The sequence below is a fragment of the Melanotaenia boesemani genome, chromosome 14, assembly GCF_017639745.1.
Source record: "Melanotaenia boesemani isolate fMelBoe1 chromosome 14, fMelBoe1.pri, whole genome shotgun sequence".
Classification (NCBI taxonomy): domain Eukaryota; kingdom Metazoa; phylum Chordata; class Actinopteri; order Atheriniformes; family Melanotaeniidae; genus Melanotaenia; species Melanotaenia boesemani.
Window position 1 is genome coordinate 14,617,710 of NC_055695.1, and position 144,179 is coordinate 14,761,888.

The window sequence follows — 144,179 nt, forward strand, 5'->3', positions numbered from 1 at the left end:
AATAATGTTTTGACAATCACACACTCAAGTGAGAGGGTTCACAAGGACAGTACATAGCTTACTTGGAGAACCTAATAATGATAATTCAGGGAGGCAGGGTAGTGATTAAAATGTCCCATGTATCATGTTACGGACAAGGGTTCAATTGCAGTAACAGCCATTCATACTGGCCAAAAGCCCTTCTTCAAATGAAAGAATGCTGAAGTCGTCACTCTGGATGTAACCGCTTGGCACATTAAAGACATTCTTAATTCAACTTTTTGTGTTCCATCTTTTACTGCAGTCCTTAAAGAAACATTGTGATTCAGAATGTCAAAAACATTTATTATAACATGCGTGGCCAACAAGTATCAGCAACTTTCATTAATTAGAAAGACATACTTTGAGAGTTGGATTGACTAAAAGAAGAATGTGACACGTTTAGATTGAAGATGATAATCTCTTCCTGTCATCGGCATTGGTAAATTATATTTTCAAAACTAATATTTTACAGAGTTTTTATTTTTTTTAACAAAAAGCTATAAAGCTATTGATTTTTTTAATAAGGTTTTTCTTCTATGAGACCTTCTGTTTATTATTCATTAGCAAGCATAGTCCCCAGCACAGACAATAATGAAGCTATTCTTTTGTGTATGAATGGCTTATTGAGATCTTGAAAAACCTGAGAGCAAATGTTTGATTGAGGTGTTAGTATATTGCACATTACTCTTAAAAAGGCATGTAAGAGCAGAGACAATGACTCAGCTTGAGCAAAATAAACAAAGATCATATCTCTTTATATTTGGAAGAGAATTCTGCAAGTCAGAATATGTGAGAGCCCAAAAGAGACTGATAGATGTTGAGCAACAAGGTAATCATTACTGTGCTGATCTCACATCAAAAGCCAAGAAAAGACGTGTGGGATACAATTTTAGAAGTGCAAGATTGTTATCTGCTTGCTCTCAGTGTGCCAGCAAAATGCCACATGATAATTTTAAAGCCTAAGGGGTCCTACAGAGTAGGGGGAAAAAAGAAGTGATAGAAAATAAAAAGTAATAATGGAGCAAGAATGGAGTCTGGAAACATTTCAAAATTGGTTGCTGTAATTGATATTTAAAGAGCATAATTATTCAGTGTTCACATGCACACAGGAGAGGGTATCTGAGGATAAAAATAACCAAACAACATTTGCAGTTACAAGTTAGTAATGAGTTATTATATGTTGGCTACTGTTTACATATTTAAGTGGTTGGAAATGCTCCTGCATTTGTACAGTTCCTATGGTTAATATGAGAGGGGAAAAAGTAATGCAAAAATAGCTCTTGGTAATTATTAATGCTTTGAACTAGGTATATGCTGTGAGATTCCTTTATATCCCAAACCAGACACACAACAGAGTAAAGCATGCACTTTGAATTTTGTGAGACACTGCTGAATTTACAAAGAACCACAAAGCACTGGACCCGCTCATGGAAGAGCAAACATGATGCGCAAGTTGGCCAGCCATGAACCTATAGTTATTTTGTGGAACTGCACCCTTTCCTATTGATTTATTCCTTGTGTATCTCTTTGTAAAAATCCTGCAGATTAGTTGTTAATTAAAAAAACCTGACAATCCCCACTCAGAGATGGGGACCAAAGGAAACGCGGATGGGAAATGTGAGGTGTGCCCACGCCCTTGAGTATTATACCACGGACACAGACTTTATGGCCATTACCAGTTCCTAATTTGATTCCACCAAACAATCAGGATTGGGTTTATCTTTAAGACAAGCTGGTGAAAACCCAGCCAAAGGAAGAGTTATCTTCATAGCAACAGAGAGAAGATGCAAACAAGCTCAATCAGACCCTTTGTAGTTCAGCTTAAACATAAAAGGAAGTGGACATGATGTATCAGGTACTATCCAATGCATGGCCAAAATGCTGACAAACCCTGCACCTGTCTACAAAAAGTAATGCAATCACTGGAGAGTTTGTACAGTTAAGGGGTCTGTGGTACCCTAATATTTGAATAATTTCATGGCTATTCAGAAGACGGTGGAAACTTGTTTCTAATTCTTACAACTGGGGCCAGTTTAACAGCTTTTCCATGAGAAAGCTTTCCAGTATATGCCAGCTGCTGGAAGAGAGCCAAGAGATGCAGGGTTTGAATGTGGGCTAGGGTGAGCCTTCATTATAAACTGGTGATCCCAGCACAGAGGGAAACCTTGACATGCTTCACTCCTTCCAACCATAAAAGCTTTGAAAAGTGTTATTCCTGGCCAAGGAGATAGACCTTTGCCCCATCATACTCTAAAATTATGCTAAAACTTTTTTTTTTTTCTTTTTTTTTTTTTTTTGGTAAATGGGGTAACATTTACTAAAGGAATCTAATTTATTTTAACTTTCTAAATAAAATGAAAACATTGAAATGTACTTGGAATTAAAAATCATTCTGTTTGGGGTTGAAAAAAACTTTATTAATAAAGTCAGAACTCAGCTGATCTCTATTTGTTTCCTCTCTCTCTTTCTCTCGTTGATGTGAAAGCTCTTTTTTACACTCCTTGTTTCTGGCTGAGGTTTATTTTATAAGTTTTATTTGCTTTGTGCCGCCAGGCAGGTAGTTAGTGGCAAAAGAAGTGCAATTTTATTGGATATGATATTGTACTTCGATCAAAGCATACCCAGTGTAAATGGAAACGTTGACAGTCAAACTCAAAAATGTCATTTTACTTTGTGGTCTGCTGAAACTGACAAGATCTTTAAAGTATCTTTAAAGGTGTTTTTGTTACAGCATCAAATTCTTCAACTTTCAAATGTTATTTGATCCCTTTCACTTCTTCTAATAACTTTTACATAAATGTATATTTTTTTCATTTAACTAAACAAGGGCAATATAATCTAACATAGTTCAAAAACAGAATATTAAGCTATGTGCTGAAACCTGCATCATGACCCTTTAGGATTACATTTACAAGTTGAACAGCACATATGCAGTTTTCAGAAGGATAAAGATTACATTACATGGGAAATAACATATAAACACTAGGGATGCACCGATATGAAAATTTTGGCCGATACCGATATCCGATATTAATATTGTTGTTATGGCCGATAACCGATATTTACCGATGTCGATATATGGATTTTGTTTTAAAATGTTTAAGATTATTAAATTCTGTATAAAGGGAAAATAAGGCAAACATTAGGGGTGCTAGCTTCCCACCATTGTTTGTGAAGTTCTGGATGGCAGTTTTTTGGATGACATATCAAATTTGTGGTGCTGAATGTGTTGACACGGCATCCTACTCACATTACGTCGACTTTGCAGATATTGCATACTGCTTTTCGAGTACCTTCTTTTTACACCGTGAAAAATTACCACACAGCTGAAATTGCTTCTTCAACGTGGTGCTGCATCGTTGTCACATGTCCAAACATGGCTGCATGGCCAAACCTTCCGACACACGTTACACAATCAGCAATTATACGAAAATAAATATCGGCTGTTAATATCGGCCCAGTTTTGCTTATTGGACCGATACCAATATGTTAAAAAATGACTAACATCGGCCGATACCGATATTAATGCCGATATATCGTGCATCCCTAATAAACATCATTGCACACTGTAACTTCCATCCATGAACTTCAGATGTACGTATCAGATTTCTTGCCTATTAATTCTGTAATTTAACATTCTTAGCTTTATAGTTAAGTTCAACTATACAGCTTTAATTTGATATTATCCATGTTATCTGTTTTTATTTTCAGCCTCCTCACACCCAGGTATTCCCAGACTAAGCTGCTCTGAGCTAAATTAGTTTTTGGATTATCTGCACTACTTACCACTGTCTTGGTCTCTTCAATACTGTTCCTGTTTTGGTAATTATTATTTATTTATTTATTTAAAGAATTGAGCAATGTAAAACAGAGAAAAAAATTTCTTCAGCTGAATCAGATTACTTTACAGCATGTATATTTTCTAATGAATGATGAGAATTGTAACCTCAAAGAAAATGTTCTCAAAATCTGTTGTCAGAGTTTTTTCTCCGTACACACCTGCTTGTATAGTACAGACCTATCTACAACACCATCAATGTAATTAAAAGGTTTTCTGTTAAGTGACTCGTTCCCATTTTGCCATGAGACAGAGCTGGATGATAATTGCTCAACATTTCGCTTTCCTTTTAACTTCTTTGTCACATATGGTTGAGAGTTTAATTGATGTGCATTGTTGGGTTTAAATGTTAGTAATTAATTAATTTATTTATTTTTAATTAAGTATATTTATTAGTTTAAACTCATACGATATACTGCTGCCTTTAATACTTAAGTATTATTCTTTATTTTTTAATTAATTGTATATAAATGCTGGACCTGACAGGGGGAACTAAAGAAGGGGGACAAGTGAAGACAAGAGAAAGGAGACCAGTATACAAAAGACAAAATCAACTATACAAGCAAAACCAAAAGAGCAAAAACCAGACAACAGCTGTTACATCTACAAAGAAACTTAACAAAAAACATCTTATGACACTTGTCAAAAAACAAAGAGGAGAACCATTGGGTGCACCTACAGAAAAAGAAAGGGGAACTACCATAAAAACTACAAACCACCAGGACAACATACAACTGTATAATAAGCATGTGTGTTATGGATCAGAAGCAGATCAACGAGGGTGCAAAGGCTCAGACAGCCTGTAGTCACCAGCGAGCATGAACCCAGGCCGCCCGCTGCAGTAACAACCACATACTCACCCAGAAGACAGAAGAAGAAGATCCCAACTACTGTAGAGCCCGCATGGCCATGGAGCACAGGACCCTGGGAAGCAGAGATGACAACCTCTCAGCCCTGCCAGACACCAGCTTAACCAAAGCAATAATCAAGTGCAGGACCCAGGGCCCCAGGAGACTGAGAACCACCCAGGGTGGTACTGACAAGATTCAGTTTTTACCCTATTTGACTTTTTCTGATCTTCACAGAAAGTATAACTTACAAGAACAGTGTCTGGATGAAGAAAGCCCAAAATATTCCTTAAATGTAGCAAATCAGGCAGCCTTTTTAGTTCTAGGGTTACTGTCGCCTATCTTCTTTGACTTTAGGTTCAACTACAAAGTAGTGAGTGAAAAAAGATCTTTATTGAGTTAGCTCCTGCTGGTACAGTTAACTGGCATCAGTCTATGAACCTTTTCTCAGGTCTTATGCCAATGGCTTTCTTTTCATGCAAAAGGATCACAGACCTCTGCCCTGTTGTTTTGCCATGCCTCTGTGTGCAGTCATTCAAAGGTAAATATGGTATTCACTTCTGTAAATTATGCAGTTAAAATCAAATAAACAAGATCAAAAAGCATTACATCTGATGGTCACACAAGATTAAATGCATGCTTATTAAATAAACGCTGAGGCCAAATGAGTTTATGAGTCAAATACAGATTCCTAAACACTCTGAATGTGTTACATTCACTTACACAAACACTTGCTCCCCCAAAAAAACACAAAATTGCCCCATATGCAAATCACACATATATGGTAAATATAAAGAGTCTGCATTTTGCTCCATGCTGTACTGCTGATTATGGACCTGTGTGGCCTTTATGCAGGTCTGCCTAAGTTGACGTCAAAGATCACCCACTAAATAGAGGGCACATGTAAGTTAAGTGTGAGGGTTATTGTGAAATCCTCATTGCCAGATTGGCTTGGTTTGCCTAATTTAGGCTTGATTTTAGTCACCATGACAATTGTCAAATGTTTCATTTGGTTTAAAATACCCAGTGAGCAAGTAACTATAACAGCTCAAAGCAGCAGCAATAGGTTTTAAATACAGGTTACAATGAGAAGCAAAGCAAAAAGGCTCATTTTATACTCACTTCTCTATCTAAGTTTTCACACTTAGTTTCATCACATTATGTTGGAAGAAAAATCTGTCAATGTTAAGATGAAAATTATCTATTTGTCTCATTGACTGAACTTGAATGTGCAGATAATAAAATTCAAGAAAGCATCAGCCATTGAATACCTTTATTTATTTTACAATAGAAAAGTGAGATGAAGCTGCTCTTCAGTGGAGTTGTGGCATAACCTGAGACAGCTAATTTACCCCAAAATATATTCTTACATTTAACAGTTGAGCTAAGATTTACTTTTCTTGTTCACAACTTAATGGTCTAGAGGAGATCATTGCAATCACTCCACACAGATGTAATTTACTTCATTCAGGCCTAAAGGTTTTCCCAACAACTTCATATAGTAAAAGTGTAATTTAGCGTAGCTATATTAGCTCTCGTTGTTTGTACATTGAGGCTGTAGAAACAGTTGCTAAACTTCATGTCTTGGATTGCTAATTTTAGGTAGGCAACACTTTGAGAATATAAGCTGCTGTGATCAAACTATTTCTTTCACACTTCTTTAAACTACTCTTTTTGTTCTTTCTTTCTTTTTTTAACCCTGTGCTGTCCAGCATCCTAACATGTAGAATGGCGGTCTGTGTGCCATATATTGTTTGACAGATTTGCACTACCAGGGGAGACAGGTTATATACATGGCTGCCCTTGATATTTTTATTATTATTATTATTGTAATTTTATTTTCTTTAGTTTTTATATGTCAGTACCAAACCTGACAGGGAGAGAGAGGAAGAGTGAAGGAAAAAAAAATGAAAAAACAAAAAGAGGGGGAAAAGGACAGGATTAAAATGTGTAAATAACAGTTGTCTAGGCTGCCTAAAACACACCACAAAAAAAAAACCAACAAAAGAACAATACAAACTACCACAGTACTACATGATACATGAAGAAAATAGGATAATGATGATATGAAAAAGTACAGTAGTCATCAAATATACCTGCAGAGAAACGTACCAACACACAAATATCAGCAACATCTAGTCAGAAGCAGACGGAGAGATGAGCACGTTGGCCATGCAACGAGGAAGAAATGTGTGCTTGCTAGGGGGCCGTGATCACGCCGCACCCCGAAGCATCAGTGGGGGACGGGGGGAGCCCGAGGCCCCAAAGGCCCAGCAGGTCCACAGAGCACCAAGCCCAGGACGGCCAAAGGAGACAGAGCAGCAGCCCACTCAGACCAGAGCAGAGGGGCTCCCAGACTGGAGCCCCCCCGGCGCGGGCCGCACAGAGGGCATACACCCCACAGGCCCAAGGGCCACCCATTCCACCCAGCAGAGCCCCGCCCAGGAACCTGATGGGGCCCGACCGCCCCAGGCAAAACCGTCGCCAGCCACGCCAACCCAATACCAAGGCTAGGCCACCCCAGGGACAAGAACATGTCCGCAGGGGAAGGTGGGCCTCAGACCCGATCGGCTCAGCAGCACTCCGCACAGGACCCCCCCCCCCCCCCCACCCCCACCTGAGTTGTGTGTTGTGTGTGCATGAGTGTGGGCTACTACTGCAGCAGGACCCCCTCAGGGCTCCCTCAGTGTGTGTGAGTGTGTGTGTTATGTGTGTAGTGCAGTTCTGAACTACTCTGAATAACTGCACTGAATAACAACTTTTATTAAAGACCTTTTGATAGGATATTGCATTACTTAACAAGGTAGTTTACTCTTGCTGTGTCTCAGAATGGTTTACACAATTGGAAGGTGGTTTCTCTCAGCTCTGTAGGTCACAGGGGTTATGCCTTTTAATCTGTTATTGTTGGTTATTCTTTGTCAAAGCAGATTCTCTTATTCTGTGTTTCAGCTTGTAAAAAGAAAGAAAAAAACCAACAACATTTTCCTCAAAGAACACTTGACTAAAGTTAATTAACTAAAGTTAATACAAAATTCCATCACACTTAAGCAACTGGTACTGTACTCATGCCAGTTTCTTTAGAAGAGCTAATGAACATGTTTCTTCTTTTTCCTTTTTTAGTAAAAACATTCCACTTTGTATTCATTTTCTTAGAGTAGATCATTTGAGAAGATTGACGTTTGCTTGTGTAAAATTTGTACCCTGGATGCAAGCAGTTAGATGTGATTCTTATGGCAAAAGGTAGATACCTCAACTGTTAGTCAAGCAAGCATTAATGCTGTCTGATTTTTAAAGTTAGAGAAGTGGCCCTCGGGCAGGAGGACCCAGGGTTTGAGGTGCACCACAAAGCCCGTAGCCCCCTTACTGCTCCCTGGGTGCTGAAATCTAGCAGCCCATCTAGAGATGGATCAAACGCAAATGCTAATTTTGCAACTATTCAAAAACTACTGTTATTATTGATCATCTCAAATGAATATTACTTTGTGACTTAAACTGGCCTTCCTCAGTTTATCCTATAAATATCACTATGTGTAAAAATGTAAAAACCCTCTACCGAGCCTGGATTTTCTTTGTGGTTGTTTTGACACACATTCCCAGTTTTTTTCAAGTGGAATAAAGTGGTGACCTGACATGAAGCGTCTGCAGCCCTGGATTTTCAGTTCAGCTGTTGTTTGGTTACATCACTCCATGCATGCCGTTTGTCCTCAGACATTACGACAGGAATGATTTAAAGCGCATTACTTTTTAGTCATAAGCAAAGTTATTGTGTTACACCACATTGTCTTGACTGCTCCTATTTCTTCTAATTTAAACAACCATTCCAGTGGTTTTTGTGCAGTAAATGCTGTGTGCTGAAAATTTACTTTACCAACAGCCATGTGTCAATTTTATAATGCGTTTTTCCTTCCTTTCAAGGGCTCATTGGTTTCAGCTCATCTCAGTACACTATAAATATCTATAAACAGAGACTTAAACTTTGCTCAACATGGCTAATTTTTTACAATGGCACACAAGCACAAGTTTTTATGAAGTTCCTTAACTTTTAATAGTGTAAAAATCACAGCATGAACTGTTTGACCTCACCTGTTATCCACTGACTTGAAGTGAGGGTGTCGTCTTGCTCTTATAATATCAAAACGTGAGAAGACTGTTTAAATACAAGCTGTCTTTAAACCAGAACATTTAGTGATCGATTCATGGTTCAGACACTTCTTTTGGGGATTTTGTGGTTAATCATCCTGATAGAGAACAATAGTAGTATATGTGTATTTTGAAGTTTTGAGAACGTCAAATGGAGTTAAAGGTTTAGTGCATTTATGAGAACATTCTGACATCATTTTTGTAAGTAGTGTATGCATTTGTATGCTCCAATGTTGTGAATATACTGCTGACACAACATGGTGTTCTACTGGAAGATTCTAAAGTATATTGGTGACTTTTGAAAGAAATTATGTTGTAAATGGATTTCTAACTCTTGTGTGGTGAAAGGTTGCACAGTCTAGTACAGAAGTGGCTCACTGTGTAAGATTATGCCGAGATCCTATAAAGTGACTAATAATACTTGTGACTCACTGCAAGTTTTAAAAGCAATTACTCATAAATTAGATATTATGGAAATATTGGTCTCAAATAAAATTAATAATGGAAAGGCTGCGTTACAGTGTTGTAGTGCAGTGACATTAGCCTTGGGTCCATTCAAGCAAATTATTTGTAACCTTATTGCATGATTATACATGTGCACTGCAATGTCCTGTTTCCATGTGGTTTTGTCACAGCTTGTGCGACCCAAACCCCAAACATGCGTTTTTCCACACAGCCTGAAAAAGTGGAACAGCAGAGTTCAAGCGGTTTTGAAAAAAATATTTCTGCTACCATGTGTGGTACTGCTGTGAACAGTCTGAATTTTATCCACTTTTATGCTTCTAACGCAATCCTGTTTAATAAAAATGGCTAATAATAAAGTACACACAAAATGCAATGATTTACAAACCTAGTCTTCTTTTTTATATGGAGAACCATGCTGTTGTAATTTGTGCAGTCTGTAGGGTACCTTCATTTACAAATATGAACTGTGACATTATAGCTTATTGGACAGGTGGACAAATGAACTTACTTTTTTTCTGGTGAGAGTCAGCTGAAAATGTATGTGTTTTGTTAGTGATTTTTTAAGGACATGTGGAACATTAAACATCAACAGAGAAATCATTGGTTCATTATTATAGGAACCATGTTTTGTTTTTGTTAAGTGGCGGATGGTGGCCTGGGGTTATTTAAAGTTAGCTGTCTTGTTACTTAGGTGGTGTTTTTTGGAAGAGGCTAAACATATAGGAATGTTGTTTAATGGAAATGGAAAGAAAAAGACTTTGGAAAGAAAATAAATGTTCATCTGATTTTAAGTATCCAAGAAAGAGTCATCATTTGCCTAATTGTGTTGACGCAGGAACAACACCAAACAATTAGCAACCAGCAGCATCTTAGTGAAACTTATAGTCACTACAAATATCTAGTGATAATAGTCATTTAATTTAATACATGGCCTAATACAGTCATTTCAACTAAACAACACAAATACAGTAAGACGAGAAGCAGACAGCATCTCTGTGGTCCAAAGACCAAAATATCTGTGTAAAAACAGTTGTTGTATAAAAGACTTATAATGTGGGTATAAAAGACATCATTCTATAATAGTTGGAGCATTAGTGGTGCTTAGAATAATATAATAATATACTATAGACAGCATGACAATAACAGTAGCAGGATTTGCTAAAGCAAGATCTTACCAGGCAGTATTGTTTACTTGTACGCTTTGCTTTTGAAATGCTTAGAACGCTTAAATTTTATGACTATGACTCTCAGAGGAAAAAAATGAAACCTTAATCTGTAAGCAGCTGAATTTTTTCTGCTTTTTAGTTATTTTAGTGTCTGCTCAAAGCCCATCAGTATATTTTGGTTTTGGAAATAGCAATAAAGTAAAGACACAAGTGTATGCGTTGGAACAGGCAATAAAATTCTATTGTTCATATGACTGTATTCCACTGTGGTTACGTCATCCTTTGTTTTTGGTTTCATGCATGAGCAATGCTGAACAATATTATGATGGAATTCCTCAACTGTTTGGAAAACTCATCCATCACACCCATACACCTGCATTACAGTGTGACATGCAAACTTTGTTTTAGCAGTGGAAATGTAATTAATTAGAAACTGAATATATATTATTAGTATGTAAGTGTACTTAAATAAATCTAAGAGTCTTTAACAGCAACATTTGAGTTTATGATTTTTAAAAGTTGTTTTTTTATTATAATTATTTTTTTATTCAAGCCATTCCCAATTTTCACCAATGCTTATGATCATTATTGTGCACCCAAAAAATTTTTCTTATCCAACACAATGCTCTGAAATTAGATACTGTGTCTAAAAATCATCATTTTATCAATACCTTATGTATAGTACTGAGGAAGAATAATGTTTACAGTACTAGTGAAAAGCAATGAAATGTACAATTAAGTTAAGTTTGATAAACTTGAATCTAAAGTTTTTTTGTACAAATTGACACTTCTGGATGTGATAGAGTTTAAATCTTTAGATATGGCACATAATGTTGCCTTACATGGCCAGTGCCCGCTATATGTAAGTGTTTACTTGTTCATATCACAAATTGTCATACTGTCATGTCACCAAGAACAACCAACAAAATATGGTGGTTCTTTTACTCCCACTAACTAGTTTCTTATTATTTCATTATTATTATTATTATTATTTCTTAATACTAAACTGAGTGATTTGAGTGGCCAATTTTTATGCATGAGCTAAATTCTTTTACACATCATAAAATCTTTTATTTTTTTATTTTTTTGGGGAGGGGGGGCAATATTTAAATAATAGATATACATAATGTTTGCACTACTGTAAAGCAGGTGCTCATTATACCTGTTTTACACTGAACAAACAATAAAGAGGTAAACACCTACTTTTTAAAAATCCTGACCCTGATGTGTATACATTAATCTGAAGAATGAGGTTTCTTCCCTTACCATCACAGGCAAGCGTGTTGTTGGCAGATGCTAAAGCCGTCAGAGAGCTTGTGTAAAAAGCATTAAAATTCCACATGCAATAAAACCGTTATTTATAGGACCATAACAGCCTTGTAGTTTGTCTTACACAAACCCCAGAGAAGGAATCAAGACACTCAAACCTCCCATACACACTCATTGTAAGGTCTACTGCAGCACATAGTCCTTCCACACAGCTGTATGGCTTTTTGATGCAAGAACGTTAGGCTGCTTCATTTTCACTGAACCACATAAAAGCTAAAAAAAACGGACTTGAAATCAAGCGGATAAGAATTTGCGGCAAAGGCCGACCCAAGAATGGAGAACAACAGACGGACAAAGCAAAATAGGTGCTCTCAGTAAGCAACGTGATGTCATCTGGAAAAGTGTGTAACATTGTTAAACTGTACAAAAAAGACTAACTTGTGACACAACAGCTGTGTCATTAAGAAAGAATGTGTCACTCACTCATTAAATTTCGAAATAAAGAAATTAGCAAACACAGAAAAATGTTTCGCAAAAACCAGAGAAGTCGTCATGGGGTCAGCAGAGTTCAGTGGCTTCATAGTGTAAAGGAAAGTTGACTTTGGATTTGTAAGATAAAGTAGTACAACAAATATTTTACCTTAACACTGCTGAAAGGTGTAAACCTTCAATTAGAAAGAACTCAGCAGGAAAACTCTTTGCCTTCAACCTCCAAAACATTTATTTGAACTGAAAACACTTTTTATAAAAGCAGTCTATAGAGATGATGATTTTTTTTTCCTTTTTTATTACATTAATTCATTTTGATTTGATTTACTGATGTCTTTATTTGAACACGGTTCTGATATTTACATCTTTTTTACTGCTTGTTTGATGGGTGTCCTTGGGTTTCTTGAGAAGCATCTGGTTTGAGCCTCGGCTAGGGCCTTTCTTTGTTGAGTTTGCATGTTTTCTCTGTACCTGCGTGCATGGCTTTACTCTTGCAGCTCAAAGACATGTTAGGATAATTACAAATTCTAAATGGGCTGTAGGAATGAGTGTGAGCTTGTATGGTTTTCTGTCTCTCTGCATTAGCCTTGTGATTGACTGGTGGGTCCAACAGAGCTCAGGCCCTCTCCAAACTATCAGCTGTGATGGACTCCAGCTCCAGTGCCGACCAGGATAAAATGATGATGAGAGTCCTGGAATATTTAACTAATAGCTGTTAATTATTCAAGGCTTTAACTCATACAGTATGATTTGTTTATCATAGAAATATCATCTTTACTCCAAAATGAATCAAACATCCAACACTCTTTTAATTTCGGGCCAAAGCAGTAATAACCCCATTAATACAATAAATATTATACATACTAAATCTGTTCTCCTCAGTATTACTACATTTCCATATGCATGGTCTGCAGAGTAATTACTGAGTTTCATAGGACAGTATTGATCCACTGAACCTGTGATGATGAGGCATATTCCCTTGTCAGGACAGCAAATACTGCCACTCTGTGTTCCAAAACAGACGTTGCTGCTTGAGATTGCAACGCCACTCTGAGGGCACTGAGACTGCTCCACCATGACACAATATCATCATAGTGTACATATCTTTTTATTTGTACATCACTAAAGTGTAAAAGATCTGCTTCATATTCCCTCCGTAACACGGAAAGCTGTAGTTTAACCAACTGTTAGAGCATCTTCTTGATGAGGTTATCAATGCCAAAGATATGTCTCATTCGGTAAACTAAACATCACCATCAGGCTCAGATGTATATCAGAAGATATTTTTTTGTTTCTTCTGATATAAAACCCCATACAGTAAAAATCTTTTTTTTTACAGCTTTGATGTTACAAATAATTCTCTGAAAATTGTCTTTATATTTGATAACTGTAAATGTACAACTTTTGACCTAAAAGGTGCAGAAAATATTCATTTGAGATGGTCAGAAATTATATTAGTACTGTACCAACTGTCCATCAGCCGTATTGAATGTTGTCCAGCCTTTGTCTGAGCAGTCACACATATGTCCAGTCAGAGCACTCATGGTGTGAGGCTGTGGCTCAGGCCCAGGTGGCCACAACGGCCGCGTTATGGTTTGGACGCGTTAGATACTGACAAAGAGGATTTGTGTTTTCTTTTAATCTTTCTGGTCACATGAACCATTAGATCCCATCTCACTTGTGAGTCGGCTAGATGATCATAGACTTTCTTAACGTCTGTTCATTTGCGCGCAGATGCTCAAATTTAATGTGTTACAAATCACATTTTGGCATCTTAGCCTGTTGTGCCCCCAAAATAACAGCAACACCTGTTCAAGATGCTTTGCAAAATGTGCGCAGAAGCTTATATATGAGGGAATCCCAAGAACTTCCAAATATGACCTGACTTGTTTAATTCCAGTGTCCGATTTTGTGTTTTCAGTGGTTTGTCAATAAAATCTGACGTTCACGTTTAATAGGCCTATATCATTTGACTTGTCAATACGGTTCACAGGATAGTGTTGGCATCTCAGAAGTCACCAATGTTTGTGAATGTTTATTCTTAACATTCTAAGCCTTTGAAAGAACCTTTGATTTCAGAGGCTGCATCTCAGCCAGAGGTGTAAAAGTTTTTTATTTTTATTTTTTTTTTTAATCCGATATCGTTTCTTCTAAATCCCGATGACCGGAGCTTAATTCATTCCCGACATGACGTGTTCGGAGTCAGGTAGGGAAAACAAAGAATTGGCGAGGAGGACCGTTACGCAGGTTGCCATGACATCATCATGGGTTGGCTATATAGCAGTGAGGACTAATGCTCAAGAGTCAGAGAAGCACTTGAGCAGCTTTGGAGAAAAGGGCACGCTCAATCTTACGTGTAACAGCTGACTGACTGACGCCACCGTTTCTTCTTTCTGAACTTCTGCGCAGAGGAGTTGCTGCACGAGTGCTAGATTTGTCAAAATGAACTTGTCATACTTGGTTGCGTGTGGACTTTTGGTCACCCTGCTTTCAGAGAAGATGGGGGCAAAACCTTTAACTCAAGCGCAGCAGAAGGTAAGTCACTTGTAACCCAAGTGGGATGGAAATAGTGTAGCTATGTTCGCGCAACTGGATGTGAGAAGCACAGTGCTGCTTCATAGTGAACAGCTGTTAAGTGGGGCAGGCACCCAAGACTGTTGTTTTACGCATCATATGTCATTATTTCACTCGTCTTTAACAATTTAGCACATACAGCTTCCCATTATAAATTTCCAAAACAGTCATTGACATGATTTTCCCCTCTCCTTAACCAACTTTTTCTATTACTTTTTTAGTGATGTCTATTGCCCATTGGTGCATTTGCAGCTTAATTAGTCACTTTAATAATTAAGTGCTTTACATAGCCTGCAACTAACTTAAATTTTTTAGAAGAGACATCACAATATGATTATGTCCTGCTTTTTTTGTTTTGTTTTATTTGCCAACATAACAGTAAGCATTTTTCCGCAATAGTAAGCATTCTTTGCGTAAAATTAAATTTATAACTTTCAATCCACTTATCGAGACTAAGAAACGATTATTTTAAATAAGAGAAAGTAATATAATTTCAATGTAGAAGGGACTGAGTCGATGCCACAGCAGAAAAAGAGGCTTCAGGCACCTGTTTCATCGTCTCTAATGGCGCACTGACATATCTGAATTGTTCCTTGAAGAAGACAAATGGGAGGGGACTTTCAGAACATCAGGGTTTTTTCGGGGTTTCAAACCGGTGACTGCAATATTTTGTTTAACCCATTCGTATTAACTGTCAAAACATCTTCCCCTTTTCGTTAGTGCTTGTTGAAATATGCCTAAATGTGTCTACTGGTTGAAATTTACCTCAGAGTATGCAAACGAATTCTCTGCTCAAACAAGCAATATCTGCATCTTATCATAACCCGATTTTTGCACAATGCGTTTGCCTAAGGGGTACAATGTTTATCTATTTTATTAATCTCCCAGTCTCTTAGAAGTTTGCTTGGCGAGGAGCTGGCTGAGTTTCTGGAGTCGGAGGAGAGAGAGAGGAGGCTAGACACTGTGCGCTCAAGGATGCGGTTACTGCGAGATTTACGGATGGACACCCGGGCCAGAGGGATGTGGGCTCGTCTCCTTAACGACCAACCCGCAACGAGGAGACACAAAGCGGGGAGCAAGAAAGGGGGTTCCACGTCGCGGAGTGGCTGCTTCGGACTCAAAATGGACCGGATAGGAAGCATCAGCGGCATGGGCTGCTAGGGCTGGCGCAGCGTTGCGATGGTGAGGAAGCTTTTCATATCACAGTTCTCACACTTTGATCACAGAGTTACTGTAACCTTGTTAACAAAGACCAAGGCAAACGGAAAGATTAACTGAGAGAAACATGAAAAAGTGACAAACTAGTTTTGTTATACTTATTTATCAAGTCACTCATAGGTTTTGTGAATAGCTGGAAAGACTCAAAGGAAGCATGGAGACAAAGACAGAGGTCCAGAAAAGGGTCCATCAGATGTCAGCTAAATGTAAGAAATCACATTCAAATGTATGCCACTAACTGTAGCTGTATGATGCCTTATTGGCATGATGGTAAGCTACAGGAGAGGAAAGACCCTTATGTGTCAGACAACTGATATAGTCATGTCTAGCAGAATTTCCAGCGAGGATAGGAATCCCTAGAAAAGCCCACTTAAACTGATTTAAAGTGATAAATGGATAACAATCCAGTAGCTGTGAAGGAAGTCCCCTCTTTAATTCTTGTGCAACATTAAGAAAGATCCCAACTGCTGAAAAATAGCTATAAATATCATGTTTAGGAAGAAAAGGAATGATGAAGAAAGGAAGTGTGGATGCAGACATGCTTTTGTACACTCACTTGAAAACAGTGCATCCTGCTGTGGTCAGGACCTTTCTGGGAAACCCATTTTATTTACCCAAGTGTTTTGGGCAGAAAAAAACAGAAGAGAGTGTGTTTGTGAATGAAATAATGAGGAGTCTAGTTTATTTATAAAAGGTTTGTCACAGATAAAAATCACAAAGTGTTGTACATAAAATGGGTTCAATAAAACAACATAATTTCATTAAAAAAATAATAATAATAACCATCAACAAAAAGTTTTCCTGAATAAAATAGTTTTCAGCTGCTTTTAAAAAGAGTGCACGGAGTCAACCACACGGAGGGACGGGGGCAAGTCATTCCAGAGTCTGGGGGCTACAGCCTGAAAAGCCAGGTCTCCCCGGGTTTTAAAACGGGTCTTTGGGACCTTCAGGAGGGTTTGGCCTGAAGACCTATGGGTGCGCCCAGAGGAGTAGGGACACAGCAAGTCGGCAAAATACTGGGGGGGCTGACCTTGTAACACCAAGAAAGTCAAAACTAAAATTTTAAAGTCAGTACGAAATTTGTCTGGAAGCCAGTGAAGTCTTGATAAAATAAGAGTGATGTGGGCTGTTCTGGACGTACCTGTTAGTAGTCTGGCAGCAGAGTCCTGAAGTCTGCTGAGAGTCGCCTAATTGAAACAAGTGAAAACAAAATTAGAATAATCAATACAAAATTAGATAAAAGCATGAATGCACCATGAATCTAAATGACACACAATTTGTCCTGAAGGTTGAGGCCTTTTTGTGGTTGTTGTAAACTGTGAAATCATGTGTGCATCAGATTTTGTGACAATCACAAATGACTATTGCTTATCGCTTATCGACATCCATGACTTAATGTTTGTGTTTGCTGTGGAGTCCCACTTGAATAATTAGATGAGGAGTCAGTGTAACCATCTTGGTGAGGTTAAAACTAAAAAGTCATTTTGGAAATCTCAAGCATGAGGAAAATCTAATGAATATGTAAAAACAACAACCTGAATGACATTTTGTGTATTAAGCTGTCTCTGACAATCAGTTTGAGATTTCTTTTCTTCCATGTCCTCTCTTTTTCTAGATCTCTGGACGATGGGGCTGGACAACAAAAGTTGACTTTGTTCTCACCTGAGGAAAAAATAAAGAAAGAAAAAAAAAGACATCACCTGATGATTTTCGGTACGATAATGACCATGACCAGCATTAACAAAGACTGAGATGACAATGCTAAAAAATCCTCATATAAATATATATATAATAAATATGCAGGTATATGTACATATGTGTATACCTGGTCAACTTATACAAACCCAGATACTACAACATTGTGGACAATGATGTAAAAACAAACTGCAAAGCTGTATATTACTGCTGCTGCTGTACGTTCAAGTACTTCATCTTCCGCTGCATAAATGTATTTATGTTTAAAAATATTTATATGTTTATAAAAAGAGATATTTATAAATATGAGTTTTATTTATGTAACATTTTGAAAATGGATGCAAACTGCAGGTCAAGTCTGTTTGTTACCTTTTTCTTTTGTCTCAAATAGTTGTACATGTTTTCAAAAATGATAAAAAAAAAAAAAACATTCCATGTGCACTTACATGCTATCTCAGTGGGCGTCTGTGTTTCTCTGAAACAGCTTAATATTTTCTGGTGCAATAGTGCTATGAGTCCAGAATGCCCAGTGGGCAAGTAGCAGCTGGTGTGTGTATAAGTCAGAATTAGACATTTAAGATAAGGATAAGTTGGCAAGTTTATCTACTTTTTCCTGCATTCAGCCTGCGTGCATTAAACAAATACCATCATCACTTTCTTTAGTCAGCAAAGTTAAACATAAGACTGCTAGAGTGAACCAAAATCTTAAAGAATTAGGAAATTTTACATTGATCTATCAAATTTTTTCACTGTGACATACAGTATTGACTAAAACATAGAGCAGAAAGACTTTATTTCTACATTTTCATTTCCATTATCTTTTAAAAATATCCATCAAGCACATCTTTACCAGCATGTCTTTTTTTTAAAAAAAATCTTGCACCATGTAAAGCAATGCTTCCAAACATATTTTCCCTGAGGACCCCCTTTATGCAACTACCAAAAAGCCATGGACCCCCCCACCCACCCCGTGTTAAAAACCATGCCTAGTTTAATGCTTACATTAGCTGCTTCTCACCATAATTGATGCATTCTGGCTGACTTCTTGTCCAGTGACAAAACCAAAGTTAAGGTAATTACCAACATATAGACTTTTCTTTTTTTTTCAAAATAAGGACGAATCGCCTGCTCAGTGGCGTTTATCAGACATGTCTCATTAATTAAATGGTGCAAAGTTGGTGTTCTAAAAACACGTGTGAATAAAATACATAAAAGATTTTTTGAAAAAAAAACTTAATTGAATACACCTCAACTTCATGGCTTTAATTTAGGTCTCCAACCCTTCTTGTTGTAAGGCAACATTGCCTTTATATTATACAGTATTACTACCTGCACTTCTTTAGAGTATTACCATTCAAGGACATTTAAAGGAATAAATAGATTTATAGGTTAGAAGAGATGAAGCTGTAAGTTTACAAGTTTTATGGCTGTAATGTTGGGAACTAAACTCCAGACCAAGGCTTTACTGCCAAAAGTTATATGATGATGGTAATAATAACAACAACAATAACAATAATAATAATAATAATAATAATAATAATAATGTCTTTATTCTGTGGCACTTATCTAAAAGCAGAGTTTCCAAAGAAGAGGACATAAAATAAAACAGTAAAGTAGACAAAAATGCCATAAATATGTGTGATAATCAAAGAAACAATCAGGCAATACAAAATGGAAACATATAAAAGTTAAGTCTATAAAACTAAGTTTATGAGGAAAATGTGATAATGAATTAGGTATAAGTTTCTGTGAAAGGTTGTTCTACAGTCTCGTGGGATAATCAGTTAGAAAAGTTTTGAAAGACTTTGTTTTTTTCTTGCTCAGGAATGTTTATGAGGCAAAACTGAACATGTCTGATTTTACATGATGTTGTAGGCCAGCATTCATGATATTTTGGTTATCCATAGACCAAATAACTAAATAAGGAAATTGAATTTGATGATTAGAAGGTCTGCATGGCCTTCTAAAGGTGTATGTTTTTATGCTAATATTGTGAAATGAACTTTTTAATCAAGAAAATGCTTTGCAGTGCCTTAAAACACATCCTAAGTTTAACTTGCAAAATCAAATTTCAACACTAGACAGAGCTGTGGATGCAGAAACAAAAACATGGTGGACCTGATCACTGAACAATAATCTCATGCAGTGTGTGTGAATATACAAGTTTCCTTAAAACAAGGGACCACAATCAATATTTTTAATGACTAATATCTACAAACAAATCTTAAACACAGAATCAGAGTTATGCAGACAAGAATAAACTCTTGTTTGTTTGTGCCCTTCATGTCTGCTGCACAATGCAGACAGTTTTGTCATGTGATGCTGATACCCTCATGAGAATGTATATAGCAGACAAGAGTTTTAATATTAAGCTCTATTAGCAACAAAGCTGGTTGTCACAGATAAAAATGGGAAAACATTAACTAGGATACACAAGTATTAATGTTTATACTGCTTGTCCAATTTTAGATTGTTGTCATGAAATATTGTGTTTCCTTGAGATAAAGAAAATCCACTCCACATCTGTTTCAATATATGCTAATTAACTTAATTTAATCCAAATCTGCCACCCCAAAAGTGGAAAACTGACAAGGAACAAGAAAACTGCTTTGCACATCCTGCAAATTAACCATGTGCACTATAATGGACCTTCAGTCAGTCATACTGAATTATTTCAGACTAACAGGAACAATAGCAGAGTTCACTTTTACAGTGAACCAATAAAGCAAAAAGTCAATGTAGTTTTATTTCACTAAGGCTCCAATCTGAATGCAGGGTATAAAATGCAATGCTGCCTCCGTGTGGTGATGTCTGTGGACAGCAGTGTCTATGTGTTTGTACACTGCAGCATGTCCACTACTTAATATGATTGCGCTACACCCTGAGACATGATAACAAAATGGGACAAATGTAAGTTGGTAATAAATATATTATCCATTTATTTCTATTTTCAGTTTAATGTAGTCTTCAGATAAATTAAACACACCTCAGTTTTAGTCCTGTTGCTGCACTTGAGACATGCTATAGCCCACATTTAGTCTTTGTTTAAAAGGTTGATTAAAACTAAAAAAAATGTGCAATGAATGCAACTGTGCAATAGTTAAATTATGTGAATAGTATGGCTGTTGTGGCTAAAAATAAGTTAACAGCTTAAAGATGTTTTATTTGTTATGGGATTTATGATAATAATCTTTTCTTATCAAGCCTTTCAACCTGTAGTAATAAAAGAATGGCACAAATTTCACAGAGGCGTAAAAAAATACATTGCATTAACCGAGCAAGGAACAACTTGGGTCAGACTGTTGCTCAGTGCTTCCGGAAAGTTAACATGTGATATGAATGATGGTTTACGGCAGCTGGCCCAAGCCACCACGTGGTTCACATAAACAGCTGCATGAGACAGAAAGACGCTTTGTGCCGTTATCACACGGATAGTTTCGTGTGGGTTGAGAAACCGTCAACAATTTTATTTTATCCTTTAAAGTGGCATATTTTTGGTGAATTTACAATATTGTTTCACCAAATCTCAATAATAAAACATAGAAAAAGCAATAAAAGTATAAATACTTCATTAAAAGAACCAATTAACCGTTTGTTTGCGTGTGGTAATAAATTCCTTGGTGTAGGCGAGGCGCGCTCACGATGCAAATTTAGAACTTGTGATTGGTTAACAAATTCATTTGGGCGGGGCGGTGTTAGCGCGCAGTGCTGGAGAGTAACTGCAGCAGCGAGTTCTCTGTCTTTCCTATCCAATGTCCCCCCGAGTAGACAGGGCCACGTGCATACAATAGAAATTTTGTTACCAGCATCTTCTTTTCCAGCGCATTTGTGTTTCACAGAAACACACAGCAAAAACAGCCATGGTGAAGTTAGCTAAGGTAAGACCAAAAGACATTTTCTTAACGTTACTGTGTGTGCGCAATAATACTTGAAATGGGGCTGTGTTTACGCACGAGGCCTTCGTGCAGACGTTGCTGCGTCTGTATGATATGAAGAAACTTAACTGGGAACGACATGCGTCGTCATGTGTTTCAACGACTGAGTTGTTTTTCGATATTTCGATTAGATTATATTTACCCGAGAAAACATGTTTAACATAAAACGTTTTCGTGTAGAGTAGCCATATTAAGCCTCGCCATTAGGTCACAGGCCTGGTTTGGCCTGCTAAGGCGAAACTGCTTATTCAAGATGGCATACATGCGCGCGCTCACGATTTAATCATGGTGTTTTAACATGCACTGAGCTGCATTTAGAAAGAAAAAAGGTCGATACGATATTGCCAGCCGATAACATTTTTAGTTTTCGTGACACTGGGTCTTCCGTATGCTAGTTGATATCAACTATTAGCATTAGCATTTTTCAGTGTCTCTTATTTCACGTGACTTGCTAGCATTTATTGGTATCGGTTTTCATTTTCTATCAGTATTTACCGTTAAAAAACGAGTTTAATGTATAATTTGATCAGAATTTGACGACGAGAGCCCGTTCGTTCATATTATAGCTAGCAAGCATGCTAGCTGGTCGACTTTTTGAGCTCCACGTGGGTTGGGCTCCTGCTCGGCACACGACACACGAGGCGAAAGACTTAAACCCAGAAAAGCATTACCATCCAATCAGCTTTCGTAACGCAACTACATGCAGATAAGCGTTTGGAGCTGTACATCAATTTAATTTCACTGGAAATTACTGGCGTTTTTTCCCCCAAAGTTAACCGATAACTTAAGCTTAAGTGTTACACGTGGGTTAAAACCACTCATTTGCAAACATTGAAACATGGTGATTGGAGTCTAGTGATTATTGTGGGTAGCTACCCTTGGACGTTTACAAATTCAAGCAATATATTTAATTCTGTCTTTTTTTTCTTTTTCCCCCAGACACCGAAACAGCAAATTCAGAAGAAAAAAGCTCCTCCACCCCCTAAAGAAGTTGAGGAGGAATCTAGTGAAGAGGACAGCAGTGATGAGGAAGAGGTACTATACATTTCATATTATTAATTTCTGTCTGTTGCTACTCATTGTAATTAAAATAATAAATTTATTAAAAAATATTCATTTTTATGGTTTTACAGAGTCCTCCTCTGAAAGTTGCTAAGAAAGCCACTCCGGCTAAAGCTACCCCGGTTGCCAAAAATGGCACAAAGGCTAAAAAAGCAGAAAGTGATGATGATGATGATGATTCTGGTAAGTTTACAAAGTGATACCAAGTGTCACTTTAATTGCAACAACTCTGTCAAAAAGACTAGCACCTCTAATTGAGTCGTCAAGTCTTATTTTTCAGAGTATAATTTTTGCCAAATAGGCTTTATATTCTGGTCAGATCCCATCCGTGTGACCATAACTTTAAAGCAGAAATGTTGGAGTTTTCACATTTCACTCCAGCATTTCACAGAGAAAGCTAGAGTCAATGTGGTAAACACATAGTTGTATCGTAAATAAATTCTACATTATTGAAGGCGTCTGAATTAATTAGCCATTGATGGTTAACAGTTCACAAACTAGAAAAATGGTTGTTAAAAAGTTTTTTACAGAAAATTTTTACAAAACATGTTTTTACAGTGGATGCCTGATTACAAACGTGCATGGAAACGAGAAACTTGATGTTCATCTGGTGTTTAACTAACTTGCATTGCATAGATGCCAACTTTAGCACAACAACAAAACCTGGCAGTGGGGAGTATTTCCCGAGGTCCTGATTTCAATAAAGGAAAACAATCCTAAATGTAACTTTGAATTCTGCCCTAATCTGTTTATTTTGGGCTAAAATGTATAATAAATGTAGTCACTTACATTTTCATTCTTTCTTCAACTGAGCATGTGTACAAGTAAGTATCTTGATTTGACTTATCTACAGAGGAAGAGTCTTCTGAAGAGGAAGCGCCTCCACCAAAGAAGACACCTGCAAAAGCAACCCCTGGGAAAACCCCAGCCAAACCCACCCCAGCTAAGGCAGCCCCCGCAAAGGCAGAGGAGTCTGATGATGATGATGATGACGACGATGATGATGGTATGTAGCTATTCAGAGTTGATGGAAAATACAAATTTAATTAAAATATTTTTAAAAACAAAAAATCATGTGCTCAAGTTTTAAGTGAAATGCATGTGAAATCCTCCATTTCTTGGCATACATGTGTTGTTCAGTACTCATGTGTGTTATGTACGGAGGCAAAACAAAGGCAGCGCTATGTCTTCGGTGCCGGTGTGTATTTTATTGTCTGCCGGTTCTATCCTCAATCGCTGTCACACTGCTTAATTTTTACATTTTTGATGCACTCCTAAGAGCCTTTAATTGGCCACAGTCAAGATTAGACTTTTATGTTCTGTCTAGATGAGTCTGAAGAGGAAGCCCCCCCTCCCAAGAAAGCGGCAAAGTCTGCTGCAAAGCCGCCTGCCAAAGCCAAGCCTGCAAAAGAGTCCGATGATGATGATGATGATTCAGAAGAGGAGGCCCCGCCCCCCAAAAAGGCTACTCCTGCTAAACCAGTAGCCAAAGCAGCTGCCAAGCCAGTAGCTAAAGCACAACCTGCTGAAGAGTCTGATGATGATGATGACGACGATTCAGAAGAGGAGGCCCCACCCCCCAAAAAGGGTACTCCTGCTAAACCAGTAGCCAAAGCAGCTGCCAAGCCAGTAGCTAAAGCACAACCTGCTGAGGAGTCCTCTGAAGATGATGATGATGAAGATGGTAAGCTTTAGATTTAAGATGTTCATTGCTGCAGCACTAAATCTTTATTTTGCATGTTTTGAAACTGCTTACAGTTGTGTGATGATCACAAAGGGACTTAATACTGAACTTGTATGATGTCACTTTTCATGTATCTGACACAGGTTTGTTGCAGGTGTTAAATGGTTTAATTTAGTCAGTGAGTATTAATTACCGTCCACACTTGTGCTTTTCAGAGTCTGAAGAGGAAATGGACACCACTCCTTCTCCAGCTGTCGCAAAAGCAAAGAAAGCAGGCATGGTGAAGGCTAAAGAAGAGTCGGAAGATGACGACGATGATGATGATGATGACGACGACGACGAGGAAGAAGAGGGTGCGTTTTAGTGTGTGACATTGCATTGTAGTGTGTCTTGATTAGCTGAATGAATCTACATTGTACACACGTAAATATTGTGAGGTGGTGGATGAAGTTTGAAGTTAAATAACAAGCGTTATATTTCAGACACTGGAAAATTCCCAAAATGGGGGCAAAACACCAAATTGTCAATATACACACACTTGCACTTTTTCCGTAGTGTGGCTGGAATTAAAGAGATTTTTTTTTCTTTCCTTCTTTTTTCCCCTCTAATTATTTTAAATTATATTTCCAATAGAAGTTCCAGTGAAACCAGCAAAGAGAAAGGCAGAGAACAAAACAGAAAGCAAGAAGGACACACCACCTGCAAAGAAAGCAAAGTCAGATGGAGAAGGCAAGTTACTGCACTTATTGATAAGTTGGGATTTCAGTAAAAAAAATCTTAAGTTGATACTTGATTGTGATGTCACTTTGCATTGATCTGTTGATCTCGTTTTATTAGAATAATTAAAATCTGTGTGGTTAGACCAATAATGAAACTTTGTATATGTGCTCCCATTTATCAGGGTTCTGTCTTTTTGTCGGAAACCTGAACTCAAATAAAGATTTTGAGGAGATCAAAGTTTCTTTGAGGAAATTCTTCACAAAAAACAGCCTTGAGGTTGTTGATGTCCGGGTAGGAGGATCAAAGTAAGTCATTTAGAAAACAAATGTTTATATATATCCCCACTGTCTGTACTGCTTTGTTTTTACATGCTACTATTTTTCACTGACAAATATTCAGATTCAGTTGTTCTCAAACCAATGAGTTAAAGTGACTTAATGAAGCTGAATACGGTTGTTGAAACTTGGAGTTATACAATGTTGAAACTGAATAATTCTTGTGATTTGCATTAATAGGAGATTTGGCTACGTAGACTTTGCCTCTGAGGAAGACATGAACAAAGCACTGGAACTCAATGGAATGAAGGTCATGGGTCAGGAGGTGAAACTGGACAAGGCCCGAAGCAAAGAGAACTCACAGGAAGGCAGGAAAGGTAATCTCTGCACCTGTTAGAAGTTGGATCTAGCGTAAAAGTGCAGTGAAAACTTGTCTACTCCTGATTGTTAAAGTTCTTATTTGCAATACTGACACCGACATCTGTCCCACAGAGAGGGATGCACGGACACTGTTTGTAAAAAACCTTCCCTTCTCTGTAACGGTTGATGACCTAAAAGAACTGTTTGAGGATGCTGTGGATGTCAGGCTACCTCAAGGCCAGAACGGCTCAAACAGAGGGTAACGTCTACAAAGCTTAACTTTTTTTTTTTTTAGGTTTTATGTGCTCTAACCTGCCATATACAGGTAATAACTGTTGAAGTCTGCTGTTAACATGGGTTTTCTTTCCTTTTTGCAGCATTGCCTACATTGAGTTTAAAACTGAGGCTGAAGCAGAGAAGATGTTGGAGGAGGCTCAGGGAGCTGATCTGCAAGGGAGGTCCATTATTGTTGACTATGTCGGAGAAAAGAGCCAAAAAGGAGCCAAGGTTGCAGGTAAGCTTGGAACATTTTGTGAAAACTGATCCTGGGTTTGGCATTTGGTAGCAACTCCATGATTAGTGACTTGATTAACCAAGTTTTGATGCAAATGTATATTTGGGAGTTTTGAGGACATTTTTTGAAGATGTTCTCTTCTGTTTGTGCAGCAACAGCAGCAGCCAACAAAACTCTGGTGGTGAATAATCTCTCCTTCAGTGCTACTGACGAAGTGTTACAATCCACATTTGAGAAGGCCATCTCCGTAAGGATCCCACAGAAAGATGGCAGACCCAAAGGGTAATGCGTGGATTCTTAAATTTTCACACTCAAAACCGAAGCATTGATTCTCAGACGCGTTCACCTTCTCATGAGCTCCTCTCGATCTTACCAGTGATTCTGCATGGATTCGCACGAGAAGCAGAGCCAAAGCGCAGTTAGAACAGGCTTGCCCAATTTACCTCATGGGTTTTGCCAATGTCTGCTGTGCAACAGATAAAACTATAACTTTATGATGCGCAAAAGCATTGTTATACCTAAAGCCAGATTTGTGGAACCATGACTGATGTTAAAAACTCCTGTGGATGATTGTTCATGTTATACCTCTGTCCTTTTCTTTTAGTTTTGCTTTTGTAGAGTTTGAGAGCGCAGATGATGCCAAGGAAGCTCTGGAAAACTTTAACAACACAGAGATTGAAGGCCGGACAATCCGACTGGAGTACAGCCAGAACAGCGGTGGAAGAGATGGAGGCAGGGGGAACTCTGGTAAGTTTTTAATATTCATCCATTTAACGGCTGTCCATTTAGATCCCAAATTATCTTGACCAGATATGATGAAAAATTGATCCCTTGAGACTCTGTGAAGAAAGTCAAAGATAGTCAAGTCCTGATCTGGTCTGCACAAGAGGCTCTAGCATATCAAAGCTGTTTGTCCAATTAGTGCTTGTTTTGCTATATTCTTGATGACACTTTGTCTTCTACCAGGTCCAACAAAAACCCTCTTTGTCAAGGGTCTCTCTGAGGACACGACAGATCAGAGCCTGAAGGAAGCTTTCGAGGGTTCTGTAGCAGCCAGGATAGTTACAGACAGAGAGACGGGGTCATCAAAAGGGTAAGTTCAGAGAAACTAATATCTTCTCATGAGTACTGCTCTGTCCATTAATGACAGTGAATGGGTTCGCATGAGAAGTAGAGTGAACTCGCAGTTATACAGGCAGCTACCTCAGTGGGAGTTGCCCATGTCTGATGTGGGACAATCTTTCAATCTGTTGGTCTTTATGGATTACAATAAAGTTTTGTTGTACATTTCTACCAACAGGAGATAACTAAAGGTTATTAGGAATTTATGTAGTTTCTTTATTTTAAGTGTGACCATGTCTTGTTCCAACAGCTTTGGCTTTGTCGATTTTGACAACGAAGATGATTGTAAGGCAGCCAAAGAAGCAATGGAAGATGGTGAGATAGACGGCAGCAGGGTGACCCTAGACTACGCCAAGCCCAAGGGTGAGGGTGGTTTCCGTGGAGGCAGAGGTGGTGGTGGCGGATTTGGTGGATTTGGTGGTCGTGGCGGATTCAGAGGAGGCCGCGGTGGAGGCAGAGGAGGAGGAAGAGGAGGCCATCGTGGAGGTGGACGCGGAGGCGGACGTGGCGGTTTTGGAGGTGGGAATGGATATATTGGCCAAAAGGTTGCATTTATAGGGGTGTTCTGCAAGCAATAACCTGTAAACTGTTTTTAAAGGGCTAGTCAGAATTTTTTTTTAAGCATAATTTTGCATGATTTGCATGTGATTTAATGCTCGTCATTTAACAGTCACTTGTGTGTTTTCATTTTAGGTGGAAGAGGTGGTGGATTTGGAGCAAAGCCCCAGGGGAAGAAAATTAAATTTGATGACTAAAGTCTTGTATTTTAGGTTTTGAATGGACTCTGGTTTCATCAGTTGTCAGAGCTTTTGGACATTCCAGAAAGCGTCATTGGTATATATTTAACTGTTAATGGGCATTTTTAGCCCTGTGTTTAGGACCCCCCCACCCGCCCCACACCTGCTATTCCCTGCTGTGCCAGAATGGTACTTCTGACCTTTTCAAGCGCTGAAAGTCTGGACAAAAATCCCACACCTCTTGCCCTCCTTAGCTGTTTTTTTCCAGAAGGAGTAAAATGGATGGTTCTGTCAAACAGGTTTACTGTGAAAATATGCTTGTTTTGTCAGATAAATTGTGTAAATTTAAACAGTTTGTATGATTTCATTTTACCTTTTTGTAAAAAAAAAAAAGGAAAAAGAAAATACACATATCTGTAGGTTTTTATTTTGTCAAGTTTTCTTTAGATACCAAGTTTTACTGTACAAATTTTCATAGTCCATGCCTCAGTTTCTTTTTTTTTTTCTTTTTCTTTTTTTTTTTTTTTTTTTTTTTTTTTATGTTTTCCATGGTTGTTTGGGGTCGAGTTGCTGGAAGAGTTGTGGCTGAAAGACATCTGTAACATAAAATGTTTGTAGTGCATTGACTGTTTTTTCCCCCCCCAATTTCAACATTTTCACATCATGAAATAAAACCTTGTTAGGTGTTGATTTTTATATCTTAATCAGGCTTTGAATTCAACCTCAACCAGGCTTAAAATATTCTCTGGAAAACTGTATAGGGAATAAAGCTTTTTTAGAATTGATACACATCTACCCCATGCGAACGTTCACCAAGATGCAAACAAGACTCATTTGGTAAATTTTAGTGGAAACGTTTATAGATGAAAGCAAGCTTTACTAATTAGATGCAGCCATCTACCGTAGTCCTTAAAAGGTTCCCTATCCACTTATGCAAGAGGGCCACTAGATGGGGTTAGTGTCATTTGGTGCTGGTTTTTAAGGTGGCTCTGTAGTTCTGTTTAGGAGCCGAGTGAATAACATGCAAAATAATAACAGGTGAAGAATCTGGTTCCTCCCTGACACAAATTGGGGGTTCAAAGTTGAACTATTAGGCTCCTTGTGAAGCAACTTTTTTCTTGAGGCTGTAGTCCTGCACAGGTGCTGCTGGATTTAGAGGTTATGACAGAAAAGGATGCTTCCCCGACGGAAACCAAGTGATGTAATAGTTACGGGAAGAACACTGCTCTAAACTAGTAAGGAAATTTTAAGGCTGACACGCTGTTCATAAAATGAAGGAATGGAAAGAGCCTCAAGAATAGACAAGATCCACATTTTAACCTTAAGTAGGTTCCAGAAAGCATTTAGTTCAAACAAACTATAAATGTTCTTTTTTCCTCTACTGTTAAAGTAACAATTTATTGATTTTAATGCAGTATTAATGTTCTGCTCCAGAACACATGTAGAAGGGCCAAAGAATACATCATTGGTCTTCCAGATTAAACTTTCTGAGCCAGAACAGCAAACAGGGAATTCAGGGATGAAGGAACAGAATCAGATATTTAACCACTGAACCCAAGGTTCTTGTTTGTCTCTCATAGGATATCAGAATTTCATAAATACTCAACCTGTGAGGTTGGCTTTAACATTAGGGGCCAGAAAAAAAATATCTTTTCTTCTAAAGGCAACAAAACGGCCAGCGAAACATATTACTTGATTATTTTCTCCAATCATGAGAGCCAAAGTTCTCTGATCTCAAGAAGTGAAGATTGATCTGTTTGGCTGCAATTACTAGCAAGTACACGAACCAAACCACACCATGAGAGTCAACACCTGACAGTAACCTCATACACTCACACACATATATATATATATATAGTCACTGGTTACACATGCAAACGTGTTTTCATGGCTGAAAATGTACAACTGAGGACACTGTTACTCTACATTTAGTATCTAAAGCTGTATGTTGGAAAAGCACCTGTCAAACCTCTGAAATTGTTTTTGGTATTGGCCATATCTGCCCTTAAGTACTTAAAAAATCATCAAGGTTATGGTAACCTTACAATATTAACCAGAAGGGAAATAATCCAGTGAAATATCAGTGGTTTCCTTTTACTATCGCTGATATATAATACAAAGAGAATAAAGATATGTGTACGTTTTCCACTCCATTTGTGAAGAGATATTTCTAGTTCTCAACCAGTTCAAAAAGAAGATGCACAAACTGTGGAATCTGTCCTATTTTGGTGGAGGGACCCACACAATCAACTATGTCTGTTAAGTAGACCCTGTGGTTTGATTAACTGACTGAGCTGTGGCAGGTTCCTCTTCGTCGGTGACACCAGCAGACAGGGGACAGCACAACGCTGTCATCCGACTGTTCTGGCAGCTGAACGGGGGTTTTTGTTCCTGAAGGTGTCTGGTTGAGGGCCCCGATGATGGCACCAGTGAATAACTCTATTCAGGGATTTGCTGCCTTCTGACTTGAACACTGACAGAGGTCATGACAGCTTTTCTGTGGTGCCATGTCAGCTGTCTAGAATAACCTGTAGACCTTCTTTTTTGTTTCACGCCACAAAACTACTGACAGAAGGTAAGCAATCCTAAAGTATTCGTTGCACAACACCAATTCATTTGGAGATTTGTGAAAGAAAATATCTTTCAGGCATTTTCACTTTTGACTCAGTTAAGCTGAACACTGACAGATGTCATACCAGCTTTTCTGTGGTGTTTTGTCAGCTGTCTAGAATAACCTGTATACCTTGTCTTTTGCTTCACTTCAGATGACTACTCACAGCGCAGTTATGTTTGAAATGGTGTACATATATATATATATATATATATATATATATATATATATATATATATATATACGCTACCGTTCAAAAGTTTGGGGTCACTTCCCTATTGAATCCCATGGCAAAGTGACCCCAAACTTTTGAACGGTAGTGTATATATATCTTAGTTGTCATGTGAGTACAAATTTGTTATTTACATGACCTGGACATTTGCAACATCATGTACTTGGTATCACAATACTTGATTTTAACATGGGCTATTTTTTACCAGCAAACCAAGTGCCTCACAAGTGGCCATGTGTAAAAAAATACCAGAGTTACGACTGAAACTGTAGGTTGTAGTGAAATGATGTGGACCATGCTGACCATGTGCTTTAGCTATCAGATATAATCATCAGATTATCAACTTACTACTTCCTCATTGGTCTGAAAGGCATTCTGTTGTTTCAGGATGTGACATGTACATATTTAAATAAAATAAAACTAATCTCATAGTAGACTCTGTATATTGTCACAATGTGTCACTTCAGGGAAACTTTTAATGTTAATAAACCAGGATGCAGAAAAGCTGTGGAACCGAAGCTGGGCTGTATTTTGTCATTATAATCTGTGACTCATTAGCCACTGAAAACCCACAGGAAGTTATTTCTCAGTGTTTCTGATGGTTGTCTTAATCCTAGCGAATTTAGCTAAATACTTTCTTATTAAATAAATGTCTTATGCACATTTCTCTGCTTGTGTTAATATTAGTTTCACGTCTTCTAATCATGTGTTTTTTTATGATCACTTCAACATGATTTCTTTTATCATTCCTGCAGACAATCCCATGTGCTGTAAAATGTAAACCCAATGGCAGTGATGGTCCTCCACAAGAGGCTTTTAAAGAAAATGGAGATCCGGTGTGAAAGCTTGCATCCACAACCAGCTGACTCATTGACCGAGCTGGCATCAAAAGCTTCCTCCATTTACTGTCAGTAAATATGAAGCTCCCTGTCTGCACGCACAGGAGAAAGCTGGCTGTGTACGCGCTTACAGCCAAATATCATCACTGGAGTGGGAAATTTACACTAGTTTACAGTAAAGTTTGGCTAGTGATTGTTAATTCAATTTCCTGAGAAAGCGTTTTTTTTTTCTTTCTTCTCACTTTGGCTGTAAAAAATAAAGTGTAAAAAAAATTATTCTGCTAAATGACATCATGGTCTGAGACTTTTGGTTAGGTTTTGGTTTGATTCCCGTCAGATTTCTATTGTTTGCTCTCTGGTTTTCAGTTCGGCTTTCTTGAGTTCAGGTCGGTGTTTCTGTGTATTTGTGATTTATTTTATTCTGTTCTTCATTTGCCTGTTAAGCTTACCTCAGTCAGTCATTTATTGGTAGTTTTAAGAAATCCTATTTGGGCAGCTGTTGGTTTTAAAATCCTCATTTAGTCCACCACAGCTTTAACTTTGGTTCACTTTAACATTGTCTGTAAGAAAGGAGAAAGTTGAAAGAGACACACCTTAAGGTATGCTGGCAAGAGCAACCGAATGAAATATTATAAAGATCCTGTTTCTCTACAACTCTGTCTTTGTCCCTGGAGGAGATTTTGAAAACAAGAAAAATGAATTTCTTTTGTTATCCTATGCACTCTTTGTCCTTTTTGGCCGACTTAAAGACTGAACTGTACTCTTATAATATCTTCACTGTATTATTACCGACTATTGCTCGCAGCTGTTGTAGTGTATGTGGTGAAAAAACATTATTTGATAGGAACACTTACATAAACAGTGTGAAATGCCACACCAAATCAGGAGTGATGTGAGGCTAGTGTCTGAGAATTTAAAGAAAATAGTGTGTACAAAGTTAAGGCTATGAGTGGTTTTATAAAAACGTATATTCTTTCTCTAAAACAAATATGTTAGCAGTCTTTCAAGTAGTAAATATATGATTTTTAACATATCAGACTGATAGTAGTGAAGAAAAAGCCTCCTGTTTAAAAAAAACATCCAACATGTTTGGAGTACACGATCATGAGTATGACTACATGTACATCGACGTTGCATGCTGATGAGCCCCAACACAAAAACAACCAATCTAGGACAGATTTTTAAAGACAACTGATTTGTCAAGGTGTTTATTTACAAAAAGACATTTTATGTACGTGTTGACTTTTACAAACATTTACATTATTAATTATCTCCCACTATACCCATAATATTCAGCTTTCTGATCATTTAATATTCTATTTGTTTATTTGTTTCTTTAAATTAAACATAAGAACCCCTCATGTGCCCCCCTTTAATTGGGGGGATAATTAAATAAACATGTCCTACACTCGTACCAACAAAAGTTTCATTTCACAGTGTCATTGTAAACCCTTAACCAAATTAATGTCAAGTAGATATCAGCACATTCAAATCCACAGACATGTCTAACATGTATTCTTCTCTGAAGAAAAAAAAAAAAATCCAGTAGATGTCCACATCAAGTCATGTTATGTTTCAAAAGGAGGAGTGCAAGGACCTCTTATCTTATTTTAGGAAAATTATGTTGTAGCACAAAAAGAGGGTGAGTGGTAATTAAATGCTTTTGTCCAAATCAGTGAGGTAGAGACTTTTTTCATTTTTCCTGATTATTTTTAGATATTGTAGCATGCCACACTGATCTGAAGATACAGTAGGACGGGTGTTTACATCTGTGTGAAGCAAGGCGAGGGAAGTCTCGTAAAAAATACTTGCCCCCCCCACCCCCCCAAAAAGCCCACAACAGATTATTAAATAACTAATAACTGTAAAACAAAGGACTGCTGTCCTTGGTGTGCCCATTAATATAGTAGCTCCAGTTAAAGTTGCTTACAGTGTTTTTTTTTTTGTTTTTTTTTTTACTCTCAATATAAATATATTATTCTAAATAAACCTTTTTAGAAAAAAGGAAAGAAAATAAGCTCTTTATAATTTACTTTTGAGGAAATTCCTCTAAAACTTGCATTGCTGCCCAAAATCAGCTAATTCAAGGATTGTCTGGATCTCTCTCTACATAAAGGAGAGTTTGCTGGGAGGCTTGCCTTCAGCTCTCCTGTACTGCACTTTCTGTTGGCATCCACCGAGGTAAAGCTCAGGTTGTTGGTGCTCTCCTTACCCGTTGCTCTCATGAAGCTATAGCAATTCCAATTTCTGTGAGCACACCAGGTCACTGTTGACCAGATTCCACATGCGCATGAGGTCCAATGGGAGCAGCTTGTGAACCACAATCATGTTTCTGAAGAAACAAGGTTCTCGGTTCAGCTTACTGTTCTTATTTCTCACCAAGCCAAACGTCTTAAAGGCTTCGTGTTTTACAAGGGTAACCTGCAACACCTCCAAACACATGCCCAAGAAAACATCATCGATGGGGTAGAGCTCCAGGGTGTCTGCAGCCCAGTGAAGCCTTCTCGCCAACTTCCCATCCATCAGAAACCCTCCTCCACCTGCATATGGAGGGTAGAATGTGCCATTATACAAAGCTTGGGGAATGTAATATTTGTTATCCTTTCTACGAATGGGTCTAGCCTTGAAAATGACATCCCCCACAAACAGGTTCTCTTTCTGGCTGCTGCTCTCTAGAAACTCAAAAATGTTGTCCACGCTGACAAAGACATCATCGTCGCCCTTGAAAACATAGTGGACGTTGTGGCAGTAAGTGTGGAACCACTTGAGGAAATGGGTCTCTTTGAGAGTCAGATTGAAAAAACTATCTAAAAAGTCCCACTGGAGAATATCCCCATAGATGTAGTTTTCATACTCGACCAGTTTCTGATGGTTTGCTCTTTCTGCCTCATTGAAGGGCTTACCAAGAAGGAAGAGGATCTTTGTCCTCTTGCCGTTCACAACCTGCTCTTTGCCCCAGGTTTTTCGAATGACCTCCCTGCGGTCATGTTGGGTGGCCACTGATTTAATCACCATAAGTAAATTTATCTCCCCTGCGCACTTCTCTGGGTGGTTGAGGAGCATGGGAAAGTAACGGCAATGTCGATAAAGCATGAATTGCTTGAAGTTGTCCTCCAGGCTGTTGAACCACGGCTGGCTTGAATAGTTGAGGTTGACACTGCAGTTGGAGCTGGTCACATCCCAGGTACCAGGGCTGCTATCTGAAGCAGCCCTTGGCTGCAGCGTGATGGTTTGAGCTTTAGGCTTTGACTTCTGTCTGCCAACTTTCCAGAAGCGTTTTACCGTTTTCTCTTCCAGAGCAGCTTCGGCCCCTGGTATCTGGGAAGCATGCATGCGAGCCTGCCTCTCAAGTTCAAAGGGAGCCCCAACATTGATGTTTCCCCTTTGGACAACAGTCAGCGCCACTACAGCCACGAAGAACATGACACACACCCTTTTAGACACTCTCCAGCATTCTCTGTTGTTCATTCTACGGGAGGACAAAGATCAGATAATGAGCTTGACATCAGGAAACATTATCTAATATAATAAAATAGAAATAAAGCTAGAAAAAGAAATGTATTTATATTATGATGCAGCATTCTTTAAGTATTAAACTTTGAATTTTTAAATCAGATCTATCCGGGTTATAAACCAAATCAATAACAATATAGTCGGACATTTATGGATTATTCTCACGTCTAACAATATCTAAATGATTGATAATGGAATGTTTTCAGTTTATAATGCAGCCTGTAACATTTTCTTTTTGTACCCTGAGTTTTCACATGTTCCCACATGTTTACCTGATCCAAGATTTATGTTTTGTTTAAAGTATAGCCTTAGGAGATGTCATTAGGAACAATATGTTTTCTTTATAAGAAGTACTGGAAAGCACGGTCATGCAGAGACGAATGCCAAAGAATTTAATAATAAAGACGTTTAAAACCTTCTTTTTCAATTTGATTTGGTTTCCATGAGTCAAACTCATAATATAGCAAATTAACACCTATCAGTAAAATAGTATCAGTGTCCCCTTGAATGTGGAATGTAACTCATATTTCCATCATGTCATGTCGGGGCTCGTTTCACTCCCAGGTGGGCCCCAATACCTCTGAAGGGCTCCTTTAAAAAAAAAAAAAAACCCACCAGAGTAGCTAATTAAACCGTGATTAGTTCAGGAACAATTAGCTAGAATTCCAAAACGAGGGGAAAAACTAAACCATGACATGTCAATTTAAAATTTACTAGTTTTTTCGTATCATTAATTAAACCACTAGCGTTTACATTTGCAAGCGCTGTCTCATTTTCCAAAACATGATCCACTTTGCCAAACCGTCTCTCTGTATTTTATTTTCTCTTTTCTTTTGCTTTTCTTTTTCTTTTTTTTTTCTTCTTCTTCTTTTTTTTTTACGATGCTACAAATGCAAATCAGAGAATAATAAGAAATAATAAGGAAAGTCGCAACTTACGTGTTCCTTTAAGTGTTTGTCAGCTAAACCAAAACGGCCAGAATAGCGGAACAGTTTCACTTCTCAGGCTTTCAGAGCAAAAATGAGAGAACAATCCTTTCCATCGATTGGGTATTGAAGCAGGAAGTATAAGAAGAGCCGCGGTGAAATCTTTAAGGCTTGGCGTGGGCTGTGCCGCATATGAAGGCTGTGGTCGCCACAGGTCTGCAGGGCTGCTTTTAAAAGCTCGGTTGCGCACGACATGTGGAACAGGATGTGGACGGTGAATGAACAGTGACGCTTTAAGAGCGTGAGATTCAATCATGAAGTTCACAAAGCCTTTAATGACAGAGCAAACAATGGATTTCTTTAGTTTAATCTGCTTAGATAACGGAATTGCTACGTTAACACTCCTTTGTCATTTATCAGCAAATATTAGGATACTTTAATGTAAATTCTAACATCTCCACATAGCTTTAAGCAAGATGATAGATCATGTTTGTTGAACGAATAGTTAAAAAATAACTCAGGTTTACAATAACAAAGTTTTGTCTCAAGACATTTTATTTGGTCAAATTCGTCAAGTTGTTGGCCAGTCACACTTTAACTACAAAGAATCCTGCATAGAAACTTGACACATGTAATATTTCTTTATAAACTGACTGTTCTCTTTCGCCTTTAGCTGTATATTCATACTCCATTTCCCTTGGACCCTTAAAAGGTTGGACATCACTGCTGTATGTTTGTGTGACACTTACAATAAGGTAAAGGCTTCTAGACCCTCTCAAGTTTTCAAATTTCCTTATCTCAACTTCATCTTAAAATGGTTTCAGTCACATGTTCACCATTTGAACCTTTTTCACTCTGCTGTCAACAGTGAGATTCTTCTTCTACTTGAACCTAAATGTTTAAATATGCACTAATGCGCCATCTTCATTAATTCTTAATTTGTAAAATGAAGATCTTACCAGATCTCACATGTTTCCTTTACAATGACTCCAAAAGTATACAAAGATGCTCATTTTGTTAGGGGTGCATGCAATTTTCGAGCAAAGGTCTAAGTCATACACACGGGGCTCAAAGGGTGAAGCTAATGTAGCCTGTACAATGTGAACAAAACTTCTTTAAATAAAGAAATGTGTCAAGGGTTTGGGGAACATTGAAGATAAAGTATGGAAACTATTACCCACAACCAATAAAAGAATATTTATACAACTGTAGCTGAAATTAGGACCAGAAGACAGGCCAGTTCTTTGAATTTGCATTGTTGGAATATGAAGAGGTTAAAATGTTTAGCCTGTAATATTCCCTCATCCTGATAATGATTTTCTGAAGTACAGCCTACTATATTTAGTTTTTGCTGACATCAGCAAGAGGTTGTGTTAAGGAGCCGTCACAAAGTGAACTGCACATGTTTAAAAAAGTAAATAAGCGTTGTTTGTTCAGTTCTCATAAAAGTGACATTAGTTTGATAGATAATGTAGTGTTAGAAACGGTTCTAAGGTAAGGTTAAACGTGTCACACAGTTTAAAAAGTTATACCTTATTTTATTTATACAGTCTGAAAAAAGACCAATTTACCAACACACATTTAATATTTGATCATTATTAGTTTTTCACAATGAAAAATAAAAAATAAATGTTATTCTTTAGTCTCTTTAACAGAAAACTGGAGTAAAAACTGTGATGGCTAATTGCCCAGCCATCACCTACACAAATGCATTTAACACTAACTGGGATAAAATGTGTGCCATAACCTCTTTATGTTCGGGGGAAAAACAATAAAATATCTCTCTGCTTAAAAAAACAGGATTTTTTTTCAGTCTGAATGCAGTTGTGATTCAATATCTCACCTTCCTCTCCTTCTCTCTCCATTTCCTGGATCCAACCAGCCATCCTTGTCAGGCACATATGCATCCTGTTGCCTTGCAGCTGTGTTTTTCCCGGTTTAGATGAGTTTTTTTCTTTTTTTATCTATAAATTTGGTCTCTGCAAGTTCTGCAGAGAAATAAAGTGGTCACGGACATTGCTGTGCCTTATCTTTTCACACTCTAATAAAAGTATGAGCTAATAACGGCTAAACCTGGCCTTAGCAAACTGATGCTGTAGTTTTATTGACTTTGAGTTTCATGTTTAACTTGGAATTGTTATTAAAGAAGAGCATACTAAATAGCAAATAATAGCAACTGACAACAGCAACTTTAAAGCTAATCTAAACATTTAGAATAGTAATGGATTACATTAGTAATTACATGGAGGAGGTCGCTTGTAATGATCAACTAAAAACTTACAAACAATATATAGAGATGCCTATAATCTATAATCCGACTATATTAAAGTTATGTCTAATTATGATATCAATATTACATCATTTTTAATCACTGAACAAGTTATTATTTGTTTAGGGGGATTAATAATGTGAGCCCTACAGTAAACTTTAACCAGTCTTAGCACACACATCTCAAAGTCCAAAGATCAAAAGGAAAACAGAGAAGTTTGTCATTTCACAACTGCTTCAGTGTGATGAAATTTCCAGCATTTGTAAGAAATAGAAACTCATTAATAAAATCTTTGTCCTTAGCAGATAAGATTAAAGAGTTCAACCAAACTCTGTTCCAATCCAAACCCCAATAAACCTTTCATTGGTGATAACACCTTACTGCTTCTTCTGATCTTTTGCTCTAGTTCATACTGAAATGAAAGTGTCCCTGTGAACTAAAAGTGTAAAGAGTTTAGCGTAGGGAGGAAGACAGAAATAAAGAAATGCTCTGTTACTTTGTGGTAAGACTTTGTTGGTTTGAACACACCCGGGGGACTCGGGGGGAGAGGATTACTTATGTCTCACTTTTGTCATGTCAAAAAGAAAAAAGGGAGCCCCTGAAATGTTTTCCCTTCCTCTCCTTTCAATGGCTGTAAACTCCTCCATCACCAAGAAAGAATTTACTGCTTAAGAAGAGAAGTTAGCTTGAGGGGAATTGTTCTTTTTTTTCCCACTCAACCATCAACTGAGGACTGTCTTCTGTTAAAAAATTCCTGATAGCACAAAGGTGGTGTAATGGGGTTGTGCTCTTAATCCCCCTTTCAGCACTAGGTAAACATGACCTTCTTTATACACACCAACTACCCCCCACCATGCACAAACACACTTTCCAGAAAGAATTTGGTTGTGATGACTAAACTTCCTGTTTGTTTCAAATTCTGACTGACTTAGACCCGAGTGTACCATTTCATTATTAAATCACATGACAGATATTAATTATGTACTTGGTATAATTTAAGGTTACCTAATATTACGTTATACCCGATATGATTATGCATTGAATTAATTATAAGATAAGTTGAGGAAACTTCAGTTAAATTTGCTTTTGAGAATATCCAGCCAGCAGTCGTTGTGTGGGCTGTTTTGGCAACTGTTTTTTCACAGATCAAGGACAAACTGTCATGACTACCTTTACCTCTAGTAGGGCATCGTCTTCCCCTTCTTTTCACTCTAACCAAGCATACCAAGATGGTGCTATAGGCCAGAAAGCACCCTGTGGTAGCTGACAGTTGTGGGTTCCCCTTACCACAACCTCAGGAAATAGGAAATAGGTACTGGGTGGTTTCTTCAATCTTCATCTGTTAAAACTCTATTGTTACCCCGTTTATGTATGTGCGTGTGTGTGTGTGTATAATATAATTTTTCATCATAGGTACACTTTGACTGTGAGAGACAGAATGTAAAAAAATCCAGGAAATCACATTGTATGATTTTTAAACAATGTATATTCTTGCATAAAATAAGTATTTAGCATCTACAAAGAAGCAAGAATTCTGGCCCTGACAGACCTGTTACTTCTTCTTTAAGAAGCTCTTTAATCCTCCACTCCTTACCTGTAATAATGGCACCTGTTTGAACTTGTTATCTGGATAAACGACACCTGTTCACACCTTCAAACAGTCAGACTCCAATCTCCTCCATGACCAAGACCAGATAACTGTCCAAGGACACGAGGGACAAAATTGTAGACCTGCACAACGCTGGGATGAGCTAATCTACAACAGGCAAGCAGCTTGGTGAGAAGAGATCAGCCATTGGGGCAATTATTAGAAAATGAAAGAAATACAAGACCACTGACAATCTCCCTTGACCTGGAGCCCCATGTAAGATCTCACATCGTGGGGTATGAATGATCTTGAGAACGGTGAGGAATCAGCCCAGAACTACATGGGGGAGAGAGAAGAGGGAAGACAGCTGGGTCCACAGTCACAAAGGTTACTCTTAGTAACACACTACGTCATCATGGATTAAAACCCTGCAACACCCGAAGGGTTCCCCCTGCTTAAGCCAGCACATGTCCAGGCCCGTCTAAAGTTTGCCATGGACCATCTGGATGATCCAGAGGAGGATTGGGAGAATGTCATGTGGTCAGATGAGACCAAAATACAACTTTTTGGTATAAACTCCACTCGCTGTGTTTGGAGGGGGAAGAATGCTGAGTTGCATCCCAAGAACACCATACCTATTGTGAAGCATGGGGGTGGAAACATTATGCTGTGGGGCTGCTTTTCTGCAAAGGGACCAGGACAACTGGTCTGTATTGAGGACAGGATGAATGGGCCCATGTATCATGAGATTTTGGGCAAAGACATCTTTCCATCAGTCAGAGCACTGAAGATGAAACGTGGCTGACTCTTCTTGCATGACAATGATCTCAAACACACCACCAGGGCAACTAGGGAGTGGCTCCGTAAGAAGTGTATCAAGTTCTTGGAGTGGCCTAACCAGTTTTCAGACCTCAACTCAATAGAAAACCTGTGAAGGGAGTTGAAAGTCTGTGTTTCCAAGCGGCAGCTCAAAAACATCACAGCTCTGGAGAAGATCTGCAAGGAAGAGTGGGTCAAAATACCAGCTGCAGTGTGTGCAAACCTGGTCAAGAACTACAGGAAATGTGTGACCTCTATCATTGCCAACCAAGGTTACATAACAAAGTATTGAGCTGAACTTTTGCTGTTGGCCAAATATTTGTTTTACACTATTATACAAATAAATTGTTTAAAAATCATACAATGTGATTTCCTAGATTTCTTTTCACATCCTGTCTCTCACAGTTGAAGTGTTCCTATGATGAAAATGACAGATCGCACCTTAAGTGGGATAACTTGCACAATCGGTGGCTGCCAAATACTTTTTTGCCCCACTGTATGCGTGTGTGTGTATTTATATATATATATATATATATATATATATATATATATATATATATATATATATATATATATGTGTGTGTTTGTGTGTGTGTGTGTGTATACACATATACATATAAACTACAACAAGGCAAACTAACATTATTACTTCCCTTCAACAAGTAAACATGGGACAACTGAGTTGAGATTTTATCCTCAAACTCTCATTTCGAGGTTGACAATGAACTGTCAAGCTTAAATGCAGAACATCTACCTCTCAAAGATAAATCATCAGCTTCGATACCCACAGAAAGTACAGAGGAAGGTGAGTGGTCTTTGCGGCTGTTAAAACCATGCACCTATTTTCACTTTTTTTTAAAAAATCCCATATTAACAAAGCAAAAGGCACTGAGGTGACTTTCGGAACATTCCAACCCACAGCTTGGATTTCTTCCAATGTTCACACAGTGAAAATGAAATGTTTTCTTTCTAAAGGTTAATGGGTTGTTTGTGAGGACATTCCTGAGAAGGTCAAAATGATAAAAAGGGTATTCCGAATTAGCCTCTTTAACATTTAACATTACAAGTTACATTGCAGAGTTGTGTGTTCTCCTCTCTTCTCTATTAGATTGATGCACTTTCCAGAAAAATCCAACATAGCCTGAAAGGAAAGACAAGTGTTTGCAACAAAGTGCTGTTGTGGGGTATAGGCAGGAAACAGGAGGTGTAGGAGACATGGACACTGCAGTGGTGTCTCTTCTTTGTTGGAGTAATCTTTTATCAGCTGTGAGCATGGCTGTGTGCTGATAAACACAGCCATGCCAGTGATCCTGGTGACACATGTGGGTCCTCAGCAGAAGATATTCACTTAGCTGTTGCTAAATTGAATGATCACTCTTAAAACAGATTTAGAAAAAAATACTACCTAAAAATAACCTAAAGATCATAACAGAAATGCTTTAAAACGTTTAGTTAAATGACACCATGGTATAGTTTTTTCTTTTCTTTGTAAAGCTTTTGTTAAAGTGTTTATCTACACTTTGTTTTGAGAGAAAGCAGCAGCTTCCTTCTCTCTCCATTACAGCTGGACAGTTTCACCATGAACCATCTGGCTGCAAATGCGTCAATATGTCATGTGCGGCCTGTTTCCTCATATTGTGCTGGTCCTCATGGGCTGCATCCATAATGTTAACAGCTGAACATGTCATCTCTCAGGGGACGCACACGTGAGCTACCATGATTTACCCAGTCAAAACTATCAGTCCATGGTTTTTGCTGTTTTTATACCAGAGGTTGGCAGACCATCTTTATGAGTTACGTCCTATTAATTTCTATATAACATCTTTACTGTTATTTGTAAAAAAAAAAAAAAAAATCTTTTATCTTTAAAGGCCATAACAGAGTAACAATTAGTGTTTGCATGTATCAGGCTGTTAACAAGTAAGCTAAATACACTCACTGGTCACTTTATTAGGTATTCAGTTGCTTGTTAACACATATCTATATTAGCCAGTCACTTGACAGCAATTCAACGCTTTCATGCATGGGGGTCTCCAACTCCGGTCCTCGTGAGCTACTGTCCTGCAGGTTTTCGATGTCTCCTACTACAACACACCTCTGCACAAGCCTGTTAATGACCCAGTGATTTGAGTCAGGTGTGTTGCATCAGGGTAGAATCCAAAACCTGCAGGACAGTAGCTCACGAGGACCGGAGTTGATAACTTCCTTCAGTTCAAACTAAGAAATATGTGACTTTGAACACGGCAAGGTTATTGGTACCAGACAGCCTGGCCTGAACAGAAACTGCTGATCTACTGAAGCATTCTTAAGGGTTTATAGAGAAAGTAAAAAAATATCCAGTAAGTAGCGGTTTTCTGAATGAAAACACCCTGTTGATATCAGAGGTCAGAGGAGAATGGGCAGACTTGTTGGAGATGATAGAAAGGCAACAGTAACTTAACCACTCAATATAAATGAGGCATGAAAAATATCATGTCTGGAATATGTCCATCCTTGGGCTATAGCAGGGTGTTACTCCTGTCAGCTAATAACAGAAAACTGAGGCTTAAATTCACACAGGCTCACTGAAACTAGACAGTGGAAGATTGGAACGTCTCAATTTCAGCTGCAACAAATGGTGGGGCCAGAATTTAGCGTTAACATCACGAAAGCATGGACACATTGTTCAGGGCTGGTGATGGTGTCGCTATCAGCCTGATAGTTTAGAATTCAGGAAAGATTTTTCTTTACTTGTTTCTTTACACCTTGGGGGCACATCACAAGGGTGTTTCAACTCTTTACGATAATCACCAGTAACACCAGTCAGGCCTGTTACACTTCCTTAAAATGGATATCAATGAACCTTTTCATGATGTGCATCTCTTAATAATAAATGAACGTGTACTCAAAATGACTGGATTCCCACTCAGGGTAGAAAACATCATATTGAGTTTCCTTTTCTTACTTAATGCACTTTGTAATATCAGACACACACTTGCAGAACACACCCTACAAATCTTTAAACAGAGCCATCACACAAATAGCACAAACCGTGGCAAATAGTACAGATAACACTTCACACAACACCTCACTTACAGCAAGTCTGAGTAGATAATAAAGAAGAAGGGCTGGAGATGAGAGCTGAAGGAAATGGGTGAAAGATTGTAAATGGCTAAATGCTAATGGCAATTAAGTGTGGGCTACAGGTGAGGTGGTCAAGTTGAATTGTTATAAGATTAAGAACTCTACTCAGCTGTATCATAACATGAACACTTGCCCCCCCCCCCTTGAAGTAAAAGTGAGCATGTCACTAACAGATGGTAAAATGTAGATGGGAAAGTGGTTAATAGTTTTCTCATTATAGTATGATTTTATACTTCCTTTACCAAGTATTTGTTGTGATGTGGCATGGGGCAAAAAAACCTTTGAAAGTTGGAAACATCAGTTCAAAGACTGGCAAACAGGTGATGTGACACATTTATTACAAACTACTGAAAATCATTGCAATGCATTAGAAGAAAAGTTCAACACTAGCATAAATATACATCACAACCGAAAACTGTAAAAATGTACAATACAAGCAACTCAAATTCAAGACGTTCACAAAAATGAAAAAAATTATTTATTTATATTTTCTGTCAAATGCTGAAGGCATCAAATGATCCTAATATCCTTCAAAAACATACACTAACCTGCCATGTCATACCAGGACCTGTGGGTTCTCCTGGGGTCAGTAGCAGGTACTTTCATACGAGCTGGACATGTAGAAAAATATTTATATTTCAAGCAAAACGTCTACATTCATTATTTATTTATAAAACACAGTTGAAGAAAAAAAATACAGTGCAGTTATTAAATTTAGAGGATTAATGACGTAAATTTGAACTGTGAGTTACAGATTCTGTGTTACAGATCTGCTCATTACATCTTTTAAAACTCAAGTTTGAAAGCATGAGCTCACAAAATGAGGCCTCTCTGGGAATCTGTTCATCGATATGGAAGTAAGGAAATGGGAAAGAAATCCGTGAAAGTGGAAAGCAAGGTAATTTCTGCTGGATGGCTCTAAATCGGAGTTTTACATCCAAGTTGGACAATAACTTGTATCTTGTTACAGATAACTTTTGTCATAGCTCAAAGTGTTCCAAGTAACACTATAAGGAGAAAGACAAAAATTTAGAAGCTTCAAGGTGCACAGTACTGCATGGCTGGGGGTTGTCATTATCGCCTGCCTTCATATTATATTACCAAAGTAGTTTTGAAGCCAAAAGAGGAGGAAAAAAATGGAGAGCCACAATCCTACACATTGTTCCACACACTCATCTTCCTCCTCTTGCTGCTGCCGCTGATGCTTGACCATCTCTGTTGCTCCGAACCCTCATCACAACCTGGGGGGATGATGTTACAGGAAGCCTGATGCTCCTGGGGAGATAGCGCTACACCGTGGTGACAGCTCCTTCCTCACCTCCTCTTTGACTGGCTACCTGAAGATGAAGAGAGAAAAAGATAGAGAGGGAGGAGCAGGGTGAACTGAACATCTACAGCATCTAATTTACTGCAAGATCCGAGGGGCTGAAATATGCCACATTAGAACAGTTTATCCACTGAACACAAAGTCTAACAAAAAACAGAAAGGACTCATTCCTCTGAGTTTTGACACTGAAGGCTTAAGGTTTCCATATTTCACTGACTACTTTCCAATCTACTAAAGTAAGGAGACAGAGTCTGACTGAATTATTCTAGTTGTCACTGAGGAGAGGAACAAAAGTCCTAAGAAATGCTGGTGCACATCCTGGTCCATCTCTGGTTGCATGGCAACATAACAGGGATCTATCGTCATATTCAGTCAGCTTGCTTGACCTGTCTAGACTAGGACAATGCTGTGCTTTCCATCCTCTCCATGTGGAAGGACGACAGAGACTTTCCTCCTTGTTTGCACTGACTGACTGATTGGGTGGCCAAGGCAGCAAAGCAAAAGCCTTTTTTCACTCCATAGTTGAGGGAACGTCTGTCATTAATAGCACTTGTGTTTACATAAGGTAGACCTACAGTGAAACCTGCCAGTGTTTGCAGTTCCCTCCCTTAAGCATGACTTAAGTCAACCAAGCAGCAAATATTAGATGTGCTAACACTTGATTAGCAGAGGCTACATTCAACTTAATAGAAATTGAGAAGAAAAGGACCAAAAAAGAAATAAATGAAATTATTATTATATAGAAAAGGAGCAACAGATAGACCGAAACATGCCTACTAAAGCAGCAAAAGCTGAAGGAGAAAGAGAATTGTTTGCCATGTGTGTCTGCTTACTGTCCTTCAAGCCGGGTTTATGATTACAGGAAGTGATTTGCTCATGAGGCAATAGATGTGTGACACTTGCCAGGCCTCCAAAGAACAATGCAATCACAGGAGGATGTGGTGGGTCTGAGTGAACGCTGGGTGCTATTACAAGCTTTATGGTAATAACGCCCATCGGAAGAGCTGGAGGTAATCGTTCATAAAATGGAGTTAAGACGATTGACAGCAAGAAGAGATGCTATCAGCAAGCTAAGAGCACCAGATCTTTTCTGCAGTGACTCAAGTTCTTTGTGTAAGATGTTAACGAAGCTAACTGCTTTAGACAGACTATCTTCTTGGCTCGTTCGAAAGGAAGTTAACACAATTTGCTTTTCCCATTCCCTGTAAAAGATCGCTAAACTGTGACAGTGATAAATGGCTGCTGTGTTTGTAGGCTTGAGCTGACTTAAGTGCAATGAAAACTAAAAAAAAAAAAAGAAAAGAAGAACAGAAAAAGAAAAAGTCCTATTTTTATCTATTCTTGAGTCTTCTATGCATCAAAACCATCAAAACCACATATCACCATCATTTTGAGACTGTTGGAACAGATAAAATTAACTTCCCTATGACATAATCCTTCATCCAAAGTCTTTCCTGAACACCCTTGCACTTGTAACAACTACATAATCTTTGATACATCACATTATCAAAGATTTTTAGAGATTTTTAGAGAAGAGAAGGGGGAGAGGAGCACATTGAAAGGTAATGCTCAAGTGTAGCTGATGTGTCACTGAGTCATCACAATGGCATATTACTGGCAACTGTGTCAAGAGTAATGCAAAAACGCTGGAACAACATAATGCCAGATTTCGTTACAGCCTTCCAGTTAGACGGGTAATTCAAGATAAGAGTGTAAGGAAAGTGGAGCATGATTTGTCATCTTACAGTAAATTCCACTTTTGTTAAGTTATAAATCTGCTTTTGTTTTCAAACAACAACTAAAGTATATAATTGTGATAAAAGCTACCTGTTAAAAGAAGGGTACATTACAGATGTACAATGGTGTTTGAAAGTGAGACAAGACAGTCAGAACAAGAGTGTGTTAGGAAGCTGGACATTTGAGCTTATATGCACAAAAGACCACATCAAAAGCTGCACCCATGGAATAGAGATATGAAGCAACGTCTTAAACACAGTTAAAACCTAACAAAGGTTGGAGTTGGAAACGCAGCTTTAGACTCCAAACGTCATGACACATCATTTGCCAGGATGAAACAAACTGTCTTGTGATTCAGTATCAAATCAAATCAAATCAAATCAAATCAAATCAAATCAAATCAAATCAAACAAATCAAATCAAACTTTATTTATAAAGCACTTTTCATGCTTGGGCAACAGCTAATCTGTTTCCTCTGGGGATGATAATTGTTTCTCCCCATAGAGTTCCTCAGCTAGTTTGGATTTTGCTATAAATGTAGAGTTGGATAGTATTAGTTCTAAGGGGAAAAATCTGTGGGAGGAACAGTTTTAAGCTTATTTAGCATGAGAGCACTCTGTTCAATTATTTATATGACATACCTCAATAGGGTCATATGTAATTAGTTCAAATATATATTTTCTTCTATTCATACTCTGTGATTAATTTTACAGTAAATTTTTCCATAAAACACTATGTTCCAGCAAATTATTACTTTCCACAGGAATTTCAAATTACCTGTAAGAAAATGACTCAGAGATTGCAGCACAGGTACAGAGAGCTGCCAGCATGTATGTCAACGCAAACGGCTTAGCTAATATGTAATCATACCAGCTTCATTTTTTTGAGAGGCACTGAACCTCAAAATCATGGCTGGCTGTCTTCCAAAGTGGCTGGCAGAGTTGATGAAGAAACAAGCTGGAGCCAAACTTTGCCAACACTGGCTGGTGTCAGTTTCCCACCCTTAACATATGCTTACCTCCACCTCCCCCTCCTTCCGTAGAGCTGGCAGAGCCAGGCCGGCTGCTCTGCTGTGGCTCTGACTCTGAAAGCTGGGGTGCCAGGGTCAGCCCGCGATCCCGGTGAGAATTGCTCTGATTGACTGTGGTGTCAGGTGTGCGTGGAATCTTAGGCTGGCTTGCAAATGCTGAAATATATTCACTACTTATGGCAGAGGGAATAAGAAGAAGAAGAAGAAGAAAAAACAAATTTACTTTGTTGTGATAAGAAATTATGACAATAAAAAACCCAACTACTAAGACCATGTATTGTGCAATCAATATTAGGAACATGACAAAATGTTGGACATTGCCACAGTGGATGTGTAACAATATATGATGAATGTGTAGCCTTTCACCTATGCTTACTTGTAACTTACATTTGGTTATAACATGATTCGTCTTTTAGATACAATTTCACAGGGGCTTGAGGGCAAAGAAGATGTGGCCGTCCTGTGTAACAGATATACCTTGTATAGGCTTCATGCCCTTGACTCTTAATAGTATCCGTTTCAGTCAATAGCCTCCATTGTGGTGATACACTAGTGATGACCTGGATGGATGAGGATCTATACATAGAGTGGTGATACATTTGAGATTGTACAATCTCAGGCTCCTTATGATGAAATGCTTGTATTTAGTATCTGTACACTGCCTTCTACGATTATAAAAAACAGCATTTTAAATTTTTTTTTTTAGACTGACATTCAGGTAGGGTCAGAGCGTGGACTTAGTATGAGTAACCTCAGATTGAGTTTGTATTATTTTTCCTGTTAACCTGCACACACACACTGTGGCTGCTTTGGAAACATTATAAATATAATATGGAAATGTACATAAAAGAAAAATAAACATTTAAGCTTCATTAGCAGCAGTCATACAGAGATACTATTAAGCAACTAAGATTAATGGAGACAAAATAAAAGAGCTGGACTTTGTGCGTACATGTCTAAGAAACAGAATCACTTGAACAAATGGCTCTTTCCAGAACCAGTCAAACTGACATGGACTAGATTCTCCTTATCTTCTTATCAGGCAGGAGCCATATGACATCCTGTGCAGCAATCCTATACCACATCAAATGGATGGATTCCCTTCTTGTTTCTGCTCAAGGTACCAACAGTGGCTCCAACATTCCTGATATCATCAGCCACAACCATGTGTTACAAACCTAGATTTTATTTCTTTGATCATGTGTCGAGGCACAATGTTTGCAAGCTCATTCAACCGCAAAATGCAACTGGCATTGCTGTTGCATGAATCATGAATTGATTTCAGTTTGAAAAATCCTATTCAAAGTCAGTAACCAGCAGAGGAACACGAGTCTCAGTGGAAACCAGCATGACCTGTCTTCCAGGCTTTACCTTGAAAAAATAACACAAAACAAAAATAACTAAATGTTTTCATCATCCTTAAAAAGAAATGCAAAAAGACACACCTGCTTATGTGGCATATGCCAAATTGCTGGGTTGCTAAGATTCTATTCGGCTCAATATGAATGGCTTTTCTCTCACTCTAAAAGAATTGTCACCCAGACGGGGGTGAAATAAGGCTGTTCTGTTCATATTCAGACAGGTCGTATTGTGGAGGTGTTTTACGTTCCTGGGGGATGGGAGGGGGGATAACTGAAGCTGTTTCCTGGGACTCATTACTGCTGGCGGGATTTGGGAGTCAAGTTCGTCTGGGATTTGAAGGAGAGGAGAAACATGGGAGGTTTGACTGAATGGGTCTCTTTGTAGCTGCAGCTCGTTTAAACGCATGTCACAGTCTCACAGACAAGCTTGGCAGTGCTGAGTCACTCATCGGTGGCCAACAACACTCGCCAGCTCTCTGCATGGACACACACACTTGTCACAGTTGCTAAGGAGCCTACACAGTTATAATGATTATCTTTATTTGCACCAATCTGCAACTACAGCTAATCAGTGAAATTTATTCATGACTGGTTTATTATAATTGTATGCTTTGTTTAACAAAAATATTTAAGTTCAAAAGTCTGACTTTCCTAGTCATGTCATTTGCATATCACCCCATATTGTTAAAAACAGTCAAGGTAAAGTCAGATTTAAAAACAGTGTCATTACTTACTATAAGAGACAATAGGTAAACATTATATCTGTGAAAAAGGCGTGCATTTACTGGTGTTAACTTTCCATTCTTTAACAATGTTTCTTATCTACTACTGTGCTTTATAGATACTTTTTTGTCAGCATCTACAATCACATAAACTTGTGGCAACAAAATCCCAGTGCTAGCCACTAAATTACAGCATGATTTATGAAACAGACAGAACCACATGCAGTTAACATCTACCTGGTAGAGTGCTGATTGTGTTCCTCCTGGGAATGTCCTTTCCTGGCTGTGCCTTCATATGCCCCTTCTAACTCTGACTGCTGGGAGAACGGGCCACAAACTGAATCTGAACATGACCGTGACAGAGAATGACATTAGTAGCTTCATCTCACTATTTTTGGAATAAAGCAAATTATGTCTAAGATGTACAGTAAAGAGGAAACACAAGTGAGCCAAATTTGAATATAGGACAGTATATTGTAATATAAAATGCAAAACTTTATTATAACCACTTAATTCAAGAAGCTGAAAAAACTCCTCTGGGTTACTTTTCAGGTCACAGACTGGAATGGTGTCTGTGAGCCACATGAAGATGACATTAATGCCACGAGTGAGAGACAGACTACATTAACTTCTGTGTGGAGACTGTAATCCCTACCAGGACAGTGAGCGATTCTACAATAAAATAAATAAATAAATAACACTGGCTCATCAACAGTAACTCGAAAAAGCTGTTGAAAATGAAGTAGTAAGGCTTGAGAGAAGGATACAGGTAGTAAGTGTGGAGGGTTCAGAAAGTCAGGAGAAAGTTCTAGTGATGTGGTAAACATCCAGCATTGTTCCAGTACCTAACAATAAATCTTACTCATTTTCAGTAAATACAAACCAGTTGGTGAGACCACTGAAGTTCTGGAGAGACTGTTATTGGCTCACCTCAGTAAGCTAAGTAAAAGGGGTTGAATATGTCTTTATCAACTAGCTTCAGCAAGCCCACTCATCTGGAAAAAGCAGGCAGCATCACGGTGATCATATTGACTTCTCTTGTACAGTTAACACAACTTAGCCTGCACTGCTGTATGAGTAGCTCCAGAAAAATACTGTTAGATGCCTCCACAATTTCCTGGATTGTTGACTACATCACAAGTAGTCCACAGATTGTGAGGTTAGGTATCCAGTAAGGTGGACAGTAGCACAGGCTGTTACTCTTTACTCTGTACATCTCCAATTCCCGGCACAGAATTCTGTCATCTGCAAATATACCCAGTTGACTCTGAAGGTGTGGGGTGTATCGGTGATAGGCATGAGGCTAAGTGCAGAAAAGTGGCTGACTACCTTGTACCATGGTAAAAATCACCTCATGATGACTGTAAAAAATGACAAGGGTGATCACTAGAGTGAGACTAGAGTGAGAACAAATCAAACACTATTTCCATCCTGGGAGAGAAGGTAGAGGTGGTGTAGGACTACAGAACAGCATGAGTTCAGCAGGACACAATGAACTGACAATGCAACACTGAAGCTGTGTAGAAGAAAGTATAGAACAGACTACTTATTGAGGAAATTTGGGTTCTTCAATGTTTTAAAGAATTTCTTGCAATTCACTTCAAATCTGTGGTGGAGAGTGCACTCTGGTTTGCAGTGAGATGGGGCAGTAGTATCAAAGACTCAAAGAACCTAAAGAATTTGAACAAGACTTCATCCCTACTTGCCTTCTCTGTCCCTTTGGTCAGCTGACCAGCTACTCCTGCAGGTACCGAGGTCAAGGAAGAAGCTCAGAGGGGAAAAGGCCTTCTCTGTTGCTGCTCCACAAGTGTGTAATAATCTGCCTTTACACATTAGAGAGGCTCCTTCCCTGTCCATTTTTAAAACTCATCTTAAAAATCCATTTTTATTCTTTGGCTTTTAATCCCAGGAAGACTTGTTTTTTTTTTTTTATTTGATTATGTCTCATTTTCTTATTTGTATTTATATTGATTTTATTTGTGTGCAGCACTTTGTTTCAGCTGTGGTTGTTTTAAAGTGCTTACTTAATAAAGTTGGTATGGTACAGGAAGAGGGGTGGCTGTGCTGGGGACTGCTCTGCAGCCACTGGACATGATTGTGGGATTTGAAAGTTGCACAAGTTGATTAATGTAAGATATAACTGCAAGAGCTCAACATAAAGAAAGCAAGTTATTCTTGTCAACAGCAACAGTACCACACAGTGATTTTTATGACTGTCATTTGTTAATTTTATGCAGCAACAATATAAATTATATTTAGGAATTATTATTGAATCTTCAATTTTTAACTCAATTACAAAAATGATCAAAAACTGTTTTACACTAATAAACAAAAGGGCACAATCTGATGCTCTGTTGACATATTCACAATGAACCAACATAGGTCATGAGCCATTAGGCATTCTTTTTGCTGACTCTTTATCCTGTAAGATTTCTGAGGAAGTTGATCGTGTTTCCTTGTATGGAAAGGCTTGTGTTCCTTATGAACTTTGGGCATTACTTCAAATAAACCAGATAAAAACCAAATGAAATGCAGCAGGTGGAAAGGAAATGAAAACTTTCCAGCAAAATTCCAACTGAGAAGGAAATAGCCAGAGCAATTAGACTTGGTTTAAAAATACTTTACTAAGTTATAGTGCTACTAAATCAATTATTAGCAGTGTTTTTGGAAACCATAAGAAAGATAAATCACGCACCAATGCTGTGTCGCAGGGAATCATTGGTACTGGGACGGCTCCCGGAGCGTGTAGGAGGTCGTGAGTTGTATTGAGAAGGAAGCAGGCTTCCTTCCTCACTCTTCTGTCTGCTCCGAGGGTATTCCCTGTCCCTGCTACTCGCATGTGTCTCAGAGATGCCTTGATGGTCACTGTGCATGACATAAGCACAAGGAATACAAAAAAGAAATAAATAAAAAAAAAATATCTGGTTTTGTGAAAGTAAGGGGTGTTCATATTACATCAGTGCTACTATACAGTGTTGCAGTGTTCTCTGGTTTAACAGAGTTACAGATATCAAAGAGACAAAAATGATGCTCCTTTGTTTCCATGGCCATGTCATTTTAAAACCTCATAACTTTCAGAATTACTCATCTTTTTCTTATTGTCAAGCATACAGTGTGTGAAGAATGGCATACTTTCAGTGCTTAATCATTCTTGTTCCACTCTGTTCCTGCTCATTCTTTTCTATGCATTTCAGGCTTTGCTATGGTTTATGGCAAAATGTAAACGAACCACTTCTTGCTCTGACCCACTTGCTCTGAGCATGGAAACAACTAAAACTTGCAGGGCAGTGGCTCCCAAAAATTGGAACTGGACAACATTCTTTTCGTGAGAAAAAGGGCAGAAGTCAGGTGTTATTATCCAATTACAGGTTTCACAGGCAGTTCACAAATCATATGAAAATGACTTCTGTTCAAATACCAGCTAATTTACCTTTAACCAAAAGTTAGTGCATTCCTTGCACACGCTATCATGTTGTCACCATCAGGAAGTACAGTGGCTTGCAAAAATATTCACATGCACTGAACTTTTCACTATTTTGTCACATTACAACCACAAACATTAATAAATTGTATAATTTTCTGTGAAAGACTGACACAAAGTGGCACACAATTGTGAAGTACAAAGAAAATTATACATGATTTTAATTTTTTATTTTAATATATGCAAAATGAAACAGAAAAGTTTGGTGTGCAAAAGTATTCAGCCTCCCGCAGTCAATACTTTGTGGAACCGCCTTTTGCTGCAATTCCAGCTGGAAGCCTTTTGGGTATGTTTCTACCAGCTTAGCGCATCTGGAGACTTAAATTTTTGCCCATTCTTCTTTGTAAAACAACTCAAGCTCAGTCAGATTAGATGGACAATGTTTGTGAATGGCAGTTTTCAAATAATGTCACAGATCAGGTGGACTGCCATGTCTTGCTAGGTTTGCAGTTGTGTCATACTCATTTTATTTCTGGATGATTAACTGAACTGTGCTCCATGAGATGTTTAAAGCTTGGAAATTTTTTTATATCCTAACCCTGCTTTACACTTCTCCACAACTTTATCCTTGATCTGTCTGGTTTGTGCCTTGGACTTCATGATGCCGTTTTCTCTTCAATGTTCTCTTAAAGCTCTGAGGCCGTCACAGAACAACTGCATATGTACTGAGATTAGATTACACACAGGTGAACTCTATTTAGACTTTCGGTCAACATTTGATCATTTAGCAATCAACAGGCAACATCTGAAGGCAACTGGTTACAAAGAAAAGGGGGCTGACTTTATGGAATTGTCTGTGTGCATTCATAAAACTTACCCTCCGCTTAAATTACGAAGAGAACTAGGGGTGACTGGTCGCTGTAAGGGCTCATCACCATTTGGATGCATCAAAGGTGTTGTCTTCCTCTTCACTTTCGTCATGTTGGTCATAATCTACCACATTGGAACATTAACTTTAGTAGCATGTTGACATTAAAAAGAGAGAATAAATGTGCAATAAAGACTATTTGGGTTTATTTTTAATTTTAACAATGAACTTTTTGTCATCAAAGACATGGACTCAGACAAACTGTACGACACCATGACAAAACCTGCATCTTTCAATTTGCAGATTTCTGTCCGCACATCCAAAATGTAAAAGAACTGCTGGAATGTACAGAACCTATAAGGTTGGATTTACTTGGCCAGATTTCTAGTCTTGAAATCACAGTAAAGTTAATAAAAAACAAATACAGAACAATTACTTAATATGAAAAGTTATTTTTGATCTCAAACACACAGTAATGTACGCCACCAAAATCCTTGACATAGTAGATAAAATACCATTAGGGAAATGTCGTACAGGTTTCAGTAATTTTGTAGTTATGCTCTAACCCTAAATCTCTGCTAACTGGCCCAACTCAAAAAGGTGTGTAAAGTGATAGGTCACTGTGCATACAAATGCTTATATTTTTAAATATCAGTGGCACTACATAGTGCACAATATATCTGAGGCAGGACACACCTGTTTCATTGTCAGTTCCCTTTAAAGAGGAAAATGGTAAAATACATGGTTAAATTACCTACATGTACATACACCTTTTTTAAAAAAAAAAAAAAAAAAAAAAAACTTCTATAGGGTCTATAGAGCACTTTACAATGTGTTTTTCTCATTCATTCATTGTTGTTTTATCTTATTAGAGAATTGCTGAAAATATGTACCATACTGGCATTTACAAGAAAAATAGCATAATGTATTTAAATTCTCCGCGAACTGAGCATGTCCCTGTAGAATGCACATGCAGAGCAGTTAAAACATTTCAGTTGAGTTGAGTCAGGTTTCTTAAACTGGTTAGTATTGAATAGAAAAACCATAACTACACTCCAACAACTTGCACTGTGCATCAAGCTGGTCTGCAGTCTGACGTGAGTTTAACTGTTGAGCTTGTGTGGTGTGTTCTGCTCTTACTCCCAGGTACTCAGTGGTGAGCAGAGTCTCTCCAAACAGTTCTCTGTTCTGTGGTTGAAGAACTTCCTCTTTGTCAAGTTCAGTTTCCATCAAGTCTTCCTGCGAGTAACAAATCAGCTAAAATTACACAAGTTATGGTTGACATGAGGCTCCAACACAACTGACACCATCAGTTATACAATGTTTTTAGTGACACTTTCAACTTTAATAATAATAAGATAAAGGACTCTCTGGATTTGATGGTTGCTGTGAATGTGGTCGCTTGAATTTTGTTAAATTTGCTCAGACATTCTAAATATAAACTTGTTCTCTGTAAAGGAAATAGATAATTACAAAAAGCACCACAATGAATATCACAAACAATGGCATGAAGGCAATTAGAGAATTTATGCAACCATCGGGGATGACACACTTAAAAGACTTATCCTCTGGAGTGTCTCAAACACACACAGTAACTGAGTCGATAACTTTCTGTCATATACCTCATCTTGATAACCCACTTTCCCACAACATACAATTGTTCAAGCCCAGCAACACCCTATAAACACATATGCAAGACAAACAGGCGAGACACAATCAATATCTGTATCATGGTAAGACATCTACAGTATATGTTTGAGAAATGTGTCAAAGCAGTTCCTTCCTGGTTGCTCTTCCTCTCACTCATTTTTCTTTCTGTTTCATATATTTGCTCTTTTCCTTGATGGCTCATATATTTTGTACTGAATCAGTGAGGAGATGGACAGTCATTATGCCATTTAATATTTATCTAAAAGGCTGAAAGACGGTCTTACATCATTGTCATCTTCCTCCTCTTCATCATCCGACTCTGGCCCTTCTTCCTCAGCTATTGGAAAAGAGAATAAAGATGTCACTTCTCCACTGTGCCACAATAGAATATAATTCTAAAGGCATATATAATAAGTGTTATATAATAAATGTAAATAGATTTACTGAATTAAAGGATTACTTCGTTTTGGATTTCTAGTGCCTTGCCTGTATACTGACACAGTAAATTTGTTTTCACCAACCTGAGTTTAGCTGTTTGATGATGAACTCAATCTGTCTGTTGAGATCTGGATTTTCCTCTCTGTTGTAGCACCGAAGAATTTCCTCTAAGCTCTGCACACATGTGGCAACACATTCACAATGCTTGTTTTCTACTGTAGTTAGCTCCAACATGAAATCTAAAGTTATAGTGTAAAAGTTCATGATGCTAATCTCACAACATGTTACATGCAAGAATTTATTTTTGCATTTATGTTATCAATATGTTGTCCTTTAAAAATAACTTTAGGACTTTTCAATATTTACGTACCAAATAAAACTGTGCAGACAAGCAAAACTATGTATAGAAAAACAACAAATAAAACAAAACTAAATCAAAGTCACACAAAACCTGAGAACTGAATAGAATCAAACAGAATCATGAAAAGTTCTTTAATAAACTTACATCTTAAGAAGTGGTTTATAAAAAGTTATTTTTCCAGCTGACCAAATCTCTTAAAAAAATAAATAATGTTTTAGATAATCTGATGAAAGTGAAAAATATTCAGCATCATTTACAATCTCCATTAGCCCAACATTTAATGGCAAATGTTTTTATTATACCATTCCCATGGGTATGAAATAGAAATGCTGTTAATTGGCTTTCTGTGTCTGGTTTATCTGAACATCTGTTTTTATCCACCTTTTCACCAATAAACACTAACTCTGCTAACATAAAGGAAGACAAATGCAGCCAAAAAAAAACAAAAACAAACTATCTCCATTTCCTCCAAACAGTATTTCTGCTGTCTCACCATCTCTTTGGCTTCCTGTCGCACAGAGGGGATAGACAGGATACTGTACAGGGCTCCATTCACATATGGTCGAATCTGAGGACAATGCAGTGACAGCCACAAATATCAACTCTGTCTTAGTGATCTTAAGACAAATTATAACAGCAGATGCAAACTGGAACTATGGACACAGAAGACGGACCAATATTTACATTTTAATGGCATGATCAATGTTGATGCAGGTGTATTACAGGTAAAAACAACTGAAGTGTATCAACACAAACCAAATCTTTTAACAGCTATTGATAAAAAAAGAATTGAAGTGTCATATTTTAGAGGTATTCCTAACTGTACAAAATAAAGCCACATATGGAGCCAAACAGGAAGCAAAGCTTAACTAAACTTAGCTACAGAGCAAGCTTAGCTAATTCTGCTTGGGTTGCATTGACATTTGAATTCAACAGATCCACTAGTAGCAAGGCTGTACTTATGGATTTATGTGATAATTACTAATGGCTGGTTTATATGCTATATAGGGTGTATCCAGTGAAAACTGTAATGAGCACATTAAATGTTTTCTACATGAAACATCTGTGTTCAGTGTGTTGGCAGATGTGTGAATCACCTCATGGTTCTCATGTCCAAGGAGGTCAGTCAGAACCTTAAGTACATGTTTGGCATTTTCTGCACACTTCCTTTTCCCTGTATGAAGACAGCCATCCAACACACAGACACACACTTAAATTTTGCAATAAAAATATTTTCTGTGTCTAACAATGAGTTGTTTTTTTTTTTGTTTAATATATGCCTTGGATTAAAAATTGATCCTGTTAATCCCAGTAATGTTTTTAAATGTTCTATATGCTTCCTGTGTGTAAGACTCTTCTTTTGCTTGAGTAACCTGAACTATCAGCCATTTATTGAATGTATGGTTCTCTGCTTTTACGTCTTTGTTCTATTGAGTACAGTCAACAAACAATATATAGCATTCAGGTTGTGTAATAACATATCTGGTTGGAGGGCGGGGGCATTTCTAGCTGTGTCCGGGTTACATCTACTTGTACTTGTCACACTATTACCTTTAGTTCGCAGACACAAGTTCATTAGCAGAGCTGCAGAGTAATCCAGGGTGTAGTCACTGAGGCAGTCAGAGTCTTGCAGCTCATCCACGAGCCAGAAAATCAAATCGTCTATTATCATGGCTGTCTGCTGGCTTCTCCTAGCAAAAGCACAAATATCCAAGCTTTTCATCGTAACAAAGATTCATACTTATACCTATGAAAAAAACGCTTTAGAAGTGGTTTAATTCTTTCTTATGGTTTCAATAATCTCTTCACTCTTACAAATAATGCTGTTAAGTATCTTGTCCATGTTAATAAAGGTGCATCATGGCAAGAAAATAAGACTATCTATTCTGTTGTATCAAAACATGTTTACTTCATCAAAACACTTTTTAAATATGGTTTAACCCATTCCCATTCCAGTTAAATGCTCCTCAAATGATTATCTATGACATATTTGGAGAAAACTCAATGAGAATTTTTTATATTGTAACTTTCAAACACATGTGACATGTAAGCTAGATTTGTGTGGAGTAAATACTTTATTTCAGACTGATGTTTGAACATCTATCAAAACATAGATAAATAAATAATCTGAGCCCTTTGAGATGAGTAGGGTCACAGAACACAGCTTTAGGGTTTACCAATATTTAGTCCAATTTTGGAAGTCATACTCAGCTTTTTCTAGAGGCTTATCTAGGCACACAACTGACACTGCTTAATGAAGCTCAGAGAAATGTCTCCTTGTCTGATACCTTCCCAGACTTGTTACTATCACAACAAATGTCTCCTCTCTGCCTTTATACGCTTTGTTTTCCTGTAATTTCCATAAAAAAATATTAAATAAAATAAAAGTTAATGATTATGCATGTCTAGTAATTTTACTGGCTACGTGCTGCATCAGTGCTCAGCCGATTCATTGTTTACACAGTAAAATGAGGGTCATAAACTTTCTTGCAACATGAAGTCTGAATGGCTACTGTAGCCTCTGGATGTTACATAGAACCTACCACAGTAAAACACACATTAAAACAATAATAAAACAAAGACTATTCACGTCGTCACAGCACATCATGCAGCCAAGCACCTGCACAATCACATATCTCCCATCAACAGAGTTTTAAACTGCGGGAGGCAAACGAGGGCCTGGCGCTGCACTGTTTTTTTAAATTCTGTTCCAAGTAAAGGAAGCAGAGAACATAAATGACCTCTTCCCAAAATATGAGCGTGTTCTGAGGCAGAAAGACAGACCTGGGATGGCAGATTCTGCGTTGAGTTGTATTTAAACACAAGATAAAAGCAGAGGTATGGAGGGAGTAGCCAAATAATAGCTTTATAGATAAAAATGTACCTGTAAAGAAGCGTGCAAGCAGTCAGGGACAGCCAACCAACCTTAGCAAAGTACAGTGATGTGTTTGTGATTTATACCCAGTAATGAATCTCAAAGCAGCATGGTACACAGTTTCCAGCATATGTGATGAAGTTTAACACAAGCAACATTCTCAACTTTAACTTCCTGAGATGTACAAACAGTAAGACAATAAGGTTTGTCTTTTGATTTTGTTTTCTCTGCATTAAGCATGAGCCTCAAATGCAGGAGTTGGGCATCAATTTCCCTAAAAGCAAACATTTAACTGCCTTCAAACAAAGGTTCCTCACAGCAAAATGACGAGCGCTACATTTGTATTTTGGACATTTTTACCCAAATCATTTATATATATATATATTAAATAGCAATGACCCTAAAACAGAACCCTGTGGGTTCCTCTTATCAATAATCAAAAATCAAAATCAAAAAAATCTGTGGAGCAACCATCAACTTTGACACACTGAGTTTTGTCTGAAAGGTGATTAGTGACCGAGGCCACAGCAGAATCCGTAAGTCGGATGCTGACCAGCCTATGCCTCATCGCCTCATGATGTCCTGTATCAAAGGCTTTGGAAAAATCCATAAAAAGAGAGGCGCAGTGCTGTTTGCCATCTAGCGCCGTGATTATATCATTCACAACTTTAGCAGCAGCTCTGACTGTACTGTGGGACTTTCTGAAGCCAGCTTCATGTTAAGATAAAATAGCATTGCTATCTAAGAAGACCTTTAACTGATCCAATCACAAAATCTTTGCTAGAGGTAACAGATTAGAAATTAGTCAATAATTATTAAGATTTGATGAGTCACCACCTTCAAAAACTGGAAGAACATATGCCTTTTTCCTAATCTTGGGAATTTCTTTAGTAATGAGGGTAAAATTATAAATATAGGCCAGCGTCTCAACTTTAAAGTCAGCAGCAAGTTTTAAATAAAATACATCCAATTTGTCTGGCCCAGCTTTGTGTTCCTCCGCAACAGTGACGGGGCTAAAGTTAAATTTGCAATTTGAAAGAGGGTCAACAATATTAAAAGAAACCTGATTTGCAGATGACGAGAACACATGAAACACTGTGCACAGCTGCTAGCTCACTGGAAACTGAAATGAAACAACGTGTGGGAATGTGGGAATTTACTGAAGATTTATTTTGTTTGACTCAATGCTGTAACTTCTATTTTGACTATTACTTGTAAAAATTGTTCTTACTCTGGTCACTCTATTGTGAAATCCTTTGCACAAGATGATTCACAAAGATCTTTTTTCAGTGGCATGTCACTTGTGCAACCACTTATATACAATTTTTGTGTGAAAAATTGCAAAGGGTTAAAAAGGAAAAAACAGGTCTCATATCAACTTGTATGGCCATGTCCCATTTTCTTCCAAAAAAAGAAAGAAAGTGTTCATAAAGACTTTACCTGAGGCTAAGTTTCTGCAGGGCTACCAGTACATGCTCTCTTGTCATGGAGTCTTTTTCCTCCTTTCTGAGGGCCTCTGTCAGAAGTTTCAGAAGAATGGGAATTTGGGAGAGGTAAACCCGCCCTGTGATCATAAAAATAACAGGAATAAAGATCAAAAGGAAATAAACATCCTCACGTTCTTAATTAATCAACATAAAAGCTAAGAGAAGTTTCAGTAATTAAAAATCGGGAGTTTGGAAGTTAGGCTTAAGTACATTTTTAAACTGGTAAGAACAATATGATACAACTGACTTTTAAACAATTTCCCTTAAAGAGACCTGACAAAGGTAAACTTGATGCAGAAATAGTTTACCAACTAAGCACAAAACCGCGACATCAAATTGTCAAAGAGGTTCAACAAATATCACCTGTTAAAACTTTTTTTGTTACCAAAAACAAAAAACTAAGTTCTGTCCTCCTACAAAGTGACCTTTAGGTACAGTACTAAAGTCAAAAGTTTGGGAATATTTAGCCATTCATTTTCAAGGAGTAGATGTGTCCAAATATTTGACGGATACTGTAACTCGCTACGTTTCTGAATGAAAAGCTATTAAGGTCTTCCATCAATGTCAGTTTCTACAAGTATCCAGTAAGGAAATAACTTGCCTTCAAGGATACAATGATGCTTAACTAAATCTAAAAGAGAACGCTAAAAGGGGACTTACCCTCTGCAAGAGAAGCAAATGTATTGATGAGGCGAGCCATGTATTGTTGGACAGTCTTATTTGTTGATCTCAATAAATGAAGCACAGTTTTCTGAAAGAAAAAACAGGCTAAATGTTTAAAATGAGATCTTTTGCTTTCGTAGTCATACAACTCTGAATAAAAACAAAAGAAGATTATAAAATTTTATTTATATAGCACTTCTCACAGGGAAAACTCATTTTATGAGTTAGTATTGTTGTTATTTATTTTATTTTTTTTCTTTTAATTTAGTTTATATAATCTTTGGGACTTGCGATGCCCCGATTACTATACTTGCGATTATTCTGTTGGTTTGGGTTTGGTTTGTGTTTCACATACATTTCCATACATTCATGCACTGCTTACATCACTGATATAGATCTAACACATTTTATTCGGTTTCTCTTTAATAAATTATATTTTTGTAAATAAACCACTTTGTGCCTGCCTCCCTCTTTGAGCCGGGCTGTAACACACTTAACTATCCACACCCATTTTTTATGGGGATTTAATACTGAGTAATTTTGAATGTGGAAAAACTAACTAAACTGATGTATTTTGGAATAATGTATATGTTACCGTATGTAGGCAGGCAGCACACTCTTTTATTAAGAATATTTACATGCATGCATTGTCATATTATGTTAGAGTCTCCTTAATAATAATAAATCTTTATTTGTATAGCACTTTTAAAAACAGAGTTTACAAAGTGCTGAACAGCACACAGCAAAGAAAACAATGACAAGACACAAGAGTACAGCATGAAAATTAAATAGATAAAATATTATAATATTATAAAAAGGCCAATCGATAAAAGTGTGTTTTAAGAAGTGATTTAAAAGACGATACTGATGGTGCCAGCCTTATCTCCTCAGGCAGGCCATTCCAGAGTCGACCAAGCAGAAAAAGCTAGGTCACCTTTGGTCTTGCGTTTCGACCCCGGAACAGCCAAAAGAGACCTGCCTGAGGATCTAAGGCTGCGTGGAGGCTCGTAGGGTGTCAGTAAGTCCATAATGTAGCTGGGTGCCAACCCTAAACGAGCTTTAAAAGTAATCAGTAAAACCTTAAAATCAACTCTAAAATGCACAGGGAGCCAGTACAGCGAGGCTAAAGCAGGGGTAATATGTTGTCTTTTATTGCCACCAATGAGAAGCCTAGCTGCTGCGAGAGATTTATTTTCGAGACCGGAGAGGAGGGAGTTGCAGTAATCTAGTCTGGAGAAGTTGAGTGCATTGATGACTTTTTCTAGATCAGGTCGGGAGAGTACAGGTTTGATTTTACTGATTGTGCGCAGGTGAAGGAAACAGGACTGGATGACTTTATTAATGTGAAGGTGAAAATTAAAATTGGAATCAAATATTACACCTAGGTTTCTGGCAGATGGTGTGATGTTAGTGGAAAGAGGACCGAGACTGTCTACAATATGGGCGGTGGAGTGAGGAGGGTTGATTAAGATAATTTCAGATTTATAACTGTTGAGCTGAAGAAAGTTTTGTGCCATCCAACTGTTCACATCGTTGAAACACTCTAACACAGCAAATCTGTGTGTCATGTTTTGTCGGGCTATAACGTGTCCTAGAGGGAGCATATAAAGTGAAAACAGAATGGGACCTAAAATAGAGCCATGCGGTACACCACAGGCAATGTGGGCAGAGGAGGAAGTATAATTACCTATGGTGACCGCAAAGGTTCTATCTAAAAGATAAGAGTAAAACCAATCAAGTGCAGTGTCTGTGATGCCAACCCAGGTTTTAAGACGATCCTTGTACTGCTACATTTTACCAGGTAAATCAACAGACTCCATATCTAGTTCAATTGGTCAGGCATCCCCTTACTTCATTCAATATGTACATTACTGTGGGACAAATATAAAATACAAAACTTTTGCAGGACTGCTACTCTTTGTAGGAGGCACACTTCATCGCAGAGCTGAAGTGCTGCTAATGCAACGATTCCTAATAATGGAATGAGCCATTATCTAGTTGTTATAAATTTTAATCTTTACTCTCATGGCTCTAATGTGTTACATTTACTATAAAAGTTACTATGTACGGTGGCCCTGAAGTGTTACAGAAATACAAAAGCCACAACACTCCACAATTAGCCAAAACACAAAAGCTGCAATGGAAGTTTCACCGCCTTTTTTTTGTTTTTTTTCTGGAATTTACACGCATGAAGTCCGCCACAGAAAATGAGCGGTGACAGATTTACTAGGTTCACTCCTTTATTGTCAGCTGGGCAATGACGTGGGGAGAAGTGATGACATGAGGCAGAGGGGGAGCTTGGCGTTTAAATAGAGAGGAAAGTGTTTGCTGGTGGAAAGAGGCTTTATCAAAACAAAAGAGGCATGGATCATTCAGGGTGAAATTGATCATAAAAATTATTAAAGGAAAGTTGATAATGAGGTCATCATTTTGTACGCATTTCTTTCAGGTTGTAGTGTGCAAAGCGTAACAGTATCCATTGGAGGCATTTTTACATATAAGGACAATTAGTTGGATTGGAACATCTTTTTGATGCCTAAAGCAGCTGAAAAGAATCATAAAACCAGAAGTTGTTTGAGGACACATATCAACATTTTTTATCAGGTTGTTTTCTAAGTTTATTGGCACCCATGTGTTTAAAAGGGGTGTTGTCTCTGAACAAGCTGTTGGAACCATCCCAATTTACTGTTTAACCAGTTTTGGAAAAACTTATCACAGTGTAGTGTGAAAACAACAACATGTAACTGCACCATTAACCCACCTGCTTAGTACTGTAGCGCTCCAGCAGATCATTGCTTATGTAGGCCTGAAGAACGGTGTCTCTCTGTTCACCAGGGAGTGAGCGGGTGAGTCTCTTTTTTAAAAAAAACATTAGAAACCGACCCAACAGTTAGACAGAAAAAATACATACTATGTTTTCATTTAGGCTGACAAACTACTGCACTCATTTAGGTTACATGAAAATTGCCTACGGTTATCATTTCTCTGATTGCAACGTTTGTCATTCATTTGTCTAACACATTTATCAAAAGAGATTTTCTTTTGATTATCAAAAGTGATTTTCAACAGAGGAAAATTAATTCAAACCATGTCTGGAGAAAAAAAAACATGAATGAAAGAAAGCATGGAGTAAAACACTGTGGGGTTCACTAACTTGCCCATTGTCATTGCATATTATAAACTGGGGAAGTTTAAATCAAACCAGCAACTGTCCAAAAGACAAAAAAAAAAACAAAACTTTCTCCTAAGCTACAGCCATCCTAATGTCAAATCACAGAACAGATACACTGTACTGTATTGTAAAATATAACTAATTTTTAATTACAATCATACTTCAAATGGTATAATAATGAAGATTGCCTCTACAATGACAACCATGACAGCCATCATTAACATGTAACTCAAGGCTGTATGAAGTCAGGCTGATAAAGCAGGAATTTCAAACAAATATAAAGTTATACTTAATTGGAAGCTGGGTCATGTTAACTGTCGACAAGAACAAACTCTTCCATAAAATAAAGATGCAAAAGTCAATTATTAAAATTAGTACTTCTTCTTTCCTTTTTTGAATGGGAGAGTCAATTGTTAAAGCAAAGTTAAAAGTAAAACAAACAAACAAATAAATAAATAAACATCATGAAAAAATGCTGGTGAGCTGATCATTGGACAATAATAAAATAATTTCTAAAAAACAAACAATCTTACCCAGCGCAGGGCCTGCAACAGCAGACACCTAAGTCTGTCTGGGCCTTCAAGCAGGTCTTTCTTCAGCTTCTCATAATCTAACGAGGGCAGCATTGGCACTTCCTTAGGTCTTCTGGAGATAAATAAAAATGCCAACCTTGCTTTAGCATGGCACGAAACTGTACAGATCAGCAAATAAAAATAAGTAAAACACTTCTTCAGACTTACTGTGGTGCAATGGATGCCCGAAGCATGGAAGAGGCCTAAACAAAAATGGAGTATATTTTCTTATTTCATTTATCACATTCTTTATTTGAAATGTGCATAAAAAAACATGCAATTGTTAAAATGGCATTTTTGACATTTGTGATAATTTTCATTTTTCATATGGTTGTCCCATATTAAGTAGTAGTTTCCTCCGCCTTTAAACACTGAAGTTAATCACTATCCAAGTCATTATTAGTATTATAGGCATGCATGCATCATGCTTGGGTTACATGTTAAACAGTGAAATGTACATTGCGATATGGTTTGGTTCCATCATCCATGCAACAAGGCTAAGAACCAGAACCAGAGAAGGCAGGTTAGTTTCTCTGCAGCTGTTAGCCCTCAGAGTGCTCAAATTCTAAGCTTGTGGCTATACCACATGTTAGATCTGTTACCATCAGGGAGGCAGAACAGATCAATCACTGCAAGGACAAACCGGTTCAGGTACAGTGTCTTCCCGACAGCAGTAAGAAATAATTGAAAATTCCACCTCATGTGCCTTAGCAAGATACTACATGTTTTTTGTCCTTTATACTGCACTAAACACCTGTGTCTTAAATAAGGGACGTTGCATTAGCTATGCTATGTGATATATATTATAAATTATATGTTATAGGTTGTGTTAAATATTTTATATCATACATTATACTCTGGCAGCTATTACTCTATTTTTTCTTATTTACTATGCTGTAGCTACGTTGTATTTTGTCTCATTTATGTTGCTGCAATTCTATTTTATTCTATTCCTTCTGTTGACTGGAGGACTTAGTAATATCGTTGCACTTTTTTGTTGCAATGACAATAAAGTTCTATTCTATTCTATATGAGACAAAAAGAAATGGTAGCTCATAACTATAAAAAATATGTATAAATATTATTAAGGAGGTGGTGGTGGTGTGTGTGTGCGTGTGTGTGTCAGTGTCTGTCTGATGGGTAAATCTAGCAGTGTGGGTGCTGTAGCTCTCCTTTGTTTGAGAGAGGATTTTAAGCTCTGAAACACAATCTGATGCAAGTAAGGTTGGACCTATAGAGAGGAGGCTGCATACAGTCAGGGGAGTGATCCATGTTGTCTGAGATAACAGGTGGTCAGGTGACATTTTTGCTTTTTTGTAAAGTAATTAATGCAGGAAAAGGGTGGGGAGTAACTGAAATTCTTTCTTCCTGTAATCATGCCCTAACCTGAGGAATGTTGAGGAACAAGTGGAGTTTTTTTTCTGAAATACCTGAGTACGCCACATCTGACTAAGAACTATGGCATTTATATCTCAAACAAATAGCATTCATGCAAATTTGTACCAAATAAATTAACAATTGTGCCATCACTTTCCTGCAACAAAATCTTAGACTATACTTATTCTCCAAAAAAGTGAAAAGCTTTAGGTGTTGTAACAGTCCTGACAAAAATCATATCCAAATTACCAGGAATGTTGACCATTTTCCACCAGCAATAAAGACTAGTTTAATAACCATTTAAAACATTTCAAATCCAGATTGATCGTCACTTTTCCTTATAAAACCATGAGTTTATCCTCCATGGCAGTTATGCAAACACAAATTATAAAATTATTTTGTTAATCCCCAGTGCCTGCCTTTAATGGTGTTAAGAGCCATTACCCTTACAATAAAGGGTTCTGGTCAACTCTTTTCATATGACTGTATCCAAACCGTTCCTGTCTCAATGTGAGCCCAAGAGGATTATTTTTACATTAAATAATCTTTTGTCAGCTATTCTTGTACTGTCATGGTGTCTGGCTAAATTCTTTCGAATACTATACCAGTTAACATAAGGGAAGAAAACTGAAACTCACAGATAACCATAAAAAGACAGGACAACGAATAAGGAGATTTGAGAGGAGGAACAATGTCTATAGTCTTTAGGAACAAATTAATATAATGAGGTAGTATGCTCAGAAAGACGCTTGTTTGGCTTCTTAAGTGGGGTCAAACAAAAGGGGTCATTCTTTGAACGGATGAAGACAAACAAATTTCTTAACTAGGACAATCTAGTGCCAAGCAGAAAAAAACAATATGAGGGAATATGGGCTGAATACAATTTCAGGCAAACATATGCATTCATGTTTCTGTGGAGCAGACATAATAGCTATATGAAGAGGAGGCACAGCGAGGTACAAGCACAATGAGATGTGGAGCAATGACAAGAGGAAAAGATGAAACCATATGAAACTTACATAGCCATCATCATAGGGACTCATAGAGTAATATCCCTTTGTGGACAGAAGCATCACAGACACACACACAAACACAGATTGATTGTTCAGTTTAAAACAGAAAAATATGAGAGTTCAACATGACAACCACAACAAAGACAGCAACCTTTATCTTCAAGTTGTGTATTTATTAGTATGAATAGTTCTACAATCTTTCAACTATTTCTGACTCCTTTTCCAATAAGGCAGTCTGAGGGCAATTTTTTTTAATTTTCACAGTATTTTGCTGATACCTAAATAATCTCTTATGTGGGGTGCAGAAAAAAAAAGACTAGCTACAACTACGTCACTTCTCCCTAAAGGACAGCACCAGTGTACCCATTTAGCTACATAATTCTAAGTCAAAGTACAAAACTTCAAAGGAATGCTTTGTCTTGATTGACAGCCCTCTTAGGTTTGAGTTATTACTGTGGTTGGTGTCCACAAACCCTTAAAGGCAAAAGTCAAAACAATGGGGCCGGCACATGTTGTGCTCTGTCAGGTGAAATAACTGGTTTTGTCATTTTGGCTTCATAGAGGGTGTGATCACTGACAGAGTTTTACAATGATCTAGAAAGAAAACCAAGAACAAAAGTGCTGTTTAACAAATATTGACAAGGACATTAAGCTGAGTTTTAAATTGGCTCTCAGACTCTTGAAAAACTAAATCAATTCATAGAAAATTAAACTGTGAACCAGCAATGGCACTAGCCTAGAACTAGCATACTCTCTTGCGGAGAGGGGGTATTCTATGCAACAAAGTCACACTGCAACAATGATTTAATATTACAATACAATCTTAGAGGGGGTCAGTTTAGTTTTTAGGCACTATGACTGGAGTAAATATTTCATTTCACAGGTTCAAAGTTATAAAGTTGTCCTTTTATTAATTTCTGATGAGTTTTTAACATAAGGCTAAGACTGTGATCTATTCCAGTGGTTCCCAACCTTTTGTCATCAGGGGCCCCCTTCATCCATACACTAAAAAGCCATGGACCTCCTGCCCCACCCCATGCTTGGTTTTATGCTTTCAAAAGTGAGATTCACACCATGAATAATATAGTCTGGTTGAGTCATGTCCTTTGATAAAGCCAAAGCTGAATGAACAACATATAGCCTTACTCTTTCGTTAAAATAGGGAAAATTTGTGGACATTAATCACAATGGCTCTAATGTTCAGAGCCTCAGGACCCCCTGTGCCCAAATTGGGAACCACTGATCTATTCCATAGTTTCCAGGATATCTACTGCACATTTAGGATGTGGGTTGTGACTCATGACAATATGTACAAAGGGAAACATTTGGCACTTCTTTATCTTTACAAATCCTTTGCAAACAACATTAGTTGCCCTGAGTGACGTGGTTCTTGTCAGTACGCAATAGTTGAAATCGCGTCTCCTGAAGGCCTTGTGCTGTTAATCATCCTATCAATGAGGTATGAAGGAGAGAGAAGGAATAGCTGGGTCTGCTACTTACAGTGCCAGGCCTGGTGAAATCAGTGCTCTGCATCACGTTCTGCCTCATCTGGCTGCTGAACAAGCGAACGCACACACTTTGCAGGTACTCAGGAGAAATCTGAAAGAAAAAAAAAACAACAAAACAAAACTTCTTCCTCAAGTTTTAAGACACTGTGAAGTGTGTAAAGTGGGGTGGCTTGGGTTGGTGCTCCGGGTCTGCTGCTGGGGGCCCGGGCCTCTGGCCCTGGACTGCCTCTAGCCTCCGTGGAGGCGTGGTCGAATTTGCATGATCTCACTCACCACTCTTCATCACTGATCACTCCTTGTTTCTCATGCTCTGCATGTTGACACAGTCACTGAGTTGTCCAGTGGGTTTTAATACTAAGCAATAATTATTATTATTTATTTATTTATTTTTTCCTGTGAGTTAGTATCTGGTCGCTGTTATGTCTTTTTGATTTGGTTATTATTCAAAAACTCTTAATGACTAGCAGCACTGTTTTTTCTGTGTGTATGTTTCTGCTTTTGTAAAAGTTGTAGGAAATTTTCTGGTGTGTTCATGTACAGGTGTAACAGTTTGTTGTCTGGTGATGGTGTGGACTGAAGGGTCGTTGCCTTCTGTCTGTGATCTTTTTGTCTCCTTTCTTCTTTCCCTTTTGCTCTTTTTACTATTTTCCATCTTTTTCTGTCCCCTCCGGTCAGGTCCAGCAAGATTACATAGATTGCGTGATTCAAAGTAAATAAATAAATAAATTAATCACATTATCAAGAGGAGCCTTACCCATAGGCCTCCCCTTGGCAGAGCAAATTTGTTCAGCACTATACAGCAACCAGATTATCATTTTGCTTGCTATGATGCTGGACAGGACAAGTTTAAAAACAAAAAAATAAAAAAAAAATAAGACACTGTGAAGGAAAAGGGTTACTATATGCAAGTCCATGTTTAAAAGCCAAGCTGTGAAATAGAAATGTCTATTTTGAAGCTTCACTGTGTGCCAAAAGCACTTATTAAATGGAATACTATCAACTTCGCATGTGTAATAACAGTTGGAACACTCATTTTTATTTGTCAGTACATGATTTGTATAAGCGCATAAATCATGAGTTTGTGAAGGTTAGTGTGTGTGTCTCTATCTTATGCCCATCGGCTGTAAGTAGTTTGTAACTATAGCTTGTGTTTAATTATGTGTTAGCCTGACAGCAGGCTTGGCCTACCATTTTTCCGCTGACTGTGGCTTCCAAAGAGTCGACCAGCTCAGCAGTGATTCCAATCAGGTTGTGGTAGTCGGCTTGCATCTTATTAAACCTCCGCACATAGCTGGTGACACGTCGTTCCGATTCAGCAAGCTGAAGCTGTAACTGCTGTATGGCCTCTGTGCAGTCACACGCATATACATACAGACATATCACATCACAAGTTTCAATATGTTAAAATGTCTAAACATTTATCTAAAAATGATTTGAAATGGAAAAAAAAGAATGAATTAATTTCCATCATTCTAGTTTAGCAAAATTTGCATCTGTAAAGAAAAGATTGCTTATATGTATGTTGTTGCCCTTTTACTTTGCTCCTCCCTGTTTAAACCTCAGCTGGAATTAGCTCTACTTTTTTATTTTATTCAAGAGACACCTAGATTCTCCCTGACCGTGTCCCCTATACACTCAGACAGATGACTTCAAGTTACAGAGATAATAATCACACACAACCTAAATATGAGGTCCGCAGTTGTACAGAAGATCTCGAAGAGACTCTCCAGCCCATTTTTGGTGGATTCTTCTTTTTAATTTTTCCTCATCCATATATTTATTTAACTCCCTGTAGCTCTGACCTTTAGTTACCCACTCTGCAAATTGCCAGACTGCTTTCTGGGGGACAGACAGGCCTTTCTTGAAAGAAATAGAAATACAGTACAATAACAAGGCAACTTGTTCCTCATTTATTTTGGACTTCCAACACATTTCAAATGTACATTCTATCTTTGAGGGGATGTTAAGTAATCATTTACCTTTACCAGCCTTTATTTATAATAACTTGAGTTACTAAAAAAACAACTTGCGTCCATATTTATTGTTCTGCAAATCTTTCAGTAATCTCCTCTGTCTAGGTACACTTCAGCAAATATGCAATAAGCAGGTGTGGTCTTATACACATTTGTTTGAGTCACAAATGTCACCTGTGAGCTGCAGCTTTAGGATGTTCTTACTATTCTATGAACTTTACTGAAAAAGACTTGAACTGTGAAGATCAGACAAGCTGACCAAAAATGGCTGGTCTGACACTTACTGTGACACATCAGTTATACTATGTTGTATTTAGCTAGTTATATTTACCTTTAGCGCTCCTTCCTCCTTCTTTCTGTATGACTTGTGTTAAAGAATATCTTATTAATGTTTAAAAGTTTAAAATAAAATAAAAACTGTTCCAGTTTCCTTATCTGAGGTTTTCTTTTTCCAGAGTTTGATACCTAGGATGAAGCTGGATGTTGAGGTTTTCTATCTTGCTTGAGCTTATAGGAGAATTCAAAATATACTGTAGATCCTGTTTGAAAAGGGCAAACTGATAATAGTCATTTGTTTAGGATTTAGCTTTCACATTATACACTACAAAGAAACGTCAATGCAGAGTCAATATTTCCTTACTTTAAAATATATAATCAAACATGCTTTCAACCAACACCCTTGTATAGTCAAACAAAGCTGTCACCCAGTATACCTACAGTATGCAAATTATGGCACCCCAAGGACATTTCTGTCACTTAGAATATTTAAGTGAGTAAAAAATGGGTCTAATTTCTAAAAAAGCTTATAGATTAAACATTTTTTACTGTATAAAAACATATTATGTAAACTGTCACTTGTGTAAAATAGCAAAAAAAAACCTGAGGGACAATATCTGTGAAGCAAAAGTATGTTTTTTGTCTTTTTTTCCAATAAAAGTAACGGCATAGCTCCATATTATGATGAACAGCTTTAAATCCCTATCCTCCCCTGCCAGACTCCTGAGACCAACTGATCGATCAACGACCACGCCGTGAAACTGACATGATCAAAGTACACTTACTTACTTTTTTTTTTATTTTGGGCAATTTGAGATTAGCTTTCAGGATGAGGAACAACTTTTTATTCTGGGTATCGTCTCCCTCAAGAAGAAAGTATATATTGCTGAAATGTCTTTTGATTGGTTGAAATGACGAGTGGGTAGGTAGGAGTAGGGGCTCGTGAATGTGGATTGTTGGTTCAAAATTACTGCAGCTTGTACACAAACAATATCTTTCACAAATATACTTCTTTACAATAAGACAAGATCTCAAATGCATAGGTGCATATCTGAGACGAAATCAGGTCCATGAAGGTGAACAAAACAACAAACTTATCTACTTTCAAAATAGACAGGAAGTGGCGCTTAGCTATTGGAGATTAAGTTGCTATTGTTTGTACACGAAAGAAGAAGTGCATTTGTTGGTACTTACAGTTCCATATGTATTTACAGTTTCCGATTTTTATTTCACCTTCAGACTTTTATTTTACACTTTCAGATTCTTGATTTTCAGTTTCAAACTTTTGGCCCTGATCTGGCATGGTGGGCGGGGCTACAAAAGATAGGGACGTGGAATCATCAGTAACTTAACAAAACCAAAGACATTTCTTTAGAGTTATTAGTTTGATCTGGCATGAAACTACAACTAAATATGCAATTCACTTAATGTAATGTAGACTCAGAATTTCATGGATAAATGCCATTTTGATACTGTATTGTAGCTATACAGCTGCAATGAAAATGTCTTTAAGAAATAGCATATTGTGTCAGACTTCCAAGCCAACTCAGTACATTTGCTAAATTGACCAAACAGGAACAAAACTTTATGTGTACTCTAATGGTTTTCACAGCAATAGCTTGAATGAGGCACAGAAAAAGGATACATATAAAGTCATCAGCCTTGGAGTCTTGGACGGTTTTAGTGTAATTGACAGGAACTTCTCCAGCTTATCTTTCAACTGTGGTATCCAGAATTCCTGAGCACACAAAATGCATGTTAAAAAAATAATAGAAAATAGGTTATGTTCATTCTGATTGTTGAAATAAGTGATATGTAAAAATACAAAATGAATAAATGTTAAAAAGAAAAGAAACTATAATGTAATGAGCACCTGAAAGAGATCTTTGAAGGAGGGGTGAACAGATGGGTTGGGAACAAAAGGCAAAGCATAATAAGGCAAAAACTCTGTGGTTTGGCTCAGAGCCGAGCCCCGTGTTTCAAGGTACTGCTTGAAGTAAGAAATCCTTTCCTCAAAATCAGCTCGGTCCTAGAGACAGAAATGTATTTTCCAGTTAAATAATTAATCTAAAGTCATCAATACAATGTCACAATAACACAATGTCTTAATTCTCTTGTTACATAATTGTACCTTATGTCTGGCTACAATGTGAAAGGAATTTAGCTGCATATGGTAATCACTTATATATACTCATAATAATCACATGTATATTCAGTTTTCTTTATTAATTTAATATTGTTAATCCATTCACTTTTACATTTTCATATTATGTGTTCTCATTCTACAGAATACTGAAGTTACAGTTTTCATCGTGTATGCGTGTGTGAGGTCAGACTGATCACTTTCTTCCCAGAACTCTGATATGGCAGAGTTGAGACTGGTTTTCGCACATGCTAGATAGCAATAGTTGTTTGGGATATCAGTTGTTGTGGTATGTGGGCTTTGTCTAAAAACTGGAAGGAAGTGGCACCACTAAGGTTTCTATTCCTCATATTATTATTTTGCTGTTTGACCTTCAGCTGGGGACCAGCTGAATAAAACTGTTTCTCTCTGATTAATCATCAAAGTCTCTCCCGATTTCACGCTAGTCGGGACGATCACTCTCTTACTTGCAAGTAATTCTTTTTTCAATACTTCTCCTGTAAATAAACCTTATATACGTTTACTCATTCCAGACTCTTGGTAATTTTTCTACAACAACAACCACCAACAACTAAGGTAGTAGCTAATACCACAACTTTTCTTTTCTTGCATACAGGGTATATCATACTGCAGCTGTTGCATAAAGAGTTATGCCAGCAACACTATACTAAGAAAAGGCCTGTGGCGCAGCTTAGTGGACACTTTGAATAACAGCACATAAAGTTAATCTTGGTGACTTTTTCTTTCAGTAAATAAATAAAGAAAATTTCTGTTTTCCTACTTGTCTCCCAGGGTGCCTCCTTAGTGGGTATATAGTGAAGTGGATGTGAAGATAGAATTCCAGGCTCTGTGCCTCTGCATCTACATCTTTTACCTCTGAAGGAATATTCTCTGTCCACAGTTCAAAGAACACTTTGTGGTCTCCATCATCAAAAGAGCTAAGGAGGTCTTTCTGTGAAAGATATTAAGAAAAGAAGGTTGGGAAAAACATTCACCCACATAAATAAAGATTATTGTTTTTTGTTGACATTTATTTGTATATTACACAATGATAATTTATGCACAATAACAGTCTGGCTAAAAGATTGCAAATAGACATGCCCATCTATGAGAGAAAAAAAAAAACATGATGCAAATAAGAACCTTTGTCATGACTTTATTGTCAACATTGTAACGGGCGTCACACTACAAAGCAAGTTAATGACTTTTACATCACTATAATTTAAAACTTCTGGTTTTTATATAACTCCTCAGGATGTGTCAACTACATGTTAGTAAGCATTGTGAGAACAAATGTCCTTTCCCTTTTCACCACTTTTCTTGCCTATCAATAGTCAATACCTGTGTAGATAATAAACCACCACGATGAAAGAATAGGTTTTAAGGATTTTATGGTTTACCTGGATGGCATAGGTTTTTGAATCTCTGAGAGTACTTCCTCGAGGCTTTGAGACAAGCTTGCCTTTGCTTTTGCACTCCTTGTCAAAACTCTGAACAGACTCTTCAAACTCCTCAAACTTAAGGTACTATAGGACATAAACAAGCACATAAGAAATACTCCAAAATAACCAGAACAAAATTAAACTGTGTTTAAGGTCAAACAAATTACACAAGATGCACAACTTCTGTTGAGGGATATCTTTTTGTATTAAAGCACAGTTTAATGCATGTTTAATCAATAGACGTCTATTAAGCATTACTCTTTATGTATATTTGATTTAATAAGTATTATCCAAAAAGTGTCACCTCTTTGATCATTCCAAGAAGATCTGCTTCAGCAGCCAAGATGTCCCCCATCTTGGCTGGTTCCTTGGAGTTCATGTGCAGCCCAAAATTTCCACCTACTGACAAGAAAGACTTTTCTCAATCAGTAACGATTTCAGCGAACACGTTGAAGGCTGCATGAACAAAATATCACGTGGGAATTTTTTTCGTTTTTTTTTTTTTCCTTTCTAAATGAATACAAAATAATTGACAACTGTAAATGGTTATTTAAGTTGAGAATTGACGTTTCTTGCTAAAATGATAAACACCAACTCAAGTAGAGCAGCAGAACAGGTCGGTAATTCTGGCGACATTTTAAAGGTAAAACCCACATTACACCTTCAGCAACGACATTGTTATTAGCTTGCATGCAGCGAGCTAGGCAAAGCTAGCGACTTCACAAGAGGGCATCAGTATCAAACCTACCTCATTCACTTTAAACGTACACCATTTACCCGGTGAATATAAACATATAAAACTTTCGTTGGTGCGTTAACCCGTGGTTTAAACTTATAAAATACATTTTTTTCGAGAGGACTTCGCTTACATTTTTTTTATTTTTTGTCAGCAGGCTTAACATCAGCTAGCAACCGTACACAGGCAGGACGCTAAAAATACCTAGCAACGAGATGGGCAAAGGCGGAAAGTGAAGACAAATGTCGTAAACAACATCAATGGCCTGTCTTTTTCACCCAGAAAAATATAAATACTCTGTTTATTCAAGTTAAGAAAATTAAATTGACTTCTTAAAATACTTTTTTAAAGGAAAATAATTAATTAACATAAAAGGAAAGTCATTTTAAATGCAAATTTTCAAATTTCAATCTTCAACCGGAAGTAGTTTTGGTGTCAAAGGTTGAGCACATTGTTCTTGCGCGGTACAGTTTGTTTCAGATAGTAATGAATGAATTCATAAAACAATAACAAATCTATAGCTTATACTTAACGTTTAATTGTGTCCGGAGAAAACTCTTTGAATTTGACGGCTTTTGTATATAATATAATATTAAAAGATAATTGCAGGTAAGCATGGGAAATAATGTAGGTAGCACGTTAAAGCTAACAGCTAGCCCGGATAAGAGACACTGCTAAAGTTGTAGTGATATGACAAAATCCCTGATTTAAGAACGCTATGAAGACTTTTTTTAAATTAATTTATTTTTATTTTTTATGTTGCGCTGTCTTTGTATTGTTTTTCTTTGATCTCAGTTTGTACTATTTATCTTGATTGTTTTATTAGAGTATGTTGTCAACTGTCTAAAGTCCTCAAATCAAATGACACTAGCGTTATGCTTTTCTTTGTTTCCATCACAAGTTCATCCACTTGAGCAGAGATGGCTGGAATTCTGTTTGAAGATATCTTTGATGTAAAAGACATAGATCCAGATGGCAAGAAGTTTGACAGAGGTTTGTAAGATGTAATATAATAAACATTACACTAGACCAGTGGTTCTTAAACTGGGGCTGGGGACCCCCATAGGGGTTGGGAGATTATTTCAAGGGTTGCCAGATAATTAAAAAAAAAAAAAAAGCCTACATTTATCAAATAAATTTGAGATTTTTACCAGGGCTGTCAAAATTAACCCATTAATGAAGAGATTAATATTTGAAATTAGAACCTTAATTTTTAACACTTTAACACATAAACAACAAAGATTGTACAAATGCTATATTAAAATTTGACATTATCTCAGTGAGAGAAGCTTGGTTTGGGGCATGTAGGTGCTTTGTCCCAGCGCTGAACCACCAAAAGACACTTTTTTCTCCTTGTTTATGAAGATTCAGACAGATGTCTGGCCTTAGGATGGCTGCAGGATGACCCATTTTATACATCACACAATTAACCACTAAGTCGTGTCGTGAGGGGTCGTGCACACCAACGTATGTTATCTTGGGGATCATGGCTCGAAAAGTTTGAGAAACACTGCAGTAGACCACAGTTTACTCTGAAGCATGAGTTTACTGAAACTTGTCATCAGTGTTCATTTTTGCCATTCCTGTAATATATGTGTGTTATGTATATTGCAGCAATTATTCACAATATTTACATAACTAGTGAATAAGTGAGGTGAATGAAAATTAATGTCTGCAGAAAAAAAAAACATGGGTCCTAGGATTCAAGTTCACTTTGACACACTCAAAGAATATTGTTACAGATCAAACCCTCTCAAAAATTTCATTCCCTTTCCCTTGAATGTGATCGCATCTGTTTCACACGAAGAAGAAGAGGGGCATACTCAATATTAGCTGGTGTTTTTTAAGTTTTTGTCTGATTAGTGTACACTTGGTTATTATGTTTCCAAAATGGAAAACTGTACAACATCTAATCCACATTATTCTGTTTGCTGCAGTGTCTCGTCTACATTGTGAAAGTGAATCCTTCAAGATGGACCTCATCTTGGATGTGAACATTCAGATTTATCCTGTTGATCTTGGTAACACAGTAACCATTTTGTTAATAAGTGTTATTGTTTAGTTTAAGTTTAATGTTAATATTAATCTGTCTTGCATACAATATCTCTATAATAGAATACTCCATAATTTTCTTTGTAACATGTCCTTTTAAAAGTAAAGCAATCTTCTTTTTGCTCAAAATAATTATATATTTTTTTATTTTTTTAATACACTTAGGCCCAATCCTAATTCCTTAATTTTCCCCTTTGTTCTGTCTATAACATGGACCTATTCCTCAGTTTTACTCAACAGAAAGATGCGTTTTTTTGGAGATCAAGTAGTGGTAGTAGTAATGTTCATCTAGCCATACAAAAAGATCAAAATCCTTGATAAGAAATATTTCTTTAACCCTAAAATCCAAGAGGCACCTTGTTTCTACAAAATGAAGGGATGGTAGTGAGAAGGGGAAGAATTGGGATTGGGCAACTTGTAAGGTTGGCTATGTATTATTGCTAAGTTGTTCTAACTGGATGTAGATGAAAGTAAACGGAATCTTGCATCAAAAGTTGAGCCAGTGTTGTACAATAATATGATACATCCAATATGTTCATACTTTTATTGTCTGTTTAATTAAGGCGACAAGTTCAGACTGGTGATTGCCAGCACTTTATATGAAGACGGAACACCAGATGATGGGGAGTATAATCCTCAAGATGATCGGCCATCTAGGTAAGACACGATTTTGTGCATGATAATACTGTTGATGGTTGCTGTTTTGTGAATATGTTCATTTTACTACCTAAGGTCACACAGTATATTTTTTTCTGATTGAAAGCTGTGCTCTTCATGTTATTTAGAGCTGACCAGTTTGACTATGTGATGTACGGAAAGGTCTACAAGATTGAAGGTGATGAGACTTCAACAGAAGCTGCCACACGTCTGTAAGTAAATTATCATGATCACATAGTATTTTGCAAACACTCACTTAAAGTTTGAATGAAAAGTCATTTACTAAGTGTAAAGTTTTTAGACGAAGTTCATATGAAAATGAGGCAACACTTTTGTAATTTGATAATTACTTTTTGAAGCTATACATCCAATTTATTTGTGTTTGTCTAAATATCATTGATATTGGCCTTTCAGCTCTGCCTATGTGTCTTATGGAGGCCTTCTCATGAGGCTGCAGGGAGATGCCAACAACCTTCACGGTTTTGAAGTGGACTCCAGGGTCTACCTGCTCATGAAGAAGCTGGCTTTCTAAACCTCAGTGTCCTCACCCACTCACCTGGTTTCTACCACTGTCACAGTTGACATCAAAGTCATAGTAAACTGGATACCAAAAAACTTCATGTTACTAAGTCTGGAGCGTATGAGCAGCTTAAAGACGGAATACACAGACTCTTAAGAGTATGTCTGTATTTTTCCTGTTGGTTGATTGACAGTGGTTCCACCAAGGAGACAGATAAGAGACTAAAGACCTTGATGCATAAAAATTGCTGCAACCTTGCAAACTGTAAATAAAGATGTCTTTTTATACAAAATGACTCCCAAGATTATCTCAGAAAACTTCTCATTTTTTTGGAAATGGGATTTATATTTCAGTTGCAGCTCACCGTTTGGACTTTATTAGCAACCATGCTGCTGAAAACTAGATGCCAGCAAATTAAAATGTGAACATTCACGGGAGAGAAAATTGAATTATGGACAAAGAAGCAGTTTTTGTGCACAAAACAGGCCTCCCAAAGTAGATGCTAATGGATGTCACAAGATGTGGAAGCAAACTACCAGTGACTCATACAAACTCCTGAGAAGTGCATGAAAAGCTTTAAATACACATGGAATGTACTGACAGTGCAGAATATTAGCTGAATATGACATTTTATTAGAAATATCCATATGCCGAGGCCAACTTTCACACCAGAAACAAAATTTGAATTGAACGCTGTGATGCAGAGTTCGATAGGTATGCCTGACTTTGTAGTTTTCTTTTTCTTTCAGTAATTTATTTAGTCATTAAATGCCAATTGGCTTCCCCCATGGTTGGTGTATTGAATCTCTATATGGACTGAACTGTGACAGTCAAGCACGAACTACACGGAAGATTTAACTCATTCCTTTATTATTTAAAATTTTTATGCTTTTTATTTATTTACATATTATATATATATATATATATATATATATATTATTATTTATCAGTTTTTTTCATATCACTATCAACATCATTAAGTAATTAAATAAAAAAAATCTCATTTTGTATTATAAATACATTTATTATAGTTGTATTATAAATAAATCTCTGACATTAACCAAACGGCTTGAAAATCCGTTGAAAATTCAGTGAGTTATGGTGATTTTAACCGCTGGTAGATCTCTGTTGACTTAGGAGACACGGACCGTAACTGAAGGCGTTTCAGAAGAACCCAAGAACAGACAGGTAGATCCGCATATTGAGAAACTGCTTGTACTTCTGACAAGTCCATACTAGCAAGTACACAAGTACATTCTAAGCGTAGGAGAAACGACCTTAGGCCTCAACAGATGAGGTTGCAAAAGAACACAAGTAGACTAGCACGCATAACGTCTATCTATGGTCAGCTAAGTTTAGACCACCGGAAGTGATGTAGGTTGTGAAGAAGCCCTTCATTCACACACCTCTGAGTGGTTGAATGCTGTTTGCTTGAATATACCGGCTTGTCTGCAACAAGCTCAGCCTGCACCGGGAATTTAAAAGACTGGACGAATCTGAGGGATCGTCATGCTCAATTCTGGCTGATACTAAAAAGAGAAAAATGCATCCCTACTTAAAGCTTACTTCCACCGGCTACTGATATGTTTAGCATCTGCTTCGCCTCTTAATTGGAAGCGTTGAACCAGGGATTATGCCAGCGGAGTTTTGTTTAAAGATAAAAATTGGGTCTTGAGGAATAAATGCGATCAAGACAAAGAAAAAAAGATTGCAGTTGTCAAACAAGATGGATAATCGACGTAAAAAGAAACTGACATTCTTCACCATTGGACTAATTTTTCTTCTGAGCGGTGTGGAATATGGTAAGATGTCACGCTTATCGACTGTCTCATCCTTAGGTGGTGATTTAATCACCTTAAAACACCTACATTTGAAATGGTATTGTCATGAGAACAGTGCATATTCAATGATAAGCCGTTTTATATTAGGTAGGCTATATCTTAAAAATATGTATGTGGGTTTTCAACCTTAAACACGTAGTTCATAGATTGTTTAGTTAATAATTAAAAATAATTTAAACATGTCTTTTAACTTACTCAATCACAGTTGAGATTATCTATTCCAACATTAACCTTTTGCATAACACAGTCCAGAGGGAAACTCGAATTGCTCAGTCCAAATCTGATTATAAAAGAAGGATAGAAGATTTACACAAGTCAGAATCCCCCTCAAAAGCATTTCCAACAATAGATTCAAAGCTCATCAGTGTTTGATGGACAATATTAAAGTTTGGGTCAAACATTTTTTTGTTCTGTGCAAACACTGTCATGAAAGCATAATGCTCCTGGGGCTGCATGAAGGGGATTATGTAATGAAAGAGGACTATCTCAGAATTCTTCAAACCTTCAGCCCGTCTTCAAAAAGAGCAATGCCCCACAATACATTTAATACATTGCTGGTTGTGGAATTAATTAAGCTGGGTAAATTTGAGCTTTTGGAATTGTCATGCCAAAGTCCTAACTAATAAATAAATTAACAAATTAGAATAAAAATTGTTAGTAATAGAACCAACGTGAGCTTAAATCAAACATTTGCTCTCTGCCAAAATACCAATAAAGTCAAACCATTCTGCCCAGATTGTACCAGAAGAACATTTAACTCAATATTAAGTTGTTGTATTTACATTTTCCAGGCTGGATGTACAGTCTGTACACTGGATTGATTTAAGAAAACCCACAGTAAAGTAAAACTTTTTACAATTTTTTACTTAACAAAAATGCTTCACAACCTTTCTGCAAATAAATAAATAACAGTTCATCTCACCATTTTGCCAATGATGACTGCATTAAGTTAGGTTAATTTGAAGTTTTATTGCTTTCACACAGTGTCTGGGTGATGACACAATAGCATTTCCCTGATGACAAAGGAATTTTTGTGATCATTTCCACTGGAATTCCATGAGAGCAAGCCTTATTGTGTGTCATCTGACCCCGCTATTGAGTTTGGATTGTATTTGTTTGGGGCTAGATGGAAGGACTGATGGGGAGGAAGAAGCACCACTGTAGCAAAACATTAACTTCACTGTGTTAAAGTGGCTCCCTGAGTACAACGTAACATGATAAGATTTAATGTTGCAAGATAATTAAATCAACCAATCACTTGTTTCACCCTCAACTCACCTTGTTTGTAAATGTTCATTCAATTCAGAACACGAGTGTGAAATGTCCAAAATCCGTTATTCTGTCTTGTGTTTTATTAGACCTGCATTTTTTTTTTTCACAACTGAATGCTGATAATGTGAATTCTCCTCCTCTCTTTCTTCTCAGCTGTTATATTACCCACAATATGGAGGTATCTGCAGATTTTGGATGCAGCTCCTTACTTCCTGGGTTTGGTCTTGTCAGCATTCAGTCTGAGCGGCCTCCTGTCGGGACCACTGTTTGGCCACTGGTCTGACAGAACACAAACCACAAAGAAGATCATTTTGCTCTCCAACCTTTTTGAAATAGTTGGTGAGTTCACACTTTCCCCAAATTTTATACTCACTGCGTTTGTCAGCAGTTGGGACTGTCTCCGTCAGTTTGGAAGTGGTTTTTGAGTTTCCCAAGTAACTTTTTTTTCTTTTTTTCCCACTGTCCAGGTAATTTAATGTACTTCATGGGCTACTCCAAGTGGCTCTTACTGTCAAGTAGACTGGTAGCAGGTAAGCTTATGTTTTCAGTAAAAACGGCATTTCTAGTCATTAAGGCATTTTGAATGGTGATATAATACATTTGTCTTACAAAGAACAAGTAAAATCAATTATAAACATGATTAGAAATAACAAGAACTGACCAGAATGGTGATTAATAATAATAATAATAATAATAATAAACAAATAAAAACTGGTAAAACTATAAAGAGCAAAAGGGTTAACATACCAAAAAATGTACACAAAATGGAAGAACATGGTTAGATTACAACATGTTCTTTACATTTTATATTTCCAGGAGCTCCCAAACATTTGTAAAACATTTAGAAGTGAAATGCTGCTTCTATCTGACGGCACTTGTATACCCATATTTTAGTTTTATTGGGTCCGTGGCTTGGAAACACTGATAAATTCCTGCCATCAAAATTCCACACAATCCTCTCCGTGATCATCATACTATTAACTATATGGTATCTTTAAAAACCAAATAAATAAATGGTACTGCACATCTCTTTGGATGTAACTTGTACTGTCATGTGACCTGAGAGCCTTGTTGCTATTTAGGGGTGTTACCATAGTAACTCTTAGCAATAAATCTCCATTCACAAATGTGCCAAACAGGCAAAGTAATAAAAATATATATTATGCCTAAGAAAGGGAGGCAATTGAACAATTGTTGAAATTACAGTTGAGCTACAAATAGTTTCACTACCGCATTGCATTATGGGTAATTTATATAAATATGCTTGCATGCTGCAAAATTAGTTGTAAACAGCATGTTCTTATCATAATACTTAGTTTGTATGAAAATTTTGACCAAATTTAAAAAAATGTATCTAGGATCTATTTTGGTGTAGGAATACTAGAGCAATGGTTCCCAACCTTTTTTCCCCGAGGACCCCCTTATGCCACTTCCAAAAAGCTGTGCACCCCCTGACCTCCCCATGATGAAACCATGCTTGGTTTTATGCTTTCATTAGCTGCTTCTCACCATAAATGATTTGTTCTGGCTGAGTTGTTTCTTTTGATAAAATCAAAGTTAAAGTAATCATCAACATATAATCTTACTTTTTTTTTTCAAAATAAAGACGAATCATCTACACTGTGGCATTTTTTAGACATGTCTCCTTAATAAAATGGTGCGAAGTTACTGTTTTCGGGTTCCCAAAACACTGGTTCTATGTGAATGAAACACCCAAATGATAAAAAAAAATACTGAAGCAAATGCACCTCAACTCATCTCTAAATGGACATGGACTTAATTTAAATCACACTGGTTCTGAACAGTCAAAGTCTCGGGGACCCCCTTTGCTTTTTGGGGGACCCCCTTGGGGTCCAGGGACACTAGGTTGGGAACCACTGCACTATAACTCCCAATAAAACCCTTAAATTCCCAAGTTCTACTCGTAGCACAGTGATATGTCCTGAAATTTAGATTTAGCTTTTGTAAATGTTACTTTCTCTCAGATCCTCATTGGTGTGAGATGAATGTAAGCTCTTTATTTTCTTTTTTGGGAGTCCTTTCCATCTCGTTTTCAGTCAGCTTAACAGTTTGAGCTTCTAAGTGAAAAAAGAAAACTAAACTTCTCCCTCAAATGTCAATTGCTGTTGGGATAAAAATACCAAACATCTCTTGCATGGTGATGACATTTTTAGGTCTTGGTGCGGGTGCTGGCTCATCCATCTTTGGCTTTCTGACCAGAAGTACTGCTCCGGAGGACCGGGCCACTGTTTTTGCTGCAGTCATGGCATGTCGTCAAGCTGGTCTTCTGATTGGTTTGTGCTTCTTTGCTTTCTGATCACCAATATTAAAGACACTATTATTTACACTGTGTTTTTTCTGCTTTTTACCCTAACCATGTATGACAAGATTATACTTTTATATTAACTTTGTGTTCACACAGGTCCAGCATTTAACATCTTTCTAAGGTTGTGTGATTTCCGCCTTGGTTCTTTTGTGGTTAATAAATATACTGCACCAGGGGTAAGGATTAAAACTTCGCTTTGTTTACAGTATTTCAGCCTTCTTTTCCCCACAAAAGAAAGACTGTTACCTTACTCTTCCTTTGCTCTTCTACCCTTTCCAGTTGTTTATGTGTCTGCTGTGGATTCTCCTACAACTGGCGGTGGTCTTTATGTACTGGGATCTCCCACCTCTTGAAAGGAGAAAGACTAATGATAGCTTGGCACACAGTAGAGAAGATGATGTACAAGTGTTTGGGGAAGATGAGGAAGAAGGTGATGAAGAGGCAAAACCACTTATGGGGTCCCAGGAGCTGGTGGGGTCCTATGGCTCAGTGGTGGTGACATCCAGCTCATGCAAGCACCATGCATCATTTACCTCCAACACTTCACTGAATCATACTTCTCCACCTCTGTCTCCGGCAAAACCACAAAACCATAAGGGCTTCAGATTCTTCAAAAATTCCAGCTTATCCAGAGGTAGGTGTCTGACAGTATCTGTGCCACTTTAACTTACCAAGTACATTGTTTTTAATCTTCTTCATCATTCTGCTGTTGATCTCTGACTTTTTCTTTTTTTGCTTCTCTCTTTGTACCAGAGTACCTCAGAGAGGAGGTGGTTGTGCTGCTGGCTGCTCAGTTCATTACCCTTTTTAATCAGACAGCACTGGAGGTGATTAAAGACTCGGTGACAGAAACATCCACTTGCACATAGATATAAATCTCAAGAATCTCAAAACAAGTTCTCTTTGTGCAGCTGCCACAAACTTGACATTAAAATCCTTTGGATTTATGAAACTGTTTCACATCATAAGTCACAATAACAGACACATGTTGTAGAAAAATTACCAAGAATCTGGAATAAGTAAAAGTATAAAAAAAAGTTTACTACAGGAGAATTATTGAATACAGAATTACTTGCAAGTAATTGAGAGTGGTCGTCTCGACTCGCGTGAAGTCGACTCTGAGAGACTCTGGGGAGGCAAAAGGAAAAACAATAGTTATACATTTCTGTAGAAAGAATCCTCCTTCCTGAAGACCTTGGGTGGACACACAACTCCAAGAGCTGGCGTCAAAACAACCTCACATAGTTGTGTCTCCACCAGAACCAGTCTGATTAAGGGTCTGGGGCAGGACCAGATAAAGGTCATCTTTACCCTCGTAGTGAACTTTTAACAGAGCATGTATATGAAGAGAATAAACCTTAAAAGGAAATTAAAGCATGATGAGTAAAAATGTACAATGTAAAAAAGTGTAATATAGTTACAATCAGAGTAAATATGATTTATAAATGAATATAGTAAAGGAAGTAATTATAGGTGTGATTATAATATTATCTATAGAGCATAATAAGTAAAATTTCTTCCACACACAACACACACAAGATAACCACTATCTTTCTTAATAAAATTGGTTTTCTTTTATTTATAGGAAGAGTACTCTCCAATGATTTTATGTTTGTATGTGTTTGGATTGTTGTCTGGGATAGTAGTCCCCTCAGAAGTCCATGTAATTCTAAATGGTTAACAAACATTTTTGCCCTTGAGGATTTAAAATGAAATTACCCAATATAGTGTGACTTACTTTCACTCATTATCTCTGCAGACAATGGTGACTCCCCTGACCCAGAAATATTTCAACTTCGGGGAACTGGAGAACAGTGTGATGTACTGTCTCGGTGGTGTGGTGGTGATCTCTGGATTCCTGTTTGTACGCTGGCTGAGCCGCCATGTTGCAGAGCGGGTGGTCCTTGCCATTGGTCTGACCATCTGCAACATCTCCTGTATTTGGTGCCTCATATTCCTGACTAACCCACAAGGTCAGATGGACTGAATTTTTTCTTTTTTCATTTTTCTTTATTGCACAAACAGTAATGGAGACTCTCTTCTGAGACACAGTTTAGGTCTAGAAAGTACATTATATGCAGATAAATTAAGTTAAACTTGTGCTGTAGTTACCTGAATATTGTTAAGCAACGAGAATATTTAAATCTAGATTAAATCTGCATTTTGTCCAGCAGGTTGGTAAATAAACTAAAAGCATCATCAGAAAAACTTAGTCTGTATAATTCATTTGTAGCGTGTGTATTCTCGCAGTACATTATGTACCTCTTTTCTAACTCTTTGTTGTTTTTTTCTGTAGGTGGCTTTTCATGGCAGCTGACAGAGTTCATCATCGGTGTATTTCTGCAGGTTTTGGGTTTACCATTTGTAGCTGTGGCTCAGGTGTCGCTCTTTTCCAAAGTAACAGCAGAGAAAACTCAAGGTGAGAAACAGCACCACCTAGTGGACAAGTATTTTCACTAGAGACTCAGGATGATTTTTAGAAAAAAATTGTCACTAACATATGCTTTTCTCTGTAGGTTTCAGTCAGGGAGTGCGTCGCTCAGTGGGGGGACTGGCGACCATCCTGGGCCCTCTGTGGGCCGGTGGTCTTACTGAGAATATGTACATAATGATGGGAGTGATGGTTGCACTGCTAGTACTGCTAACGGTATGTGGAAAGAAAAAAATCTAAATATTTATATATAAATTTGACCAAGTCAGAGTGGAATTTTATCAGCTAGAACCAGCTGTTACAGACTAAAGAACATGTGAAAATTAAAAGTCAGTTTGTCATTCTAGCTTTGATTAGGCATATTTATTATTATTATTATTATTTTTAATTTTACTGAGGTACTGATAAGAAGGTAGCTGTGATATGGTCAACTTCTGTATCTCTACAAATGTAAAATGGAGTGGAGCTTTACATAGAACTAATTCCATATTTTTAAATGTTGTGTTATCCTAGCGGCTCCAAATACTTCTCTATGGTTGGTTACCATTTATTTAATTTATTTATTATTTCATTACCCCATTTACAACCATCAGTTTGGCAGGATGCTTTTATGGTTAAAAGTAGCACACTCCAATTTTCCACTGTTGAAGACGCATTTCCACTTCGTGAAGATGAACTATAATTTGTGTGAATGTGCATCTCACTTCAGTTTCAAGTAGGGCAGTGTTTTTTGTTTTTAAGTGGGAGGCACATATAGAATAGAAATACTTTATTAATCCCTTCGGAGAGCCCTCAGGGAAATTTGGGTATAGAAACTTTTGTAATTCCTACTCCATTCACCTGAAGTTAATACCCTCAAATTAAAGATGAAAGTCTGCAGTTAATGCCCATCTTGTTCATTTAATTTTAAATCCATTGTAGTAGTGTGTATGGAGCCCAAAAGATGGTATGTATACTTTTAAGCATTAGCAATCTTTGTGGAACAAAAAGTAAACAAACAGACCGTGAAAAGAGGCTTTTTGTAAGGAAAGTGAGATGTGAGCTGACTTCTATAGCCTGCAGCTCCTCTCAAATTAGGGAACAAACAAGAATAATAAAATAGTTGTGATGCTTTTAATGAAGCGTAACCAAACGATGGCACAGCAACCAAATGCTTCTACTGTCACTGACAAGGAAGAAAGTAAAACATGGATGTTGTATATAAGTATTCTTCTCGGTCTACTGCTGGCTGCTCTGAGGTAGGATCTTTTTGTTGCTCGCGGCATCACACAGTTCACATTAAAAAAAATTTTAAAGTTTAACAAGTAATTCACTCCAGCTGTATCTTTGCTTAAGCAGCTGAGTATAAATATTGCTGTTTAGTTCTTTTACTTCTTGATTAAGTAGCTTTGCATTTAAATGTGCATTGGATTTAATGGGCAAGTGTATCCAAACTTTTGCCTGGTAATGTATTTGAGAGAAAAACAGGTCAGGGGTCATACAGCTAACTGATACTGGCATTGATTATAAACTATACACAGAAAAAAAGAGGAAATATTGAAAAGTAGCCACCAGTTATTTGTCTGGCCTTTCAGAGCACATAATAATCCCCATTAATTCAGATCAATTATTTGCACCCTGTTCAGATGATGCTGGCCTTCTCGTACAGGCGGCTGGTGGAACCGGCAGCAGGGCAAGTGGACAGTTCAGACAGCTGTGATTAAACCTGCTTGAGGTAACCTTCGGAGGTATAGTAGCTTTGATGAGTTATCTTTTGCTTTTTTACGGTTTACAGGCCAGCTGATGCTTATTTAAAAGTTTTATAAATACTATAACATCAAAATTCGAAACAAAAACAAAAATTTTTCTTTCTGCTTAATGTGCAGGTATAAGGCTGTGTGATCATTTGCTGCATTTAGTTAATCAGTATTGCTTTTATTTTTATGTGTGCATTATTTTGTAAAATACTTTGAGTTGAAAAGTGCTTCACAAATAACATTGATTTATCTAGAAGCATTTCCCCACTTTTTAAAACCTAATTCCCAGTCAACAGGAGGTTTAAGCTGAAATTTTACAGTGGTCTTTTCAACCTAAACATCATCAGAAATCTTTAAACAGACCTAGAAAAAAAACAGCACATGCAAGACACATTATGTTATCTCTAAAACAAGTGCTGGAGGATGGTTTACAAAAGCTTAATATGAAATATGATTGCATGATTTGGGTTTTAAATAACCAAATGCTTTGCTTTGCCAGGCTGAAAAACTTAACTTGTTTTTTATTTATTTATTTTTTGTAAATGTCAAAGATTGAAATAATGAAATGGTTATTTGAGGAAATGTGATTTAAAAAAAGAAATATATCCTCTTTTCATGTGGAAATCAAACATATTGTCAGATATTAGAGTATTGTACAGTTCGTTGACTTTGTCAGTATTTCTATATTTGCTTTATGCCATCTAACTGGGACTACAGATAAAAAAAATAGTTTGTATGTTGAAGTTTTTATGTATTGAATTGAATTGTTTATTGTTTCATTTTGAATATTTCGAATAAGCATAAAAAGCAAAAAAAAAAAAAAAAAAAAATCCAGCATACAAATATAACAAATACATATTCGAAAGGGAGTGAGAAGAAGTATAACTTACAAACTCCCCTTCTCTTTAAATAATAAACATGATAACCTCCTGATTTAGGCCTGTCCAGAAGCTAACCTGATATTATTAGTTGCATAATGACTTAAAAACGAAAATTTTATTCACACATACTACAGCCATATTCAGTGTAAACATACGCACTTACATACACACAGTCATAGATACTCGTATCCGTACCCAGTAAAGAAAAATAAACACAAGCGTAATATCCTCATAACAGTTAGTACTACTCAACACATTCCTCATCCCCATACCGTTGGAAAATAGTGTCTTTGTATTTCAATTTAAATTGTTTAATGGTTGGACACTGCTTCAAATCCATAGTGACCCTGTTCCATAGTCTCACCCCAATGACGGAAACACAAAAACCTTTCCTGATTGTCCAGATTAAGGAAATATTAAAGTTAATTTCCCCCCTTAAATTATAATTTCCCTCATCAACAGTGAATAATTTTAGTATATTTCTTGGTAATAGATTATTTTTTAGCTTTGAACATTATTTGGATTGTTTGATATTTCACAATATCAGTAAATTTTAGTCATTTTGACTGAAAGAAGAATGAGTTTGTGTGTTCTCGATAACCAACGTTATGAATTATCCGTATTGCTCCTTTTTGAATAATAGTCAGCGGCTGTAATGAGTTTTTGTAGTTGTTTCCCCATACCTCAGCACAGTATTGTAAGTATGGTAAGACTAGGGACCAGTAAAGAGTATGGAGCGATTTCTGATCCAGGAAGTTCTTAGCTTCGCTTATTATTGCAAAACTTCCTGAGACTTTAGTTTAAATGTGTTTTCTATGTGATTTCCAGTTGAGTTTGTCATCTATGATTACCCCTAAAAATTTTATTTCATGCACTCTCTCAATTTCCACTCTGTCTTTTGTTATTAATAACGGCATATTATTTGCATTATTACCAAACAGCATTATTTTAGTCTTACTCAGATTTAATGATGAGCCTGTTTCTGTCAAACCATTTCTTTAGTGTGTTCATTTCTATTGTGACATCCTTCTGTAATTTTTGTAAATTGTCCCCAGAAAAAAAAATATTTGTATCATCAGCAAACAACACAAAATGCAATATCTTAGAAATACTATATAGATCATTAATGTACAAAAGGAAAATTTTAGGGCCCAACACTGACCCCTGGGGGACACCACAAGCAATGTCCAAACATGATGAGACACAGTCACCCAGTTCCACAAATCGCCTCCTCCCACGTCACGTCATGTAGTACATATGTATTAAAAAAAAACATAAAGTAGGTAATCTTTTATCCATTTGGCTATTAACAGTATCAGCAAATTTGACCAGAGGTGCCAAAATGTTGTTTTATTTGTATCTACATGTGCTTTTTAAAAAGATATAAATGTTTTAAATGCATTTGTTTGCCTACGGATGAAATACTGCATTTATGTTGAAGCTCCATATTAATTTGAGATTTTTCAAAAAATTTATTTACTTATTTATTCTCTCTTTGTCAGAGCACAGTGGGAGTTTCCTTTTCTGCATCTCCAGTCTTTAATGGGACCAGACGTCATGCAACCAGCTCCTGACTACATCTTGCTCTAGTCAGCTGTTTGGTAAAAGGACAGATGCAGATTATACATCATATTTCCCATGGAAATATAGAAACCTACTGACAATGCATGTTAAAGTATTAGATGAAATTTGCCTCCACCGAAGATACCCACAATTATACAAGCTACTGTTTGTTTAAGCACATGCAGAATGACATGCACTCTTGAGGAATGAATGTGCCTAATAGTTACTGAGATTAAATTAAATGCTAAACATTTTAAAGTATTTAGAAGTGAATTTGACCTGCAATAATAAGTATCTTTAGTTTTCTTTTTAATGATGATAAATATTGTGTTTTTATTCTTATGTGAATGCTGTATTTATTCATTAAAATGTTTAACTGTGTGATTTGTAAATGACTAATTTCCTGATGACCTCTGATCATTATGTGGGATCAGGCTGTCCTCTGCAAATTGCTAACACTAATACAAAATAAGTTTTAACTGATAAGAGAGTCCAGAAAGATTTTTTTAATGTGCTCTCTAAATATTTATGTATAGCTATAAAGGTCTGTTGTGATGTAATTTAAATTCTTTTAAGTCCATATATTTTTTGTTTTGTTTTATTCATTCTATCACAGTTTTTTCACACCAGAGATCTTCTATATATTTTTTATATATTTTATAAATGAGAACATAATAATAATAATAATAATAATAATAATAATAATAATAATATTGGTTGCTTCTTTGTAATAATCAAAGGGACTGTTTTGTATTTGGAGTCATTTTGTGTGTGTGTGTGTGTGTGTGTGTGTGTGTGTTTCCATTGATTTATTTAAAAAGGTGGAGGAGTATATAAACTGTGTCCCATCAAAACATGTAAAAGAGCCTCTAAATGCCAGACTATTACCCAAAGAAAAACAAAGAACTGTCCAAATGTAAAATCCAAATGAAGTGTAGATATAGATTTAAAGGGCACATGCTTATTTATAAATGTAACATTAAATAATAGATTAAAAATGACTAATGACACATTAAAACTAACTGGCAAACAATAAAACTGTACATTGTCCCCATTGCACTTCCTATTAATGTCAATTTCATTTACTCCTGCATGTTATTTAAATCAAACATAAAACTTTCAAAGGCTTTATATCTTTATTCAAATCATTTGAATAGCAGTGCACTTTTAAAAAAGTTAAAAAAAAAAAGTTAATGACATGATTTATGGAAGAATATATTGTTATTTATTTTATTTTATTATGTAAGAAGCTGATACTTTTTAATGGGAATGTTCTGGAGCTGTCAGAGGGATTCCACTTCATCCACATTTAACATACAATCCCAGGGAATATTTTATTTATATATCTGCTTATTAAGCTTATACTTAGATAAACACAGCTGTGTTTAAAAAATGTTTCGTTTTACTTTTGGTGTTTACTGTGAAACAACAATTTTTTTTTTTTTTTTTTTACAAATGCTGGAATTTAGTAAAATAAAATAAATAAATAAATAAATAATAATAAAAAAAACATCCAGTCAATCCCAACAAAAGTTTTCTGATCTGCTGTTTATTTTTTGTGCAGAATAATGAAATGCTTCCTGCTTTGCAACGTACATATTTCTTATTGTTCCCAGTTGTTAGACTGTGGTTGTAATGCATGTTTTCCACACATGTGGGCGCTCTTAGTCTTTGTCATCCTTATTATCTTTTAAGCCAGCATGTGGTGTGTGTGCATGTGACCTCAGCCAGTCAAGAACACTGTTACAACACATGGCGATATTAAGCTTTACTGACAAGTCTGTCACACACAATTGTGTCTTTTTGATGCACAGTCCTGTGATTGCAAACAAATCGGTTTAGAGAACAATTTTAACTAAATGCTGCTTGGGAGTGTGTGTTGTACCTTTTGCTATTGTACTTTGATTATAAACAGAAAAAACCCCACAAAAAACATCATGATAGGCTGAGACTTTCTTTTTCTTTTTTTATTTTTAATGTAAGATATTAAATTTCCATGGCTGACTTGTATTTTATCATCCACCCAAGAGGGAACACGTGTGTGTGTGCCAGTAATTATGGAAGCAAACAGGATTTAAAAATATTATATAGAAATTCATGGGAAAAAGGGGGAAAGAATGCATGTCATCCCACTATTAACGTTTGAAATTAAAGGAATAAAATTATCAAGAATTTTTTAAAAATTTGTTTTTAACCAAATAATTTTAGCTCAAACTGAACATTTAAAAGAAATATCCCTTTTGGGGTTTAACTGAAGGAAGCAAATATAAAAAAATTAAAATAAAATATGAAAAACTAAAAATAAAATAGATGAATAAAAGAATCTTTTGCATGTCTCACATTTCAAAATTGGTATATTTTATATAACAATCATTTTATATAACATCATTTACAAATATCTATAATTATATATTAATTAGCATTTAACTAAACTTTTCCTAAAATAGGCTTTGATAGTGAATGATTATTTAAAGCACAAGAGATTTTGCGTTGAATTAAACTTACTTGATTGACTGTTAATCTACATTTGCAGTTTATAATTAGATATTATTTTGTTTATTTGATCCAAGAAACCACTTACATATTGGTAATGCTCAATTATTATTATCATTCTCAAATTAAATAAATAAATAAGTGTGTGTGTGTGTATATAATTTAAAAGAATTTCATGAATAAATGCTAAGACAAAACTAAAAACTGCAGTCACAAATGTAACAAGCAGTACAGTACATAATATTAAAGTATTTTAAATAATAATAATTTAATAATAATAATAATAATAATAATAATAAATAAATAAAAAATTGAACTAATCCCTCAGTGGACTCAAACAGGAAAGCTTCAGATCCTGTTGCAGCGCTACAGGTCAGAGAGGACGTGTAGGAAATTGTCTGCCTGATTTTCAGAAATGAAATCAGACTTACTTTTTTGACCCTTACTTTACCATTACAGCAGTAATAAAATGAATAAAATGAAATATAATTAACTATATGATGCAAAAACCATTTTATACAGAGACACACCTAACAAATATTGAGGTGAAAAATAGAAAAAAACCAAAAACAAAACAAAAATATCTTTAATATACAATTTACAAATAAATATGGAGGTAAAAAGAAAAAGGAAATAAAGTTCTGGAAAACTGGATTCAAGATGGATAAATTAGGTGCAGTGATATATATATATATATATATATATATATATATATATATATATATATATATATATATATATATATATATATAAACAGAGTTAGTTACTTGTAAGTCCAGTTCTGCCCAAGACAGAAAATATTTCAGTAGTGACTGCATTTTATATATATATATATATATATATATATATATGTGTGTGTGTGTGTGTGTGTGTTTGTGTGTGTGTTTGTACAGATATGCGTATGTACATACATGAGTATGCAACAGAATAGAAGATTGATAGAGAAGTGCATGCCAATATTTGGTGATTTAAACATACAAACAAACAAACAAGCAAAATAAATTAACAGCAGACTGATGCGGTTTAGGAAAGAAAATCTACTTTAATCCAAAGACCTTTAGAAGCTTCTACTCAGAGCTTGTGGATCCGGCTCGTCGGGGTCGCTGTGACCTTGCCACCAGGGAGCAGGAAACACAGCATTTTGAGCTCATGATTGCACGCCGTCTGCCTGGCAACATGGCGGCAAAGAAGGCGTGGCCTCCTCCTGTGAACTTTCATTGAACCTGTTTTGTTGTTGAGTGGGCCAGATGTTACGACACAGTGCCAGTGACAACGATAATTTGGGATTTTGCTTGTTTTTTTTTTTTCCGTTTCTGGGTAGCTATCTCACACACACACAATTCCAAAACACAGTTGGCCTGAAGCGACACTCTGACCGAACAGCGACCCTTCATATGAGGGTAGAAAGTGCAAAACACGTCATAACAGTTTTCTGGTAAATTCGGCAAGCTGGCTCCTCCTCGTTCGTCTCCAACCACAGACCAACACTTCCAAATGCAGTTATGATAATGGATGTGTGAACTTTTGGTGAACTCTATTTTACCTCAGCTAGAGAGGGCAGCAAGGGTAGGTGGAGTTTAGTAGGACTCCAGTGTTTGTTGTTGACTTTTTTTCCCTTTTTTTTATTTATTTATTTATCTTTTTATCTCCCCAGGCTCTAACACTGGTTGACCCTCAGACTGACAACTCCCCCTTCCCCCGCCAAACTAGGATGGGATGGTGTATGATGATTTGATGACTAGGGCTTTTGGGACATTGAAGCTTAGCCTTAAACAAATAATTTCTCTATAGGAATGTAAATAAAGCACATCCTGAAATTTAAATAATGTTGGCCACTTGCTATTGTCCTACCTGTAGTGTTGTTTCCTTTGTTTTTACGTTTGGTTTTATATATACAAACAGCCACTCAAAGTAACTTTAAATTACATATTTAAAATAAATATATGTCTCAAAACTGGCTCGGTCAAGAAAATGTCACAGTCTTCAGCCTAGACAGTCACTTAGCCAAAATAGCTTATTTTTCTTTTCCATTCACATACATATTACAAGACCCTTTTCCTGTTCACAAGACTTATTTTTGTTTTAAGAATAATACCTTCAAAGTGTTTTTAAGACTTTCATGAAGCTAGTTGTTATGGTATAAACAAAGAAAACAGCTTTCAAGGTAAAACTTTTTAGTTGTCAATGTCATCAAATATTTACTTTGTGCTGTGGTGTCAGGGATTCCTAATGTTTTGCAGAAAATGTTCCAGGCAGAGTCGAATCAAAACGATGGCACTGACACAAACGTGTAAAAGTCACTTAGTGTTCCTGCAGGGACAGCACTTGAATTGTGTTTTAATAATACATGTGTCACTTCGAAGGTGCAGCATGTGAAATGCAAAATGGTTCTGGAAAAAATGGGAGAACCAGAGTGCTTCAGCATTTGTATCACAGGTCTGCCAAAAGAAAGGGCAAAACACAAGACACACTCATGCTTAAGTCATACTTTGGCCTAGATTCTTCTGTTTGAAAGGTCATGTCAAGAGTCTTGCTCTATCCTGTTGATGATGTAAAACAAAACAAAAAAAAAAAAAAAAAAAAATTGAAATACTTGAGAAAAATGAACTCAATCTGTCACCCAAGGCTGCATGACAAGCTGAATTTTTCTTCACCATTGGTCTTATCAGGAAAGCATGGCTGTGTAATTCTTTTTCTAACTGAATGAATAATCAAGTCTGCATAGAGTTTAGCAGGGGTAACCTCAGCTGTGTTGTGCAAGCTAGCCAGCTGCTACGGGGACTTCTGTTCTGCCACTGGGCCATGCTTCTGTCAGTTTCAGCACTGTAAGTTTTTGTCTAGCAAACTCTGGCCTCTCTCTTTGATCTTAATACGTCAAATGCTTACTTTGGATTTGTAAATCTTTGGTCTTTTTGACCTTTCTTGGAGTGTATGGTCCCTGAAAGTAGAGCAGCACATAGGGGATTTAAACTACTTTAGTCCCATTTTACACTTTTCAAAGTTTTCTCACTACCTGAAAAGAAAACTAATTGTCTTTACCGCAATCCCCCACCCCCCTCTCCATTTCTACCATTTATTACCATGTGATATATAAAAAAATATTATAATATGGTTTTCTGCTTCTGGGTATCTATTAGGCGACAGAAGACAAGTATCAGATTGTGTTCAACAGGATTCTGAGCAAAGTTTATACCATAAATTGAAGCAAAATGTCTCAGAAACTGTATGCGACAAATATGTCACCTCGGGTTCTTATGGGTTAACCTTAGGAAACTAGCATACATAATTACTAATCTATTCACATTCATTTTTAATTGTATTCACTCTGCAACTTCCTCTCACCAGGTGCCACAAAACCAGCTGAGGCTATGCTTATGCACTGCCTGTGCTCCCAGAAAAGAGATTACTAACCCATCTGTATCACACAAGTCAGGTCACACTAAGCTGATGGGAGTCCTGCACAGCAAGGCCCTGCCGCAATTGTTAACCCTGATTAACTTGATGTGCCGTTCTGTGGAGGGAACAGTGTGAAAATCAAGTCAGTGCTGCGACCCAGTGCCCTGCCGCTGAACCGAGGGGGAATTGGGTAAACTTGGGGAGGGTGGATGAGAACGAGAGGCAGGAAAGAGAGTGAATCCAAAATGAAAAGAGACGCAGCAATGGCATATTTAGCCAAGTGGCTTGAAGCAACTACTAGAATTTTTTTAAGCAGAGAAGAAGTGGAAATGCATACACTAATATTTCCCTCGTATGTAAAAAAATTATTCATGTCTAGTCTTTATGGCACAAAAGACTTTTACCTTTTCTGCTTTGACTTTTGATTAAAATTGATGCAATGTTTTTTTTTTTGTTTTTTTTTTTCATTAAGGCCGTAATATTTAGGCTAAAATGACTAAAATATATAACTATAATAAACTAAACTAAATAAATAAATAAATGAAATAAACTAAAATATTGAGATGTTTTTTGTTAATATAACACGTCTTCCTTGCGTTTGCAGGTCATTTTTTGGTGAATAATCCATCACAGTGTGATGATTCAGTAGTTAGGCGGTTAGGGTACACAGCCCATCAAATGCCGAGTCCTTGGACAGCTTCCTGGCTGACAAGATTTTTACAGCACATCCTTTCCTCATATTCCTGCTCTCCATCCATCCATCTATCTATTTTCTATGTGCTCACTTCACACCCTGTAAGGGCCACAAAAGAAATCCATCACTGCCACTGGCTCACTGTGAATGTCACATTCCTCTGTGTGCATCCAAAGCAGGGTAGGATAAAGTGAAGTAGGGTAAGATTGGCATTTCTCTCAAATGTAATAAAAGTCTCATCAAATAAAATCTAAATCAAAAATATAAAATGAGTCCTATAAGTAATATATTAACTTTTTACTACTACTCCTCTACTTTTGTTTAATTATAGATTGTTGCAAATATATATTTTTTATTAGCAAATGTTGGCTATTTCCACAAAATAAATATATTATAAACATTAAGAAATTACAAACAAAACTTAAAACAGGAAATAACTTGTTTAATTTTCCAGATATGATAAGGGGAGTTCAGATTACACTGCACACTGTCCTTATTGTTGGATGGAGATGTTATTGTGCATATAGATGGAAATAAAAGGAAAACAATCACAATATTGTAATACATATTTACTTGTTCATGGTGCATTAGCCACTCAAATGTAATAAGAATAGCATAGTGAAGCTTTTAACAACCTCCGCCAAGCTCTGCTGGGGTCATGCCATTTCTCCTTTGACCTAATAATTAAGCTGCTTTTGGCGATATAAGTTGGGAAGCAGCTTTGCCGACCTACACTGACAAATCTCTTTCAGTTGAATCACTGCATTGTGTGACTGCCATTGTTTTCTTCTCAATGCATGGATGCTTCCTTGCTCATTAATTTAACTCTAAAATAATTTACCATTTCACTAAGAGGTAATCCGCCATTTTTCATTGCATTAAAAGGAGAACACAAATTTCAAAAGCAACCAGTGTGTGGATATATTTCATTAGCTGACCTGTTTTTTATTTGTGTAAAAAATTGCAGGAAAATGATAAAAAAAAAAAAAAAAATGAAAACTGCATATGAGAGATGGTTGGACTATCAGGCTATGGTAAGTAAAAGCATGCAGAGTAGAGTAATAGGTCAGATTCTTTTTGACTTGTAGGTGTGATCACACCCTTAACTCAACAGCAAACTGTCAAGCTCATCATTTCCCAAATACAGCCAGTTTTGTGTGAGCTTTGTTGGGGAACTTTTTGGCCAGGCTTTATGAGCCTGCTCTTGGTTAAACAAGCAGGACATTAAGGGAAAGAGACAGCAGAGTGAAGGGGGGAAAAAGGAGGGGATGTGTGAAAGGAGGGTACTGGAAGCTGCTTGTATTACAATGGAGTGACCTGGGATTAAGCACGGTAGCAGTTTGATTTGATTGGGCAGTGCTGTGTTGTTAAATCGCTCATTAAATCCAATTAGGAGGAGGGAGATGGAGACAGAAAACGGGGGTGGTTGGGCCTTGGTCTTGCTGCTCACGAGGAGGCTAGCATGCCAGTGCAAGCAGGTGACAATCTCCAGCTCTGAACTCCTGACCTGGCCATGGGACTCCCCTTTTCTTCACGCCTTCTTTTTTTTTTTTTTTGCTTTTACCCGTCCTCTCCCCCTTGTTCCTGCCCGCGAGCCCACTTACAACTTCCACCTGCGACCTCTTTGGCTTTGCATCATCACCATGAGAAGTCTGGTTGCTGGACTTCTCTGTGACATAGCTGAAATGTCAAAGAACAATCAGTCTGGCCTGTGTTACACACTGAATTCACTGTTAAGCTGAATAATATCTCATCAAATGAAAAAAACAAACAAACAAACAAACAAAAAAAAACAACAAAATACTAACTTTTTAACTTACAAAACAAATGCCACATAATTACACAGCATAACACCACCCTGTTGTGGCCTTTCAATGACACCTCTCTAAACTTAAAAAAATGGACATAATAAACAGAAATGAATGGTTAAACCACCTGGATATAAAAATACATCCATCATTTTCCCCACTTTCTAATTCGCTGCCTTCTCAGCTTAATCATTTTCATGGTCAATCATGGTTTTGTTTCAGGAGCCAAGTCAATAGTTTGAGGTACATCAACAACTCAATATGAAAAATTGAGTCATTATTTAAACAAAGACTCTTTTAATGGGACAATCTGTGAGTTCACACATTGTTTTTTACAGCGCTTTCTCCACAGTTTGTCTTGTCTAATTGATCTCACAGTGGCTGGTCATTTAAAAAATATTTAACCAAATATTAAAAATACTACAAAACATAGAAAAAGTGATCCCTGGCAGCAATTACTTTTGAATATGTGTGACATGTTGGTACAATTGTAAAATGTTAGATTGAAGCCCTATGACATGTGACAGCTATATATCTAGGAAAGCTTATTTTAAAGTAAATGTAATCAAAAACCTTCAATAATCTGATTATTGGTTAATGGCAGTGGACTTTACTATTTATCTATGCAGTTTTATAGTAGTTGGATGTCTTGCAGAATCTCCTTTTGTTCAGCCATTTAGTTATAATGTCAGGCTTTTTTAACAACACACAATAGAAATGTTCCACTTTAGAAACAGTTAAACAAATGAAAACACTTCTCTTTACTCATCTATTTATTCATAAGTATTATAGCCATGTCCTCATCCAACAATTTTATGTGCACCGAGTTGTTTATCTCATGTGTATTTCTACTCAATCAGTAAAGTGCATTTAATACGGGAAGAAATTTCCGGTTGTGTCACACTTTGCAGGGACAAAATGGATAGTTGACACTGAAATTTTGTCTTATTTGAGCTAAATTTAATGAACTTGAACTAATTCTAGGTGCCACAGGTGATGTTTGATGAGGGGTGAAATTACATTTAGAAGCACATTTATTAAATTAAATCTATGCTTTGAACTTACATTTTATTTAGTACTGAATTATGTTCAGTTCTACAATCGTGTTTAATCTCACAAGCTGATTATATGAAAACCATAGTTTTACAAAAATGCAATTTACAAAGAAGCAGGAGGAGACTGAGGGAGCACCTCTGTGCTGTCTGGCACTAAATTCCCCAAAGAACAATTTTAATTAAAAGTGTCTTTATTATATCCCTGATGCATCACAGTCCCCGGAGGAAATCCATCTCTGTCTTACACCAGTTACACGGAACTGTTTTTTTTTTTATCTTTACAAATTGTACACTTTATTCTTCAGTTGTTCAAAGATGCCCATTTTTCAAACAAAAGACTTAACTCCAACATACAATTACTGGAAAACTTGTCCACAATAATTCACCATCAGGAACTGAACTCGACCAGTTTTACAGACAGTTTTTGTCAAATTTATTGAAAACGTAGGAATAATTTGCAGAGATTGTTTTTCAGTTTGTGTGGCTCCAAATACGACACGTTAATCAGGACTCTGGCAGATTCCACAGATGGTTTGTATCTGAGTGTGTTTTTTATTTTTTGTAGCGTAGTGTAGTACTCCCTGTGGGTAATTTCATATTTAATTAATTTGTTCTTGATGACTCCTAGCCAATCTAATTAGAAAAGTAACTGTGTGTAACCATAATTATACTGATGGCACACAATTTTAATCTGTCCTCCAATGGTATGAGCCCTGTTGACACTTGTCTATCTAACAAACTGTTAACTAAAAGTCTGTTAACAAACGGGTAGGTAACAGTGGGAATTCTAATTATTTGAAAAAAATGTTTTTAGATATTCAGTTTTGGATGCTGGTCTTACATGAAAGTGCTACAACCTGTAAAATCATATTTAAATATGTGTGATATGTCTGAAAGGTAAGGAGGTTTATATCCCAGGAGCATTATGTCTTTTGTTTTGATCACTATGTCAGACTTTGCAGGAATATCTTAAAAACACACTGATACTGTGGCTTCTCTCTAATTTAAATGCTAAAGAAATTAAATATATGCTTCACTTCTAATTTGGTTTGACAGATCAGTCCTATAGTTATTTTTAAGACCCTGCATGGTCTTGCAGTCAAGTTGCTCTAATATGGTTAAGCTGTGAACCAGTCAGGCCCTTCAGGTCATTTGGTGGAAGACTGTTTCTCTGATCCTCTGAATGCTGATGAAACTGCCTGTAGTTGTTATGGTCTAGCTTGCTGGCACTGGTATCTGACTTAGATGTGCCAGAACTTCCAGTTAAATGAAAACAAAACTGAAATAAGAGTTTTTGGAGCCAAGGAAGAAAGATTAAAAGTCAGTACTCAGCTTCAAACAACTAAGTTCAAAACTAACAACCAAGCCAGAAATCTGGGCGTTGTCATGGACTTACACCTGAATTTTAGCCGTTGCATTAAGACAGTTGGGAAGTCAGCCTATTTTCACTTAAAGAAAATATCAAGGGTTAAAATACTGATATCTCAGCAGGACGTAGAAAAGCTTGTCCATGCATTTATCTTCAGCATAGACTACTGTAACACTGTCCTTACAGGTCTAAAAAATCCATCAGACAGCTGCAGTTAGTCCAGAACGCTGCTGCTCGAGTCCTCACTAAGACCAAGAAAGTAGATCATATAACTCCAGTCCTCAGATCTTTACACTGGCTTCCTGTCCGTCAAAGAATTGACTTCAAAATCCTGCTGTTAGTTTACAAAGCGCTGAATGGTTTAGGACCAAAATACATTCAGGATCCTCTGGTTCGTTATGATCCAACCAGATCGCTCAGGTCATCAAGCAAATTTTAATTCCTCACACTGGAACTTTATTTCTTGCATTTTGTCTATTTTCATTTTTCTTTCATTTAATTCCTTTCATTTCTTTTTAAAAGTTTTCATTTAAATGCACTTGTTATTGCTTCCTATACCCACTGTAATGCTTTTAATATTTTATGTAAAGCACCTTGAATTGTCTACATGAAATGTGCTGTACAAATAAACTTACCTTGCTTTGCTTTACCTTACACCCTAGTGATATTAGATGTGTTCAAATGTAACTTTTTCTTTGTTATTCAGCTAAAAACTTTCCTTTTAGCTGTCCCTTAAATTCTGATTTTTCAATTTTTTTTTAAAAATTTTTATTACTTTTAATTTGGTTTAATATTTCTGTTTTTATTTGATGTTGTTTGTTGTTTTCTCAAGCTTATTTGATTCAAGTTAGGGATATTCAGCTTTTCGTATGAAGAAAGAATGTACCTAAAATACTAAAACCTTTAAAGGTGAACTCGATTTGATGTTCTCTAAACTTTTGAATGCACGCACAACTTTTCTGTATTTATGTATTTGTTGGACAACATGCTGCATAAAAAAAAAAAAAAAAAAAAAAAAATCAAATAAAAACAACAACAACCAAACAAACAAACTGATATAAAAAAACAAAAACAAAAACAAAAACATAACAAAACAAAACAAAAAAACAAAAACAGCATCTGATCCAAGAATGGAGCACTAAATGTTATAATAATAATAATAATAATAATAATAATAATAATAATAATAATAATAATAATAAAAATAATAAATATTATATATATACATACACACACACACACACACAATGCAACAGATATTCTTTGAAATATTTCCATTAGAGTTTTTATCATTTAAATTTCATCCATAAACAATCTTTGTCTTCACTCAATTACTTAACTACACAATGGATAAAAATATAGTAGTTATTTTTTCTTAAGCAATATAGGTTATATTAAAAAGTACTAAATGTACATTATGCAAACTTGATATGCTGCATATATGTCTATTTTACTTTTTTTCTCTTTAGTTTCCTTTATTTGTTTTCCTTTTTAATAGACTGTGGTTAATCCTACATTATCTACATTCTAATCTTGAGGTCCCTGTTCTATTAATCACAGTCTGTAAAGCACTGACTCTTGGTTTTGCTGCTCATGTATCCTCTTGTCCTCACTTTGTGTGTAGACATTTATTGGTTCCTTTTGTGCCTGTGGGCAGATTACAGGGGTTTCATATCGTTACAATCCTTGGTTGAAATGACTTTTTATGGCCTCAGGAGCTCTTTGTGTTATTTGTCCCTAAGGACAGAGCAAATTAATGCTGGCAGGGAGGCTTTTAGGTTTTCTCGTTCCTCCTCTTTCTGTAGAAGCCACAGCAAAATGATTTAACCCAGAAATGTTTGCTGGATGTAAACTTAAAATTAAAAAGAAGAACAACAACAAACAAAACAAAAACAAAATGTTTTGGCAAGATATCTTAAATTATGTGTTTAAAATTTAACATTTGATCTGCAAGCTTACATGTGCTTACATATTAATTGTAATCTTACTGGAAATATTTATTCAGTGAGTGTAAAAGTAACAGTAACAATTAGGATATTAGGATAAAACAATCCTCTTTATTTACGTTGTTGATATTGCTACAAAAATACACAATTAAATGAAAAATTATACTTTGTAAAACACATTATGATAGACCACTGAAACTCATATTTTGGATATGAAGAGAGAGAGAAAGAGTGATTTATATATTAAAAATTATTGCCACAAATTTAGTTTTAACTCCCATAACATTTGGTCAGCAAACTCAGTGTTGATATTCATGACACAATGTTCGTAGCAGAAAATTAAATAATTTCTTATGAAACTGAATGCAATACTATATACAGTAAAATACTTTGACATTAAAACCAAATAATTAATTATCATAACTATATATTAACAAACTTAACTTCTTAAGTGTAAATAATAAATAAAATGAGCTGTTATAAAGTTTTATTTTACTAATAGATATCTAAATTTCTCAAAATGAATCCCCGATTATAATTAATTAATTTTAAATAAAAATACATTTAAAATAAATAAGCTGTTTGCAATATTTTTGTGACACCATACTATTAATTTTGAGCTCTTTTTAGATATATTTTTGCTTGTTTTTTTTTTTAAGTTAACACTTGTGAATACACATTAAAAGTGTTTTCTGCTATTAAGGTATTGCAGTATTACAATTTTTGCTACATATACAAATGTTTCCACTGGACCATTTTCACCTTTTCTGTCCCTATTAGTCCCTTATGATTATTAAAAACTTGGAGTTCCTACCAAAGGCGTCACATCTTTTTTTAAATGTATTTTTTTTTCCAATACTGAAAAAACATATAGAGCCTCAGTTAACAGAGGACTTGCTTGGGTTCAGCCTGTACTATAGCCCTCTTTTTGTTAGGTGGCCCCTGATCGTTTAAGTGTAAAATTTTGAAAACTAAGACCTGCTGCTAAAAAGTCAAATGTCCCCACCCCTTAGATTGGCTGACAGGACATGACTCCCCTTTCTACATGTGTGTGCTCTCATTACACGTAGAGATATTTATTCATTACCTCACAGAACTGGTTTGAAGTCCGCATTTTGTTTTTTTGGTCTTTTGTCTTATTTCAATAATATAGATAGATGAACTGGTTGTAGCAATGCTGTCTACGTTACTGTAAATACATGGAGCAAAGAGTTCCAGTACCACACAGTGAATGAACTCTTCAACTCATGTTTTCCATGTTAACTATTAAGCTGTCCTCAGAAAAGGCCGCCAGCATTTCCAACAGACAAAGATGTTCCATGAAGGTCTCGGATCAGTGGACAGCTGGGCCAAGGTGGAAGTGGTGACTTATTTACAAGGAAACTTGGCTTTGCTTGTTGTGTCTCTAATGCATGGCTTGGTGCCTTACTTAGACTAAGATATACATCTGTGTATGCCACAGAGGAAGTCCTACAGGCTGTCAGACACACAGTTACAGAATCTGCAACCTTTTCTTGACCTTTGCCATTTTGTACTCTGTTCATTGGACTATTGATCTTGAGTCCAGTTGTCTTTGACTTTTACCAGCCCAGAATACTTACAGGATAACATCTGGTTAAGTCTTCTATTTGTGTAACATCACAAATAACCCAGAGAGATGGCTTGATGGGATTTCACAGCATATTAGTAATGCCTTGCTTTCCTATCTTCAATACGTATCAAGATGGCTGAGGGAGACAGTAACGCCAAATATCTTGTCAATACCTCAGGAAAATCAGATAGATCTTCCCTGAGAGGCTCATAGTCCCAGAATAGATGACAACTTTGATGATGATGTATCACGTCTCAGTTGTTCAGTCATGGAGGAAAGCCCGCTTTGGCTTGATGCAGTGCAGGCAGCAAGCCAAAAGAGTTCCAAAAGGGACACAGGGGGGGAGGACCTATTTAAAAACAATCCTATCTGTGAATCCACTGTGGGCTAAACAAAGGATTGGGCCTCATTAAGATAAGAGTGTCCACGAAAGCAGACCAGTTGTTATGTGAACATGCAGTTGGGTAGGCCGCCGATAGGCCATGGCCCCAATTTTTTTTTCTAGCTGTCTGTAAATAGCTCTGTCCCTTTCTTGTGCATCATATGTCTTTGCTAGTACCGAGCATGCTCATCAGCATCCTCCTCCTCCGTTTCCCTTCATAAAATCCATGTTGCTCACGGCCATGTGTGTATATCAGGAGTCAGAAACAATGATAAACACAGACAAACAGGCCAGGCTGTTTTCCTTCTGATGTGCTGCAGAGCAGAAGTAACACCGGGCATGTGCAGAGGAAATTACTCATAAAAACCACTTGTTTATGCAAAGTCAAAAGTACACATTTACTTTCTCATTTCTGGGTCAGCTCATACATCACAATAAAACAAAACAACACTAACAAAAAAACCAAAAAAAAAAAAAAAACCCAAAACAAAAAAAAAAAAAAAACTGCACATTTTATTTATTTTTTTTATTTCTGAGTTTAATATTAGAGTAGTAAAAATATTTTATACTCCTTAAAAAGTATATATATATATATATATGTGTGTGTGTGTGTGTGTGTGTATACAAAACCACTTAACTCCTACAGCTGCCTCTTAAATAAGCAATCACATTGATAAAGCTTTTCTGCTATTAAATGCATGATACTATGAACAAATTGGGACATTTTGTAATTTTTGGTAATTAGTGTTTTTTCTTTTAATGTTACAGGAACACAAGGCACGTTTTATTCATGTCCACGAATAAACCTTATATAGACCTTTATAATTCAAAGAAATAACAAATGCAAACATTGGCAATATATGGAGTGGCTCCTTGTTTTTCTGAGCTGTCGAGATTTCTTTTAAAACATCAGCGGGTAGTCTCTAAACACTGTCCACTAACATTATCATTAGAGGATGCTTCAAGCTACCAAGCAAAAGCTCTGAAATCATTAACAGTATCAGGCATGTCTAAGCTTTATTATGTGAGAATAAAAAGAAGCTTAGCTGTTAACTCAGACCCTGTGAACTCTAAATGACACCGAGTTCAAAGAGAGGTTATTGGTTGAAATTAGCAGAAAGATTTGCATTGCTGAGTTTCTTTCAGGTGTGGGACAGATAAAGTCCATTAGGGGGCAGTATACTACTTGAGTTTAGCAAAGGCTGCTGTGATGAACAGAGTAATGAATGAGTAGAGAAAGAGAGCGAGATAGATTTGACCCTTTGATGAACTGCAAATCTGCTGGGAGCTCAGCGGGGCAGTGCTGACTGGTTATATGCCAACTCTCCACCTGCAAGAAGAGAACAATGACAATGATGCATCTGTATGCGTGAGTGACCGTGGATTTGTGCCCTAGTTAGTGTATTTCTATGTCTGTCAGAGCCTGTGTAAGACATTGGTGAGTTTTTGGGTGTAGTTAATTGTGTCAACAACATGTAGCCAACGTTTCAGCAAACATGAAATCTTCCACAACCCACATTTCAAATTTGTTCACTGTCCCTTCTCATTCAGATGAAGGCCAGTGAATATTTTTTTTCTCAGAGATTAAAACTATTCAAGTCTTCTGCTGCCAAATCACTTCTCTAAACAAACCCTTGGCCTCTCTTTTCTTACTGCACTTTCTGTGCTTTTTTTTTTTGCCCTCCTCTGGCTCTCCCCCTTATTTTTCTCCATCTCTTTATTTCATTTCCTAACAAAAGCCAGGACTGGGAGGCACATGATTAGACCTCCACTAATTGGTATCAGATTCACAGGTTTGGATCTGCACCGTGCTGGCTGGAGCCAAAGTATTGCTCACATCTGCACAGAGAGTGGGCTGCTGAGAACCTGAGTGCGCCGAGCTGTTGGCCCACCATCAGTTTCCCCCTTGCAGAGTCGTACAGTCCTGCCATCATGCAGAGCCCTCCGGGGCCAGACGAGCTCCAAGCACACATGTATGACAGCTTTCATGTGCAAGCCAAAGTCTGATCAGAGGACCTTCGTATTGACATCTTTCATGGTTTGTTAGCACCTTGACAGTGAAGAAGCAGGGCAGCTGAAATGTCTGCAGTGTGACAGAGAAAACCAATCAGCATGCAGAGAAAACTGTGGTTAACAGAGGCAGGCTGGACATGGGGATTAGGAAGCAGGGCCTGCCATGTTTCCTGCATTCATGGCCTCAAGATATAAAAACTTACATAAACATGCTCATGCACAAAAATATAAACAGAAAATCATGATACACTTGTACTTGTCACTGTTAATGCACTCTGTCAGTAAGCAGCATTTTCTGCATGTTTTGCTAGATTAAGGCAGAATTTTAGCATTGACTTTGTCACTTAATTTATCTTGGCAAGCTTATTTGAACTTTTTCACAGTTGCATGAGCTGGCAGATTGTGGGGCTGGCAGGACTTCAGTTATGTGTAGAGATGATCGCTTTAACAAGGAAAACAAATGAGAAAACATAGACAACAAAACAAGAACATAAAACGTGTGGAGGACACTTGTATGCTCACATAACACACCTTACACGCCCAAGGGACTTCTCTGACCCAGAAAACAAGCATCTAGCATGTTGTCAGTGGCTAAAGGGCACTGTGTGGCCATGAAGCTAGTGTAGTGAGTTTGCCCACCATAGCACACAGACTTCGACAGCAGCACACACTTGGAGAGCTGCCATTGGATAAGAGACAGCCACAAGGGGTTTTATGCCAATAGTCTGACAGTGCCCCAGCGTCAAACACTTGGCAGCTTCGGCCCACCCTTTGTATGGGTAACCCCTTATTTAACCTGACAGGTTCACTGGGAACACACGTTTGTTCATGACAAGGGCCTTGGGGTGTGATTGCTGGAGGGAGGGATACACAGATTTAGCTTCATACCTGTGAGGTTGGCTGCAACACCCGATTATTTTTGCAATCCAGATGCTAGGCAAGAAAACAACATGAGGACCAGTTGTACAAGTCCACACTGGTTGTTAATGTTATATAATCTTAGCAATAAGTAATTGTGTCATACACAGAATATATTTTTTCTCATTTGTGCATTTCATTGTGTTGTTGCTATGAAACAATGATTTCAAACAGAAGAAACTTTAGGTAAAAAGTAGCCTATGTTGTGTCCAGTGAAAAGTTCTACCTCTGCTGCAATTCCTACCATCTGATAAGCTCATAAATTACTTAACATTCATTCATGAGAGCAGACTGCATTACTTATTTATTCTGTAGATCTCTTGAGTTAGTTGGATGAGTAGACCTGACAACTTCTCTCCTAACTATCTCATCTCAAACCTCTGTCATCACACCCCCTGCTGGTACTCTCCTCCTGGCATTATCCCACCAATCAGAGGGCTTCTCACTGCTCCTCCATTATTCTACTGCTGTTTCCCCAGTGGTACAGTGTGTGCCACACTCCTGCTGCTTCTCTGCCTCTGCTTCCTGTTGCTCTGCCTTCACCTACTTCCTCTGTCAGGAGATGATGGCAACCTCCTTCCTGGAGAATACAAGCTGGAAACGTGATGTTCCATGTCATGAGAAAAATCCTGGAAGCAATTAATTCCAATGGATGGATGTAAAATCTACTGGGCAGAAAATCTTTTTGGGAGAGACAGAATGGATAGTGTTAAGATGATAAGATGGGTTTATTGGTTCATCTTACTATGCAGACATGGAAGGAGTGCAAAACATAATAAACATGATACCAATAGGGTGTAGGCTGGAGCAGGGGCTCACATAACACAAACCCCTATCATGTACAAAAGCAAACATATAATGAAACTTAAATAATTTAATTTCATAAAATCAAATGACAAAATTTAAATTTCAAGCCTCACCTTGTTTCCTTTTTTGTATTAAAATAAGGCCATGAGACTTAATGCTGCATGCACTATTGCTTAAATGTATAAAATCTGTAAAGTGCAGCACTTCACATTATTTCTAACTTTTAAGACTTGCTGATAAAACAATCTTGAAACCTCTTGAAAACATATAATTTGGATTCGTTTTGAGTCTCTCCCATGTCACTTGCTCTTTAATTAAGCCACAGTGGAAAGGTTGTATTTCCACTTTTTTAAATCTTTATGTGGAAATACTATCCTGTCACCATTTTACTAAGCTACTGCCCCCATAGCAGCCCCCTTACACTCACACCTTAAACCATTTCCAACTACAACAACCAGGGACTACAAACAGCATGAAGAAAAAATTATATCACATAATCTTTCATTTTTCATGTCACTTCTTTGCGCCCATTGTAAGTCTCCTTCTTCCCTGCTAGCACATCCAATTAAAACCGGACTGAGAAGTGAACTGCTGTCATGGGGCCCCATGTCCCTAAATTCATAAAAGAGAAAGAGTGGAGACGGGAGTTTATAGCCATCCCTTTACTCCCATTACTTCTTGTAATCCCCAGTAGAAACCCAAGAGAGGAAGAAAGGGCAGTGTCTGCCACCCAAAGATGTTACAATAACAGAAAAAAGCAACCAATCCTTCCATAATCTTGGCAACAGAGGGAGGTCTTTGGTAGTAACAAGATGAGTGTGTATATGCATCTGTGTACGTGGACAGCCCACCAGTTCCACTCATGGGTAACAGATGGTGCCTTATCATTGGCCAGGATCGGCCATGCAGCACACATTCCTAGACGTGCCGGTAATGCCTTTTGTGATGTTCACTTAACACTGACTTCATGTAGAATTACACACCAATAGCAGTTGGACGTTGCTCTTTACTCTACACACCATGAATGTTAAACTTGTCTGACAAAACACGTAGGGGAGGTATTTGTTGAAATAATTCTTGTTTAATGGTTGAACAAGCTATTGCACCTTTTTGTGTGTGTTCATTTTAATTACACATCCACCCACCGATGCCAGCCATCTTTATCATTAGTGCCACCTATTTGCACCCTCGAACTTGTTACCCTCATACAAACATGCCTCCTCACCTGGCTGTCCTAAAAGCTGGCCTTTTAGTGGCCTCCTCCCCACCCCCTCACCCCTTTAATAATGCCCTTTTATTCTTGGACACTTTATTAAACACTGTCACTCAGGCTAAATACCAGGAATAGTTGGATAACAGCCTAAACAAGGATGAGGGGAGGGCACATAAAGTATCCTGAGTGATGGATCTGTGAGTCCATAAATGCTGGTGTTGTGAGAGAAAAAGGTAAAAAGCTGGGAGGCTGAAGGAAGGCTGGACAGAGGCCAAGTGCATTATGGTTGGGGTGAGGAGTTCAGGTTTGAGTGCAGCAGGGGGGGCAGTATTCACTCTGGTTGCACACCATGGTGGCTGATGATCAAGGATGATGATTGACACCTGAAATAACCGACTGAATGATTGACAAATGCAGCAGGCATGTGAAAGTTTGTGGGTGAAAATATTGTGATGGCCTCCTGCGTGTGAGAACATATCGCTGGATATGTGACTCATCTGGAGTAAAAATGTACATTTGGGCGCATGTAGCTGTCACACTGCATTCATGAATGTGTACCTTCAGCTTCTCCTCTGCACATCTGGAAGAGTTTTAGAAAAAAAAAAAACTCAGGTAATGTAACACATCTTTTGGCAGCCATAGTGGAATATTTAACATTTAATGTCAGAAATAAAATCAATCATGCTTTTGTGTGGCTTTAAAAAAAGAAATGGTTAAAACTTTAATGTAATATGCTATTTGTTTTCCTGCAAGACAAAGTTTGTGACCTTTTTGGAATTGATTACTCATAAAACACTATGAGCAGTTGTTCACAGTAAAAACTGGAAAAGAAGTATGTGAACCTCTCTGTTAATGACTTTTCCATTAGACAGCTGGAGTCAGACGTTCCACAGAAGGAGACTTGATTGGAAGTGTAGGTTGTGGAGGTGCTCTTCCTAATAAAAAAGGGCATAGAAAGTCTGTTACAGACATTGTTTGCTTATCTCATGAAAAATTGACTAGTGAGCTTTCGTCTTAGTCAACGATTTTTAGAAGAACTCAGGCCTGGGTGTTCATCAACCAACAAAAAGCCAAATTTGCCAGAAGTAGTGGAAATGCAAGACTGTTGCCTCTCTAGGAGAAGGTTTTGTATAAACATTCCCCTAACACCACAACATGCAACCCTAAAGGAGGTGAAAAAGAACCCAAGCAAAACACTTCCAGAGATCTCTACAACTTGTAGGAATATTTATGTGTCCTCTGCTAGAAAAATACAGAAACATGTATTCCTATTCTTACAGACCACAAAGGAAACATTAGCTCTGCTCATAAAAACATTGTGGCATGTCTCAAGTTTGCAAAGCACCACTTGGAAGTACCCCAAAACTTGTGGGACAAGGTGCTGCTGAAAGAAAGAAAAAATGAAAAAGAAAGCTAAACCTCTGGAATGCTGATTGACTGGTAAAGATCAGATCCAATTTTAAAAGCAATCAATCCTGAAATCCTGGTAATTCCAATGGGATCTTATAAGTGTAGCTACTATAGAAATATTTTGATTTTAAACTGTTGGTCAAATAAACCAACAGTGTGAGTCCATTTTACATGAATGACCTCCCCCGACACACACGCGGTGTACCTTCTGTATCACAGAAATGATGTATAAAGGTGAGTTATTGTTTAAAAAATAGCTTATTTACGTATGAAAATTATCAAGGTAAAAAGCTGTAAACTTCTGTTGTAATAGTCTAATAGCTGACAGATTGAATTATGTTTGTTCCACATTGGACTTATTTGGCGATTTAATAGCCCAAGTACCCCCCTGTGAGAGACAAAAGACATGATAAGGCTTAACTGGGGCTATGACTGGCTTAGCCAACTACTGTGTGGAGTGACCGGCTGATGTGAAAATGAGTTTCCAAAGCATAGAGAGAGTAGCCACAGTTTGCTGATGTCATGAGAGTGGGGCTGGGAACATAGACACACAAAGATCACCTGGCTGGAGACAGGGTGGGTTATGGGGAATTAGGGGGCACTGTGTGACTTGGCACCAAACTGGTGGACCTGTTGTTGTCGGCACAGGATAACCTGATAACCTGCCAAGACACACATGCCGAAAGACTCTTGTGTAGAAGAGTGCACAGATGACTGAAGACATACTGATACCAACACATGTGTAAGGTAAGGACAGACTTGTGTGCCCGCATGCTTGTGCTGACAAGCACGTGCATACTGTGCACACATGCTCACTTACACAAAAGCTCCCAGCAGTGTAAGTGTGTCCTCTATCCAACAGTAGCAACTGTAACAATGACGAGACTTAACAGTGCAACAGAACTCCCCCTGCAGATTGATATATGAGATCGCTGTTCATACAGTGCAACCATTCACAGCCTTGGAGCTTGATAACTCCCTTTTAGCCAACATTAAACTGCAGCTGTACACCGTTGTAATTAACAGTGAGGCCTTTACATGAAACGTTAATCCATATTTCAGCTTCTAAAGATGAGCAAAGCAGTAAAGTATGATGTAGGGTAGTGCATGGGGGGGGCTTAGACTGAAATAAAGAACATTTTGATTATTGCATGTGGCAACTATATTTAATATCAGTCTTAACATTTTAATTTGACATATTTGCAGTTGTTTACAGAACATATACGTTTGAATTTATAGAGATAACTATATGTCTTACAAAATAATTGTAACTCATGTTTGACATGTAGGCTTTTTATGAAGTTTTCAGACACAGTTAATCTTTGTCTGCTTATAGAAATATCCAAACATCAGGTTCAGCCTGGTCTGATATCATATTAGTAACATGCAAACTCATTTTGGTGTCATTAGAAAGCATTTAATATTGTCGCTGTGCTATTGCACGCCATTTACTATAAAGGAACAATACACTGCATTAATGTCATGGATTAGTGTGGTTATAGCAGGCAAAATCATGCCACAAGTTATTACTATACATCTTTTTCTTGTTTTTGTGAACTTCCTGCTGTGAACAGTAACAGGATGACATTTTAACGTGTAAAATGAAACATGAAAAGCTTGATATGCAGAAAACCGCACACAAAAGTGGAATGCTACATACAGGTTGCCACAAGAAAAGGTTGCCAGATAACCACATTTTTCCAAACCATTCCGAAAAATAACACTGACATTTCACTCTTTGTAAGAAAGCATACCTGTAAATAAGCTGAGGTCTCCAAAGCTTTTAAACATGCATAGTGAGCACAAGGGAGGGACATGCTCTCCAAGGTGATACGGTTGAGAATACATGCTGCTACTGCTGGATATGAAGCACCCATCATGCATGTACAAATATAATCCACCATTCCACCATGTTGTATGGATTGTTTATGCAAGTTGCAGAAATGCACAACACATAGCATTTAGTACCACTACATGCACCCACACACATGCACACACACAGTATACACTGAGTCAGGCATATCTCACACACCCTCTACCAGTTGTCAGTCACTGCCTTTGAATCCAAGGCACATGGGGAGTAGATTAAATCCTTCTGGAGACAGGATGACGGGTACAGCGACCTATGCTGAACTCATGTACACACACATACACACTTACATGGTGAATAACTGCAAATGCAGTCCTAACTATCTATACCTTTTGTTCCCTTTAAGCTCTGCTGTTGCTGAGTGTATATGGCATGTCTGCAAGAAGAAACAATCCCAAATGAACTGTTATCCCAGCATTTCTGCACATAATATATAATTTTGTTTGACTTTGTTTACAGATAAAAGCCTGTTTAATTATCCAAACCTTAACAAGAATAAAATAAAATAGGATGTTTAAACTTTTAGCCAGCTGTGTCTGAAACCAGGCCGGAAATGAAAAACCCACCAGTAAATGTTTTGTTGCGATTGCCTGCAAACAATAAGAGACAAAATAATGTGTGCTCATAAACATTTTATTGCCTTGGCCTCCAGGGATAACATACCCAAATGGCTGATTTGGTCTTTATCTCTATAATGTATCAAATCCAAATCACAGATTAAGGACCGGATGCTGTCATGCTTAGCAGATCCTTTCGATCCCCTACTTAATGATATACTGATAATAGCTAAACCACTTTATGTGCAATTTTGCAGCCTCTAAAACTGCATGTGGTGAAAACAGTTTAAAAGCTTTAAGGCACTGTGGCAGCAATATTATCGGTTGATTTGAGTAACTGAATACTTGAAATTGCCCACTTGCTTTGTTGTGATTTGTGCAGTCTTCCTCCGACGGCTGTTGACAAAGTGTTGGCAGCCATAGAAAAGTTACGGGCATATTTTAGAGGATGCTTTGCTTCTGCTTGTCGCATCACAGAATGGCACCAACTAGGCAACCAAAGTAAACGCCTTAACCTCCTTTGGCTTAAGAATGAAAGCTATGCAGAGGGAAAACAGATGGTGATGAGATAGTGAGGATTTTTGGCAAAGCACTTGCAAGCCTTGATGCGCTCTTTTGTTGTTCTTGAGCGCTGACATCAACTGTCATCTTGGCTCTACTGCAAGTGGTCGTAGCAGCTGAAATAATACTGCAGTGACAGAATTATGAAGGATTTATGACCTACTTTCTGCACGGAAACAGGGCGGGTTACTGTAGGCTGTGCAGCTGAGACCTGTCTAAATCTAGAAATGAACTTTTGCTATGTTATGGCAAAAACTACTTAATATGTATGTGTGTGTGTTCGTGTGTGTGTGTGTGTGTGATATTGATGGTTATCCTTTGTCTGAACTTAAAAAAGCTGGAGGGGTATATTCACCACCACATACATTTTGCGGGATGGGTAAAATGATGATACACATTTGAATTTGGGGAAAACTGGATGGTGTAGCTTAGTTGCTGTGGGAACATGAAAGTATTTTACGGACAGATGACATAATGTTATGCCCACCTCCATCTCTTCTCTCAGATGAAAACTATGCTGTGGATTGATGGCAGCAACATTTGAAACGTCCTCCATTTTCTCACCCAACAAGCATTAACTGAACTGCTCCCAGAAGGGGGGTAACTTGCTGTCAAAAATACTTAAGTGCCAATATATTTATGGCACTTATGACAGTATATTTCTCATGGGAAAGAAAAAAAAAAAAAAAACACAGCATGAATATTTAAAAAGAAATTTTCTTCTTTGCTGGACGTATTATTGCTATCCAATTCCTGAGGAGACCTCCAGTCACTACTGTGTCCTTGGGTTTGCAGCTCATTTGTGAGACTCTGCAACATCCACCTACATATTATTATATTTTTGATGAACAGGGCATGTGGGTGCAGTCCAAACTCAAGGACACAGCCCATCTTTCTGCCATCTGTCAGTGACTTGTCATCAGGCTTTAGTAATTACATGAGTGTAAATACTGCCGGGACACAGCAGTGTGACAGCTGAATGAGATCTATGAGATCTAGGAGTGTTTTCCTGCTCATATATATGAGTTAAAAAAGAAAATACAAAACAATGAGAGAAAATATCTTCTGGTTTTTAATGCTGTGCACTCAGAAAATGACCACAGCTTTCACAGGCCAAATAGGAAGTGGGTTAGGTCACTTCCAATCATCTCAGTCTTCCACGTCTTCATCTTATCTTACACCTGACCTGTTGACTGAATGATGACACTCTTTCTCTTTGGTTCGTGGGCCCAGGCAAGTTGTTAAAGCAACATGGTTGTTATAATTGAACTTTTATTTTAAAGAAATATTTTTGAGTCTAAAAAAAAATCCTCTTTTGTGATGCTGATGATTTTTATGCAAAGCCAAAATATTTACTACCATGCACTAGGAAGTCTAATGGAGAACTCCCCAAGGTCTAATGGAATCCTCTTTGAAGAAGCATTTTTATTTTATTTATTTCTTTATCTACTCACTAATTTCACAGGAAAGTCAAATGGTGAGTGAGTCAATGAATAAAGATGAAGAACTATCTTTGAGTTACAATTTGCGGAAGCAATGAAAGAGGCCAATAAAGGAGTTTAGGGAGATCAAGGAAACAGACACTGGACTATAAGCTTCAGCAGCATGGATTAAACACCTTAAATCTTCCATCCTAAACACTCCAATTTAGACTCCTAACATAGATTTTATCTTTATGTGTCCATGCTTGTAAAAGATTAAAGTTTTACGTGTGCGGCATCCTCTAGGTGGTCTGGAGTCACAGACCTCCCAGACATTTATGAACACTGATTCTTCTATCTTGTAGAACGAAGACCTCACACTGGGAGTTTGTTCATATTACAGATTAATCCACACCGGTGTGGGCCATTGACAGCACAAAATGAACTGGTTCAGGGTCTATGAAGGCTTTTCTTCCTGATTAGTTGTAAAATATCCACAGTCAAAACTTCAGCGATGTAGGAGATTCAACCTTAGAGGGATTGACTTTTAACTGTAACCATATAGCTGTCTCTTCATGTGATTTATTTAGCCAAGCATATCACCTTGATGCATTTGTATCTCAGTTTTTCAAGGTGAGGGATAAAACTAAGTTATAAACATCAAGACGGCACTCACACTTGTGCTCTGACTGACCAAGCTTCTTTGCTGCTGCTGGTGCCTCTGGGAAAAATGTAAGACATGCGCCTCTGTACTTCAGATTATGATTGACAGGTGAACACCACACCCCTGAGGCTTTGGTCTTTATGGTGCAAATAAAGGGGCCAACGGAGGGCAGGATAACGGAAACAGGCTGATGTTTTCCAGCCACTAGGTTAGGCGTTTAATGCAATATGTACTGTCAGAACTGAGGGTTCACAGCAGCAGAATAGCTACAGGCTGCCATATTTAACCTTAAACTGACTGTAATCTAACTAGCTAAATTAGAGTGGATCGCCTTTAGGATGTGTTGTAGTCTTAGCTCCTATTTCTACTGTAAGCTTTTTCCTGGATTTAATTAAATTGTACCCCAATGGCTGTGCCCTCTTAGAATAAACCTGACTGATTTAAAATTTCTTTTATTAAACTCTTTTAATTTCAAATGTCCTTCTGTTGAAGTGCATGACACAAAACACCAACAGTTGGGTTCCAAACAGACAAAAAGCAGGATTATGAAACAACCTGCTCTGTTCTTTTTGGTATAAGCTGGCCTGAACCATCTCTTACACAAAGATAAAAGTGAGTATCATGTTTTCAACCCGTGATCCTTAATGGACAAAGTGGTATAGATAATGGATAGATATTTTTTTCTAATTTTGCTACCTTAACTTTGAAAATTAATTGAGCAACAGAACAGTCAACTCAGCTGAGTTTTATGACATGCTCATTTCCCCTTACGATACCAGTCAGCAGGGAAATTGTTAGAGTTTAGCAGGATGGTTGCACCAGCCATCAAACATGATTGGCTTAATCTGAGTTCTACCAAGATCCTTGTGCCTAAAAGTGACTGATATTTATACAACTTAAGATTTCCAGTTGCAGGACAGTATTTGTCTGGCCTACATAACCTGCTAAAGTGTTCGGAGAGATCAAGCAAAAAATAATTATTTTCATTCCCTCTTTTATGAGGAAAAACTTGTCACCACATAGTAACATGAGCAATCCCATGGGCACATAACTCTCTGATCAGCTGTACTGAAAACCAAACCATGATGAAGTTAATTTTACGAGTGCTGTGCAGTGTAAGTGTGTGCAACATCTCAGGGTTAAACTTTATTCATTCCAGGTCGAAACAACTTCAGGACCAACCTGTGTCCTGATCCAGAGAACCTGGCTGCATGTAGTCAAGAGATTTTGACTTCAGAATTCTCCTTTTTTGTTCTTTGTGCATGTTATTCTGCTATTCTTAACTTCAGCAGGATCTAAGTTACCTAAACTGTAAATGCTCAGCATTTACAATGTGTGAAGTTCCTCTGCAAGAACCTTTCATGGATCTCTTCTCTCAAAGTATTCAGGTTGTTTATACTAACTTGTCAAGTATTGTTTAATAACAAGTTTGAAGGCTTTCTTGGTGTGTTACCTCTCATATTTCAGAAGTGTTGCAGTTGAGTCAAACTTTCCTTAGCACACTTTAACATGGATTTTGCCTATGCATCTTTCTCTGTTCTGTTTTACTCAGTTTGAATACAAAAATGAACCCTGGCATGCATCCTTTGACAAACCAGAACCTCTGAAACTCCTTACAAAAACACTGGCTCATTGTTCTAGCAATATTTTCAAACCAGATTTGTGTCACATTTAACGTTTAAACATATTTTAAAATCTTAATGTCATATTTTGTGTTTTACTCTTTTTTATTATACCATTTTATTTGCTGTTGTATTGTGCATCCTTTCTTTACCTTCCTGGAGATTACGGATGCAAATTAGTCTGGCCTATAATCCGGCATGTTTACATCTATTGTTCATTAATATGCACTGTCCCTATCAAATATATATATATATATATATATATATATATATATATATTTTTTTTTTTTTTTTGCTCCTGCAGGCTTCTCTTCTGTTTTGCAGAATTCCTCCTCCTTGCTCTTGAACCCCCTACTTACTTATCACTCTTGATCTTTAAAAAATTACAGTCCTTTACTCCTCTCCATCAACTCTTTGTCTCTTCTCCTCTCTTCTTCCTCCTGCATTTGTTTCCTAGTGAGTGCCGACTGCTGACCCTGCAGCTTTGCTCTCTGCTCTCTCCTGGCACATTGAAGCGTGAGAGACTGTGGACAACAGGAAGGAGAAAGTCTAGAGTCTTAACTTTAGTCTGATGGAGCTTTTTCCTTAGACAGCTCACATATCCCATGCATTACTTATCTTGACAGCTGTTTGAGCCCTTGACTGAAGGCTGACAGGTCAAACTCACAAGCCCTGTCTGGACTGGAAATAGTAGCATAAATGTGATCAGATGTATGATAACTTTAAAATAGCTTGTTTGGAATGTTATTCCTGCATCATAAATAGACTTTTTATGATGTTGCACTGCCATCATGAGAGATTTGTGACAGAAGAATGTCAGCAAGAGTGAAGGGAAGGTTTATAAGATCACAGTGAGACCACCTACGTTAAATGAGTGTATGATGCTGCCCTTGAAAACACAGCAGGGGGGTTTGGAGCTGGCCGACTTAAAGATAGTGACATATTGCATTGAGAGGATAGACAGAATTAGGAATGAGTGTTTGAGAAGAGTACCTCAGGTTGGCTAATTTGGACAATGCCAAAGTGCTCAGATTGCATTTGCTTGGTGATGTGATTTGTATGGTGGCTGAGAAGTGCAAAACACAAGGATAAAAAAAAACACTATTGATATGACACTGGAAAGGAATATCCCATTTAAAGCTTTTTTTTTTTTTTTTTTTTCTTTTTTAATCTTTTGTGTGTCTGTTGTCTTATATCAGGGATGCCCAAGTTTGGTCCCCAAGATCTACTATCCTGCAACTTTTAGATGCAACCCTTCTTCAACACACCTGAATCAGATGAATGGCTCATTACCAGGCCTCTGCAGACCTGAATGGCATGTGGATCAGTAAATTCAACCATCTGATTCAGGTGTGTTAGAGAAAGATTGCATTTAAAAATTGCAGGATAGTAGATCTCGAGGACCAGACTTGGGCAGCCCTGTCTTAAATAAAACAAAAAATAGTTCTGGTAAAAGTGCAGGAAAGGGTTTCATCTCTCTTAGATACACAGCATAAAATGACTCATGACACATCCCCTAAGCACGGCGGATCAGCTGTTAATGATCACATTTCACTGTAGCCACACAGATATATCATCCCTGTATTTGTGTGTTTATTACATTATGGTTTTAGCTGAATCTTGCATCCAAAATGACTCAAAAGTAAGTGACACTGTGTGGTTATTTGAATCATTGAAGAAGGATTTGAATATATTTTGCTATCAAAATGATTGAGCAATACATAAGTAAACATAGGTTGTCAGAAGAAAAGATCAATGTATAAATCCATACATGCAATAAATGAACAATTAATAATGTTTGTGTGATGCATCTATTACACATACATAACGCAATTTATTCATAGTTTTCAAAGTACAAACTCAAATTTAAAATTAAAATATCTGCTGTATTTCTTTTTTATTTATTTATATAATTTAAATGAATTTAATTTAATTATAAATTTATGAGTCATAACTACATCAATGCAGATCTCCAGATCAAAAATCCCATAATTTACTCCATCCATACCCCCATCACCTTTCTATGCCAGCTTAGATGGTCATTCACAATACTGATTTTACCTCAGGCAATCCAGTATCAGTCTATCAGTGTCTCATAATCCTGAAAAAAACATACAGGATGAGAAATTCAAAGATGCTGCAAGCTTTGACAAAGCAGCATTATTTCTAAGAATGAGAAGAGGTTGGCAGAGCCATGTTAGCATGCTGAAGATGGAGTGTTCAGGCAAGAGGAAAATAGATTAATAGATGCTATGAGACAGGTGGTTGATACAACACATGAAGATGCTGGGCGGCAGACAATTTAAAAGGATGACCCACTGTGGTTACCTGTACCAGGAGCAGCTGAAAGAGGAAGAATTTGATGTTACAGCAAAGGAATGTTTATCTTATTCAACCTTATGATTAAACACTAAACTGCCTGTGACTTTGACCAGTATTATTACAGTAGGATTACAGGAAAGCCCTGTCAGGTGTATGGATCTGTGAGTCAGTCTGTAAGTCTTTGGGCCTCTTGCCTCAGCTCAATCCCAGAGTGGCTTGTAGATTCATATTTGCCACAGGATTAAGTGTGATAATGTGCTAACTTTACAACATGTTTAAGGGATTGTGTAAAGCCTCAATTGACCATTTTTGCCCCACAAAGCTCTCAGACCCCACAAACAAAGTAGGCGCAGGGGATTTGGAACTCATGAATATAGAAATAAAAATAATAAAAATAAATAAATAAAATGAAAAGCAACACAAACACACGAAACATTCACTACTTTTCTTGTCAGTTCTTCTACTGACTACTATTAGAGTTGCTGCTAAATAAAATAAAACTTTCAATTTTGATGTCAGTGGTCAGGATGGATCTGCAGTTGCCAGCAGCTTGATTTGATCCTTGCTATCTCTCGACCGTTACTCTCCACTCTGTTTTAATTGATGTCACAAATCATGGCTGCCAGCAGCATCCTGGAGAAAATGAATTGTTCTAATTGAAATAACATGTTGAATTGACTGTAGTCGTTAAAACACCCGAACACTATATCTTTGTTTAGGTTTTCAGAGTTTTATAGGTTCCAGCATCCTGCTGCTGTGTGTGCAGAAAACATTTTGGATAGAAGGCCAAACTGCGACCGAGCAGCTTGGGGGTAATGAATTCCATTAAATCATTCCCACTCTTATTAAGACCACATTAGAAGAGGCCAAAATCTTGAGCAAAGTACACACAGGGGGAGGAAAAACAAACCACTCAACAGAGAATGAATCTGTCCCCCTTCTTTTTGTATTTTTTTTTTTTTTTTGGGCAGGGGGGCAACCAGAAAAAGGCTGGTCTTTTATTGGCTGTTAGCTCCCACCCCTCTGCAGCAGGCAAACAGAGAGATGAAAAGAAGGGAAGAAGAGGGGACATTTCTGTATTGAGGAGTTAAAGAGGCTCATCCGGACGTCCTGGGTGAAGCATGAGAAAGAGTGTGAGTTAGAAAGACAGAAATAGAAGAGATTATGGACAGACAGACAGAGGGAAAGTGAAATGTGGGTGGCTTTAAATTCATATAGTGGCAAGTTTCTTTAAGTATGAGTGTATGTGTGAATGTGACACAATGAATGTGTGTGAACAGACGGATCTCAGGAAACAACTTTTGGAACACTAAGCAGACCTGTTATTGTCAGTTTTCAGCCTAAACTGCCAGGAAATTTTAAATGAGTCTGTCTCTGTAGAACATTTCCCAGATTAGATATGAAAGACTATAAAATGCATCACTGTTAATATTTCTGGACATGTGTGTGTGTGCTCTCCAGAACTATTTTGTTAAGATTTTGGCTGTTTTGACAGGTAGTGCGTGCATATGCTGATTTAAGACTTTCACATACTTTTAGTCAGCGATACGGTTCACATGCTTTCAGGAGGTGTTCAAGTGGGTGGTCAGAGCCTGAATGTTGTTCTGCTTTAGCTGAAGATCTCTTGACAACAAAATGCTCTGCTTCCATGTTTTTTGTTTCACTTGACCCTGATTTAAAGACAATTGTCTATTAAACTGAAATTATTGCAAAAGTTCTTGAGTGTATTTAACTTAATCTCTCCACCAAGTTTGCTTAAGAACTGCATTGCACCTCTGAGTCAGTCATCAGCCCACATGACACATCCCATATGTTAGCGCCAGTATCAATGCTTTAATTCTCTGTTGGTCTGCGCAGATTATGCAATTGTGAATCATAAAAATGTAGAAAACTTTTAAAATATATTTATTTATAAATGTATGCCTATGAAGGTGGTTAATCAGTTAAGAAACTGTTGCTGCTCTTTTATATTGACAAAACAATCCTACTCCATTAAATTCCAACAGAACATTTCCAGTGCAGTTTAGTCAAGCTATGGTCAAAAGGGTCAGTTAATTGGACCACTGTCCTTGTTTTACTCTTGTTATGAACTTAATGATTTTCTATGCCACAACACTATGGGCTGAATAAGAAAACACCACGGCTCTCTCCTTCTTCTTCTCTACTTTCCCAGCAATCCTTGTGCACATATAGCTGAATTCACCGAACAGACTTTGCTTTTAAGTTGCTTGAATGGTGATTTTGCTAGATGATGTTATTTTTTTTTATAACATCAGGATTTTATGAGTGTAAAATACCAGCCAGAACATGCAACCAAGAGTTAAAATGTAGTCTTGATGTGCTACTTCTTAGTCACAATGTCTGACTCATTTAGCCATTTGACAAATGAAACAAATTTATGACACCAGCTATGTTGACTGTATTAATATACACTTACACTGCTGTGTTTACAAAAAGATGCAACAAGACGTGATTGTGCAAAGTGCCATAGACCCATTTAAGTCTAGTTGAGAAGAAGTTGTATTAGTACAGCTTTGAGAGCTCAGTTTTATGCTATTTTGATTGAACTAACATATTTACATGCATCTTTAAAGTCCTGTTTTGCTTTAACTTTTTTCTAATATCATGTAAAGGTGCTCGCTGTAATCTGTCAACAATATGGCTCATCACATCTGTAGTTTTCACATGAAATAATATTGGTTGTAACAACTTCTTGGTCTACTATAAGTACTAATAGTAGTAGATAGTACAAAATTTTGCATAAATATACATAGCTGGACAACAACCAGAAGGGCAGTAATTGCAGACATGGTCATCCCATGCCAGTGCCTCATTTTAGACTCTCAGCAAAGTATTTCAGATATGTGCAAAAATCTTTAAGTTTCAGCCTTTGCCTATGTTCCATCACTGCATCATGTGTATCATGAAAGTTATTTTGCTAGGTTTTGTGTAAGATTGCTGACAAACACAATTAAATGGCACTGAACAAGGGTATTGAATAGTATCTGCTCCAGTTGGTGTTGACAGCAAGTTTCTGATAGAATCCTTAAAAGAAATGCATGGAAGTATTCCATAATTTAAAATATGTTAATTGTATTATATCTTTCCACATGACCCAATCACCTGCATATTACTGTAAACCTAAGCTAAATATTAGCTGTGTCAGCCTAGGGGCTGAGTAAAGGTTTAGCTGGTGATAACTTTTAAACAAAAATGAAAAGATTTAGGGAAAAATCCTCAAACTCTTTGAGTGGTGTGTCTGCATCTAAACCACATATGAATTTTTCTTACCCCTTCTGATCTTGTGAAGTCACATAAAATTAAAAATAAATAGTAAAATCATCAGGTTGCTTTCCATTTTGTTTTGGTTTAAGAACACAAAAGATAGGTTTTGTGTTGTAGGATTTGTGGGTGGTCTTCCACCCAGAACTTCCAGTTGCCTGTGACCTGCCATTTGGTGTGTTGTCCAGTGTATATTCCTTCCTGACTGTCAACGACCAAAATCTGTTAGTGGGAAAAGTCTTTGTGTGGTCTGCCAAGACTTTTCAGTCAGTTTTCAAGTATGTTCCAAACCTTTGCTTTCAGCAGCATGTCACACACAGATCTTCTCTGTGTTATTTTGCATCAGCACTGAAGCAAACACAGCTTTTCTCATAATCACAAGCAGGTTGACATGTTTTTTTTTTTTTTTTTCTCCTTTTGGTGGCTCATGCTGTTATCGTGAGAAGGTGTGTGGTTTTCTGTTGTTTAATATTACAACTTACCTAAAGTATTTGGGACAGCACAAATCTGGTGTATCTTGAATCCCCACTTTCTGTTGTATGTTATCTTCAAAATTTTCCTCCTGTTATTTTTAAATGGCTAAAAGATCCCACTGTATAGTAAAAGGCCCAATACCGACTTACTAACCTTCCTCATTCCTTGTTATACAACAAAAACTGGAAAAACTGAACTCCAACTCCTCATTTCACTTCCGTAATCGACTCTGGACAAGATGTTCAATTCAATCCACATATGAGCTATGAAATGTGTCCTCTATCTCAGTTAGGTTGCACATTGATCCTGACTTTCTATATTACTTTAAGACATATGGCAGAGCTGTGTGCGCTCAGCACCACAGATGGCCTAAGAGACTCATTGCTTTAAACTGGGAAGATTGAGTAATCAGGCTTACACTGGTCATGAAGAATGTGACAACAATAAATGTTCCCATTTTGTCCAATTAACTTCCACTCCTGTCTTGTCTCAGTTTATCCCTACACACAGTTGTGATATCCTCTTGCTCTCTGCTTTAATGCTACAGTCTCCTTCTCCCTTACTGACACATTAACTCACCTCAGCCCAGCCTGCTTGATGTTGTTAGATTTTCTTTTCTTGACTTTAAAAAAAAATGAAATACACAATTTTACCTTTAGAGTAAGCATTATTTCCTCCTATCTTAAACCATAAAAGGTATTCTAAAGCTTAAGCATGAAATGGAAACCAAAGCAATTTTCTAACAATCTTGAATCGCCCTTGTTCTTCTTTATTTTAGATGGAAATAATTAAGTGTTTTGATGATGCAGTCTGCCTTGAAAAGAGAAATGTGTGAGGCATCAGGTCTGAATGGGTTAAAGCTTACAGTTCCGCTGTTTGAGTGTTGCCTAGCTGCAACATACCCACACACCTAAACTTTTTCCTTCCCTACCCAACCCTTGGCTTGATCCCTTGGCTGATTGGTTACACCGGTGAGTGATGTGTTTACAGTGGAGGCTTGAGCCAAAAGCACCTCAGAAGACAGGTATTAATTCCAGTGACGGTTTTATCTGCTTTGGGACTCAATGTGTTTGCTGTGTGTATGTGTGAGCATATGCACATGTATGTGTATCTTTGTGGGTATATTTATATGTGTACAAGCTCTATACTGCAATTCATTCAGCCATAAATCTTTACAATGCTGTCTACATTACTTAAGACTTGTGTCCATCACATATCTATCTCATGCCGATTGTCCACCTGTGCTATGCTTAAAAAATGTATATTTGTATGCGGCCTGAGATCATTTCAGTAATGGCCAGCCATTCCACGTAGATCAACAGTGACAAGAGTAATCTGTCTATATGGCAGCAGCTCCCTCAGTGCTCTGCATCCCATTTATAGTCTGTGGACTCCTCAGAGGAAGAGGCTGCTCTACCAACATGGCAGAGCAGAGATGTTCTTATCTTTTCTACGTTAGACCACTAATAAAAACACACTGCATTTTAGGAGCTATGATAAAAACTAGAGAGGGCAGATGTGAAAAAAGTAATGTTTGTATTAATAAGTTTGAGACAGAGTACTGTGTGGTAAATAAAAGCAGTGGATTGGGTGATATCATTCCATCACAGTGTAAAGATGCCTGATTCAACACTAAAGGAAAATCCTATTTTCTAAATGTACTGACAATTTGCAAAAATTTGTTGTTTAGCTGCCAAAGATGGCATGATATTAAACATTTAAGTATGCCCCCATTCATTTGCTCAGAAGCATTTTGTATGCTGCTTTAGCTGCATTATAGGGGGTCCATGTCCCTTGGCTAAAAGTTTAATTCAGCTTTTGGTGACAGTGCCCATGCAGCACAAAATGTGTGCAGTTTGCTTTGTGTATCATCTTACACGTAATGCAAAGAATATGTGGGGATGAAAACAGCATTTCAATTGTTTTGTCTGTGGAAGAAGAAAACAAGAAACCATGAAAGCGTAAAGAAATACACACATATCCAAACACTGCCAAACCCACCACCGCCCAGCTACACACCACTCCCTGCAAAGCAAAGCTATCTGGTGACACTTGGGAATGATAATGTTTCTCATTCATGTTGGAGTTTTAGATCAGAGGATACAGCTGTTCCTCTTTCTTTAATGTTTGTGATCCAGAAAAGACAAAAAAGTCAGAGAGAGTCCTGGTTGCTGTCGAAGATCTTTAATCATTGTCCAGCATCCGGACATGTTAAAGGTGACCTATCTCTGCACCCATGGAGACATTCCTGTCCAGTCTTACCAAAAACAGTTAAATATAAACTTTTTTACACACTTATGATACTTTTTCTTGTGAAACGTGTCTGTATAATGCTTTAAAATTATGAGATGACAGTATATTTAGTGGCAGGTAGCACCATGTCATATAATGGAAACCAGGACCACTTTCTAATCCATCCATGTATTTTTTTAAATCTTGAACTAAATCTTGAAAATACATCTGATTAAATTTAATGTCTACATATTTAAACTGCTGTGTCATAAGCATGATGGCTGCCAGTTTTTTTATTGTGCCATGTACATGAATAATCACTCATTTCCTCAGCACAATAAAAAAAAGGCTTATATCAATTGCTTTATTAGTTATTAAATATTATGAAAAGCTTTATAGTTGTAATATTAATATCCTGTCTCCCCACACATGTGTGTTATTTTGATTCATCACACAGGAAGAGCCCTCACATTGGACCTACAGCATAACTGTAAATTTACAAAGCAATCATAAAAAATAAATAAATAAATGTAAAGTGCATTCCGATCCTCCAGAGTAGAAAATCATGTGCACTATTTTTAGTATTAAAACATACAAGCTTTATTGCTGCAACTGATTTCTTGTGAAGACTCTTCTGCTCCATAACAGTAACACTACATCATGCCTTTCACAAAAAAGTGCAGCTGATACACCAAAAGAAAAAAAAAAACATCAACCAGATAGATTCTATAAATTCAAAAAAAGAAGAACCAAACAGCTTTAGTGTAAGCGGTGTTTCAATGCAGCTTAGAGACATACACATGCTACATCATGAATGCATTTTCATGGAGTCGACGTAAGCAGTGATCTATAAATGGATCGTATGTCACAACAATGTGGACAAAAGAATTTAGTACATATAATTGACTGGAGCAAGTTATTTACAATACATTATATTATTGGTGGTAATAGCTGTCTTTCTGTCCACAAAAATCATGTCTCTTGTCAGCAAATCACTTTTTTTTCGCTAATTCTTTTGAATCATTTATGACTATAAAAGCCACATCCGTATTTATGTTGCCAGCTAGAGCCCTACTGTACATCAGAAGATTGCTAACCAAACCTCAATCTGCTAGACATATGCACACACACACACACACACACACAGACACACACACATCTACACAAACATTTTGCCACGTGTATTCTCGAACTTGCAGTGCTTGCACAGTTGGTCTGTCACACAAAACAAACAGCCCGATACAAATCAGCAGATGAAGCAGACTGCCAGACAGAAATCTGTCAGCTGCAAGGGAACCTCTCAGTCAAGGACAGACAGACAGAGAGCGACAGCACAGATGACAGCATGCGTTTGTTTCCCAGCCTTCGACAAGCTCCATGGTTGTCACCGCCAAGTTGGAATGAGGGATTTTTAAAACCCAAAATGAAATGTCAGTAAACAACTGTGATGGATGGAGCTTTAGACCATGGATAAACAGTCTGTGTGGAGGGTACAGAAATAAAGGCAAAACAAATGAGGCTTTGTTAATCTCTACTATATTTATTTATTTATTTTTTGTAAAGGTTAATCAGTATGTGAGAAAAACCTCAAATATGATACTAGTGGAGAAATATTATTTTCGCTGAAGGTGGGTAAAAAAAATCAGTGCTGTATACCTGTCACTTTGCTTTTAGAGATATATATGCAAATACACATTCTTATAATCCACTGCTAAACATTTGTGCAGTTTCAAGAACAACCAGTATTATCTAGCACAAAAGTTGCTCCACAAAGAAAATGTTAAATTTTGCATAGTTTTAACTCATTTTGATAAAGGGTACAATTAGCTTTATAAATAAGGTTCAATTAGACACTAATGCTTTGGTTTTATTTAATAAATAAAAGAATTGGCAAAAAAAAACAAACAAACAAAACAACAACAACAACAAAAAAAAGAACAAATAAATAAATAAATAAAAAAAATCGTATTTTCATGGCAATAATAACTTGTTAAAAACAACAGAATGAAAAAATGTTAGTGTCATTTCAAATGAAAATAAATTTCATTTTAACACATTTTCATGAACTTTCACAGTAAATTATTTACAATAAAAGTTTTACATTTTGTATTTGGGTCATTCTGAAATTCTATGAATAGATATGCAAATAAGGTGTAATTTGATAAAATCCTTGTTAATTTCCATAAAATGTTGAAATATACTAAAAATAAACCAGATATGCTGGAAGCAAAATAACACAAAGAATTTTTAACAGGAATTTCAGATATGTTAAATTAATTTTTCTCTTTTTTTATATGAACTTTTGTTACTAATAAATATGAATTCTTATATGAAACTCTCCTATAAGCCACATTGAGCCCTGAAGCTAACAGTTATGTCTCTACTGAAGTTTTCCTCCACCCATAAGCCTTCTTCTGTATTTATTGGAAATTGCATCTTAAGGTGAGAGGGTACATTTTTATTAGCAGTGATGCTGCTTTTAAAAGACAAAACTAAGACCACAAAGCTTCACAAACTAAATGAAAATGTTACATTTGCCCACCTGATGAGCCAGCAGAAGAGCCCACTCTCATTTTTAGTGTATTACATGACAAATCTCGCAAAAAAAAACTTACTAGAATTTTACTTGAGTAACTAGAAGATCTAAATTAATAAGACAGGCACATTTTAACACATCTTTGCAACTTTAATCAATGTAATAAAAATACATTTATAACAATGATTAAAACAGTGTAAGAAATATTTCTAATTAAAGTAAATCTTTAAGTAGGTTACACTAAACCTTTCTCAAAACAGAAGACGGTACGCTGGAACAAGTAGAAAATCAATGAAGAAGCTTTGATTTTTTTTCAGTCACCAATTTGTCCTAAAAGAAATAACACTGTCTTCTGGGGCAAGATTATTTTCATAAAGTCTCCTAAAATCAAACACAATGATTACCCAAGCTTCCACTTCACTGAATGCAGAGAAAACATGTTTTTGTGCTTGGTAAGAAAAAAAAGGATGATTCACTCTGCTTTCATCTGTAAAGGTCGTGATGTTGAAATACATTTAAAAAGAAATAAAAGGCTCTGAGGAGTTCTTTGGAAGCAAACTTATTTTACGTGATTTATCAGTGCCTGGATGACTCACAAGAGGAAATGTTGATGTTTATGAAACAGTAATTCTCAGTGTTAACAATATTTTGTTGTTTGTCTACTTTGTTTTTATTTTGTTTTTTTTTAACTTATTTTTAAAGACTTGGTTTCCATTGGTTTATCAGCCAATAGAAAGTAAATTGAGAAAATTTTCTAGCTTAATTCCATTTCTTCATTTTTTTTTATTATCATAACAAAACAAATAGCTTTATTTGACCAGGAAGTATGTAAACGCACCTTACCTCACCAACATAATGACAGAGTTACAACTTTATTCCAAATTTTAAACTGGAAACGTGATAAAGTTTACATTTAAATACACATAGAGCAGTCGGCCTCATCAGTGACGATAATATGGTTGAAAATGATGTTTTCACTCATTTGAACCAGTAGATACTAAGATATATAAAATATATAGAAATATAAATTTAAAAAAATTCTTTTATTTCATATTACTTAAACCACTTAGCTTTCATGTTTTAAAGCCTTCTTGTCTAATATTATTTGATCTAAACTCTCATTTTTATTTATATTATTTTAATTATTGTACATTTTATTAATAAAGTCAAACAAGGGGATAATAAAGAAGTTGGTTTTCTATCTATCTATCTATCTATCTATCTATCTATCTATCTATCTATCTATCTATCTATCTATCTATCTATCTATCTATCTATCTATCATAAAACATATATAAAATATAAATTATGTTTTAATAATGCTGCTTCACTGCTTTTCTTATCCCTAGAGAAAAAGAAAATAAATGAATAGAAAGAAAAGGGTTGATGAGTTCAGTACCCAGATGTGCTGTAACTGCAGAAACTGAGAGAAGTACATTTTACGTGTGTTAAAGTTTTGCTGCTGCCTCCTAACAGACCTCATCATCCACAGCCAAACTGCCTGTTTGAATTACACTGCCTCTAATTTCACTCGGTCTGCAGAAGACCATGCAGAATTATACGGTACATTAATTTCTGTGACCTATAGTATGAACTTGATATTATAATAAACACACAAATTACACTGGATGACTTTATTGGTTATTATTGTTTTTCCTTTTTGAAGAATTAAGCTCCTTTAAAATTGATTTTCCCAACTCTGTCTCCTTTACTGCGTCTATACCTACAGTTCACCACACCAGTAAGCTCATTTAAAATTTACCATATGCCTTTGTCTACTTTCCAAATCCACCTTTCCTCTTGATATGGTTGGCACAAATTGAATCTAGGGCTTTATTTTCTCAATATAGCAATCTGCATTTGACATATTGGAAGTACAAAGGCCCTTTGCTTTAATTTAACAGCTGGTATAATTTGGAAAAACGACAAAAATACAATTTTTTCAATGATTTATAGATATGTATTGGGAGCTATGCTTTGACATTGATGGTGGCACCAAGTATACAGTAAGAACCAAAAGTGTGAGAGAGAGAGACAGAAAGACTGTAGCAGATAGAGCCTGCTGCAAAAATAATTGGAGCCATTCATTAAGCTAGAACTGTAGCCAGATTGTGTCAGCTCTCTTGATCTGAATTTAATCAGGAAAAACAAAACAACGCAAAACACACACACACACACACACGCACAAAAACACCCTTCCTATCCGCTTGTTCCACTGTTCAGCCAGGATCCAAGGACTTGCAATGAACCCTGCGTTGAGAGCCTCGCCCTAATTAGCCCATTGTTTCTGCACGGACCAGCTTGCAACCCTCTCAGTAAAGAGCTTCGTGGGAGTTTGTTCAAACTGTCACCTGGGGCAAACTTTACTTAATGGCAAGCCACCTCCTTTCTCCACTCTAGCAGACTTATTACCATTTCTCTCTGGCAGATATGGTTTCAGATAGACAGATGCATGGCGCTATCAAGCGCTTCAATCTGCTTTCTCAGAACTGAAGAGAAAGAGAGAGAGGGTGGGTGGAGGGGGTCAATTTATTTTTGATTGTTTAAGGCTCTGTTCACACTCATGCATAAGTCATGCTCAACTCCACACTGATGTTTCTATTTGCTCAATCCCAACTTGACATGCTGAAAACACACAAGCACACATGTAATAATAGAAAAAGTAGTTTGCTTTTTTCTCTCATATCTTTTGGTTATTGAATCAAAATGTTGTCATTTTGTTCTCTTTTCAAGATATTTTTTTTTTTATGCTTGCTCTCTTTTGTAATCTTGTAAAATTTCTGACAGTAGTCATATTTGCAAGCGTCAGCATTTAAAATGTTACAGAGTGCTTTCAGGCAATTCAGTGTGACATTTCTTCCAGCTCAGATGCACTTCACAAGTGTGTGCACAACTTTTCCATGCAATTCAAAGATGAATAGAAAAAAAATGTGACTCCCTGCAGTTTCATCCAGTTCATACTGATGAGGGCACATCAGAAACTTATCACATGTCAGTGAAAAATTGGAGCAGTTTGAGTTTCACTGTGAATGTAGCTTCAGATGAAGAGTGGCACTTATCTGAGCTTTCCAAAAATCAGGAAGAAGGCCCAAAAGACAGAGAGCCACTCACACTTTGTCTGCTGCTCTATAGCTGTCAAGTGAGAGGCATCAAGCTTTCAGTTTTCACAGGGAAAGAAACTGGCTGAGCATCTTGAGTATGCGTCACAGTCATCATCCCACAAAGGGATCTCAAGAGCAGAGCACATGAGATTTAACTGTTAAGGCAGAAAAGGGTGCTTTTGTCTCAATAAACCGCTAATTACACTTGAGACTGAAAGATTTCCGCTGCTGTTTGATCTCTGTAAATTGATATAATGTTCCACAGGAAAGAAGCGAATAAGCTCAGATGTACTGTAGAATGAGGCAGCTATTGATGACATTTGAGATTAGGCATGCTTGATTACACCCACGAATGCCTTAATGGCATGTCCAGCACCACTTTGTTTACTATACCAGTTCGGCAGACCACAGATCACAGATCACAGATAAAGACTGACACTTTATAAATGTCAAATGGTGGTCAGGACATGTTTCCTGGCTGCGATATCCATCACATTAGTAAGTTGCATTTGGTGAGGCTGGGAGTGTTTAATCTCCAGAATGTTCCCCTGAGCAGATCCAATAGGGGGAGCTGCAGCCTTTCTGATTAAACAACTAGCTCAAAGTGAAATGAGATGGGGTTGACCCCCTCTGCAAGTTTCTGTATTCTTTTTGCAGTGGGTTTTATTATAAATTATTTGCAAATAAAAAGAAAGGATATGATCCACGCCTAGGTTTTTTTTCTAAATACAGCCTCTGTCTCATATAAATATATTTGCCTAACTAAAAGATTGATGCTTGATTGTTGTGTTTTACAGAGCTGTAATTAATTAAAAAACCACTCAGAATAATTCACGTTTTTATGTAACAGGAGGCTGGTGGGGAGAGGAAAGTGGTCCTAAACTTAAACCTAACGAGAAGATATTTTAAAACTTTCCACATCATTCAGCTACCAGCATTTCCTCACAGGATATATGGGCTAAAAGTGGACTGCATAAAATTGCGTTTGATTAAATAAAATGAATTGTAGCTCATTCACTTATTACATCTTGATCACATTAATGGCGATGGACGGTTAAATTCTTAATCTTCCATCTTTTACATTATTAATGGGATACATGGATCATCAAATCAATTAGTGATGATAACGATAACATTCCAAAATGATAGCCTTTGATCAATTACAGAGTGGACTGTGCAGATTAATGAAATGATTCATGGTAAAGGAGCTGGATGTGATAGCCGCCTCTTGTAAAATGTATCTGAGGGAGTAACACATGTTTAGTTTGGTGGGGATGGAAAGGCTATAATTATAAAGAAGGAACACATTTAATAGTGAAAGTATGTCATCATCTTTGTGATCTATTAAAGTTTCCTTGGATGGGACACTGAATCCTCCTGAGTACTAAATAGAAATGAATTATATAGGATTATTATCTTTTGACTGAGTATGACCCAGACAGTTCTTGTAAAACTTTTTCTCAAGAGGTTGATCTATTCCTTATTGAAAAAGCTTAAGTTTGTGGTTATCTAGAAATGTCATCATCTACTTTTCAAGGTGTTACCTAAACTAAATTCGACCAATCAAATTATTTTTATTATGTGTTCATTCATTCATGAAACAACCTTCCTTGTGTTTTAAACTTTATTAACCAATAAACATAAAAATATAGATGCTTTGGTTTATTTCAAATGTTCAAGAAGACACTGAAATAAGCTGCAGGAATCCAGATTCTGCTCCTTGTCCACATGTTCTGAATAACCCAAATCTGTCGATATTGTCAGGTAAATGCAGTGCCTGAGCTCTGGGCAAGAACTCTTTTCTTACTTCCTGGCTGTGTAGGAAAGAAGAAGGTGAGAGGTGCCATGGGGGAGGATAACAGAGACCACAGAGTGAAGTGAAGCTGAAGGGCACATGACCGGGATTTGTTTGAAACTAGAACATGTTGTTATCGGAAGCCAAGTTATTTTAAACCTACAGGGAGAATCTTGAGAGAACTTCTACAGCTACAGGAAAGATGTATGTGGTGAGGAAGCTCTTCTGTATTTCTGACCAGACACATCACATATCAATGGAATGTAGACAGAAGACAAGATATGTGGTGTCACCCAGGTACACAGTGACAGAGAGACAGGAAGCTGGATTTAAAATAGAAGTGCTTTAGGGAAAATTGAAGAATTTAATGAGTCTTAAATGATATAATGCTTAAAAAGAAACCTATAACATTGCAATTTCCCTCTGGGATAAAGTATTTTTCATTAAGACTTTAGCCTTTATTCATTTATTTTGTTTGTTGTGATTCTATGTTCACTTGTTCAATAAAAAAGTTTGACTGAAATATTCAATGGTAACCATATTTTTTAAAACAAAACATGAAAAAAACAAGTTTTTTTATGTAAACACTAGATAAAAAAAATTGCTTACCAACATACAAACCATTGATAACAGCTAAATTAGGCTAGAATAAAGCTGTGAGTGGCTCTAAATGAAGAGCCATAAGAGACAGCTATTCTAGGTGAGCTGAACCAAAAGAACTGAAACTCTGTAAATAGCCAGACTTCCCATCACTGATGGAAATACATTTCATACATCTTAAATTTAACTTAGAAAAGCGAATTTAACTGTAAAAAGGACAGATGTTTTTCATGCTGGTGAATATTACACATTTATCTCTGTGTATAACACAGATGTTTACTGTTAAAGACCCCGAGTGCTGAGATTATTGTAGCACTTATTGAAAAAGTTAATAATATATTTAGCATGAATGAACACAAGTCAGGACATTTATGCAGATCCTTGTAGGCTGTTGGATCCATTTAATTTGAGCCAGGTGTGCTGGAGCAGGGAAACTTGGAAAACCTGTAGGATTGTGGCTCTCGAGGACCGACGTTGGCCACCCCTGATCTAGACCATCAAAACACTAGAAAACTCAAGCAAAAAAAAAAAAGAGAAAAATTTTGGTCTTCATGTTTATTAAGGACACACACGTTTCCACCTCCACAACCAGCTTGGCTGCGGCAGAAGAGCTACTCCTAATGCTTTTACATCACCACAAACTCCAATCTCTCTCAGTCTCAATGCTCTATTTCCCCCATGCCACAATCTCTCACCTCGTCACAAGACCTGTGTCATAAATCTTTTCCACCCCACACATCACGTCCCCTGCTGCCCATTTACCTCTCCTCCCACTCACTGACAGCAAAAGCCCTATTAACCCCTTGCTAGGCTCTGTAGTGTTGTTGAATAATTGAATGTGCCTCCAACCACAGTGAAAAGGCACTTGAATAATGAATAAGATAGGGTGTCTTTTAAAGGTGGAAGAGCCCTGTGAATAATAAAGCAGGCAAATCTGTAGTAAGACACCTGTTACATAGAAAAGAAATTTCCTAGACCACCAGTTAGTTATTGCTGCACCTCTAAACCTACACATGGACGGGATTTTCCTTTAGATTTTCCTTGGTTGTGGAAAATGAAGCGCAAAATGTTGGAAAAGCTCAATAAAAAATAAATAGTTAAATTAAGTTCTTCTGTGATATAGAAACACTGATACATACATTGCATTATTTTTAAAAATGATATATTATTGTTTCTTTTTTAGCTGTTGCCTTGCCAACACATTCTCACTCTTTACTTGTGAAATTTAAGCTCTTTCTGCGTCACATATTAATGCATCGGGTGCCGCCCTCTCATCATTAATTGACATACAGGGTGTTCTCACTGAATGTTATACAGCTCCCAAAATGTTGGAAGTTGATGGAATTGAAGTGTGGAGAAAAAGCCTGTTCCTGTATTTAGAAATAACATAATGTGCTACGATCCTTTTACAGCTAATATATTTGTACATGTTTGAACTTTTCGTTTAAACTTTGGCATTTCAGCTTTGGCAAATTTTGTCCCGCTTCGCTGAACGACCTGATCTCATGGAAAAATTAACCACATAGTCTCAACACTTGTTTACATGTTCACGGCAAATTACTTGTCGGTACCACATAATTCAGGGCAATGTTGAGTCAGTGGTGGAGCTTTCAAGCCAAGTCAAGTCGTCTTTTCAGCCATATACATAGTACACAGTGAGGCTAAGCTGGTAGCAAACGTAACTGTTAAAACACAGTAGACAAGGCAGAACTATTAAGTACAATAATGTAATAAGTCAGTGCATCCACACACACACTGAGAGCCACATGCACACAGTGCAGTTGTGCAGACACCAGCTTTGTCATGGTGTCCATTTCTGGTTCAAAACAACAAAATAAAGGCAAAAGTTCCGTTTTGTAATGCAGAAAAAATTGTTTTAATATATTTACCAGAATCTTTACTAAATTAACCATGGTCAGGCTACTCTCACAAATGGTTTGTATGATTTCCTACGAAAAATAATCCACGGATATTTATATATATCCTACTAAATCCTGAGCCCATTAGGGCAATAAAAAAAGCAATGGAGGTGCTCTGGTGTGTTGTTTGCAAGACTTTTCTGGATCTGAAGAAACAACAAAAATAGCAGGAAATGCAGAAAAAAAAACAGTTTTTAAAATCTGAATTTGACATTATCTCGGTGTCGGAAGCTGATTTTGGGCACGTAGGTGTTATAGTGAAGAACCAAATCCATCAAAAACCACGGTATACTACTTATCTATGAAGTTTCTGTTATTTTTCAAGCTGTACATTTAGTATTTTTATCGTCGGGTGTCGCCAAACAAAGTTATTCCAGGTGCAATTTTAAAAATACAAATTTAGCATTATCTAGGTGAGAGAAGCAGATTTTCGATGGGTCTTTTGTAACAACTGTTAACAACTGTCCACCAAAAACCACTTTGTCCTCCTTATTGGAATTGAAGTTTTTTTTTTTTTTTTTTACAGTTTTCAAGCCTGGGTTGGGCAACACACCAACATATGTTATCACAGGGGGCGTGGCTCAAAAAGTTTGACAACCACTGCCTTAGAGGTTTAGTGAAAGGGAACTTTTAATTTTTCAGTAACTTTTTAGCAAGTCCAAGTTAGCTGATAAACTAAGCTAAATCTGTGGGTACAATGGACAGCTCAATGTTGTGGCCAAAACTGTATGTATTGACAGTAGATTGAAACAGACAGGCTGGACAGCTAAGCAGTTTACTGAAACGTAAGAGCTGAAGATGGGTTGTATTTAACATCACAAAACGTCTGTTATATTTGTAGCAGAAAGTAAGAAGCGAAAATAAATGTTTGGAGCAGCTTTAGCATTGTATCCCACTATGGTTCATTAGAAAGCAGATCTCAGTCTGGGGTCCCAGCCACTACTAAGAGCACACCTGGCATCATTTCTCGACGAGAGAATGGAGGTAAGTGTATGTATGTGTGTGTGCAAGAGGGAGAGAAAGTGGCATAGAGACACAGAAGAAGTGATGTGTGTGTCAGTGGAGGAAGAAGGTGACTGAAAAAAGAAAAGAGGGTAGGATGGTGTGCTGTAAGTGTGTTTTCTATTTTACTTGTGCTGTGTATGAATATATTTTGTTACACAGTATCAATGTAAGGCCCACTAAAATAGTTAAAACAAGACCAGCTGTGTGTGTTTGCAAGTACATTTTCTTTGTTTAACATTTTAAAAATGTATGACCAGTTTTTGCCTCTAGAGCAAAGGTTGATGTTTTGGGGACTCAGTTTAGAAACAGATATTTTCGCAAGGCATGAGGTCTTTTCAGGTCAAAACTTCTGTTCTGTGTGCCGGCCATCCTTTGAATGCTGATACATTTCAAAAAGCAGCAATGTTTTTAGACGATTCATTGTGGTCAAATGTCATTGGTCAAGGCTACAGGCTACAAATAATAAAAAAAAAACAAACAGAAACACAGAGTGTTACCAAAATCTTTTCCCTTGTCTACAGATTCTGCATAATCATATGCAGATTTGTTTTAGAGATTTATATAAGAGAGGCTGTTAGAAAAACAACTAGTTGAAAAAAATAGGAAATGCCAACTTCCTTCTCTACATCACTGCTGTGGAGGTTTGGAAAAACTTGCATCCTTACTTAATTATTTGTTTTGAAAAAAGGATTTCGTGACAGGACACAGTGAGAAATTAGATTATGCATGTTTTGTGAAACTCTTCTTCAGATTGTAAGTTTTTCTAAGGAGTACTTAGGAGGATATCAGAGATTATGAAAATGCACTTCTTGCTGTTTTCTTGCAAAGGTCACATGACAAAAGGAAAGATTTGGATTTCTTATAAAGTCATACTATTCCTATATGAGGGTTTTCTTACTTTCACCACGACACAGCAATTCTCGTGTTCAAAGACGATTCTGTATGCTCTTTAATCTCTAATTCTTTCTTTGTCTGCCAAGCATCTCCTGGTGGATCTAAACCAGTAAGCACTTTACTACAGTCAGATTCCCAGCAGACATCATTGTGAGGCAAGATGACCTGGTTCAGCACCTTGTGGCACACCACTGCCACTGGATCCAATGCCAGGTCAGCCGTCACAGATGTCACAGGACATTTTAATGGAAAAATATAAATCATTTATAAAGTGACACTCCTGCAGCCCAGAGAGGTTTCCCTGTGTGATTGTGATTTTGCGTTGGCAGAACAAAAACTGTGGCAGAGTTTTAAAGAAATTAGATAAAAACGGACACCTTGACACCTTACATAGTTCCTAATTGAGTGACTAATGTTTCTCATTTAATGCCAAAGCAGAAGAATCCATCATCCACGTAATATCTCATGCAAAAGTCATCGGGCCTCAATTAAAATTTGTCTAAATTCACAATAGCACTGCGTATGACTTGTGGCATTACTTGTCTTTCTGTGCTTCTTAGCTGATGATGAGTTAGACAGAAAAGAGAAATGGGTTAAAGTTTTTTCATTACTCCTTTTCCTTTTTTTTTCTTTTTTTTTTTTTTTTTTTTACTATGAACTGTTAAGTCTTAAGCCAATCAGGAAAGCTCAGGCTGGTGGCACATGCTGATTATCTGTGTGACCTGCATTGTTACAGCCGGAGCCTAGTACTGTTTTGCAGCCTGTTCGACGTCGTCGCACTTGTTCTCATTCATAATGAATAGTGACGGAGATGCAATATTAATAAGCCTCAGCGCCTAGGGCACAGAGTTTATTTAAGGATTCAGATTAAGAGGACAATGGAGGTGATTGGATCTTTGTATGAGTGTGCAGCATTGTAACATTTTCATTCATGAATTTTGTATAATTCAAGGAAAGGTTTGATGGCCTTACTGTAATGGTCCTGCTTGCCTTGGGCAAAATACTAAACACAAACCTGCTGCTTCCCTCCTGACTCCTGCTTTGTGCTGACAAACATGTAGAAAAAGCATGAGATGGATGGATGGGGAGATATCTAACCTCAGAAAAGTTGTTGTTTTAAGCAATTATTTCCACTGAAAGTTTCATACTTCATATCAGTAGCCGTACTTGAGGACAGAATATAGAGTGACCACACTGATCATATTTCAGTCTGTAGGTGGCTACATCAATCCTTACCTTCCCTAAATTATACCCTTGGAAAGATACTAAACCCCACTTTGCCCATCACTGTTATGCTTGCTTGTAAATCACTTTGGATAAAACCATCTACTAAAAAAATGTAATAACACACTACATTTCTTGTTTCCATGGTAACATTTGGTGCTTTCTATCAGTGCGTCTATACTGTGCAAAGGCCATTTTACAACAAGGCACAAAATTTCAAACCACATACAACTTCTGCACATTTGTATGAATAGCTTTTGTTATTGAGCAAGGGAAAATTTAGAGCAACTGTTGTCATTCAAAGGAATGCTAAGCAACCTATGACTTAAAAAGTTAAACAGAAAAAAATCTTCTCAGCTTTGAATGTTCCTGCCACATGTGATGCATTACTGATAAATCACATTAGTGAGGGACTTTAAGATAGCAAGAGAGTTTAGAATGACATGCAGATGACATCTGAGTCATCTGCATGTCATTCTAAAGTGGGTTGGAGAAGGGTTGCATCTAAAAATTGCAGGATGGTAGATCTCGAGGACCGAACCTGGGCTTTAGAGCATGTACATTATATTGATGTGCATGCAGCTGTAGGAGAGTGCAGTGGTCTGGCCTTGTTTGAATGCAGCTGAGCGCATCTTGTCTTGGAAAAAAAATGCAATGGATAAAGTATTGCATGGAAATTCTTGTATTAAAAAGAACCCGGACTATTGGCCTCATTATGTTGTTTATCACCCGTTTCTATGTAAATTTATTGTTAGTGACATTTAAAATAAATTAATTATAAAAAACATCATATATGTTTATTACGTGTTTCACATATGGAGGCTTTCTGTAATGATAAGAAAGCAAATGTGACTTGTTTGTGGCTAGAGTTTCTGTTCTACAACTTCCTGTGGACCCACACTTATGTTTTCATCAATTTTCTCCTGATGTCTTTCAGTCATTTTGTCAGCCATGGTTGCTGAAGGACCTAACAGAGGTTGGTGTTTATACAATGACAATAAAGAGTAACTAACTTTAAATTTCTCCTGCCTTCTAAAACACTCTTTCGTATGGTACAGATGAGGCTCGCGAGGTCTGAGCTGCTTTCCGAACCATCAAAAGGGTATAGCTGTGCAGCAAAGCTTATGACATAATCAGTGACATCTCTTCTCTAAAATGATACAAGCCTCAATACATGCTTCACAGAAATACTTCCTGGATTAAACAACAGATGCTCCAAAGACTCGGCACATTACATACATGTATGTGCACATGTATGTACGTTCAAGGTATACATAGTTACCCTTAAATCCAGATTATACCTCAGGGGACAGAAATGTAGTCCCTAATATTTCCCTTTTTGACACAGTTGTAACTGACTTAACTGGCCTTAAAATGGTTATTGATTTATTTTAAACTTTTTTCCTTATTTAGTGAATAGGGATTTATAGATCTGCTCATATTGCCCAGCCAACATCTCTACCCACTCGCAGCTGACCATGCCGTCTTATCTTAGACCAGAAATGGACCATCATTAAAAGGAAGCTAAATTACACAAGCTATGTAGTAAGTAATGAGAACAATGTGGCTATTCATCCAGAACTTGACTGCAGTAGCCCCAAAACCAACAGCCATATTTCGCTTTCTTACCTAGTATTTTTGATGGGGAAAATGGCTTCATATAAGCTGAATCCACTTTATAGTTTAACATCTTTTGAATAAGCCATGGCAGTGAGAGAAAAAGTTTCTTCTCTGTGCTTATGCTGCTTTCTCCACCGAGCTAGTGCAAGCTTCTTCTCATGGCTTTCATTGGTTCTCTCTTGCACATATAAATTAGCTGTAAAGCTTCACATAATGAGAAATCAGAATTGGTTCCTCAAGCCTTCCATGTGGAACATTCAGCCGGTTTGACCTGGTCTGCCGAAGACTGTAGGCAGTGTTCTGCATTTTCAAAGCAGAAATCCCTAGCAACAGCACTGATGACATACTTTGCTAATGTGATTTTTTTTTCCATCTTAAGTTTAGACTGCCAAAAAATCTCTCTCAAAGTGATGCATTCCTAGAGCTGGCAGATTTGTGGTAACTTTTTAAAACTTGTCTTTTAATATAAATGTTTCGCAGTGAATAGCTTTAGAGAATGAAAGTATTTTCTATTCAAGTTCAGCTGCAAACCTGAGAGAATAAGGAGGCAGTACAGACAACTTACTGGCTGTAGGGCAAAGTATCAGAACCTGCAAAAAAGATTGAATTGAATTCATTCCTAATTTGAGTTGGATTGAGAGACTTGGTTTCTTAATTGGATCATATTTTAAAATTGTGTATAATGTTCATACAATATTCTTTTTAACCCTTTACACAACGGCGGATAGTTTTGTAGACCATCTCTCGGACCATGTGCACAACTAAAGGCATCTGTATAATTTTTTCTACCCGTTGCACAGTGATAAACACTTATGTTTTGACAGTTGGCAAGAAATTAGAGGTGTTTTTGAGGTTGATGCCCCAGAAATACAATGTGACCGGTAGACTGACCTTTTTTACTATTTCAAATTCCAATCGCTGTGTACTGGCCGTTATTATGACTGTGAATTAAAGTGTCAATTAATGAATGAATAAACAAAATGTTATATGAAAATAAAATATAGAAATTATTTTGGCAACAAGAACATGTAAAGAAAAATACTAAAAAACTAAATATGAGCACAAAAAAATTAAGGAGGAAAGACATTTTAAAAGGCACCAAATAAATAAATTTAAACTGAAAATTACATGGAAAAGTAAATAAACATGAGAATTAATACAAAGATAAATTTAAACATAATGAAAATAGAAATAGAAATGTGTGTCACATATAGGTTTACAATGGAAAAACAAGTTTTCAATATTCTTATATAATATATATATATATATATATATATATATATATATAAATATTATATAAATTATATTATTATATATAATTTATTGGCATTTGAATTTATTTATTGAGCTATTTTTATATTTACGTATTTTTTCATGTTGGCAGTTTTGATCCTCCATATATGTAGGGCAACGATGTAATAAATATTGGCTCTAGGCAGGCTGATGGCTGTAGGATGGATGGCCGTTATGGATGTTTCTGTAATATACAAATGGCCAGTCTGTCCCTGGGCTTAATCACATAGAGGTCCAAAGCTTTGGAATATTTGCTGCTATGGCACGGCTAGCTCAGGAGGAATAACAGTCGTCTATCAAACTACAAAGTCCGTTGCCCGATTTGTGTATTGGGGTATGACTGTGTGAGATAGGTTAAAAGTGCATTGAGTGGTCAACATATGACTAGAAAAGTACTATATAAGCACAGTCCATTTACCATTTTGAAACATATTCTGATGTACAACATAGTCACTGGTCACTTTATTAGGTATACTTGTATTGCTTGTGACTACTCAACCAATTGCATGTCAAATAGTTTTGGATTTGGTTATGTACACATGGTCAAGATAAATTCCCAAAGTTCAAACTGAGCATGGGTAGTATGATGAGAAAATCATTTAAAACAGC

The 144,179-nt window shown here is 37.0% G+C and overlaps 6 protein-coding genes and 1 non-coding gene across 15 annotated transcripts; 5 read left to right on the top strand and 2 right to left on the bottom strand.

The window, feature by feature from the left end:
* Positions 1-14,441: 14,441 nt before the first annotated feature.
* nppc (natriuretic peptide C) lies at positions 14,442-17,780 on the top strand. The gene is made up of 3 exons (XM_042005392.1): positions 14,442-14,771; positions 15,699-15,992; positions 17,644-17,780. Exons 1-2 carry the CDS (start codon positions 14,679-14,681, stop codon positions 15,969-15,971), a joined length of 366 nt encoding a protein of 121 aa, XP_041861326.1. The 5' UTR covers positions 14,442-14,678; the 3' UTR covers positions 15,972-15,992; positions 17,644-17,780.
* Positions 17,781-21,446: 3,666 nt separating this feature from the next.
* On the top strand, positions 21,447-28,828 carry ncl (nucleolin). Of its 2 annotated transcripts, none has more exons than XM_042005389.1 (16): positions 21,447-21,601; positions 22,598-22,693; positions 22,792-22,903; positions 23,574-23,726; positions 24,048-24,404; positions 24,620-24,757; positions 25,038-25,133; positions 25,306-25,429; positions 25,640-25,776; positions 25,892-26,018; positions 26,137-26,273; positions 26,426-26,555; positions 26,878-27,020; positions 27,240-27,366; positions 27,646-27,914; positions 28,089-28,828. In XM_042005389.1, the coding sequence occupies exons 1-16, from the start codon at positions 21,584-21,586 to the stop codon at positions 28,148-28,150; spliced, it is 2,226 nt and encodes a 741-aa protein (XP_041861323.1). In that variant the 5' UTR covers positions 21,447-21,583; the 3' UTR covers positions 28,151-28,828. The 2 variants fall into 2 exon arrangements, with proteins under 2 accessions (XP_041861323.1, XP_041861324.1); XM_042005390.1 differs by having other exon boundaries at positions 23,574-23,708.
* LOC121653785 lies at positions 23,829-23,967 on the top strand. Its single transcript, XR_006012860.1, has one exon. It is a non-coding gene; the product is annotated as a small nucleolar RNA SNORA57 (small nucleolar RNA).
* Positions 28,829-32,999: 4,171 nt separating the features above from the next.
* On the bottom strand, positions 33,000-36,503 carry b3gnt7 (UDP-GlcNAc:betaGal beta-1,3-N-acetylglucosaminyltransferase 7). The gene is made up of 2 exons (XM_042005391.1): positions 36,266-36,503; positions 33,000-35,283 (listed from the first exon to the last, which is right to left on the bottom strand). The coding sequence occupies exon 2, from the start codon at positions 35,280-35,282 to the stop codon at positions 34,044-34,046; it is 1,239 nt and encodes a 412-aa protein (XP_041861325.1). The 5' UTR covers position 35,283; positions 36,266-36,503; the 3' UTR covers positions 33,000-34,043.
* Positions 36,504-44,373: 7,870 nt separating this feature from the next.
* Positions 44,374-76,412, bottom strand: LOC121652561 (lisH domain-containing protein ARMC9). 7 transcript variants are annotated; one of them, XM_042005382.1, is made up of 26 exons: positions 76,217-76,412; positions 75,773-75,867; positions 75,427-75,552; positions 74,808-74,978; positions 73,757-73,912; positions 73,529-73,621; positions 71,939-71,963; positions 70,823-70,980; positions 69,627-69,725; positions 68,133-68,168; positions 65,905-65,939; positions 65,698-65,809; positions 64,754-64,846; positions 61,990-62,080; positions 61,283-61,406; positions 58,519-58,658; positions 58,065-58,141; positions 57,461-57,535; positions 56,690-56,780; positions 56,453-56,505; positions 55,659-55,757; positions 54,528-54,643; positions 52,925-53,094; positions 50,467-50,572; positions 48,135-48,319; positions 44,374-45,389 (listed from the first exon to the last, which is right to left on the bottom strand). In XM_042005382.1, exons 2-26 carry the CDS (start codon positions 75,845-75,847, stop codon positions 45,367-45,369), a joined length of 2,529 nt encoding a protein of 842 aa, XP_041861316.1. In that variant the 5' UTR covers positions 75,848-75,867; positions 76,217-76,412; the 3' UTR covers positions 44,374-45,366. The 7 variants fall into 7 exon arrangements, with proteins under 7 accessions (XP_041861316.1, XP_041861320.1, XP_041861315.1 ...); XM_042005386.1 differs by having other exon boundaries at positions 48,135-48,316; positions 75,773-75,870; XM_042005381.1 differs by having other exon boundaries at positions 75,773-75,870.
* Positions 76,413-76,644: 232 nt separating this feature from the next.
* polr2h (RNA polymerase II, I and III subunit H) lies at positions 76,645-79,725 on the top strand. The gene is made up of 6 exons (XM_042006367.1): positions 76,645-76,813; positions 77,106-77,197; positions 78,142-78,225; positions 78,820-78,913; positions 79,042-79,125; positions 79,328-79,725. Exons 2-6 carry the CDS (start codon positions 77,125-77,127, stop codon positions 79,443-79,445), a joined length of 453 nt encoding a protein of 150 aa, XP_041862301.1. The 5' UTR covers positions 76,645-76,813; positions 77,106-77,124; the 3' UTR covers positions 79,446-79,725.
* An 876-nt stretch (positions 79,726-80,601) lies between these two features.
* On the top strand, positions 80,602-92,966 carry mfsd8l1 (major facilitator superfamily domain containing 8-like 1). Of its 2 annotated transcripts, XM_042007269.1 has the most exons (12): positions 80,604-81,235; positions 82,700-82,885; positions 83,014-83,076; positions 84,721-84,840; positions 84,969-85,048; positions 85,152-85,506; positions 85,626-85,699; positions 86,632-86,845; positions 87,169-87,291; positions 87,389-87,519; positions 88,929-89,030; positions 91,423-92,966. In XM_042007269.1, the coding sequence occupies exons 1-11, from the start codon at positions 81,160-81,162 to the stop codon at positions 89,004-89,006; spliced, it is 1,500 nt and encodes a 499-aa protein (XP_041863203.1). In that variant the 5' UTR covers positions 80,604-81,159; the 3' UTR covers positions 89,007-89,030; positions 91,423-92,966. The 2 variants fall into 2 exon arrangements, with proteins under 2 accessions (XP_041863205.1, XP_041863203.1); XM_042007271.1 differs by lacking the exon at positions 88,929-89,030 and having other exon boundaries at positions 80,602-81,235.
* Positions 92,967-144,179: the final 51,213 nt, after the last annotated feature.

Coding starts and splice junctions, on each gene's coding strand:
- nppc (XM_042005392.1), top strand. CDS start 14,679: ATGAACTTGTCATACTTGGTTGCGTGTGGACTTTTGGTCACCCTGCTT. Junction 14,772..15,698: donor TAACTCAAGCGCAGCAGAAG/GTAAGTCACTTG, acceptor TTAATCTCCCAG/TCTCTTAGAAGTTTGCTTGG.
- polr2h (XM_042006367.1), top strand. CDS start 77,125: ATGGCTGGAATTCTGTTTGAAGATATCTTTGATGTAAAAGACATAGAT. Junction 78,226..78,819: donor GATTTATCCTGTTGATCTTG/GTAACACAGTAA, acceptor TGTTTAATTAAG/GCGACAAGTTCAGACTGGTG. Junction 78,914..79,041: donor CAAGATGATCGGCCATCTAG/GTAAGACACGAT, acceptor CATGTTATTTAG/AGCTGACCAGTTTGACTATG.
- ncl (XM_042005389.1), top strand. Junction 26,019..26,136: donor CAGAACGGCTCAAACAGAGG/GTAACGTCTACA, acceptor TCCTTTTTGCAG/CATTGCCTACATTGAGTTTA. Junction 27,915..28,088: donor CGGACGTGGCGGTTTTGGAG/GTGGGAATGGAT, acceptor TTTTCATTTTAG/GTGGAAGAGGTGGTGGATTT.
- LOC121652561 (XM_042005382.1), bottom strand. CDS start 75,847: ATGAACTCCAAGGAACCAGCCAAGATGGGGGACATCTTGGCTGCTGAA. Junction 70,981..71,938: donor AGGAGGAAGGAGCGCTAAAG/GTAAATATAACT, acceptor GTGACTGCACAG/AGGCCATACAGCAGTTACAG. Junction 61,407..61,989: donor ATTTGCTTCTCTTGCAGAGG/GTAAGTCCCCTT, acceptor TTATGATCACAG/GGCGGGTTTACCTCTCCCAA.
- b3gnt7 (XM_042005391.1), bottom strand. CDS start 35,282: ATGAACAACAGAGAATGCTGGAGAGTGTCTAAAAGGGTGTGTGTCATG.
- mfsd8l1 (XM_042007269.1), top strand. CDS start 81,160: ATGGATAATCGACGTAAAAAGAAACTGACATTCTTCACCATTGGACTA. Junction 83,077..84,720: donor GTCAAGTAGACTGGTAGCAG/GTAAGCTTATGT, acceptor TGACATTTTTAG/GTCTTGGTGCGGGTGCTGGC. Junction 87,292..87,388: donor AACAGCAGAGAAAACTCAAG/GTGAGAAACAGC, acceptor TTTTCTCTGTAG/GTTTCAGTCAGGGAGTGCGT.